This window comes from Mustela putorius, unplaced genomic scaffold (genome assembly GCF_011764305.1).
Source record: "Mustela putorius furo isolate JIRA1106 unplaced genomic scaffold, ASM1176430v1.1 tig00003972_pilon_pilon_pilon, whole genome shotgun sequence".
Classification (NCBI taxonomy): domain Eukaryota; kingdom Metazoa; phylum Chordata; class Mammalia; order Carnivora; family Mustelidae; genus Mustela; species Mustela putorius.
In genome coordinates this window covers 22,414,401-22,554,694 of record NW_025422115.1, presented here as the reverse complement: position 1 = coordinate 22,554,694, position 140,294 = coordinate 22,414,401, and the positions used below count along the sequence as shown (strand labels likewise).

The window sequence follows — 140,294 nt, the reverse complement described above, 5'->3', positions numbered from 1 at the left end:
ATACACCGATGACCTGGGGGCGGGGTATGTTTGTGTCTGTCAAGGGACATCATCCCTACTTTTCTCTTCCCCCGTCGATCATCCAGATCCTGTTTGGACGTGGTGCAAGGGGCTGGTGTTTGGTACCCTTCCCGGTGCTGTGCCTGGTGTTTCCTGTCGGAACGACGTGGATCCACATCTCGGTGGCTGGGCACCCGCTGGCCTTGGGATATTCCGTGCCGCGTGGAAGCCGCCTTCTCCCGAAGCCCGCGAGGTTCATGCTCCTGCCTTTGGACCGCCTCGCGGCCTGCCGGGGATTGGCGGTTGCTGGGAAGATTTTCCTGCCGGCAAGGGATCGTCCTTCTTTCAAGGCTGCTCTTTGTTTTCCGAGCCTGACTGTCTTAATACCCTTAAAAAGGGACTGCCAAAACCAACAGTCATCCTAAAAGGCCTTTTTCAAAGACATGTTTACCGAAGGTGGACAGATGTAAAGCGATCCCCCACAGGTCATGCTTGATGCGGCCTGTGCCCGGGGAGTCGCCTTTGATGTCGCAGAGCCGTGCACGTAAAGGAAACCGAGAGGGGGAAGGAGACACAGGAGAAAGCATGCTTTCTGATCCAGCGAATAACCCGGGACGATGTGCCAGTGAGTCTGCTGTTTGCTCGCCGTCCTAGAGCGCGCCCTGTCAGCCTGGGGTATTTCAAAGTGCAGTCCCATTTGAGTAATGTGGAACAAAGTAGATTAATCCTGCAGACAGAAGGCTGGTGAGGTCATGGGTCTGCAAAGTGGAAGAGACTGGAGGAGACCATTTGGTGCCTCCCTCCCTGCTCCTGTCTTGGGTCGGTAAGACTTCAGGTTTCCATGTGATAGAGACAGAGAAGTCAGGGGCCAGCCCAGCCCTGTCAGCTGCTCCAGCAGACGCTGGGCTCCCGGGTCCAGACGCCTCGCACCGGTCCCTTGTCTGACCTGCCATGCCCCGTGCACGACATCCGACTGAGCTGCCCAGCAGGACTCCACTCAGCATAATGGGGTCATTCTTTGGAAGTCTCGAAGCCTCGGGTCACCCCTCAGAACGCTGGCCCTCCTTGGTCTGGAACTACTGAGCGATCGCCTGTCAAATACACCAGCTTTTACTGTAATGGTGACATTCATATTACAATCTGTCTTACTGCATCTCTGTGGGCAGCGACACTGCCGTGTCCCTTACTGTAATACGTCTTAGGACTCCCTCCTCCTAATGGCCAACAGCTCTTCCCAGATAAACCATGGGTCGGGGGAGTGGGAAGGAGTCTCCGGGGTCGACGGGGCGGCTTTGCGGATGAGCACACTGAGACGGGCGAAGAGAAAGGCACTGACTGGCTCATGGCCCCTCCACGTCTTTTGCTCAGTCTCTCTTGACACCCAAGAGTCTCTTGTGGCCTCTGGGTTAGCTTCTCATCACGTCCTTGGGAAGGACCATGATTCGCTCTGGGGTGATGAGCGTCCTCGGCACCCTGACGGCAGGGGTGAGGGGAGAAGGCGCTGGCCGGGGAAGCTGGGACACGGCTTGCAGACGAAGAGCTGGCAAGTCCTTCCCACCTCCTCTGCTGCAAACAGTAGGTGTGGGTCCCTGGGTGCATTTCTTGTCCCCAGCCACTGGCTGATGCATGGTTGCGGCAGGGACCCCTCATACAAGGGTCCCACTTGGGTGAAACCACCCCCCCAAGAATGTTCACCAGCTCAGCACAGGTGTGGACCCGGGGAACAGCTAACGCGCAGCTCACGTGGTTTATTAGGAAAATCAGACAGAGCCTGGGTGGCTCAGTCATTGAGCATCTGCCTTTGGCTCAGGTAATGATCCCAGGGCCCTGCTCAGCGGGGAGCCTGCTTCTCCCTCTCCTACACCCCCTGCTTGTGTTCCCTCTCTCGCTGTGTCTCTCTCTGCCAATTAAATAAAATAAAATCTTAAAAAAAAAAAAAAAGCAAAATAAGGCCAAACGCATAGAAAAGTTGAAAGAATAGAACAGGGGTCACTCCCACCCCCGGCCCTAGATTGACAGCAGTGTCTTCCGCCATGTTGCTTCATCTGCGTTTGTGCCCGCGGGTCTGTGTTCGTGAGATCCCCGGAAGGAAAGGAGCAGGCTCCAAGGCGTTCTCCTCCGAGACCCTGTGACCGCTGGCGCACCCTCCGAAAACCAGCTCTGATCCCCAGCCTTGTCTGATACCCGGGTCCACAGTCTAATGCGGTTGTTCCTAGACTGCTGGTGACAGCTAGGCCACGATCGCTGGCATTCGGGCCAGGACGCAGCCTGAGGTCACGCGCCACACACGCCTGTCACCCAACTCTCCTTCTAAGGGACATCAAGGGAAGCCCTCATCAAAATCGGGACCTGTTTGTTCTCTCCAGGGAGAACCCAGGACCCAGAAAGCACAACCTCAGAGTCTTCGCCCTGACACCCAAGGTCAGGTCAAGGGCAGGCATGCCCTGCTGCCGAGCGCCTCCGGGCTTCGGGGACATTCCGGGTCCCCACCAGCCATGCCCCCATAGTCTGCACCCCTCCAGCCATCCCGCTAATTCCCGGGCTCAAGGCCTGTTTAGCGAGGGCGGCGCCCGGGGTTCTGCCCGGCTGCTGCTTTAACTGGCTTCCTTTTATGAATGAAGGAAAAGGAGAAACGTGTTTGTTTGAACTCCTGCCTCTGAGTGACAGCCTGGGTCGGGCTCCCCCATCTACCCTCTCTCCCTCCGTTTGTTAAGAAAATAAGGGAGAACATGTCCCTCCTCCCTCCCGAGCTCCGGGGCTTTGGGCTGGGGCCACGGAGGGCAGGTCCGCGCTCCCCGGCCCGCTGCCGTGATGGAAGGTTCTCAAGGCCGCGGCTTACTTGTCCCTCCCCTGCCCATCACCCCTGCCCATCACCCCTGCCCATCACCCCTGCCCATCACCCCGCTGTTTACCCCCCAGGGCAGGCCGGGCAGCTTTTGGCACAAGTCACCGCATGGGCTTGAGGAAGGAGGTGGACCAGGACTCCCGGGAGGCGCAGGTGGAGGGCCTCGTCTCCGTGTCCCCCGAGACCGTCCCCATTTGGGCAGGAAGGGGAGCGAAGACCAGCAGAGCCCCCAGACAGGCTGAGCTGGCTTTGCCCGAAGGAGACGGCTCTGCTCATACAGAGCCTCACGGGCCACGGGCCACAAGGGTTCCTTCCGTCTTCCATGCGGCCGCCCCCAAGGACGTACCCCATGAATCCCTGGGAAAGGAAGGGGGGCGATTCTCTGGGATGCCATGCATTTTGCCGCCTGCTAATCCAGGGACACATCTTCCAGAGCGATTGTCCCCTCTCCGGGGTGGCTGAGCAGGAGACCACCCAAGCCTCAGCCTTAGGGACCCCAAAACCAAGGATAAAGACATCTGATGTCAGGGGTTCAAAGGGACAAGAAGGGATCCTAGCCCAAGGATCCCAACCCTTTAGGGAGCACAGGAGCCCCAGATCAGACCCCACCGCTCCCCTGGACAGAGGAGGGCCCCCTGCAGTGGGTCACCGGCCAGGGGTCAGCTCCGCTGGCTCGATGCCGAGCGTGACCGACCCCAGCCCTTCCTCCCAGGACCTTTGCAGGAGGACCACTTCCTCCCGAGTCTGGAGCTCAGTTCTCTTATCTCCTTGGGGCCTCGAATGGCGAGGCGCCACGAGATCTTGGGCGCTACGAACCCGGTATCGGTTAGGAGAGAGCAAGAGCAAAGGGCTGGCCACTGTCTCTGCCAGCCTTTGGGGGAGTGGCCATTGCTCTGCGGCCGGGTTGGAGGGGGACAAGTGCAGCCGAGAGTGGAAAGGAGAGGCTGTCTGACTTCCGGGCGGAACCAGCTCGGCCCCGCCAAGGTCCACAGATGCAGCACGACTTTCGGCAACTCCTGCCTGCCCCGGCCCTAGGCTTGCAGCCTCGTGTAAGTGTCTGCTCGGCCGGCTTGCCCGAGAGCCTGACAGTGACAGGTTCTTGATCTGGTACCTAACGGTCACTCAACAGCCCGGGGCCTGTTCTCCTTCGCCGATGGAAGCCAACAGCCCAGACTCAGGACCCCACCCTGGGCTTTAACCCTGTGCGGAAGGGAAGGGGCAGAGCCCGTTTTGAGGGGATTACACCCTCCGTGGGGGCGCTGTGGGCCAATATTCCGGAACTCAGATATGCCCCCCAGCAAACTGTGTCCGTCCCAACTCCATAGCCTTTCCCCCCGAGACCCTGCCCCGCACAGCCAGGCCTCCTGCGTCTTGGTAAGTATCGGGTCCTCTGCAGAGTTCCCACAGTTTGCAGAGCGTTCTGTCCTCAATGTGTGGGGCTAAACTTGGTCCTTCTGCTCTGCAGGTTTATGCTCTTTGGCAAGAGAGGGGGAGGAGAAAGCTTCCTTTCGAGCAGCCTGCTAGACCTGTCTTGTTAGAGGAATGATCGACGCAACTCATCTTGAATTTTGATGCAAAAACCGATAGTGACATTTTACCAACAAAGATGTTATCATGAAGACGTTACTTAGGCACAAAGATGATTCCTTCCATTTATTTTTTTGCACACGTAGGGATGCTGGGCTGTTCGGGCCATCTTTGGGTGAGGCATTGGAACCCTGGGAAGAAGATCGAGTCCCAGCTGGACGCCGTGAACCCGTGACGTGGACTTGTCCTTCTCCACCCGGGAGCTCACCTCTTCCGAACCGTCTGCCGTGTTCTTCTTGCTTCTTTCTTTCTTCGAATCACACGTCCCCCTTTTTGCTTTCTTTCTCTTATTTCTGAATGTCACCACGTCTTACTGGGTAGTGAGACTGGGAATGTGCCGGTGTCCAGAGTGTGGGGCGTTAATGAGCTGTAAGTGTGGGTCAGTCAGTGGACGGAGGTGGCAGAAACCGCAGGGCTGATTCTCCTGGCTCGGAAAACAAAGAGAGGCTCTTGAGCGTGATGGGAGCACGAGTTTCCCCTGGATGACCTGTCACCTGATGTAATTCTTAGATGAGAAGGTGATGCTTTGAGCCTTCGATGACACAGACTCCCTGCTCCGGATAAACTCAATGTCCCCCAAAGGCCACTTGCTTCCCTGTGTCCGAACCCGAGTCCAAGCCATCCTGTGCTAAAAGGAGCTACCTCTCCTCTAGTTGGCCAAGACCATGGCCAAGGCCGTGCTCTGTTCTCCGACGTTCTATGACGCCCGCGCAGCCCCGGGCGGTACACGCACGAGCATGTTTTTTGCTTAAATGTTAGATTAATTATCTTAATGCATATTAAGGGGGGACTATCTAGACCATCCCGTGAGTGGTTTCAAGGATTATTTCTTGGGATGAGGCTAAGTTTAAAAGGTAAATTGACTTTAATTAACTTTAAACATTAGATAATATTGGAAAAGCCAGAGCATGTCCATGACCGGCGTTGGGGGCAGGGGCACTCCTTTGTTGCTGCCTTTAGTGATTCCCAAACTGTCTAAGCTCATGAAGATTCTCCAACCCTGGACCTGCCTCCCCATCTGAGGTGCCCAAACCCCGTCCTCTCGAGCCAAGAGCAGACTGGCCCTCTCGGTTCTCTCACCACCCACCCTGGACAGGCCCTAGAACAGCATCCTGTCCACGTGGGTGCAAGAGATGTTGGCTGTTGGTAATGGGGGTTATGGGGCTCTTTTTAGTGACAGGGAACTTGGCAGCCGGACTCTGGCCATCTCTTGCCCTGCCGCAGGATTAGGGGAAAAGGCAAGCACAGAAACTGACAAAATGGCAAAGGTGTTTTGACTGGTGGAGAAGAAAATGGCTTTCTCTGTTTGTCTTCAATTGCCAGGATGGAGAAAATCAAAGCAAAGCAAAAGAAAATTGCCCTCAGCAGCGAGCCCGCAGGAGCCCTGACGACTTGGCGATGAGTGTGGGCCGCCTGGCCGCAGAGGAAGCCGCGAGAAAGGTTTGCGTCAAAGGTGACCTGCCCCCAGGGGTCTTGAAACAGGGACGTCACACTGATCTGTCCGCCACCAGCCTTCAACCCCCAGGCCCCTCCAGGAGCCAACAAGAACATGGATTTCTCCCTTTAGAACTGGAATAATGAAAGTGCCCTTTTGTCTGACGCATCTCAAGACTTGAGCTGAAATTCTGCTCCCAACCTGAAGTCACAGCGGGGACCGCTCCCCATCTGCAAAATAAAACCACCCCTGGTCCACAAGTGTTCTTTCCGGTCGAGCCCTGGCTCTCTGGAAATCTGGGGGTTACTTAAATAACATTTTCTGCCTTTCAGTTCTGAGGTTTTTCAGAAACACGATTTCCCCAAAGGGCCAGGTGACTGAAGAAGAAAGGCGTTTCATTTTTTATTGGTCACGAAATAAATAAAATATCTCTCAAAAGTTGTTACTTTTAAATTGGCCTGGATTTTCTCTTTCCTTCGGTTGAACAAGTTGAAGAAAATAATGTCATCTCTTGGCTACCAACCACTAAGATGATTCTGTTTTATCTGGCAATTTATATGCAGAGTGTGATGCATGGTTTAACCTTCCTAATTGGGGGACACACTGTCTGAATTAGTGACAAGTCTGAATTATGGTGCTTTTAAGAAAAAATATTCCATTTTAGTACTCTCAAGTCCACGAAACCATCAGAACTGGTCTTCCAAAGTAGTGCCCAGTGAAAGCTCCCTGGGAATTTTCTTGAAGCAAAGAAAAGAAGAGCTTGCCAACTTACACGGCAGGCAGACTAGCACACCCTTGAAAACAGCATATTATTTTAGGGTGTTTGTATATCTCCTTTCCAAGTTTTATTTGCATGAACTCATTTGTCCAAATGACTAATTTCGTGAGGCAGGGGGAGGGTGGTTCCTAAGCTTGGTTGTGTTGATTCTAATTTCTTCAGTCCAAGAGCGAATTTTACTCCAGTCCCTTTCTGAGTGACCACAACCTGGTCCAGGGTAGTAATGGCCAAGAGCTTTTGGGGATCACCTACTGAGGTGATCTCAGCATGATGGAAGACGCTCAAGATGAAGTATGGTGGCCGCCTTGGGCGAAGCATCTTCTGAGCGAGGCAGGGAATGTTCATAGCCACCTGGGGCAGAGCCCTTTGGAAGACCCAGTACTGGGGGCCTGTTGGGTCAAGTGGTTCACCTCAGCGCGCAGGCTCTGGGAAATGCCTGTCATCTCACACAAGGATGTGGCAAGGAGGCAGACGGGCGGCTCATGCTTGCCTCCCCTCTGGGGCTATTAGAAGTGAGGAGATGAGCATGTGCCCTTGGGGATGGTGGAGGAGCAGGTCCCCCTCCACCAAGTGGGGGCCGTGCGCTGTCCCGCCATGACCCATGTGTGTGCGGCGGCTCTGAGCAAACGCAGCAGAGACTGGGGTTTGGAAATTCCATAGCTAACGAGGTGGACAGACAGTAAAGGGAAACAGGAGGCCACAGGGGTCGAATGTGAAATATCAATACTTATACATAATTCAAATCCAGTCAGGGAAGAAGGTAAACCCACTCGCCTGTGCCTTAGAATGTGCTAGAAGGGAGGAAATCTCACGCACAAAACGATGTGCCCACCATGTCATTGACATATCAAACATGTCTCAGGCAGGGCGGGACTGGTCATGAGGTCTGTGGACAAAGGCGCAGCGGGGGCGGGCATGGCAAGCTTCTCACAGACATGTTTCTAAGTGATCCAAGGTGGTAGCCACGGCCTCTCTGAGGTCAACAGTGAGGAAGAAGAACCAGCTGGAGGAACTGAGGCAGAAATGAAAGACAACTAATTGGCCAAAGCCCAAAACAGCTTTCCAGGTGACTTTTCTCTGGACTGGACTTCAGGACATATGTCCACGGCATAAGGAGTTTGAGGGACAATGGGTGAGCGTGCCCCCCGCCTCATGATGGGCACAGCAGAAACGTGTGTGCATGACTGGGTCCACACGCAGGAGATCAGACTTTGCAGAAGTCTGCCAAGAACAGAACTTCAGCCTCAGTGTATTTAGATCCCATTGGGGAATTTCTAATTATAAAAAGAACCACCATTGCTCTAGAGGTCTGCCACGGTGGGAGCTGGGTGCGTGTTCCCTTGTGATCCGGGTGTGACACTGATGGCACCTTCCCTCTAAGAGGGCTCCCTTCCAGCTCTTGGGGAAAAGTGGAGGACTCATGGGGAAGCAGGTCAACTGGTCGTCTTGGTACAAATGACTCCCATTGTTAGGGACACACAGAGAACTCAGCAGAGAAGAGAGGCGCTTACCTGGGCTTGTCAGCCACTATCTTTGGGCTATTTCAGGCAAAAATAAATGACTGGACGAGCTGTTTTAATCCTTTTCTTTGCTACGCCTTGTTTGCTTGTCTCTGTTGTGCTCTTTTTTCTTTCCCTACGTGTGCATTTAGTCAAAAGTAATTACCAGAAAAATATGGAAGAAAGCGAAAAGAATTCCAAGTATGACTTGCTTTTTGCTCCTCTCTTAAGGGATCGCTTTTATATATATATATATTTTGGCAAAGCCAGAACTACTTAAAGCAGACCCAAGAAAGCCTGTCACCCCGTTTTAGCCTTTCTACCAAACAGCACTGGCTTTTCCGGGAATAAAGAGAGAGATCATCCAGCGAAATTCCGTTTGGGGTTGACTTTGATGTTCCGACGTCTCGTTGCAACTGTAAACATCTTTTAAATTCACACACCACCCCTAAGAGCCTTTTCTCTTCTAAAAGGAAATTACTTGCAACAAATATGACATCGATTTTCCATCTCCCTTGATTAGTCTCATTTGGTCTGATTTTTATTATTTAAGGCTTACCGACAACGAGAATATACAGTTAGCGATGGTTCTAATTAGATTTTGTGACCTTTAAGGAAGAAAAGGCGGGTCTGGGCCCGGCTGCGCCTGAAACTGCCGGAGAACAGAGCTGGGTTTATGACTGTCTCCCGACGGCTCCCACAGGGCACTGCCCGGGCCGCCGAGTCTGCTCCCGGGATGAGGAGGGGTGAGGCAGGGAAGGGAAGAGGCTCGGGAGGAACAGGGTGGCCGGTGGCGCCGGCACGGAGGTGCTCGTGCTGGCAAAGCGGGGCTTGTGTGCGAACTGCCATCAACAGATGGTCCACTAGGAAACAGTGGCGTCAAACAGATCGGGCTTGTGACTGGGTCCATTGAGAGCAAGTGGACTGAGCAGGAAAGATGAGGTCATGGGCGCATATAGGAAGCATAGGGAATCTTTTATGCGCGCCCATGAACGGGGGGCATTATGGAGGTGTCCCCGCAGCTGGGACAATGGGATATTTGCTAAAGGGCCAGCTTGTTCATCTGAGATGTTGGGGGGAATATGCATTTTTCCAAGCCTGTTTTCCATAATGGCTTGAGCTTTGGAACACATCGACCAGACCCAGAGAGAGATAAATATGTGGTCTGTCGAGTGTCCGATCTTTCCTGAGTGAGGCATTCAGTGGAGTTCAACCCTGGACCCTGACAAGTCGCAGACAGGAGCCAACACAAATGGGAAAGGCTTTCCTCTTTAGACGGACCTGCTTTTCCGAGCATCTGCCCTGAGGATCAGCGGATTCGACGCTAACGCCTGCAGCGTGCCAGCGACCCCAGAAGGCGCCCACCGTGTTACGTTTGTTTGAGGCGGACCGTGATTCCCATGGCCCATCACCACGCCGGCCCGGGACACACAGACACCCTTACCGGGATGCAACAGACATTTGTACAAACGCAGACCAAAAACAGATGGGACTCCCCAGTGGCCATTTTTTGGGCCATGATTCAGGAGGCGAGGGACTGGTAACGCGTGAGCCGAAGTTGAGGCCGGAGCAGAGAGTCCCCATGAACCCGGCAACCATGTTTGAAACAGAAATAACTATGGAAGAAAAAGCCTGTCGCTGAGCCGTGTAGACCTCGGACGAGCCTGCACTGGGCTGAAACTAGGTGGATGTAGTTCAGAGACACCAGACCCAAGTGAAACCTGACCCTCAGTGAGAAACTCTGGAGCTTTCCAGAAGGCACTTAGCTGAGCACGCGGCAGTGTGAGCAGAGTAAGGGAAGAAAGGGACACCCCCGCCCTTCCCGGCATGAGGTGGGCCTTCGTGTCTGAGCGAGGTGGTCTTCAGGGGCCAGGGTGGGCCCCAGATGCCCTCCAAGTGCTTCTGCCACTTGCAAACCCATGAGAGAAGAGGCTGAAGATCCCTGTCCCTGGGCTTGGGGAAGATGGGGTCATCTTCATGCCAAGATGGCGGCACTCAGCCCAGCGGCTGGCCTCACCATGGCCCAACTGGATGCCAGGCACGATGTGGACAGTCCCCGATCCTACGCACAGCTACAGATGCTGACTGAGAGGTTAACTAACTGGCTCAGGGCCCCTCCGCTGGAAAGGGCCACTCCAGGCTCAGACCCGGGATGACCTCAGCACCAACGTGGGCCTCCTGCTGGACACGCTCTTCTTCTGGCTCATCCTTACCCATCTGTGGGTCAGCTTTGCTAGAGTGTTCGTTCTGTTGCCCCCTTGTGATCTCCTAGGACCCTTCCTTCAGAGCAAGTTTGGACTTGGGTGGTAGGATCTTGGCCTAGTTACTTAATTCCCTGCACCTCAGTTTCCCCATCTGCACATGGAGGCTTAATGAGAGAAGCGAAGTCAGGGGGCTTGCTCTATGATGAAAGGGCCAAAAGGGAGCCACATCAGGGCCTGGTGTACAGCTCAGTGGCCAACAAATGTTTACGATGCAGACCTTCACATGGCCACTCTCTCTTCACGTGGAAGGGGGGGTGAGGCTGGCTGGGGCCTCAGACAGAGAAGGCCTCTTTCCGTTCTACCCTGGGGCCCGTTGCCTTCACCTTAGCTCCCACTTTGGACAGGAACCTGCTCCGTCCGGGGACAGACACCCTTCCCAGCACTGGGGCTCCCGCCCAGCAACTGCTCGGCAGGGAGCTGGTAGACCGGATGGACTTCCTTTCTTTGTCTCTGCAAGACAAGGTGACAAAAAGGACCCGTGATGGGGTTGGTGAGGTCTCCTCGGCGGTTTGTCACTGATCACCTGGGCCAGGCTGGTTCTGTCACCGGCCGTGGTGAGTCGAGGAGCCGCGAGAGGCTCCCTCGCAAACTTCTGGCCCCTTGCCTGCAGAAAGCACGGCCCGCGGGCTCCCGGGTGGGTGCTGGGGAGGGTGCGGCGGGACCGTGTCAAGCAGAGCGCCTTGCGGGGACAGCGACCTGTGTGGCAGCAAGCTGTCAGGAAGGCAAACCTTGCGATGGCAGACATGGCTTTCTCTTACGACATCCATTTCTTTTAATTATTCCATTCCAACAACTTTGAAAGTCACTCGGTAAGCTGACAGATGATTTATGCCTTGCATTAGCTCCTGGCGGGGACGGCCAAAGGCCTGGGCCGCCGCCCGGCCTGCTCTAGGCGCCCTCCCCGCGGCCAGCTTGTGCTCCTGGGGACCCTCCACTCGCCACCAGACCTCCCAGACCTGTCCTGGGGGCCCTCCTGTGGGGCTGAGGTCCGTTCCCTCCCCTCCTCATCCTCACTGGCTTCTCTCCATGGTTTTCCTTCGGTTACGAAGATCCGAAATCTCTCTAAATGGACAAAGGCTGCCACGGAGAACCCCTGACATAGGGCAGGTCCCCTTGCCAGCGAGCCCCCGGGGCCCCGGGCCTCAGGAGAGATGGGGGTTACCTGGGCCTCAGCACCTGCCCCAGGAAGACACCCAACTGCCTAAGAACGTGCAAAAACAAAAGGCCATCGCTATGAGCACGGAAGCCCGTGCGGCTTCGGGCTAGTGCCCCAGTGAGAGCCAGAGGGTCGCTGATGGGGACAGCAGGGTGCCCGCAGCCCCACGGATTCTCCCTGCCCTGGGAGGATCTCAGGTGAAGGGCGCCCGTGAAATGTCTGTCTCTCTGAAGGTCAAGACTGTTTTATGGGCCGAGAACATTCGCAGAGCTGCAAAAGGGATCATTTCTGCTAATGCCGTGAAATTATACTCCGAGTCAAGTAACAGTGGCCCACGGCAGGTACGGAGGTAATTTCCCTCAAATGTGAAATCTGGCTTTTAGAGAAGTCGGAAGCCACTCCAGCTGAGGTTAACGGGGTCCCTTTTCCTGTGTACTTTAAGTGAGGCGAATGGGAGCTCTAACTTTGCAAACGGGCCGCTTGAGAAGAGTTGCCGGGGAGGGACGGATGGAGCCGGAGCCCTGGGCGTGGTAGGGCCAGCCAGTGAGGGGTGGAGAGGGCCTGTCCCGGAACCTTCTGTCCGTTCCCCTGCGGCTGTGTGTGTCCCAGGCAGTGCGGGATGGAGGCAGGGACAGACACCTGGCTGCTGGGAGCCCTCACTAGGTGGGGAGATGGAGATGGGGCAGTTCATTCCAGTTAGGGCAGGAGCGTGGGACAAAGGCAATAGTATTACCCCAGTTTGACGTCAGAGGTCAAGCTGCCGCTGCATCCGGCTGCCTCTGTGTCGCTGTTGGGGGGGAGGCGGACGTCCAGGCACTGCGGCCCCACCCGTGAGCTGCCCCTGGCCCCGAACCTGCTCACCCTCCAGGGCTGGGGACTCCTGGGAAGAACCACATCCTTCCCGTGTCCTGTTCAGTCCTCTCGGGCTTCCCTGCGTGCCTGTGCTGGGGTCCTCTGGGCCTCCCGGTGTGTGCGCCTCCTCTTTTCCAGACTCCTCGGAGGAGAAAGCAGCCGGAGCACAGCTGTCCTGGGCCGGTCTGCTCCCTCTTCCCCTCCGCTCCCGCAGCCCCGCTCCCTGGGTCCTGCACCTGCTCCTGCGGCCTCTCCTTCCTGCGCACCTGCTCCTGCGGCCTCTCCTTCAGCGTGGGTCCCGAGCTTCTGCGAGGTTGCCCACCTGCCAAGCAGCCATGCAGAAACCAGGTTCATGACCTCCCTTTCCCCGAGAGCCAGTTCCCTCGGGGCTCCCAACGTGGGCTTTGCCAATGGAATTCCCACCCCAGGTCTCAGGCGACGTCTTCAGCAGCCGGCCGGCTCCCAGTGCAGCGTCCTGGCAATAGCGGACTGTTCTTTGCCTTCCTTAACCCATCAGGTCAGGGGTGGTAGCGCGGGGTGCTCCCGTGGACTCTATTTGGGAAATGTCTCCTGGTTCCAGCCCCATTGCTCCCATCCTGGGTGCGCTGCCCTGAATCAGACCATCCTTACCTGACCTGTCAGCAAATTCTCCCTGCCGCCAGCAATTCCATCTGAGGCCTTCTCTGCACTGACCCCAACTCACCCCTAGCCCGCTCGCATCACCCCCTTTCCCAACCCTTCAGTATCCTCCGTTTCTCCTGCAGAATGAACCCAACCCTTGGCCTGTTCCCAAGCCCTTGGTGAGCTAATGGCCGTCCTCTTCCCGAGGGGCTAGGAGAGCTTAGAATTGCGTGTGATTTAACGTGTGCCTGGCACGTCCCCTCCCCGGGCCTCCTTGTCTGGTGGGGTTTCCACCCTTCCGTCCTTTAAGACCAACCCAGCACCCCCCCCCAAGGAACCCTCCTGGCTCCCCGTCCTTTGAAATTCCACGCCATCTCAGAAGTGGCTCTTCTCCAGACCCAGGGCCCCAGACCTGTGCACGTCCTCCGGATGCCTCTGCTCTCTACGACACGAGCTCATGAGGACAGGCGCCTGCTGTGTTCATGTCCGTGCCTCTGCCATGCCGTTTTGGGTGGAGGACACAACAGCTTTTAGGTGTCAGCTGATAAGACCCATGAAACCGAGCAAGGCAGTGTCCCGGGATAAAGCAGGAATAAACCCCAGACTGTCCCAAGCGATTGCAAACTACAGACGAGAGAGTCTGGAATCATGTAAAACACATAGAATGCCCTTTGTTGTCAGTGCAATTGATGGGTCATCAGAGGTTTTCATAAATGACGTCTACAGGATCTAGAGATGCCAAAGAGATGGCAATGTCCGGTTGCCAGGGGCCAGCCAGGATGGCGGGGGAGGAAGGTGTGAGCAGGAAGATGAGGAGGACCCCACCCTGGGCAGGATGTCCCTTGCAGACTGTGCGCCAGCGAGCCGAAGTGGCCCCCTGATCCCCGACGACCTTCCTATTCTATCTGACCCACTTAGAGAATCGAAGACCAGCAGTGCCAGCAGAAATGCTCCTTTCAGGACGCCGCCCGCTAATGGTTGGTGACCGAAGAGCCAAGAATGATCTGGGAACCAAATCAGGAACCAGCCCATCTTTTCTGTTCGGTGCAGCAGCCCCAACAGCTGTCCTTGGGTTAAGTTAAGCGAGGAAGTGTTAGGGTGGACAGTCTAGCCGGCAAGGCAAGCAGTTGTTTGAACTGGATTACTTGTTTGAAAATACTTTGCTCAATAGAGAAATTGTGAGCAATTGAGCTTTTTTTTGCAAATCATATATATATATATATATATATACATATATATATATATATATATAATTTGTTTGTTTGTTTGTTTTTTTAATGGATCTGGGGAGTGACTGTTAAATAGAAACCATGATGGCTGAGCGCTCCAGGAAAGGGAAAACTTACTCCCCGGGTATTTGGGCATGGAGTTCTGTTTGCATGTTGGGCTCTCTCAAGGTGGCAGGGGCATGCCTGCCTCATCTCAGGCAGTGGACCTGTCTTTGCCGGGGACATACCAGGCAGCCGTGTCCGAGCCTGAGACGTTGTGCATCCCACTTGCCATCTGTGACCCTCATGAGTTGTGTGCTCCAGGCATCTGTCTAGTGCTGGAATCCAGCTAGTGATGAGGGGCGGGGCGGGGGGACAGAGAATGGAAGTCCCCAGGCTTTCCCCTCCAGGGCTCACGCTCTCCCAAGTGTGCCTTTGCCTTCAGGAGTCAGAAGCAAGTAATTCACGGGTTCCCATGCTGCCCTGCACGTAGTAGGTACACCGCACGTGTGTGTGGATTCCTCCCCGTGGGCTCTGGCAAGGCATGCTTCTGTTATTTTAATTTAATTGTACTTTTTGGCATCTTGGACATGATTTACCACCAGCTCTCTCTCTGGTGTACTTTCTGACTCAGACACAACATTTGTAAACTTGAAGACAGCCTGTCCGCGAAATTAATTAGAGCCAAAGTTAAGTACCAGTCATTAGGTTGCTTCTCCCATCACATCATTTTTATAAGCCTGTCTGAATGAACTATGGCTCCCCTGCCCCCGAGAGTCATGGACAGGGAGGGAGGGGAGCCCCCTGGATCGGGGTCCCTTCCTTGGGAGTCACTGAAAACACCCCTGTGGGAGGGTGGCAGCCACTAGGCTAGGCTTTGTCCTGTCAGGATGCTTACGCTCCCCTGTCCTGGCACGCAATGAGGTGAGAAGCGAGATTGGTGTGGGGGAAAAACAACACAGCAACAACTAATAAATGCCATCATAAAGAATATTTTAATCCCCTAGAAGGACTATGCTTTTAAAGGCCCGTGCTACATTTTCTGTAAGAAAATAGATGCTCCCACTTGCAAATGAAACAGATCCGTCTTGATTTACGGCTTAGAGCCGATTCCAACAAAATTTAATTCACCTAAAAGTACTCCTTTAATTATGACTTTTAGTTCATACCATCTCGCACTTGAAGGTCTTGGTCTGGCAAATCGGCTGGTTTCACCTCCATTCCCACCCTTTGTCCCACTGGGGTCCCTGGACAGGGGTTCAGAAGGCAAGCCACGCCTTGTCCCAGTTTCCAAGGTACAGCTTAGCCTTGCCACTCACCAGGTTTGTATGTTTGATGATGGACGGTCCCAGGTCGGATCCGAAGAACACCAGAGCCTCTGACGCTGGAGGGAATTAACTCCGGAAACATCCCCTTCTGCAGCTGACGTATACCGGGGACCAGGCTTTAACTAAAAAATAGCCAAACCCAGGAGTCCGGCAAGAATTTTCTAATTCTCTGAAGAGAGGACCCTGGGGTTCTTCACCTGGAAGGGAGTCTGGCATCATCCAGACACAGCCTAGAAGGCTTGAATCTACCCCCAAAGGACTCTGAATCCCTTTGGGAAATCTAGGTTGTGTTTCTCAGTTAGAACTAAAACATACTCTTGGATCTATGTGGTTCCAGAATCATCTTCTTGTGAACCCAATGCAGGGTGTGGTTCAAACCAGTCAAAATGGTAACCCTAGGGAAGTCAAGTACATGATCTTTATCTGTTTTTAAGTTTTGGAGCCTCCTAGCTGTGAATATTTTGGTACCGGCTGGTTCTAAGTCACTGGCTATGTAGTCACCATATTTCCACAGGACCCTTGCCCTTAGGATAACGTGGGAATGATCTTGGGAGTGGGGATGTTAGAGACAGGAACCTGAAGAATCCAAAATTTCTGAAATTCTCTGTATGCTATTTCAACTGCCTTCCCCCACCCTTTTAAAATAAATTTGATGTACCAAAAGAAAACGGCTCTGGTTGTATAGATATCTATACTATTTAGGAAGTAAGTGATGTAAGGTTTCAATTTTAACGAGCCATTTTGTTATAAGAAACTTGAAATCCAGGCCTTGTCCCAGGTTGCAAAGAGAGGGGACAGCAGACCCAGCATGACACGGCCGAGGTCACCGACTGGGGCCCTCATCCCCTGCCTCCACGCCCACCAACAGCTGCTGTAGACCACAAGAGGACGATACTCTCTGACACACGGGTGGCTTCTTCCTAAACCCCCATGGGGCCCCACAGAAGGGCCTAAACGCCCTAAGTCCTGCCGAATCCGGTGTGGTTCTTGGGGTGAGACGCACCTGCTCCTGCCAAGGCCTGCGGAGCGCCGGCTGCCGTCTGCAGGGCCAGCTCCGGAGGGCGGGGCACCCAGTGGTGCCTCCTAGCGAGGGAAGCCCAGATGCCAACATCTGGACAGGGAGCCCTCCAGCGGTTTCTGGGCCCAGAGACAGCGGTACCCTCTCGGGTCATGCGTCTACCTCGGGGGCCAACTATCCCTCCCTGTTCAGACTGAACAGCCAAAATACCCATCTCTGCTTGACGAGTGTCAGACGGTCACGCTGGCAGATGCCTGGCAGGACAACCCAGCCCCCGCCTCTCATCTTACACACGAGGAGGCCAACAGGGCACCGCGTCCCAGGCAGCAGGTAAGGGGAGGGCCTGACCCCACGTGGAATGGGGGTTCTCCACCCGTTGTCTTGCCCCCGGCTGCCGGTGCCACTGACCCCTTGTGGCTCTACAGTGGCCACCCCCTGCCTTCCCCCAGGGAGGCTGGAGGCGGCTGTCCACCCCCTCCTCTGAGGGGGCCCCTCGGCCTGAGGTGGTTTACCTCGCTGAAGAACCTATACTTTTAGAAGCTTGTAAACGGAAGCATTGAAGAAATGCCGGGACACGGCGCATACGGCTTTCCCTTCCCTGGTTTGGGATAAAGAACAGGCGTCCCTCCCTGCGACATGGGATAATCGGGCAGCATTACAAGGTTGGGAACTTGGGGTGACCTTTTCTCTTGCCAAAAGGAAATAAAGCCACTTTTGAGCATTTTCAGCATAAAGAGACAATCTCTTAAAATCACTACCCGAGCCCCGCCTGGGAGAGGGGACAGGCTGGAGAACCGACTTAATCTGCCTGCCAGGCAGCAAATTGATTTAGCAGGCAACAAATGTCAGGAGAAATTAGAAAGGGGGTCACAGCGCCAAGAAATGAGAGAAGGCTGACCAGTGTCGCAGGGGGCCAACCTGTGTATTCACGATGGCTTCTGGCTTTTTATTTCCTTTTAATATGTAGCCTCTGCTGGTGACCAGAACAATCCCTCACGTGTATGAGGCCGGTTTGCGCACACCGGGTGCTTCTCTGGGTTCCGGGGCATGGGTGTGCACGCACGCGCCTTTGCACTCGGCTGCTTGCCACCAGCTTGCCTCCTGCTTGCCTCCGTGAGGCCGCTGCTGTGGTCAGATAATTCTTGGAGTTTGGACTCTTTCCCTGGACCACAAAATGAACACTGGCATCACTGGGGAAAAGCTGTTCTCTCCGCCCGATCTGATTGGAATTGCAGCAGGAGAAGGGCTGTGGTCACCCTGCCTGCCCTCCGCCGCCCTCCTGCCTGGCCTAGGAAGATGTGGCGGCCTCAAAGAAGGGGCCACGGGCGTGGGGCTCCGTGCTTCACTGGCTGTCGTCTGCTGGTTGCCGAGGGGTGCAGGCAGGAGGACCAAGGCCAGAGTGGCGGTCCCGGTGCTGCAGATGAGGAAGCCGGGAGCCTGAGCCGCGGCAAGCACACCTGTCCCGGAGCCGCGGCCACAGACACAGGGCGCTCTGCGTGCCTGTTCCGGCTGCTGGTCACGCGGCTGTGCTGTTCCCTGTTCCAGGGTCTTCTCCCTTCCAGGGAGTTTTAAATTGTTTGGTTGGAGGCCCTCCTGTTTCCTGGTCCACCCTTGCAAGTGTCAGAGAGTCTCACATCATGTGGACGTTGCTCAGTGCCCAACCCTGGGAGCTGCCCCTGTACCCTGGGGGTGCCTAACCCGTATGCCCCTGTGCCCAGTGCTCCCTGCGAGTGCATGGAGACCTTCTGCCCCTGTCCCCTTCCTGTCCTTCTCGGGAGACCTGTTGGCTACCTTCCGGCCGGAGACTTATTTCATCCCCCTCTGCCTCTGTCCTCTGCATTCTCCCCAGGGAAGCTACAAGGGGAGTGAGGCTGGTCTGGAGGTTGCCCTGTTTCACGGAAGGCTATGCACCCCATTTTCTGAAGGTTCCCAGAGAAGCATCCTCCTGCTGCTGCATCTTCCTTCGTCCTGGCCGGCCTCATCTTCTTCCTGTTCTTCCCAGGCGCCCCCCGGCCAGCTCCCCTGCGCAGGAGCTGTTCTGGGTGTGGGGAACGCGGCACTGAGCACAGTTCAACCTCTGTTTCAAGGTCGTTGGAATCCCAGTGTCGGGTCCCAGGAGTGGACAGTGAACCCACACACCTCCAGCCCTGTGATCTCCCAGGACCTTCCTATGGCCATGTCTTGAGTCTGTCTGGTTTTGGAGCAGACCCCAGATGAACGTTTTAAGGAGACTGTCGGAGCCTTTGCTGCCCATCAGACTGATCGTTGGCTCCGTGGGTGGCTAGAGCAGAGAGGTGGCTGGGCACTGTGGCTGCTGAGCCCCGAGGTGGAGGCCAGCATGCTGGCCCCACTGTCTCACGAGGTCAGCCTCAACAGGGGTTCAGGGCCTCGGAGCTGCCCTTGCCCCTGGCAGGCAGGGTCCACTTCCTCCTGGTCCTTTCTCTCTCCCTTCCGCAGACTCCTCTGTATCCCTTCTTTCCTCCTAGCCTCCAGCTGGCTTCCGGAGCTGGCGTGTGTTGTTCCCAAGCCAAACAGTGGTGCGGAGTTAACTCCCCGCTGCCTGCCTCACCCCTCCAGGGCGTGATGCTATCGGACCAGCCGCTGTCTGGCTGGGCTCGTTGCGAAGAACAGAAAAAAGCAGGGGGAAGAGAAAGAAAAGCTGGCAGAGGGGCTCCAGGTGGGAGCTGCCTCCAGAGACAAGCCAAGCTGGATTCCTAGTCCTAGGGGCTGTCATGGCCACTACCAGCCCACGGCCAGGCCTTCTAGAGGGGACAGCAGGCAGCAGGAAGCAGACGTAGTCTTGCCCTGTGCCTCAGCCCTTCCAGGTCTGGCCCAACGAGGAACACGCATTAGTCTCAGCCCAACTGCAGAATTTGGGAAAGTGTGGACCACGGGGACCCCCAAATCCCTGGGCGGGGACAGCGCCCGTTGGTCCCTATTCCTGGGACCAGCACAGACTTCCTCTGCACCCCATGCACGTGCCTCCCTGCCAGCTTCCCCACCCCACCAGGCTTTCCTATCTCCAGCCTATGGTCCAGACCTGACCCCTGGGATCGGGGAGGCAACAGAGCAAGCCCAGGCCCCAAACCAGATGCTGGTGGAAGCCCCATGGTGCCCGTTCCCTCTCTCCCAGCCTGAGGGTGGAACTCAAGGTGGTCCCAGCTAAATAGCTTCTGAAAGAAAAGGTCAAGGGGAAGGCCCGTATCACTGTGTCTTGCCAGGGGTTCCCAAGACCCAGGATCCAGGAAGAGATAGACCCTTGTCACGAAGTTCCCATTCAGACAAAAGCAATTCAGCAGAAGGATGCTGATCTAGAAGCCTCGGGAGAAAGCCAGGAAGCTGGTCATCTAAAGGGGATTAGGGAAACTCACTCAGGAGTAGTGGGAGAGCCGAGGGAAGAGGAAGCTGATGAGGTGGGAGTCTCCCCTTCCTCACAAACTCTGGCTCTAGGTAGAACTGGCCTGAAAAGTAGGGTCCACAGTTACTATGGGGGGTCATGTGCCCTGGGAAGAAGACCTAGGCGCTCAGGTCTTGGGAACAGGAGCTAAGCCACAGAGAGAGCACACCTGGGAGTCCCATGCTAGGCTTGCATCTGCTGTTACTGAGAACACCCATCCTGTCTCATTGGTCCCTCTGTAGGACTGCAGGAGGCCATGTGTTCACCCTTGCTTTTGTCCAGGCCTTTGTCAACTCATACATGTCTTCTCCTATCTGTCCAATCATTCATCATCTAACCATCTTCGATCTGGCCAACCACCTTCCTTCCGTCTCTCCTTGCTTCTTCTCTTCCACTGATCTACCTTCCTGTTTCCAACCACCCTTCTTTCCTTCTTTCCACCCGCCCATCTCTCTATCCATTTCCACAACCACTGGCCCACCCACCTGCCCTTACACCTGCCCACAACCCATCCATCCACCCACTCATCCATTCCTCCAACCATCCATCCACTCACCCACCCATCCCTCTATCCACTGTTCCTTCCATCCACTCATCTACCCATCCACCCACCCATCCATCCACTCATCCATCCTTCTGTCCATCCATCCATTCAACCATCTATCCATCTGTTCACTCATCCATCTATCCACCCATTCATTCATCCACTCATCCATTCAGCCATCCAATCATCCACTCATCCATTCACCCATCCATCCATCCATCCATCCACTCATCGACCCACCTATCTGTCCATCCATCCATCCACCAACCCACTTCCCTATCTGCCATTCTCTGGCTCATCCACAGGATTCCCTGTATATTGCAGGTAATCACACATGTACACGGTATTTTCTCATGTCCTGTACTGTTTCAAATCGACTCCAGCATATTATTCCCACAGGCACCCCATGGCATCGTCAGGCCAGGGCTCATCATCCCCATTTAGCTGGGAAATAGAACAACTTGCTAAGTTTCAAACAGATAAGGGTTGGAATATGGTACCATTCTACCACACCTGTCTGCATCTGACTCGCCTTGGGTGAGACCCTGGAGATTATGTGGTTGGGTTAGTTATGAGGTTTGACTAGGAGCAACCAGTCCTCATGGAAAAGAAAGTGTTAAGAGAAAGAAGCACAGCATTTGCCCCTGCACACATTGGTCCCTGCACACCAGAGCAGCTTCCTTCTGTGTTCTTCACAAATACAGGTCTTGGGAAAATGAATCTGTGGGCTGTGTCCAGCTTTCCCATCTGTCCACCAGCCTGGTGTACAATGTGTGCGTCCTCACGTACCTGGTGGAGGCACTCAACTTTCCCGTCTTACTCTTTGGCTACTAGGGCCTTTGGGGTGAGCCAGCGAGCGCCGGGCCCACGCATCTCTCCCCAGACTGCTGAGGTCAGCACTTTGGTTTTCTGGGAATAACTGCCAGAACTCTGGGTTCATGGAGCTGCAATTTCCCTCTGTTGTTTGGGGGGTGGAGTGGTCATCAGTTGTCCTTAATAACCGAGCAAACAACAGTATAGCTTTGCCATTGGCTTCCTTAATAGCAGAGAGTGGTCTCTCTCTTTCGAATAGCAATTCTGCAGACTGCATTACCGAAGCGGCTCTTGCCAACCCTGTCCAAGTGGCTATGTCGTTCTTTTATTGTTTCTCTGAAAAGCTCTTATTAATTAAGGTGAAAGCCAGACACAAACCCGGCCGCGCTGCGTCCTGAGGCACCTGGCCTGAACTGTTCCTTAGGGGACCTGCAGCTGTCCCCTCCGCTTTGTCTGGGGCTTCTGGTCTCTCAGAGTTCGCCAAAGCCTGAGCCTCACCCCGAGAACTGGGGACATCTCCCAGCCACGGTGGGACTGGCAGAAGAGATCGGACTGCCTGTAGCCCTGTCCGCTCTGCCTGTGCTCGGTGGCCAGAGAGCAAGGGGGCAGTGACCGTGGGAGCAGACAGAATCCCTTGCACCTTTGGATCTCGTGCACTATGTCCTGTTCTGTGTCTTGAGGTTCAGGGAAGTGTCAAAGGGAGCCCTGTCCTCAAGGGACAGAGCACTGAACTGAGGAAACGGGACACGACGTCTGGGAACAAGAAGCCGACAGTCCAAGTGGCAGAGCATCCGGCACCCCAGGGCCATGAGGCCAGTCAAGGTCCTGGACCCTGCAGTAGATGACCCTTGTATTTCAGAACAGGAGAGGAAAGGTCAGGGATTTTTCTGGAGTCAGGAGACATTAGAACGAGGCCTTGAGAACAAGGTCAAGTCGGAAGAGAAAGAGAGAAAGCACACAAGAGCTGGAGAGGGTGTGAGAAATGGATCTCCCGTCCTTTCCAAGGGGCAAGGGAGGAACCACAGGCATAGAGACTAATAGGGCAAGACCAGCAGGAATTGGGGGCTGATGCCCAAGCTCAGACTGGAGGGCAGTGGGGGCTCCCAGAATCTAGGCTCAGGCGGTGACTTCCTGCGAAGTGACAGAGGTGTGAGAATGGCAGGGATGGGGGAGCTCGGGGGCGGGGAGGGTGTGCTCTGCCACGCGTGTGCCGCCAAGGTGCGGCCCTCCTCCTGAGCCATCCTTCTGGTCCTGGTAGACACACTCAGCCTGAGGCGGCCAAGTCCCCTTAGAGGACAGGGTCCCCGAACCATTCCAGTTTGGCCCAGTGACGGTGGGCCGGGCCCTCCACCTGCAGAAGCCTTGCTGGGGAAGTACACACTCCAGGTCACCCCAACCCCAGCACCGCTTCCAGCTCCTCCTCCTGCCCCCTGCCACTGGGAGGCATCTTCGCTGGCCTGTCGGCCCTCCATCCTCCCTGTCCCCGGGAAGAAAAAAAGAGAAAAGATCCACCTGCCAAGAAAGCATTTTGTAATTCCAAAGGAGCCAAGAGCAAAAGGCCCAGCTGATGCGTCTTGCGGCCCCCAAGCAGCTCTGTAAATAAGCGCATGGAATAGTCATCAGATTCATCAGGCCTCATAAACTTTCCCCCAGCGAGATTCCCCCAGGGACCACCCTGGCTCGGCCCAGCTGCACATTTGTTCTCTCCCTGCAAAACCGGCTGGCTGGGGACACAACGAGCTGTCCCCGGGCCCCAGCTAAGAAACGTCCCAGGCGTCGCCAGCTGCCCCCGTGCCTGGGGCTCCAAGCCCGGATTTAGAGTAGCGACACCACAAAACCTCCCTGACGGGGGCACCCCTGGGGCCTCACCCTAAACTTCTCTTAGTTTGGGGGGGATGATATTTGCCGCAACCTTGCTGGGGGGCTGTTTCCTCCCCTTCCGTCAGGAACTTCCCAAGGCCCCTCTGATCGGATGTTCTCCATTGGCCCAATGAGGAAGATTTAAGGATTATCTTAATAATAAATCAGCAGCCAAGCAGCAGACAGCCCGGGAGCGGCGAGGTTTTAGTACCTGCAGCTGTGGCTTCGGCTCCTTTGTCAAGAGTAGATGAGAGGGAATAAAAACTTGCTTTTTTCGGGAAAGCAAAGGGAGCGCAGGTGTCCCCAGGGGCCAACTGCAAGCCAAAGCATTTGGGAAAAAGTAGTTTTATGGGTTTTTTTCCTTCTTTTCTCCTCCAACTAACAATTACTCTTGAAAGCAAAACCTCCGTTTCCCTCTCAGCTCGGGTGAGCCTAGCGAGCTGTGCGGGTTCCTGAGCGTCCAAGACAGCTGAGCACGGAGACCCGCTCCTGGGGCCTGGTCACCAGCTCTTCTGGGCATCCGAGGGGGCTTGATCTCTACCGTGTGGCTCAGATCTGCACCAGATAAACGCCTCCCTGGTGGCCCATCTGCCCTCGTGCAGGTGCCCAAGCTAGTGGAGAGTCCTCCACAGAACGGCGGACCCCGTGCTGAGTCCTCCCCACCACCAAGTCCCAGGCACTCACAGACACCCGACGGAGCGGAAGACACTTCTAGTCCCGTTTCCTGGAGGGGCAGGCGATGCAGAGTGTCGTCGTGTCCCCCCACCCCCAACAGCCAGGAAGCGGCGGGGTTGGGACCGAGGGTCCTCCCCACCCGGAGCACTCTGGGCCACCAGACATTCCCCGTATTGCCTTCCCCCCCGCTTTTAAGTCATGTGCCAACCTGCCCTCCCTTGAGTCAGCACTGCCTGGCCGGCTTCTGCAGAAACACCCCCAGCCTCCCTGGGCAGCGGCAGGAGAAGGATGTGAAATGCAGAGTCGGGGCATCAGCACATGACCCCCCTGCTGCCACGGTCCTGTTGGAGACAGTGGGCGGTGCGCCCGGCCAGCACCTGGTTGCCTCTGTCCCGATCACCATCGAGGGGGTAGGAGGCGGAGAAGGGAGGCCCCTGTGCTCGGAGGCAAAGGGGCCTCCGCACCTGCTTCCCCGCCCGAAGCCCTTGCTTCCCCAGCTGTGGTCCTAGATGTGGATTCAGGGCTCACATCAGCCTCTGAGCCTTTGCTCCTGCTGTTCCTTTGCCCAGATATACCCTTCCCCTCTTCTCCCCCTGCCACTTTCAAAAAGAAGAGACCGGCTCTTCCCTGAGTCTGGCCTCTTGGCCTGTCAGCGCCTTCCAGCTGTGTACCTAGTGCCTTGTCCCGTTCTGGGATGCAGACTGTGACCGGCTGAGCTGGCCCCACGCCCCCCCCCCACCCCGTGAGTGTCTGCCAAGCCCAGAGAAGCCGCCAGACCTCAGCTCCCGTTCGTGCATCTTCCTCCTCGTTCCCTACCAGATATTTATGCTCTACAAAGCCACGATTATCCAGGTGGAGTGGACTTGGCACAGAAAGGGGTGTCCCATCAACGCAACAAGAACACAAAGATGGACACAAGAGCCGGTCAAAGAGGCAGCGTCCTGTCCTGAGGCAGCTTCAGCCTGCCATGCAGTTCCTAGCAAATGACAGACCACAGGACATCCTTCTCGCCCAGACCCCAAGTTCCGCCAAGCAGCCCTCGGCCCCGCCAGCGGAGCCGTGGTGGACAGGCATCCCACCGCATCTCCCGCAGCACCTTCTGGACCAGTCAGAGGAGACCTGGCATCTCCCAGCCCCTCAGCCCTGTGGTGGGTCCCCAGACGCATGTGGGGCATGTTCCAAGCAAGCATTAGACGCTCCGAGCCCATGTGTCAACAGTAATGGTAATCACTGACCTTGAGGGAGGGCTGCGAAGCGGTCAGGCGCTGTGTCCGTGTGTCCCTCTGTCCTTCCTTTCTCTTCCTTTCCTCTCTTCTCTTCCTTCTTTCAAAAAACAAATTCTGTTTTAAATCTATATGCTGTTTGCCAGGCTTGCACTATGCTTAACGTTTAAGGATTAATTTGCTTTGTTTTAAAGTCTATTAAAATAAAAAAAAAATCATTGAGAAACACTGAGGAAAACGTATATACATACATGTGTACCTCAGCATATAAAATAAGTATGAAGTGAGATGCATTTTCACAGACTGAGCACACATCGTAACCGGCGCCCAGACCCGGACCCAGAACTTGGCCTTGCCCTGGAGCCCCCATCATGTTCCCCTCGGCAGCTACCTGCATTTCCTGACGGAACCCATCGCCCTGACTTCTAACAATAGAGATTACGGTTGCCTGCTTTAAAACAACAACAACAACAACAAAACCAGTCACTATGTTTTGCTTTGTTTTATTTTGTGAGACAGAATACTATTTGTTTTCTTTTTAATTAAACGGTTAGAAAGAACGTGGATTTTCTGAGGATGAGTTTGGAACATGGATGGGCTGTGTGGGGGTGTGGGGGTAGCTGGCCGGCAGGATGTGTTTGTGGGGACTCTTTCATGGAGGCAAAGTTTCCACGCAGTGAATTCACAGAGAAGTGTGCAGCTGAATGGGCTCCGAGCCATGCACGTACCCGGGCAACCACCGCTCCCAGCAAGACAGAGACCGTCTCTACCATCCCAGAAAGTGCCCCCGTGGCCCTTCCGGCTCCCCCTAACTACCACCAGCACTGCTGTGCTTGCAGTGGCTGCAGATTCCTTCTCTCTGGGCACCGGCCACCTCCACTCGTCCTGAGACAACAGGTGCTCCTTTGTCTTCGAGTCCCTAGGGCGGCAGGTGTCAGCTCATTCTTTCCTTACGTTGAGTATCGCATCGGACAAACATGTACCCTTTGCTTTAGGGCTGACAGACATCTCCGCGGTGCCCGTTTTTACGGACGCACGTTCTCTTCTCTCTGGAGTGAATGAAATTGGTTTGAGAGAGGCGGGTGGCGTGTCTAGCTTTTTAAGAAACTTAGAAACGGTCTCCAAAGTGGGTGGGCCAACTCGCGCTTCCTCCCGCAAACGTCCAAGAGTTCCAGGCGCTCCTCGTCCTCGCCCGCGGAGGATGTGGTCTGTCCTCCGAGGTCGGCCTTCCCACCCGACGTGAGCCTCTCCTTTGCCCCTGTGTTGCCCTGGCCGCTGGTGATACGCAACGACGTTGCGCTGTCCATTTGTGGGTCTTCTTTGTGAAGTGTCGGCCAAGTCTTGTTCTGCTTTTGCTTCCTTACTGAATCTCAGGAATTCTTTATTCTGGAGATAACTTCTCTATCAGATACATGTACTGTAAATACTTCCTTCCTATCTGTGACTTGCCTTTCTATATACACAACGTTGACTTTGGATGAGGAGAGGTGTATGTGATTGTGAAAACATCTGATTTGCCAAGTTTTCATTGGATCCTAAGAAATCTGCCCGCCTCAAGTTCATGAAGTGACTCTTGTATGTATTCTGCTAGAAACGTCATAGTTCTGGCTTGTGTGTGTAGGTCTCTGATCTACCTCAACTTACATTTTATGTGTGAAGAGTGAAATAGAAGTCAAGGCTCATTTTTTCCTATGTTTCCTGCTTTTCCCACTCCATTTGCTGAAAAAAAACAACCACCATTTTTTTTCTCATTGAAGGTGCCACTGCCTTGACCCCTCTCTTAAAAATCACTTGACGGAACACACCCAAATCTATCTCTGATTCTTGATTACGACCCCTTGCTCTACTTCTCTGTGATTCCGTCCATACCACACCGTCTTGATTTCGGTAGCTTTTGATGCATTTTGAAATCAGAGAGTGTGTGTTCTCCGGGTTGGTTGTTTACTTTCAAGATTGTTTTGGCTATTCTCGGTCCTTCGCACTTGCACTGAAATGTTAGAAACAAGTTCGTCAGAAGCATTCTACAAAAATGTCTCACTGAGGGGCGCCTGGGTGGCTCAGTGGGTTAAGCTGCTGCCTTCGGCTCAGGTCATGATCTCAGGGTCCTGGGATCGAGCCCCGCATCAGGCTCTCTGCTCAGCAGGGAGCCTGCTTCCTCCTCTCTCTCTGCCTGCCTCTCTGCCTGCTTGTCATCTCTCTCTGTCAAATAAATAAATAAAATCTCTAAAAAAAAAAAATTAAAAAAAAAAGTCTCACTGATATTTGGATTGGAATTTTGTTGAAACTATAAACATCCATAGTTCGATTGGAAAGAACTCGCACCTTAGCAATACTGAGTCTCTAAGCCACTGGGGTGGTTTATCCACTTAGACCCCTTAATTTCTCTTAGCATTGTTTCCTACTTTTTTTATATGCAAGGTGTGCAAAACTTTAAAGTCATTATTAAATGTTTCATGTTTTTGATGCTATTGAAAAGGGAATTGTTTCAAAATTTCATTTCCAATTCTTTGCCGCTAGAATAAAAAATATAATTGATATATTATATTGACATAATATATATATATATTATATTTGTATCCTATGGCCTTATGAAACGCACTTATTAGTCCTAGTGGTTGTTTTCATATATATTTTTTATATATTCTTTAAAATTTTTTACATAGTCATAACATCTCCATGTATAGTGAGGCTTGTGTTTTCTTTCCAATCTACACAACTTTTATTTTTCTTGCTTCATTACATGAACTAGGAATGTCAGCACAATGGTAAATAGAGCCGATAGTGAAGGCAGACATTCTGTCTGGTTCCCAGTCTTAGGAGAGAAGCCTTCAATGTTTCAGTGATAATTAAGATGTTCACAAGGATTTTTGTAGATGTATGTCCATTATCAGATGGAAAAAGTTCTCCTTGTGTCCAAGTTTGGGGACAATTTTGGTCATGAAGAAGCACTGAATTTTGCCAGATACCTTTTCTGTATCTTTTGAAATGACTGTATGGTTTTATCCACTTAATTTGTTAATATGGTGAATTGGTCAACTTTATATCAACTACACTTACCTTTGCATTCCTTGAAAAAACTTGACTTAATTGACTTAATCTAATTAAATCTACTTAATCTAATTTTAAAATCTACTAATCATGATGTATTTATTATCCCTTTACATGTCACTGAATTCAGTTTGCTAACATTACATTAAGGATTCCTACATCTGTTTTGTGAAGAATTTCAGTGTATAGTTTCCTTACAAGGCCTCTGTCAAGTTCTGGTGTCAGGATTACGCTGACTTCCTAAGATAATTTGATAAATATTTTCTTTTTGGTTTTCTACAGGAGTCTGTGTATAAGTTGTATTATCTTTTTCTTTGTGTGTTTGATAGCACTCACCAGTAAAGCACTTGGGGCCTGGAATTTCCTTGTGGGATCTAGTCTCTTCTTCGGTGAAGTGTGTGTTCAGATCTTAAGGCCATTTAAAAATTCTGTCATTTCATTAAAGAATTATATGAAGTTTTTATGTGTTGTGGATAAAAGTCTGTTGTCCACGATGTGGTCTGTAAATATTTCTCCCAGGCCATGCCTTGCCTTTGCCCTTTCTTAACAGCGTCTTTGGAAAAACAAATTTTTAAAAACTGTGACAAACCCACTCAAGCTAATTCTCTCACCATCCAAGCTGCTGGGTGTCTCAACAGCTAGTTCCTTTTCACTGCTGAGTCGTATTTCATGGTATGGATACACCACAGTTCACTTAAGCATGCTGCCAGCGAAGTCTATCTGCGTTGTTTTTTGTTTTGTTTAAGTAGGCTCCATGCTGGGCTCAAATGTGGGGCTCAAACTTACAACCCTGAGATCAAGACCTGAGCTGAGTTCAAGAGTTGGACTCTTAACCAACTGAGCCCCCCAGGCGTCCCTGGGTTGTTTCCTTTTGTCTTCTATGAATAAAGCTGCTATAAACATTTTTGTACATGTCTTTGCATAAACGTTAAGTTCCCATTTCTCTGGATGAATGCTCAAGTGTGTAACTGCTAGGGCATGTCGCGGTCATGGTTCATAAGAAACCGCCATATTGTTTTCCAGATTGGTTGTACCATTTCACGTTCCTATCATTGATGTGCGAGTGACCTGTTTTCTCTCCATCCTTACCGGCATTCGACATTATCGCTATTTTTTAAGCCATCCTGGTCGATATGCCCTGATAGCTCAGGAGGGGTTTCCTTTGCATTTCCCTAACGGCTGATGATGGCGAGCAACTTTTCATATGCTTATTTGCCATCTGTACACCCTTTCCAGGGAAATGTCCATTCATGTCTTCTGCCCATGTAACTGGACTGTTTGCTTCTTAGAGTTTCAAGGATTCCTTGGGCATTCTAGATATAAGCCATTTGCTGAATATGTGGTTTTCAGATATTTTCTTACAGTTTGTAGCCCATCTTTTTATCCTCTTAACAGGGTCTTTTGCAGAGGAAAATTTTAAAATTTTGATGAGGTTCACTTTATCAGTTTTTCCTTTTACAGTGCGTGCTTTTGGGGTCAATTTGAAGAACTCTGCCTGGTGCTAGATTCTGGAGATTTTCTCTCATGTAATTTGCTAAATGCTTTATGTGTAGTATTTAGCTCGATATTCACTATTCTGCCCCATAGTTGCTTGTCCAGGACTATCTGTGGAAAGGCTGCCCTTCCTCTGTTAAATTGCTTTTTCGCCTTTGTCAGAGTCAGTCAGGCAAGCATGCGCGGGTCTATTTCCACCGATTCCGCTCACCTGTGTGTTTCTCCCTCCACTGCTCCCACACTGTCTTGACTGCTGAGCCCGCAGAGTAAAGCTTCCCAGCAGGTAAAATAATTCCTCCCTCTTCACTCTTCTTTGTTGTTTCGGCGATGTTAGGGCTAGCATCTACGTAAATTTTAGAATATGTTTCTTTATGTCTATAAAACAAACCTGGGCTCTGATAGGAATTGCATTAAACCCATAGATCAGCTTGGGGCGAGCTGACATCTTTATTACATTGAATCTCACAATCCATAAATATGGTATGTTTCTCCATTTAGTTAGGTCTTTATTTCTTCAGCATTTTATAATTTTCAGCATATAGATCACGCACAGGTTTTGTCCGGTTTCCGCCGCGCACCGGGTTTTCCTGGGAGCCATTGTGAATACTACTGTAATGCTAATTCTTTCTTCTGGGACCGTTTCTGGGGCACAGAACATGGAGCCGAAGGTGTAGAGAGTTCTCACCCGCCCCCCGGCGACACGCACAGCCTCATCCTCCCCCCAAGAGCAGTACATTTGAGACAATTGATGAGCTACACAGACATATTCTTATCATCCAGGACCCAGAGCTTACAATAGGGTTCGGTCCCATCGTTGTATGTCCTATGGGTTGAGACCAACGTATAATGCTGTGTAGCCACCATGCTTGTGTCATGAGGGTCATACAGAGAGGGTTCCCTGCCCCCCAGATCCTCTGTGTTCCCCCTCCTCTTCCTTCCCTGCCCCCAAACCCCAACAACCGCTGATCTTCCTCCTGTCTCCATAGCTTTCTCTTTTCCAGGATATCTTATAGTGGGATGTAGCCTTTTCAGATCAGCTTCTTTCACTCAGTAACAGGCATTTAAATTCTTCTTTCTGGCTCTCTAGCTCATATCCTTTTGGCCCCGAATAATATCCCATTGCTTGGATGTGCTACACCTTATTTTTCCATTCCCCTGCTGAAGGACACCTTGGTTATTTCCAGGTTTTGGTCATTATCAACAAAGCTGCTACAAATATCCGTGTGCAAGTTTTGTGTGAACAGAAGTGTTCAACTCCTTTGGGTGAATACCGAGGAGGTGCTTGCTGGAGTGTATAGTAGGAATACGTTCAGTTTTCTGAAGAGCTGCCCGCCTGTCTTCCAATGTAGTCACGCCATTTCGCGTTCCCAGCAGCCATGAAGGAGCCCTCCTCCTGCTCCACATCCTCGCCGGCATCTGGTGATCTGGGTGTCCCAGATTCTGGTCTAAGAGGTGTGTAGTGTACCTCGCTGTTTCAAATTGCGTTTCCCAGACATGCTGTGGAGCGTGTCTTCATACACCTACCAGCCATATCCATGGATAGATAGATAGATATGACAATTACTGTACAGATATATAGAGATCCATCTAGATATAAACAAATACCGATATATCTCGGGGGAGGTGCCTTTGGTTAAGGTTTTTGGCCCATTTTGAAATCAAGTTGTTTGTTTTCTCCTTGTTGAGCCTTAGGAGTCTCTTGTCTATGTCAGAGAACAATTCCTTTATCATACATGCCTTTTGCACATATTTTCTCCCAGCTGGTGGCTTATCTTTTCATTCTTTTGGCAGTGTCTTTCACAGAGCAGAAATTTTTAATTTTCGTGAAATATAGCTTGTCAGTTTTCTTTTCATGAATCACCCTCTGGTGAACTTCCGACGTGCTTCTCATACCCCACGCCCTGCTGCTGCCCGCTCCGTAGGCGGGACGGGACGGCCCCTGCGGGCTGGAGCCCAGAATTTCCCTTCCTCCAGGTCCGAAAGGCTCAGGTAGAACCCCAGCCAGCTGGGCTCTGGTTAGATGGTTTCCCAGAGGTCGCAGAAGAATGTGATGCTTCGTCTTGTTTCAAAATGGCCCCCACCCCGCCAGGAGGAGGGGGCTGCTCGCGGAGAGCACCTGGCCAAGGTTCTGAAGGTAGGATCCACAGAAGTGTGGGGCCCCCGGTGATGAGATCCCCTGAGATTGTTTTTATCTCTAAGACTTGCCTACACCGAGCCTCCCACAATTTGTCAATTTGTGGTTTGGTTTTCCCTATGTGGGCGCCGGCTCCCGCAGGGGTTCGAGGTTCTGGCTCTCTGCCCTGGTGAGCTGTGACGCTCCCTACCTGCCTGTTGGTCTCTTCAGTTTAGGGGGGCTGCCGTCTGCCCTGTCACTTCCCTTCTCAGACAGGCCTGAGAAGACTTGCTGATCTGTCCGCTTATTCATCTTTGTGCTTGTCTACAGGACAGAGCAGCAACTCCCAGCGTCTTACAGCTGCTCTGGAAACCAGAAGTCCAACATTGGGTTTCAAACTGTGGTTTCCTCATGTTCTTCGTGAGCAGTTACCAATGTCTTTAATGTTTGCACATCGATATTGTATGTCGCGATATTGCTGAACTCATTACTATTCAGAGGTTTTGGGGTGGGGGGTTGGCATTGATTTCAAATGTGATTCTTAGACCCTCAAGTCATGTGCAAATACAGTTCCGTTCATTCTTTGCAGCCTGTGTGGCCTTTCTCTCTTTTCCTTGCCTTATTACAGTAGCTTCCACATCTGGGACTATTTTCATCGTGAGAAAGTATCCCATCTTTTATTGTACATTGTGATGTTTGCTAAAGATTTCTGTAGTCGCTCATCATTGGGTTAATATCCCTTCAATTCCATGTTTGCTGAGAGTTTTTACTGTGAATGGATATTGAATTTCGTCTGAGGCCTTTCACATACCTGTTGCGATGACCATATACAGTCTATGGTCTGTAGATATGGTGGGCGAGAATTCTACCGCTGAACCACCAACGCCCACCAGTCTGTGGATATGAACGATGTTGATTAATTTTCTAACGTCCACCCAGGCTGAGTTCCCAGGATAAGTTTCCCCTCGTTAGGAGACATCACATACATACACAAGTGGGTTCAGTCTGTAAGGATCTGGTGGGGGGGTTGGATCTACGGTGATGAGGGATACTGTTCTGCCCTCGGTTCTCGTGCTATGTTTTGATGCTGGTTGCTGAGTACTGCTATGTACGTGAGCTCTGATACGTTCTCCTCTTCTGTTTCTCTGGACAAGTCTGCGTGGAATTGGTATTATTTCTTCCTTAAATGTTCAGTACAATTCCCTAGCAGAGTTATTTGCGCCTGGAGTTGTCTTTGTGAGAGGGTTTCAACGTTCAAATTCATTTTCTTTTTAACAGTTGTAGGGTAGTTCAGGGTGTCTGTTTCACCTCAAGTGAGTATGGTGGTTTGTGTCTTTTAAGGAATATGTCCGTTTGGTCTCAGTTACTGAATTTACTGACAAAAGGTTCCTAATATTCACTTGATGATGTCCTTTTTATCTCTATAAGATTTCTAATTCTGATATTGGTAGTTAATATCCTATTTTCCTCCCCGATCAATTTGAACAGAGGTTTATTGATTTTACTGACATTCTCAAAGAATGCGCTTTTGATTTTATTGATTTTTTCTATATTTTTTTCACCTTCCTCTTGTACTTTGGGTTTAATTTACCATTTAAAAATTTTTTTCTTTTAAGATGGAACTTTAGGTAAATCAAGTTTTTCCCGCTTTTCTAATATAATAATAATAATAAATGCTTGAAGTTTTCTTCTAAGCCCACAAATTCCAAGTCATGTTTTAATTTTCATTCAGTTCAAATAGCTTATCCTTTCTACTGTGATGTCTTCTCTAACCCACGGATTATTTAAAAGTATGCACCGTAGTTTTAAATATTTGCAACTTTCCAGGTGTTTTTTTTTTGGAAGTCAGAAGTTTATTTGAGGATTTCAAATTTAGCATATTTTACTTTAGATAAATGAATGTACATCTCCAAGATTCTGAGAACAATCATATTGCAAACATACAGAACACATATGTACATGGTATCAAAGACCTTTCTTATCTGAACTACCCTCATAATAGAATGCTACATAATCACTGGGATCGTATCTAAAAGGTGAACAAGATTTTAATATGAGAAACGGTTAAATATACTAACACTGTATCAACAGTGTTAAATAAGCATTTTCATAATGTTTGCTTAACATTTACTTTCAAGATCTTTCTGCCTATAAAATAAGCCCATGATTAGATTCCCACATCTTGTTAAGGCTGACTGATGTGGACTTTGGCTTTGTTGCATATAAATTTTTACAGAAAAAAAGTTTTCCAGGTGTTTTTATATTGATTTCTAGTTGAAGTCCATTGTGGTGAGAGAATACTATTTGTATCTTTCCAATCTTTCTAAATTCACTGAAAGTTGTTTCATGGCCCTCAAGTGGGATTCATTTTGGTGAATGTTCTACATGCCCTTGAGGAGCCTGGGGGTCCTACTGCTGTTACTGACTGTACTGTGTAAGGCTTCTGGGTCTCCACCGACTTTCCATCTGTCTTACCAATTACCAAGAGAAGGCTGTTGAAAACCACAATCAACTCTGGGTTTGCCTCTTTTTCCTTGAAATCTGAAACTTTTTGGAGCTCTGTTCCTTGGTACATATGCAGCATGATTCGGTTCTCTGGATAAACAGCCCTCTTTATCCGTGTAATAGTCCTTGCTCGTAAACCCACGCCGTCATGTTTAAAAGGGAAGCTCCAGCTCCCTTTTGGTGAGTCCTAGAACTGGGTGTTTCTCCACCCTTGCACTCTTCCTTGTGAATCTTGCAGTCGGTCTCTTAGGGACAGCACAAAGCTGGGTATTCTTTTTATAGGCACTGCTACAATCTCTGCCTTTTAACTGATGTGTCTAGACTATCTGCTTTTTTTTTTTAATTTAAATTTTATTTTTTATTAAGATACAATGTATTGTTGTCTGTGATCCGTCAGTCTTACATAACAGCCAGTGCTCATTCTATCACGTGCCTCCTTAATGTCCGTCCCCAGGGACCCCATCCGCGCCCCCCCCACCCCTCCAGCAGCCCTCCGTTTGTTTCCTAGGATTAAGAGCCTCTTATGATTTGTCTCCCTCTCTGTTTTTTTCCTCTTATTTTATTTTTCCCTCTTTTCCCCTATGATCCTCTGTTTTATTTCTTAAATTCCACCTATGAGTGAGATCGTATGATAACTGTCTTCTTCTGATTGACTTATTTCGCTTAGCAGAACACCCTCTAGTTCCATCCATGTTGTTGCAAACGGCAAGATTTCATTTTTTGATGGCTGAGTGGTATTCCTCTGTGTGTGTGTGTGTGTGTGTGTGTGTGTGTGTGTGTCTCACTTCTTCTGTGTATTTCACATCTTCTTTATCCATTCATCTGCCGATGGACATCTGGGCTCTTTCCGTACTTTGGCTATGGTGCACTTTGCTGCTATAAACATTGACTCTTTGCGTTTAATGTGAGAATCGATATGGTTGAGCTTAAATGATCTTGGTGCATGTTTTTCTATCTACCATCTGTTTGCCATTTCTTTCTTCTTTTTTCTCTTGTGGCTGGAGAGCCTCAAGGCCACAGCTCAGGGAGCGGGAGGGCAGACAAGAGTCCTGGTCTCTATGAGCGGAGCAGAGTTTGGGGTTCAGGGAGGCCCAGTGGTAAGAATGTGTGTCAGAGTCCGGAGAGAAAGCCGAACACAGAGGAAACATGAGGCATCAGGAGAGGGTCCCCGGAGTCTAGCGGAGTGTTACTCCTCACAGGTGCACAAGGAAGTGACCCCAGCGGCGGGAAACCACCGTGGGAAAGCAACAGGGACACTGGTGCCTCCCGCTCCCAGCGGCCACGTGTGCACTTCCACGGATGCGTGGGGCACAGAGCAGGCGCCCATGGAGCACCGGCGTATCTGCGGCTCCCTCTCCCCCGACAGCCTCCTGCTCTTACTACTTCCTGTATCCTCTTACTTGGAAGTAGTTTGTAGGTAAATTAGATCACTGATTTTTAATCCTTTCTCTCTTCTCCAAAACTAAGGAAAGCCACAGCGAGCCCTTGGAGCCCCTGCTCCAGCCGCACCTGACAGACAAGTTGTGACACGTCGGGGCTCCGTGACTGTTCAGTTTAGTGTTTAATAATGTTCCTTTGTGGTTTCGTCTTTGATCTGTGTCTTAGTTAAATCAGGGTTACATCATTTCTGGGTATTTGGGAACTTTTCTTTTTTTTTTTTTCGTTGATTTCTAGTCTACTTGTGCTGTGTTCACAGGACAGTAAGATAGCTCTGCGAGTGTTCAATCTTCTAAAATTTATGGAGACATTTTTTGGCCCCACATATGGTCTACCTTAATCATCATAGACTGTGCTCTGTAGGTCTTTCCACGTCTATAGGAAAGGAGGTATATTCTAGAGTCACTGGCATGGTGTTCCACAGAGGTCCGTAAGGAAAGGGACACGATGATGTCGGAGTCTTTAATGCTTTGATTTTTTGGGGTCTGGTGTTACTGCCAGTTTCAGAGAGAAGTGTTAAAAATCCATCTGTGACTGTGGACTTCTCTGCCCCTTTGGTTCCATCGAGTTTTTCCCTCATGCATATGGAAATTTTGGTATCAGGTTCATACGCATTTATGACTGTTCTGCTTTCCTGATGGATGGGGAAAGGTTTTCATTATCATTATGAAATGTTCCTTTTTATCTCTGGTAATCTCTCTTGTAGTCTATCTCGTGTGATATTAATGTGACTAGACCAACTTAATTGTGGTTTGCATAATCTCTTTTTTTCTATCCTTTTATTGACTTATAACCCACCATGTCTTTGTGTTTTAACTATTTCTTGTGGATTACAAATAGTTGGATCTTGCATTTTTAAATCTAACTGGACCAGATCTGCCTTTTAATTGAAGTATTCAGTCTGTCTGTATTTTAATATAATGATTGATAAGGTTGGTTGAAGTCTACCCTTTGCTAATTTGATTTTAATGGGTCATTTTCTCCCTTCTCTGCTTTTTGCTTTCTCTTGGGTTAACAATATTTTGGAATAGTTTTTAATATCCCATTTTAGTTTCCTGTCATTATTTAAAATACACATCTTTAGACTTTGTTTTTAATGTTTGTTCCAGGGACCATGATATGCACTTTTTCCCATTTTTTAAAAAATTTGTGGTAACATGCACAAATACAAAACTTACCATCTAATCACTTCTAAAGGCAGGGTTTCAGAGGCATTAAATATGTTCCTAATGTGCTACCATCACCACCGTCCACCTCCGGGATCCCTTTTGCCTGCTGCAAAGGGCTCTCTGTCTTCCACCGTTAAGTAGGATGTGAGCCCTTTCCTGGGCTAGGGAAGCACCCTTCTGTTCACGCATAGAGAATTTTTACCAAAAGTGGATGCTGAGTTTTGCCAGGTACTTTCCCCTCATCTGTAGGAACAGGGGTCTGCCTCTATGGTCAACTTCCTAACGTTCAACCATCTTGCATTCCCAGCACAAGCCCCGTCTGGTAATGATGTGTTTCACCATTTTATATATTGCTGGATGGGACTAACCAATATATATTCTTCTGATTCACCGATGTTCTGTTGGTGACGTTTGTGTCTTGGTTTCCGGGGTACATTGGGCACATTGATCCACTTAACGCCTCTGGTGGCCAGTGATGCCGGCCCCATAAAATGAGCTAGAAAGTGTTCTCGCCTCTTCCAATTTCTGGAAGAGCTGAAGCAGAATTGGTGTTATTACTTCTTTAAATGTTGGGGAGAAGTTGCTTTTGAAATAAGCTGGGTCTGGAGTTTTTGTTGTTGGAAGATTTTAATCTAAAAATTCAATTTCTTTAGCAGATATTGGCATATTCAGGTTATCTCTTTTGTCTTGAGTGAGTTTTGGTGTTTTGTGTCTTTCAATTAATTTGTCCCCTTCGTCTAAATTGAATTTATGGCATAGAGAGATCACCTTACTATCTTTTTAATATCTGTGGTGTCTGCAGTGATAGCCCATCTTTCATTTTTTTTTGATATTTACAATTTGTGTCTTTATTTTGTTCAGTTTGTCTAGAAAGTCATCAAGGATATTGATCTTGTCACAAAACTTTTGGTTTCACTTATTTTCTCTATTTTCCATTATACTAATTTCTGCTCCTATCTGTTATTTCTCTCCTTTCTTTGGGTTTAACGTGCTCTTTTCCTGGTTTCTACAGTGGGATCCTGGATTATTTACCTGATACTTGTCCATGTGTGACCCCCAGGTAATTTGGAGGTACGGTGTTTAATTTCCAAATATTTGTGGCTGTTCCAGACGTCTGTCTCTCATTGACTTCCAGCTAAAGTCCCTTACATTCAGAAAATGTACACTGTATAATTTTCACTTTTTTAAGGTTACTTTGTAATGGCCCCAGAATATGATTTGTTTGAATGAATATCCCATTTGCACTGGGGAAGCGTAAGTGTTCCGTTTCTGTCATTTGGAGTGGTCTCTAATCTCAAATAGACAAAACCAATGTGTGGTCCGGGTCTTCCCTAGCCTTACTGATGTTCTGTCTTATTCTATTGGTTACTGAGAAAGAAGTGATTAAGTCTTCAAATATAATTGTGGATTTGTCTATATCTCTTTTTGGCTCGATCGGTTTTTGCCTCACCCAGTCTGGAGCACTGCCATCGAGGGCGTCCGTATTTGGGGCTGTTAGGTCTTCTTTGTGAAATGATTCCTACATCACGAGGGGATGGCCTTATTCCTACATGGTCTTTTTTTTTTTTTTTTTTGAAGTCTTCTCTGTCTGCTATGAATAGAGCCACTGCCACTTTATTTTGATCAGTATTTACTTGGTATATCGTGTTCCATCTTTTTATTTTAAATTTATCAACGTGAGGAGCCAGCAAACTTTTTCTGTGAAGAGCCAGTAAATACCTATTTTAGGTTATGTGGCCACATATGGCTTTTGTCTCCTGTTCCTTCTCCTCTTCTTTGCAACTGTTAGGACTTGTGAAAACTGTTCTTTAAGACGGGGCATCGGCCTGTGGGTCAGTTTGCCGCTCCCTGTGCAATTATATTTAAGGTGCATGCCTTACCGACAGCATCTAACTGTGTCTTTTTTTCCCCCTTTAATCCAATGTGGTGACGTCTGTTTTTAATCACTGTGTTTAGACCATTCACATTAATGCAATTATAGCTATAGTTGAATTTAGGTCTTGACATTTTACTTTTCTATCTTTCTCATCATCATCATTATTTTTTGCCTCTGTTCCCTTTTCTGCCTTTTGAATCATTTGAAAATATTTTTAGTTTCCATTTATTTGGTCTATTAGCTTTTGGTCACACGCTCTTTGTGTTACTGTTTAACTGTTGCTTTAGGGACAACATACACACTTAACATTTCTCCAACTGTTTAGTGCTGAGGCTTTGCCACTGCATGTAAAATACAATCATAGGCTCCCCTTTACCATCTGCAGATTGTCCTGTCACCTTCTCTCCGTTACAGCTGTCACATGTATTGTATCCATCGACGTCACATCTCCCAATGCCACGTTTGCTTTTTAAAGTTATACGTATTTTAAAGTATGTCCCGCTGACATACTCACCGATACTTACCTTTGTTGTTGTTTTTCTTCATTTCTGATGCTCCGAGTCTTACTCCGTATCATTTCCCTTTTGCCCAGAGAACGTTCTTTCATATTTCTTTGAGAGCTGGCCTGCTAGTAAATGAACGCCTTGTTTTTCCTTTCGAGTGTGTCTTTATTTTGCCTTCATTCTTGAAAAATACCTCTGCTAGACTAAGAATTCTGAGTGGGCCATTCTTTGTGGCACATTTTTAAAGATATTGTTTTGGGGCGCTGATTGGCTCAGTCGTTGGACGTCTGCCTTTGGCTCAGGTCATGATCCCACCCTAGGATTGAGCCCCGCATCGGGCTCCCTGCTCTGCGAGAAGCCTGCTTCTCCCTCTCCCACTCCTCCTGCTTGTGTTCCTTCATCTTGCTGGGTCTCTCTCAGTCAAATAAATAAATAAAATCATAACAACAAAAAAAAGATGTTGTTTTGTTTCCCTATCTTTTGACCACTGTTTCTGATGACAAAGCTTTGGTCATTATTTCCCTCTAGGTAAGGGATAATTTTTTCTGCTTTCAATATTTTTCTTTGTTTTTGGTTTACTGTAATTTGATTTGATGTGTCTGGGTGTGGTTTTTTTTTAGTTTATCCTGTTTGGAATTCTGTAAGCCTCTTGAACCTGGAAATTTATGTCTTTTGATATATTTGGGAAGATTTGGCCATTACTCTTTCAAAAAACTTTTGTTGTTGTTGTTTTTTGTTTGTTTTTGGTGGAAACTGAGAATTTTAGGGCCTTTCAAAATAAATCCATTCTGGAGATAAGCTGTAATACGTAGGGCCTATGATTAACAATACCTTAACGTATGAACAACTTGCTAAGTAAGAGGGTAGATTTTGCGTTAGGTGCTCTTAGCACAGAGAGGGCAGGCAAAGTCCGAGGTGACGGGGAGAGGGCGGCACGGACAGGAACAACGGGGTCATGTGCATATGCTCAGCTCCAAACACACCAATTCTCTATAGTTTATCATTTAAAATATAATCTCTTACAATTTGTAATTTATAGATTATAAATCATTCAACGCATTTAATAACTATAGCTTTTTCTGGACCAATCATACCTCCAGAAAGTGGTTAACTTTTTTTCTGCACCAATTCCTTCCCTTTCTGGGGTTTTGATGGTGAGGGTGTCCACAAGTGCCCAAGATGCTTGGTTTTTGAAATCCTCTTTTTCCCTCTCAGGTCTTCAGACCAGACAGCATCTACTGACATCTTTCCCCGCTTCCTGTCACCTTCATTCTGCTCTTAGTCTACCCAGTGAGCTATTTTTAGATCCCATATTTTGTTTTCCTGTTCAGAAATATTGATTGGACTCTTTTAAAATTAACTTTTCTTTCACAAATATTCACGTCTACAGAAAGGCTGCAAAGATATGGAGTGTTTCCAAATACCCATCACCCAGTTTTCCCCAAGGCTAGCACCCTACGTGGCCATGGACCGTGGCACTTTTGTCCAAACTAACTCGCCGACACGGGGACAGGACTATTAACTCAACCCCAGACTTGCTTCAGCTTCCACCAGTTTCAACACGAATGTCCTTTTTTTGGTTCCAAGATTCCATCCAGGAAACCACATTGCATTCAGTGATTGTCATAGTTCTTCTTTCTTTGCCAAAACTTCTATTTCTTCCGTTCTTCTCAAGGCTGTGCGGCTTTGCCTCATGAAGGATGACCAGGACAGCTGCTGCTGGGGCTGCGTCTGCTAATTCCAGCATCTGGGTCACCTCAGGGTTGTCATCTCTTGATTGCCTTGTCCCTGGAGATTTGGTCAGATTTTCCTGGTTCTTGGAATGCTGAGTAATGTGGATTTTCATCCTGGACATTTGGTTTGTTTTTGTTGTGTGAGAAGACTGGATCCCATTAAAAATGCCCGGGAGGATGTCGATTTTCCCGCTCTCTCTCCCTGCCGTCCTCCACCCCCCTCCTCGCCTCCTGCGCTTCTGTGCTTGTTCGCAGGCTCTGTGCACAGCCAGGAGCCCCCCGCCGCCTCCCGCTCGCTGTCCGTTCAGTGTCCCCAGCGCCGGGAGAGGCCTGCCTCTGTCCAGTGCACATCCCGCAGGCTCGGGGGCTGGGGCGGGACTGCTGGGGGGTGTCCCTGCCTGTAGGGGTGCACACCGAAACCCCCTGCTCCCCTGGCCACCCCCCACCCCAGCTGTGGCCAGTGTGTGGGACAGAACTCTGTGGACACTCTGGGGGCCCCTGCGGAGCTCCGACGGCTTTCTCTCTGCCGGGACCCTCCAGCCCCCCGCCTGGCCTGAAGCTCCTGCTCTCTCCGCCCAGCCAGGAGACGCACTGAGTTCTGGGCAGGCCCCTCCTCTCTGCACTGCAGCCCACAAACCTCTCCACGCAGCCAGCTGGGCCAGCTGGAGGGCTCACCACATCCCCTCACGTTCTCTGGGACAGAACTCTCCGGCACTGCCTGTTTGCAGCAGCTGAAAACCACTGCTTTCTATGTTGTCTGGTTTTGTCCAGGGCGGCGGGGTGAATCCCGGGCCTCACACCCTCGCGGTGGGAACCGGTGGTCAGACCGACGGTAAGGGGATGTTACATGGTGACCTTGCTCCTTTCCTTGCCGGACACCCCCTGGCCCCTGTCGCGTGCCTCTCCTGTGCCACCACAGCCCCGAGCCCCACCCTCTCACCCCCCAGGAAGACCGCGGCACCCTGCAGGGCTTCTAGCCACCCTGTGCCGAGGGCTGGAGCCATCCCCCCGCAGAGAAGTCACGGGGACGTGCGTCACTCCCACGTGCTCGCACCCTGCCATTTCTAACTGCTTGTGGCTCATTAGTATCTCCCAACGGTTGTGTTTTCTAGTCTTCAAGAGTTGACACCTGCCATCCGTGGGTCTTTCCATGACCACGGACACCCTTTGACCCTTACGATCTCCTACAAGCTGAATCCTAGTACCCTGTTCTCCTTTTTTGGATGAAAGGGCCGAAGCTCAGGGCCACGGGTCACAGGACCAGGAAGCAGCAGAGCAGGGGTGGACAGGCCTGCAAAGCTGCACCTTCCCCTTGCACAGCAGATGGGAATGTGGAGTCCACCCCACGGAGGCGGGCTTTGGCTTTTCGGGTCAGACACCTAGGAATTGTGGCCCTGGAGGTGGTTGTTCTCTCCCGCCCTCCTTAGAGCCTCGGGACTTCATGGGACTTGACCTGATCCCAGCTCCAACTGGTGTTTGGACGTGTGTGTGTGTCGGGGGGCAGGGCCCCGATGAGCTGCCAGTGGAGGGCTCTCTGAAAGGTGTGAATTCAGCCTGTCTATCGTCAGCTCAAAACTCCTCAGGGACTCCCACTACTCTTAGAATAGAAACAAGTGCCCAGTGGCCTGCAAGTCTGTTTGCGCTCAGCTGTGCTTACCACACCACCTCCCGCCACCGCCTCTCCCGACGCCTGTTTCTCTTTTCTAGCCAACTGGCCTCTTTGCTCTCCTTCCGCATGTCATGGCTTCCACCACCCCAGGGCCTTTGCACACGCAGTTCCCTCTGCCTGAAATTATTCTTCCATGTTCTGCATCATTTAATACTCACTCATCCTTGCAATCTCAGTTCCGATCTCATTTTCCTGAGAAAAGCTTTCCCCAGGCGGCCCCCTCCCGTGCTGTGCCTGTCCCCGCTATTAAACCACCGTCTGTGGGTTATTTATTTACAGCACATTTTCTTACCGGAGCTGGGGAGGAAACGGGACTGCGTTGTTTTGCATCCACAGGAGGAAAGGGCCCTTCCTTGGGGACCCCGCAGGCTGGCAGGACTGTGTTCCCTGGGCCCTTCTGACCTGAGGCCCATTACCACTGGAGCGCATTTAATTGGTCTCTGAAAAACTCTGGGGGCTAAAAAAATAAAGTCTTTGTGGCCCACCTGTGCTCAGAGCTTCCCTCTGACGCTTGCCAGGGCAGCTGGTAACAAGTGTGGGCGCCCGAGTTTTGCCGGCTGACCAGGGATCTCGGAGGCTGAACCTCCGTGAAGCCACCACAAACCCTCACTTCTGAGCAGCCGCAGGTGGGCCACAAGGCAGGTTCTGACGGCCCCGTGCTGAGCGCGGCCCACCCCGCCTTCCCGCAGCTGGGAGCCCGGCCCGAGCTGCCCTCCAGCCGCTAAAGGAGGGGCAGGTGCAGCTAGGCCCGTGGGAAGGCACGCGTGGGGCAGGGGCTGGGCTGGGGGCGGGGATCAGGAGCCAGGCTGGGAGTCCTGTGTTGAGGGTCTTGTCCCCTGGCCCCCGCCTGACACACATGCCAGCTTCCCCAGCCCCACACCCTGGGTGGGAATAAGATCCCTGGCCACATACTAAGCAGACCGCTTATGAGACATTTATTCCCATGGGTGCCCGCAGCACCCTCATGGTTGCTCCCAGAAAGTGAGCGTTTGAGGTGGGTCTTGGGGGGTCCTTCCGGCACCTCTGCCTCACTCAACCCAAACCCCTTGGGTGCCGGGGGCATGGTCTACTCCTAGCCTCCCGCAGCGCTGGTTCCCCCTTTGAGGCCACTGGAAACCACCTCAACCAGCAGCGGGGTTCCCACAGGAAGGATGAGCTTTGCAGGGGTTGCATACAGTTGGCACTTAATAAATACTACTGGACAAGGAAGCTGTCCATCACCCCACTGGACCAAGCTTGCTCATGGACACCAGTGAAAGCCAGCTAACCTGCTGGAGGAAAGGGACAGCGTTGGCATTCGAGAGAGGTCTGTAGTTGGGGACCTAAGGCCGCGTCTGTCATCAGCGGGGGGATGGGCGGAGTCTCCCGCGAAGCTTGTCCCAGTCCACCATCTCGGCTCCGGGCCCCCACATGTCCCGGGTGCTATCGCGGCCTCGGAGCTTTCCAGTCTGGGGGGTTTGTTTTTGATTTTGTTTTCCTGCCTGAAGAAAGCTCTCGGGACCCCAGCGGGAACCTAAGGGCAAACAGTCCACCTGTGGGAGGTCTGTAAGATGCGCGCCATCCCTGTGGGAGGTCTGCAAGATGCCCGCCATCCCTGTCCCCCCAACCCCCAGGATGGGAAGGGAGGGCCGGGGCCGTCAGGAGGGAGAGCAGGCGTGGGCTCGGGAGCCGAGCCTGGCTCCGGGCATGGGGTGCGGGGCTCGCAGGATGACAATACCTCACATGTGCGTGGGGCCTGGTACTTTTCCAAGAGCTTTTAAATGCATTATCTTGTTGGAGGCTCATTTGAGGCAAGGACCCAGAACCAGCCTGGAAAACAACTGATTTACCGAATCCGAGCGGAGAGGAAGCCGAGTGCAACGTGTGTGTGTTTTTGCTGAATCTCAAACCAAAACAACCTTTTGTTAAAGAACAAACAAATAAACAAAAATTCTGAACACCAATTCACCAGGGAACACCGTCTGAACAGAGGTTCTGGGCAGAGAATCACGCAGCAAATCTGAATTCCACAAACATGTCCTCAGGGAAGGGTTGCTGGGGCCCCAGACGTGCTCGGGAGGGCCCCCCCCCCTCCAAGAGCTTTTAGGGGCCGTGTGCACTGGGGACAAGGTTGACCCTGCCAGGCAGACCGCAAACATGGGGCCCTCAGGAGGGCCCACAGAGGGGGGCCGGGGAGGGAGCCCCAGGGGGAGGCACCACTCAGGGCAAGAAGGGGCACACTTGGGGCATCGGGCCGTGCTGATCCTGGGTGGGCGCTACATTGCCCATTGGGGCAGCCCCGGAGGCTTCCTGGAGGGCGGCCGGCCCCATTCGGACTGAGGCCGTGAGGAGGGCTGGGATTTTCCGAAACGATGGAATGATCAGCATTTCCAGAACAGAAAGGATTTCATCCAGTTGGAACTGCTTCTTTGAAATAAGTCCATTTCCCCGATTTGGGGGGGGTGCACATAGAGGGGAAGTGACAGCTGGAAGTGTGTGTGGGAGTTTGGGGGTTAGACAGGTTCTTGTGACCCAGGCCGCATGGGAGGTGCGACCCCCCCACTTGCACCAAGCGCGGACCCTGGACCCACGGATCCTCCCAGGCCCAGGCCCACATCCTGTGTGTTCGCGAGGCCACCCGAAGGCCTGGCTCTCTCCCTGCTGGAGACGGACTTCACGAGCCAAGGACGCAGGGAGCAGGGCGTGAGTGGATGGAGAGAAGCCCTCCTCTTGCCTGGGCTTCCTGGCTGGGTCCTGTCAGCCTCTCCCTGCCCTAAGGACCGGCCCTGAGCCCTGGGCTCTGCAGAACTTTCCGGCCCCTGCTCACCCTGCTCCCAAGAACCATCCTGCTCGGGGGAGTTCAGGGCCTGTGTGCCCGAGGCCCTGGGAGCGCGCCGTTGGGCTTTACTGTCTCTGACACAGGCAGCAGCAGGGTCTCGCTGTCAAGGCGGGGGGAAGCTGGCTGGCTCTCAGCCACCACCGCTACCCTTTTCCCAAAAGGGACATTCCCAGGATTTCGTCCTTCATTCCTGCCTACAGGGCGACATGGGTTCGGCTCCAGGCAGGTGCATGGCCCCTTCCCTGGTCAGGCGCTGGGGACCCCCAGACCCACCCGCAGGAGGTTTTGTGGGCTGTGAGGCCAGTGTTTCCTTCTCTGTGCCCCCCAGAGGAGTGGGGCTGCTCCTGGGATGGGGGTGCCAACGCCTACAGGTCTCCCCGCCATCGGCAGGCCCTCCATGTGGGCAAGGGTGCTGGGCACTCTGCACCCACACCTTCGGGTCCACGAGCTGAGCAGCTGCAGTCTTCACCGCGCCGCTCCCTGGAAACCACGATCGAGTGGACCCGCCAGTACCCACCTGCCCCCCACTGCTGGCCGCCTTCTGACCCTGTTGCTGGGGCTCCAGTGCAGCCCCGGGAAGCAGCCGCCCCATCCTAAAGCCCTTTGGCCCTTGGGAAAGCCAGGCCTTTGGCTCACCCCCCACAGTCCCCCTGACGCCAGGCGTGTAGGCTAGACCTTGAGCCTGCAGCTGGTCCCCAGCTGGGTCCCTGGCCCTGAGGCTGCCTTTGTGCCTGCACAAGGGAGACTCAGTTCGTCCCCGCTCCTTGACCCGGCACCCTGCAGCCCCCTGGTGGGGGGAGCGGACAGTGCCAGCTGCCTGGAGAGGGAGCTAGACCACCTCCGTGACCTCTGCCTCCCCCAGGGCATCTTGGGGAAGCTGGAGAGAGCTGCCCACTGCAAGGCCATTAAGCAGGCTAATGAACCGTGAAGGCTCCTGGCCCCTCCGGTCCCCCAGGGTGCGTCCCCTCCGCTCGCTCACGGAGCCTGCTGCCCACCTAGCACCTTGTGACTGCTATTCTTGTCACTTAGCGTGTCGGGCCGTGGTTTTCCCAGACGGGGCTGGGGCCTCAGAGCTGCTCCTTGCCTTTTCCGGGCCCAGCTAGCGCTGAGCGCAGCAGGCAGCTCATAAATATTTGCTTGGGATCAGGCCCAAAAGTCACCTTGATTTCCAGAGTGAGGGAAGGAACTTGGGAGTCTGGGGACGCTTGTGGAGGGGTGAGGCGGTTAGCGGGCCGGGGCACAGCCCGTAACCTGTGTCCTCTGTCCCCGGCAGAGGAAGTATGGGCAGCTTCTTCCCTGCTGGTGGGTGCCCGAGTCGCTGAAGGCTCACTGGGATGGAGTCTAAGAGGGGACAAAGGCCCCGCCTGCTCTCTCACCGGGGCTAGGGGGAGGCTGGCCCCCAGGCCCCCTGCCTCACCGGCCACAGCTGGACCCAGGGAGGGCGAGTCTCCTGCATCTGTGTCCTTGGGCACCAAGGCTATGCCCAGGGGATGTCTCGGGTGGAGGAGACACACCCGACTCCGTAGTGCACTTGCCTGGTGATGTGCGCAGCGGGGAGGGTGGCCTTCCCTGCAGACAGCAGGAGCGCGGGAGGCCCCCACAAAGCTCCTGCGTCGTGAAGCCTCAGGAGACCAAGCCAGCCGGGGCGGGCAGCCATGGACCCGAGGACTCCGGCCCCCGCTCCCAGCCCTTCCCAGGCCCCAGCCCTTCCCAGGCCCCAGCACTCTCCGCGGCGGCAAAAGCGAGGTCACCAACGGCCTCTCAGTGCTGGATGCTGGGTTTCGAGGAGGTGGGAATGCCCAGGGCCTTGGAGCCACGGGCGGGCCGCCGGGTGGAAGACAGGAGACAGAGGCCAAGGTGTCCTGATGCAGCCGTATTTACTTCAACTGCCGGGGTATCCTAAGGGCCCGGAGCCTCCCCTTGTGCCGTGAGCCTGGGTCCCTGAAACAAGTCACGGCTACCCTTCCAAAGGGGCAGGGCTCCTGGGGGTGGTGGCAGCCCTGGCTGGAACAGGGGCCTGGGCTCTCTAGCAGGCGGGGGCCGCGTGTGGGGCCAGGGGCCAAGGACAAGGCCATGGGCACCCACTGTGTCTGGAGCCTCCAGGGTGCAGGGCCCGGGGCTGTGGGAGGAGAGTCTTCGCGAGCCGGCAGGGAGGCTGGGAGGTCCCTGGAAGGGCAGCAAGTCCCAGGGCTGCCCCCGACCCACCCCCCGCAACCCTCCAGACCCTAAGCTGTCTTCTAGGACAGAAGTAGGAGCTGCTTCTATCACCGTGACAACTAAAAAGAAAAACAAACCAAAGCCTATCTCAGGTGTCCTCTTCCGACTGCTTAAAATTCATCAGTGCAAAGTGAGGTAAAGAGCCGGGTGCTGGGGGCCAGGAAGGGGCCGGCCTCACACGAGCCTGCGCCTCTTGGAGTCCCTCTCCACGTCGCCCTCCTGGGCATCCATCTCGCAGCCGAGTGGGGACACCAGGTTCAGCAGGGGGTCCTCGGAGGCCCGGCCGAACAGCGCCAGCAGGAGTGCCACGCCGAAGCCCGTGGCGCGCTCCCCCTGTGGGCAAAGAGCAGGCTGGTAACCCTCTGCTAGGCAGAGCCGGACCCCCCCAGCAAGCCCCTCTCTGCGGGCAGGGGCTCCCGGTCCCTCCCCCACTTGTCCTACGGTCCCCCTCCCGCTCTCCTGTCCCGGGACTCAGCAGGGGGCAGCGTGGCGCAATGGCTCTGCGCACGCCGGTCCCAAGCCCCGGGTCTTCTTGGGTGGGAAAGGGGTTGCTGAGGGCCCTGGGCCTCCAGGCAAGGCCAGGCTGGCCGGAAAAGGACACCCAGCAGCCCCTCCGTTTCCGGAGCGGCGGAGACCAGAGGTTGGGGGTGCAGGCACCCCTTGCGGTCGACCTGTGGAGGTTGGGCCTTAGGCAGTGTGACCCTAACATGTAATGCTTCTGACGAGTTCCACCAGCAGCCAGAGCCGGCCGCGGATGCACGAGGGGGGGAGCAGCCTGGCCAGCGAGAGGGGCGTGCGGCGGGGTCGGGGCAGCGGGGACAGGCAGGCACCACGGGGCAGCCCGGACTCACAGCGTGCACAGGGGCGGCGATGTCCACGTGGACCCAGACCCCAGGCCAGTCAAAGCCGATGTGTGAGGCGATGAAAAGGCCGGCGCAGGAGCTGGGGCTGTTGTCCCGGTCCTGGGGGGACAGCAGGACACAAGGTGACCTTTCTGCTCCCGGCAGCGGGGGCGTGGGGGAGGGGCATCTGGGGCTGCTCCCGCTTGGACCTAAGTGGGCACCCCTGTGCCCCCTCGACCACCCACTCTCCAGACACCACCTCCCCTAGTGGCTGCAAGAAGAGACCTCGGGAGTTGGGGGTTCCCCAGTGCTGGGAGATTGCACAGAGGGACCCCGAGGACCTTGCATGTGGTTTAAGGGGTCTGCCTTCACCCTGGCGTGATGCTGGAGTGGCGAAGGAGCACAGCTTGGAGCGGGGACCCCCAGTGCCCAACACAATAGACCCGTTGCGGGGGAGACCAGAGAGAGCCACGTCCCCACTCTGGATGCTTCCCTGCTGCGTGTGGATCTGGGGCCCCACAGCTGCCACGTCTTGGGTCCCTTGGGCGCCCTGCACACCTACCGCCACGGAGTTCTTCATGTCGGCCACGGCCGAGGTGAACTCGCTGAAGTGCAGCTCGGGGCAGTAGACCAGGGGGTGCACCAGGTCCCCGCATCTCCTCCCAGCCTTCACGCAGGCCGCCTCCCACTCGGCGCTGTTGGTGAGCACTGCGGCGTGGTACTTGCCGGTGGCGATGCCCTGGGCGGGAGGCGGGGCCGAATGGAGCACAGGCCAAGGAGGGAGAAGCCAGGAGAGGCCACGAGCAGCAAAAGAAGGAAGCAGGAGTGTGAGCGTCCCAGGGAGGACGGTCCCTACGCTGTCTGCGCCGCGCTGGGGGCCCGGGATGACATCCCCGGCCTCCTTGGCCAGGCCCTAACAATTAGGGGACTGCACCTGCCTGGTGTAGGCCCCCCGCCTCCCCCCGGGAGTCAAAGTGGCCCACCTGAGCTCCGGTCAGTGTGGCCATGTCCAGGATGATGTCCGCACCCAGGTCCTTGGAGGCGTAGGACACGCCATCCGCCAGCACCAGCCTGCCCTCCGCGTCAGTGTTGTTGATCTCCACGGTCCTGGGGCACAGCAGAGACCCCAGCTCAGGGATGGCACTCCCTGGGGCACTGTGAGCGAGTCCCTTTGGAACTGGGGAGACTCTCTTTAGAGCCCTCTGTCCTCTGGCTCCCCAGTCTCCCAGAGGCAGGGCTGTGCCCATCGCCTAGGACAGCGCAGCACCAGGGCTGGGGGCAGATCCCACCCCACTGCCCTCCAGGGGGAGCCAGGGAAAGCCGCCCCGCCCCTTGCCTCGTCTGTAAGATAGAACAGGGTTGTGTGGGCAGCATACACTACACTAGGCTAGCCCTTGGCACACAATGCCAGGCACTGGGTAAGCGCAAAAACGGAAGCACCTCTCTGGGTCGCCCTGGGGGCAGGCCCCTCGCACGGGGAGCCCAGCGGGCCCTCCTGCTGTGGACCTGGGCCACCTGCTCCTCCAGCTTCGATGCGATGACTTCTAGGTATGTCCTTACATAGCTAAGAAGCAGTCCAAGGGCTGACCTTGAGGGGGAAGTGCAGGAAGGGCCCCAAGCAGGGAGCGGGGGGAGGGGCAGGGCTTCAGATGCACAAAGAACCTTCACCCTTAAGGTTGGGATGAGCTCATCCCACAAAAGCAGGCGGGATCCTACACTGGGAGCCCAGCGCCCTGTCCGGTGATGCGGGTGCCCCTCCCCAGGCTCCTGGGATGGTGCCCTCCCCAGGGGATGCGCCCCAGCTGACCGGCCCAGCCCTGGGAAGGAGATGGGCCCCCTGCCAGCTCCAGCCCGGGGGTAGCCAGGGAGTGAGGGGAGCCAGACATACTTTCCTGAGTACAGCAGGTGGATGTCGTCTGGCCTCGTAGCGTTGGGACCCACAGAGTTCTCAGCCAAGCAGAACACAGCGTGGAGGTTGTCTTTGAAACCCTGGAGGGAACAAGGTACACGTGGCCGTGCATGGAGGAGGGAAGAGATCTTCTACCCTCAGGGACAGACGGACAGACAGAGCCCTGGGGAGCAGTCCCGGCAGCCCCCAGCTGGGGAGTTCTATCTCCTCCATCAGAGCCCACCCAACGCAGAAACGAGCCCACAAGTGTGGCTGGGCTTCCGGCTTTAATCCTGGCTCAACCAATCACCCAGCAGAAGGGCCAGGCTGCTGGCTGAGCACCCTGGCCTCTTGTCTACAAACCATGGTCGGTGACCAGTGTCTCTCACTGCACAAGCCCTCTGCGCTCGGCACTGCCGCACAAAAGCAAGCCACACACGTATAGGTGCACGGGGGCTGGGGAGAGTTGCCTCACAGAAACTGAGGTGGGAAGTTAGTTTTCTGATGCCCAGACATGACGCCTCTACATTGAGAGACGTGCATGAAACAGGCTGAGGCGGTTTCCGCCCACATGGGTCCTAAACCTGCCCCAGAAATCCCCAAGCAGGCCTCGCCCAGGTGGCCGTGGTAGGGGGAGTAGAGGTGCCACACCCAGTCCCTGTCCCTGCCTGTCCTCTGCTCCCACACCCGAGCCCATAACCAGGACGCATCTCCTCTGGGCATGGGGCGTGCCAGGCCCCTCCAGCAACAGTGATCCTTCCCCCACCAGTTCAGAGCCCTCGGTAATGGCACACACAGGCCTGCGGCAAGGGCCGGAGCCATGGCCCCGGGCAGGGATGGCTTTGAGCTTGAGCCCAACACCCAGTGCCCGGGAAAGCACCCCGCCTCGCTTCTCGGGGGCCACGACACCGGGCAGCCCGTCAGCTCCAAGGTACCCCCAAGAGTGGCTGGGATTAAATGAATTGTGACAACATGTGGTCTTGAAACCATGTTTCAGGTGGGTGACCCCTGGGGCTCTGAAGCTAGAGAGGCAGGTGGGCCTCACCAGGGAAGGAGGGGAGCCTCGAAACCTTCCCAAAGAGCCAAGTTGGGTCTGGGCTGGGAGGCGAGAGGAGTTTGCAGAGCACAGGAAAGCGCTACATAAAGGTGGGACAGCAGGATGGTGAGGAGAGACCGCGGTCCCCAACCTGATCCTGTTGGGTGCCTTCCCCCCAGTTTTGGACTCCGAAGGTCTGGGGGGGCTGCTGTTCTGGTGTGGGGTCCCTCTTGGGAAGGCCAGCTTAGAGGGTGCTATGGGCCTTGGGCAGGGGGTTTCCGAGCTCAGGTTGCAGGCATTGGGGTGCAAGGGCGAGCCACACAGGTCTTGGGATCCCCAGGGGGACCACAAAGCTGCAGGCAGCTGAGGTTTTAGGTACGTGAGGCCTGGAGCGTCACGGCCGCCCCAGAACCAGGTGCCCCCTGCTCCCAGCAAGCCCAACGCTGCATCGCACATCCTCTCCTTTTAAAAAACGTTAAAGCATCTAATGTTGAAATAATTTCAAACTCACAGAAAATTTCGCAAAAATGGTACAAATGATCCCTGGATACCCCTGACTGGGACCCCCATTCCCTCCAGGGTGAATGCCTGATGTGCCCTGTGTGCTGGTCTGCACTGCGGAGTCATCACCGACTTGGGGATCGGGTCCAGTCCAGGCACATGGACTCGGCCATCACCTCAGTCTCCTCAATTTGCGACTCCTGGGGTCCACCCTCTGTCTTTGGTGACCTTGCGCTTCACTGCCTCCTGGGGCCTGCGCTCCCCCCACACACTCAGCAGGACGCCCAGAGACCCGCCACTTACTCCACTTACGGTGCTGTCTGCCCCGCAGTGACTTGCTGTCTCCCTCCTCGGCGCGGGGAGGTTCTCTGGAGAAACAGTGCTCCCCTCCCCCACTTACTTATTTAGTCAACGCTTGGTTCCTACTTACAGTTGTGCCGATTCTTAGGAATTAAGAGTGGAGCCTCTAGAGAAAGGACCCAAATAAACAAAATCATGAATGAAAGAGGAGAGAGCACAACCCACACTGAAGACATAAAACTATAACAACATATGACAAGCAGCTATGTGCCAACAAATTAGGCAATCTGGAAGAAACGGATGCATCCCTGGAAATGTATAAACTACCAAAACTAAAATAGGAAGAAATAGAAAATGTGAACAGACCCATGTCCAGCAAGGCGACTGAAGCAGTCATCAAAAAATCTCCCAACAAACAAAAGCCCAGGGCCAGACGGCTTCCCAGGAGAAATCTACCAAACATTTAAATAAGAATTAATATCTATTCTGTTAATTCTGTTAATTAATACCTATTCTGCTGTTTCAAACAGTAGAATGGAAGGAAAACTTCCAAACTCTTTCTATGAGGCCAGCGTGACCTTGATCCCCAAACCAGACAAAGACCCCACCAAAAAGAAAAATTACAGACCAATATCCCTGATGAACACGGATGCAAAAATTCTCGCCAAAATACTGACCAATAGGATCCAACAGTACATTGAAAGGATTATTCACCACGACCAAGGGGGATTTCTTCCTGGGCTGCAAGGGTGGTTCAACATCCCAATCACCGTGAAACAATTCATTAGTAAAAAAAAAGAAAGAAAGAAAGGACAAGAACCATATGAACCTCTCAACAGATGCAGAAAAAGCATTTGGCAAAGTACAGCATCCTTTCTTGATCAAAATTCTTCACAGTGTAGAGATAGAAGGAACAGACCTCAATATCATAAAAGCCATAGATGAAAAGCCCATAGCAAATATTCTCAATGTGAAAAACTGAGAGCTTTTCCCCTAAGGTCAAGAACATGGCAGGGATGTCCACTCTCACCACTGCTGTTCGACATAGTACTAGAAGTCCTGGCCTCAATGATCAGACAACGAAAAGAAATAAAAGGCATCCGGAAGTAAGTAAAGAAGTAAAGTCAAACCCTCCCTCTTTGCAGATGATGTGATACTCCTCCATGTGGAAAACCCAAAAGACTCCACCCCAAATTGCTAGAACTCATACAGGAATTCAGCAAAGTGGCAGGATATAAAATCAAGGCACAGAAGTCATTTGTATTTTTATACACTAACAATGGGACACAAGAAAGAGAAATTAAGGAGTTGATCCCATTTGCAATTGCCCCCCAAAACCATAAGATACCTAGGAATAAACCCGACCAAAGAAGAAAGCAATCTGTACTCAGAAAACTATGGAACACTCATGAAAGAGATTAAGGAAGACACAGAGAAATGGAAAAACGTTACATGCTCGCGGATTAGAACAAATATTGTTAAAATGTCTATGCTACCCAGAGCAATCTACACATTCAATATAATCCCTATCAAAATGCCATCAACTTTTTCACAGGGATGGGACAAATAGTCCTAAAATTTGTAGGGAACCAGAAAAAAACCCAAATAGCCAGAGGAATGTTCAAAAAGAAAACCAAAGCTGGTGGCTTTGCAATTCCAGACTTCAAGCTCTATCACAAAGGTGTCATCATCAAGACAGTATGGTACTGGCACAAAAACAGACACACAGATCAATGGAATAGAGACCCCAGAAATGGACCCTCAACTCTATGGCCAGCTAATCTTCGACAAAGCAGGAAAGATTATCCAATGGGAAAAAGACAGCCTCTTCAACAAATGATGTTGGGAAAATTGGACAGTCATAAGCAGAAGAATGAAACTGGACCATTTTCTTACACCATCCATAAAAATAGACTCAAAATGGGTGAAAGACCTCAATGTGAGACAGGAATCCATCAAAATCCTAGAGGAAAACAAAGACAGCAACCTCTTTGACCTTGGCCACAGCAACTTCTTGCTAGACATGTCTCTAAAGGCAAGAGAAACAAAAGCAAAAATGAACTGCTGGGGGGCGCCTGCGTGGCTCGGTGGGTTGAGCCTCTGCCTTCGGCTCGGGTCATGATCTCAGGGTCCTGGGATCAAGCCCCACATTGGGCTCTCTGCTCAGTGGGGAGCCTGCTTCCTCCTCTCTCTCTCTGCCTGCCTCTCTGCCTACTTGTGATCTCTCTGTCAAATAAATAAATAAAATCTTTTTAACAAATGAACTATTGGGACTTCATTAAGATAAAAAACTTTTGCACAGCAAAGGAAATAGTAGATAAAACCAAAAGACAATGGACAGAATGAGAGAAGATACTTGTAAATGTCTTATCTGATAAAGGGCTAGTATCCAAAATCTATAATGGACTTATCAAACTCAACACCCAAAGAACAGATAATCCAATCAAGAAATAGGCAGAGGACATGAACAGACATTTCTCCCAAGAAGACATCCAGATGGCCAATAGACACATGGAAAACTGCTCCACATCACTCAGCATCACGGAAATACAAATCAAAACCACAGTGAGATCCCACCTCACACCAGTCAGAATGGCTAAAATTAACAAGTCAGGAAGGGACAGATGCTAGCGAGGAGGTAGAGAAAGGGGAACCTCCTACACTGTTGGTGGGAATGCCAGCTGGTGGGGCCGCTCTGGAAAACAGTGTGGAGGTTCCTCAGAAAGTTGAGAATAGAGCTACCCGACAACCCAGCAAGTGCACACTGAGTATTTACTCCAAAGATACAAATGTAGTGATTCTCAGGGGCCCCTGCCCCGCAGTACGTTAGAGGACAGCCCCTGCCCCCAGACTGTGACGGACCCCGGACTGCGGGTGTGCAGAGCACGGAGACGGTGGCCCCGGGTCCCGCTGGCACATACAGCAGTCCCACCACGTGGCCCATAGATAACCTCTGCTCAGGGGTCATGGTGACGCAAAGGAAGACTACTGGGAAAGGGACCCAGGAAGGCCTGTGCTCGTGAGCGGGGTCCAGGGCCCAGCATGGTGGTCGTGCTCTGCCATATGGTTTTAGTCAGATTTCTTCACAGAACAAGCACTCATGGGGGGGCCTGATACAGCCAGAGCCTGAGTGACCCGCATGGCCAGACACACTCAGGTAGAGGCCATGTATCCAGGCAGAGGGGACAGCCTCATGGGAGGTGACACCCCAGGGAGAGGTGACACTCCTCGGGAGGTGACAGTCTTGGGACGTGACAATCCCAGGAGAGGATACCCTCAGAAGGGTGACAGTCCCCGGAGAGGTGACGCCCCCAGGCAGAGGGGACAGGACGGGCAGCCCTGACAGAAGACAGGAAGCTCCGGGAGCCCAGGGGCGCGCGATGTGGCAGTGAGAGGAGGGGCGAGGCATGCAGCTGTGGGGACTCAGGACACGGGGGTCGGGACCTGGGGGAGAAGGGACAGCTCACAGCAGGGGGGCAGGGCTGCACTCACCTGCTTGATGGCAGCTCTGAAGGCCCCCAGGATGGCCGCGGCGCCTCCGCAGTCCCTCTTCATCCCCGGCATGGTGGTCTGGGGGGGCACGGAGGGGACACAAAGTGAGCGTGAGCAGGTGTCGGCCCCGCCGGCCACAGTGCCCCGCCCCTGCCCGGCCCCCAGGGGTGGCTCCCCCAGACCTGTGTGACCCACAGAACCCAAGAAACTCCCACTGGTCGAGTGGCTGGTCTCCAGAAGCCGTGGGACAGAAGGGCCAAAGGCGCTGGGCTCTTTCTGCCGGAGCAGGGCTCTGGGGGGCTACCTGATGAGCCGGAGGTGGGAGGGAAGGGGACCTGGGGAGCTGCCCAGAGCTGCCACGTGGGCTGTGGCCTGGCTCCTCCTCTCCGTGGTGTCCGCCTTCCCATTTCCCTGGTTCCTATTCCTCAGCCCTCGGCCGACAAGGATGCTCGGACCCTCACCCTGACAGGAGCCATGGAGACTCCTCCGTGCACGCCCCTCCCTCCTTCCCGCCACCACCAAGGCCACCTTTCTACAGCAGACCACCCTGCCGTGGTCACCGCCTGGCCTCGGTGACACTTTCGGCCGCGGCTCTCTCTGCTGCTTGACGTCACCATCTCAAACAACCCGCTCAGGTTCATGTGAACTCTTCCCCAATGTCACAACCCGCTCAGGTTGGTGTGAACTGTTCCCCAATGTCACAGTCACGTCCGATGCCACCCCACCGCGCGCTCTGTTGGTGTCTAACGAGGGCTGTGAGCGCCCAGGGTCCCCTCCCGCCGCAGAGGGAGCTGCGATTTTCTACAAACGGGTTGAGAGTGGTTATGCATTTTTACATTTTATAGGTTCCCAGCTCTAATTGACAAGTTCATACTCTAAATTAACAACAGGTCATCAGATGTAGGATTTGGGCTTGAAATGGACAGAGTGATTTTTTTGAACCCTTATCGGATGACACAAGCCTTGAGTTTTAATGGAAAGTATTTTTAGACATAAACCGAGCTGCTTTCATAATTAAGCTGAGTGAAAACGACCCAGCTAGCACTATCGAAAATAAGCTGTCTCTTTGACCTAATCGGCGAGAAAGCGCAGGATTGTTTAAATGGTGAAAACGGGGCCTCAGATCTGGAAATCAAACCAGTCGCGAATGGCCCCTGCGGAAGAGCTTGAGTCGGTCACAGCAACTGTGTCTCGCTGCCACCGGGGCCGGAACAAACGCCAGGCGGCAGGTGTAACTCAATGACTGCACGAGCTTTGCCGTGTTGCTCTGATTTTTACGAAAGAGATGATTTCCGGAGTCACACAAGGAGGTCCCCTGCCTGGGTCGCGGGGCTGACACTCCCACGATGCAACAGAGCGACAGCGGGTCGCAGCCGCAGCAGGGACGGACCCTGGACTCGCCGCTGACCTCCAGGGAAAGCGAGCAAAGCCCACGCGGCTCGGGCCTCCTCGCCGAAGGGCTGCAAGGACAGGTTTTCCCAAAGCTCAACCTCGGAGCGCCGCGGTTTGCAAGATTCCCTGTGACAGACCGGACGGAGCGCGCAGAGCGCCCCCGCTGTCCCCCGGCCGGGCGCTCCGAGTGGAAGCTGGGGACAGTTGCCGGGGCTCCGCTCAGCTGGGCTCTGGGCTCCAGAACACGGTTTCGATTCAAAGCACAACTGACATGGGATGGGTTATTCGGACTCAGGTGTCCCACGGACATTTTCTTAAACAGCAAAGCTAAGGGGTGCCTGGGTGGCTCAGTCAGTGACCTGCCTGCCTTCAGCTCAGGTCATGATCCTGGGGCCCTCGTTTCAAGTCCCGCATCGGACTCCCTGCCCAGCGGGGACCCTGCTTCTCCTTCTCCCCCCTCCCTGCTCGTGCCTTCTCTCATGCGTTCTCTCTCGCTTGAATAAGTAAATAAAATCTTTAAAAAGTAAAAAAAAAAAAAAAAAGAGCAAAGCGAACCTTTCATTTCTAGGAGAACAGCAGACAATACTTGGTGCCGGAGGGAAAATTCGAGATTTCAAGCAAGAGAATCACCATTTTGAAAAACATTTGAAAAACAGAAAACTCAGTGATTTTTCAAAGTAAACGGATAGTGGTTCCAACTGTGACTTTTAAAATTACCCTGTGTTGGGCCACAATTTGGAGGCCTGAGTAACTCCATGAACGAGGTCTTTCGGGTCACCCATGCATGGTATTACGCAATCACGCTGTCATGGTTCAAGGTGGACGGTAGTTACTAAGTAACAGGGTGCAAAGGGTCACTGCCATGGTTTCTGATCCCACACCGTCCCTCGCCCTTCAGAGACTCCCGCTTGTCGAGTTTTGGTGTAATAGCAAAGAAGAATGTCCATAGTTACGTCTAAAGGGCACTAAACTCTTTCTGCCTTTTCCAGCTACAAAGTGAGTGAGAGCAGATTTTCTTTTTGTGTTTCAACTCAGAAAACACATCACAAGAGACGCCGCGCAGAGGCAGACACAGGATCTCGGTTGTCTTCTATCGAGGTCGACAGGGAGAGATCAGCAAGACGTGAAACCACAGTTGTTTTCATAAAGTTATATTATTTACATGAACATGCAAAGGATTTGCATTGTTATTTTAAAATAGATTATTAAGTATCTTTCCCAGTCTTCATTTCTAGTAGGGTAAACATCACTCTGATTAAAAAAAAAAAAATCCCCTTGGGGTCAGTGCTTGTTAAGAAAGAAAGGGGGTCCTGACACTTAACACATTTGAGACCTGCATTCCCACTGATCTTGATTTGCCTTTGAAGTCTTTGGAGACCGAATGGTCTGGTGTCCCCAGCAAAAGGACTCATTCTCAGGAGCCCCTGCTTCTCACTCTGGCCCTCCAGCAAGCCAGCATCTATCTGCTCGCAGAAGGAAGGAGCTGGGACTCCTACCCACCAGTGCTCTGCTGCCTCAGGGACAAGAGCCGGCATGGTGGGTGAGAGAGGGCTGGCCAGTACCAGGCGCAGCCAGAGGGTCGCACTGGCTGTGGGGTCTGAAAACAGTAATTCCTCTGCTAAAAGTCAGTCGGCCTGTTGTCATCAGGGGTGAAATAGTTCTCCCGAAAAATCTAAGTGAGTTCTGATCATATAGACAAGAGGTTCAAACCCAACTATTCTCACCGCTTATCCTCTGCCAGGTACAGGGCTGGCCGGACAGGCGGGGGCTACGTGGTGTGCCTCCCAGCCGACAGCGGGGCAGGCCGGCGTCTACACTCCCAGTCTACACAGCCGTCCTGCCTCCGACAGTGACTCCGAGCAAACCCACGGGTGCAGGGAGCTGGGGCCTCCCGGCCTCCCTCCAGCTATGGGAGCCCCTGGACTCCTGGTTAACACATTTTTACTCCACGGACATGTGAAGGCCGCTAGAAACGGAACGCACGGACAGCATCACGATTTCTGGAGCTCCTTGGGCAACAGGGTTTGGGGCTGTCTCTGCCAAGTGATCCTTACATGAAGGACTTTTCCTGGGTACCCTGTACAGGTCGCTTCATGCGATGGCAATGTCCTAATTCACATTAATAGTGTTTTCGGATCAAGCATGAGTGCAGGTAGACCGACCAAGCTCTGTCTGTGTCGTACACGTAGAGAGGTGCGAAAGACCAATTCTGAGGAAGTCACTGACAAATCTGTGGAAGCCAGGGCTTTCAAACAGAAGCTGAAACCTATGCCCTTGACCACAAGAGACCAAGAGGGAGGCAGAAGTTCTTTCCATCCAAAAAAAATAACATGAATGTGATTTGAAAGTGTTGATCTATTCCTGTTTTAAATAATATTTAAATATTTATTTACTTACTTATTTAAGGATTTTATCTTTAAGTCATCTCTGGCACTCAACATGGGGCTCGAACTCAAAACCCCGAGATCAAGAGTCATGGACTCCACCAACAGGACTGGTCAGGTGCCCCTGTAATATTTATTTCCCTTTTCTCCCTGGCATGATAATATGTACGGAATTCAATAAAGGTGAATTCACTATTGGTGTTTGTTTTTAACCTTTACTATTGAATCATTTCCTGATCAGGCCTAAAAATCCTGCTGTTTATGGGAGGAGGGATGTTAAAAAAACCAAACAAACAGACCATCCACTCTAGGTACCAAATGGACCAGACAGGCTAGCGGCGCAAATGGTAGTGGACAATCTCCCCGAAATAGCGACCGATACCAGGGCCAGGTCAGAAAGTGCCTCTTGGCTCCAGCGGGAGGCCTCCAGGCAGAGGTGGACGGCCCACACCACCGGATGGCCTCAGTTTACAAAAGGTCAGATAGCCCATCTTCTGTGAGAATTCTTCCCGTTTTTTACATGTCAGTAACTAATTCAAATTATAGACCAGCCCTTGGGCCAACAGGACACATTTGGGCACCGCACCAACTGCCAGCTCTCCACGACTACTCTGCATGAGCTTAGCCTGTCCTCTGTCTTCCAGAGCTTTCTCTCTGCGAAGGTTGGCTCCCCTCTTCCTGGTTTCCTGGGGCCCAGATTTCACACGGCCGCTCCTTCCCAGCCCTTCTCGGTCTTGGCGCTGCAGAGCCCAGTCCAGGCCCGGTGCCCAGTGTTGCTCAACCCAAGTGTGTGACATGAGCAGATGAAGACTGTCCTCCTCCTCTTCCCGGGGCCCTCCCGGCCCCCCGCACACAGCAGGCCCGGACGGGCTAGGGGTGGAGGAGGCAGGCAGGCAGCTCAGAGGCAGAGCGGAGCCCTTTGTGGCCCAGCCTCCTAAGATGACCCTGCATAAGGGCCCCCGGTAGGAGAGACTTCTGCCACCAGGCCTCACGGGAACACCAGCAGGTGGCTTACTTGTGGGGCCAAAGCCCCGTGGCCTTCACCGAGGACCTGTTCTCCGAGTGGGCTCGTGCAGACTTGCACGAAGCATTCTGTCTGCGGAAACCCTGATGGTCGTGGGGACGCCACCCCACACCTTTTCTTCAGACAGAATCAAGATTCCTCGAACCGTGCCTCCTTGGGCTTGTTTTCCAGCCTTTTAATCATTTCTTCTGCTTTTCTCTGGATCCTGTCCAGACTTTTAGTTTCCAGATCCCTGTTCGGAGCGCAGACGAGATACTATGGCCCCTGCTGGCGAGGAACCGGCCCCGCCGACTCTTCCGAGCCCCTTTCGGAGATGTATGCCAAGGCCCCAGAAACCTTGCTCGCTGTCTTCCGCTGGCGCCTCTGAGAGCTGACGAGGCCACCGAGAGCCTTCCCCATCCAGGGGCCCTGCCCAAGCCCTGGCCCCTGCAGCTCACCTTCCCTTTGATGCTGAGACCCCCGGTGTCATAGACGATCCCTTTGCCCACCCAGGCAATGGTCTGCGTGGCTCCTTCTGGGGTGTGGCTGAGGACGGCCAGCGCGGGGGGGTGGACAGCAGCTTTGCCAACACCATAGATTCCTGCAGAAAGCACAGGGAGAGGGTCAGCTGGGCTCAGGTTGAACTGAGCAGACAACTCCCAGCGGCCCCCCCCAAAAACAACAGCTCCCCCCCCAGAAATATCTGCTGGCCTGTGACTACTTCTCCTGGAGCGTGTACAGTCCCCGCCCGAGCTCCCTGCCCCCTCTCCTGCCCCCTGGCCAGCGTGGGATCGGGGAATGCAAATTAGTTCCAATGCTCTGGGACTGCAAACGAATTCTGTGTGAAGTATCGTTAGGCAAGAAAACCCGCTGAGGAAAAAAAAAAAAAAAAAGAAACTGTATCATTCCCAGAAAGAAATGAACAGGACTGCAGAATGAAATGATTTTTGGATAATGCTTCAAGGCCACTCCAGCCCACGCTCGCTCCCCCCTCCCTGAGCCCTCTGTGCGCTCGGCGCCGCACCACCCCCTCCGAGCCCCCTCCCACCACTGCCTCACTGCGGGGTGTACGTGCCCCGTCTTCTCAAGAAAGCCTCTTGTGGGCAGAGACCAGGCCTCAGGGTCCCCCAGGAAGCGAACTGAACGATCATTAACGTCAGGATGAGAGCAGATGATGGCCGCCCGACAAACGCTCATGTAATCCTGCAAAACCCGCTGTAAACGCCATCTCCTCGTGAAGATTCCCTGACGTTCGTAACCTCTCCCTCCACTTGTTGGTTTGTGTTGGTTGTGCGGCAGGCCCCTCGAGGATCGCCCCCACCGATCCCTGCCCCCGGGGTCCCCTCTCAGCATGGATGGAGCCTTGCGCCTTGCTCCTGGATATGGCGGAAGTGATGAGACACCACTTCTGAGACTAGGTTGCCCAAAAGACCTGCCTCCTTCTTGCTTGCTCACTTTCCCTCACCCAGAAAGCTTGCTTTGAGGGGATCAGGAACAGCCAACAAGGCCCCCAGGCCTGGTGACAGCACCACAAGAGAGACTGGCTGGGACCACATCACCGGCCCCAGTTGAGCCTCCAGATGACAGCAGACCCGGTCAAGGTGCTGGTCTCCGCCTGGGAGAGACCCAGGGCCCAGGACGCAGCCCAGCCATGCCTCATTCCCCCGCCACCGGACTGTGTGTTTCCTTCTGTCACTTCCTTCTGGGGTACTTTGTTTGGTAGCCATACATAAGGAATGAGGTGACTCTTCCCCAGCCAGACTGAAAGTGCCTTATCCTACTTGTCACCATGCCTCCAGCGCCTGGGCGGCGGGGGGTTGGGGGAGGGGCGGGGAAGATGGGTCTGGTGATCAGGAAAGGCCCTCTGAAGAGGTGGATTCAACCCAAGACATTCAGGGTACAATGGCCCTGCTGTGAGAGCATCTCGGGGAAGGACTCCAGAGAAAGAGAGCCGCGATACGAGGCCCTGATGTGCACGTGCGCTCGCATGAGCAAGGAGCAGAAGGGTCCTATGAGCTGGCCCAGGCGGCCAGGGCGGCAGCCCTCGTGGACAGAGAGTGGGCCGGGGAAGGACTTGGACACCGCGGCTTCCAGAATCTGAATCAGCGCTCCTTTCTCCCCCAGGATGGTCTGCTTCCCGAGGTCTGGCCTTGGGGTCGGACAAAAGCTGGCTCCTTCCATGGGAAGCTGGAGGCCACCCAGGCATGGCCCACGGCCACCCTGCCACCCCCGGCGCCTGGGACCCGTCCTGAGGCCACGGCCCACGAGGCCCAGCCCTGCCCACCTCCAAATCCTCTTGCCTTCAGCTGCTCGTCTCGGATGATCGTCGGGGTGATGCCCAGATCCTTCCCAACTTTCTTAATCTCCTGGACACATTCATGGAAAAAACAACACGAAGACACATGAAGAGGGCTTAAGTCAAGGCGAGGGTGAGGCTCGGGGCCAGGGGGAGCCGAGAGGAGCAGGCCCAGAAGCCAGGGCCTCCGCTCGCCGGGCCGGGAGCGCGATTAAAGCCAGGACAGAAGGTTCACCCTCCGAACAGCGACTACTTCCTGCAGACGTGGCTGCGGTCCCACAGAGAGACCTCGAGGAGAAGGCGCAGTCCTCCCTCCATCCGCAGAGGCCTGGGGACCCTCCCAGCTAGGTGGACAGCAGGACGCCGTCCGCAGCAGCCCCAGGTGTCCCCGGGCAAGGTCGCCTCCAGCCCGGGCTATCACCTGACTTCCTTGGCGTCTACCAAGGATTTGTCCACCCTGGTCCCGCCCTGGCATGACTCCCCGGGGCCACGAACCTCGAGGAAGGTGTCCGTGTTCATCTCATTGCAGGGAGTGTCCACGATGCGGGCGGCCAGCCGCACCCCTTCCGTGGCATTTGTTAAGCACTGGGAGAGAGAAACCAGAGGCTGTCACTGGGACTTAGGACCCGGTAGGAAGGGCTGTCCCTCCCGGTCTGCTCCCGTGGGATTGTAGCAGTACATGTCACTGGGTGGGGGGGTGGTTTCAGGGCGGCTGACGGGGTGTCGAGGTCAGGCGGAGATAAGACTCACGTGACCTGCTGTTGTCTCCCCCGTGTCTGTGACCCCCCGTTCCAGCCACAGAAAGTTCCACATGGCTCTGCATCTCGCCTCCAGGTTACACCAGAACCCTTCAGCCTGGCGCCTCCAGCCGCTGTCCGTGAGGCCCGCCTTCCTTCCCAGGCCTCTTCTGCTGCTCACTCCCCTCGCCCTGGGGGCAGGTGGCCCGCTGCCTGGCCCTGAGTGCGCGCTGGGCATTCCTACTTCGGGCACCTGCCAGACATACATCCTCTCTCGGGGGAAGTGCTGTCCTTTGCTATGAGGGGAATGTCTGCCTCGCCCTGAAACTCCTCTGAAGCCCCCTCCCATGTGATGGCTGCAGGAGGCTTCGAGAGGCTCAGGTTCTGTGAGGTCAGGAGGGTGGGGTCCACGATGGGATGAGCGTCCTCAGAGGAAGGGGGAGGGAGGGCACAGCCAGAAAGCCACCGCCCGCAAACGCAAACCGGGGAGGGAGTCCTCAGCACAGCCGGCCCGATCTCAGCCCCGGAACCGACCCGGGAGGGACGCCTGATGCTGGAGCCGGTCCGCCCGCGGGGTTTGCCTGTGGCTGCCACAGCCGACCCGTACGTCCTCCCTCCTCCTCTTGTCGGGATCCCAGTCCTCCTCTGTGGTCCTTCTTAAAGGCTGTGCCCTCCAGACGCTTCTCTGGACCCTCCCAAAGGAGGGAATGTGCTCTTCGTCCTGCGTCCCCGGCCCGCTGGCCCCCTTGTGGCCCTCCAGCCAGGGGGGTGGCATTTTCCTGACGTGAGCCCCATGGAAGCGCATCACAGACTCCCTGCCTTTGTGTTCCCGGCCACTCGATGCCACACGGCTCTGGGCACAGGGTGTGGAGGGAAGAGCGCACATACCCTGCCTCGTGCAGCAGCCCAGAGCCCAGAAGGGAGCAGAGACCCAGCCCCGTACCCGCACTCCACCTGGCACCAGGGAGGCCCTCGAGACGGGCGTCTGTGCTCCAACATGGGGGCCGCCCGAGGCCCTATACTGGCCGCCCTCTACGGCCCCACCCCTACTTTCTGGAAAGAACGTGTGTCCCACATTCGCTTCGGCGCTGATCCTGGAAGGTCTCTGCCTTCTCCTTCATGCCTGCCTCCTCCTGCTTTCGTTGTCCCCTGCCCTGCCCCGGTGCCCACCCCCTGCCAAGCGTCCGCCGCGTGGTGTCCAGCCACCCCTCCCGGCGCGCAGGGAAGAGGCAGGACTGAAAGAGCAAAGCCGCAGGGCGGGGGGGTGCAAACAGCGGGGAGCTCATCGTTGCCGTCCTGGCTCCCCAGGGTCAGCGAGGGCCGGCCCCGGGTCCAGTGCACCAGCCCGGCTGCCTCCCAGGCCCTGCTGATGAGCTCGGAGAGCTTCTGCCCTCCCAAGGTAATTAAAGCCCCGAGCCTCAAAGGCAGAGATGCAGGACTTGACAGTTCAGATATGAAATGGGATGGCGTGGTCCCTGCCGCCTGACAGTGGGCTCTCCTCTGGGACGTCGACGGTCCCTGTGTGTGGGCGTCACGGAGCCCATCCACCCCTCGTCTCTGACCCAGCGTGTGGCCACTGTCTGGGAAGCGCAACAGGGCCCTAAGACTCGTCTCTAAGGGGGCCGGGCGCTCACCTCGCAGCCCTGCATGGGCTCAGAGGCCCCGGCACTGCCTGGCTGGGCGAAAGGGCACACGGCCTCTGTGGGGAAGCCCGGGGGAGGCGCCCAGTGCCCCTCCACCACTGCAGAGCCCTGCAATCTGGGGGAAGAGCCCCATGACCTTAGGAAAGAGCCCCAAAACCTTGGGAAAGAGCACCACGACCTGGGGAAAGAGCCCCGAGACCGTGGGGAAGAGCTCGTGCCTTGTTGTCCCCCAGGATGGGTCATTCGTTCATTCATTCATTCCATCCACATCTCCATGAGCACCTACTGTGTGCCAGGTTCCACACCAGACCCTGGGAATTCAAAGGCGTCCAAGGGACTCCTGTCCAGCAGAGAATTATAACACCTCACTCCATTAACCACCACGGCAGAGGAGGGCGTGAGAGGCCACAGGGGGCAGAGGACTTGTGAGGGGCTGATGAGGTCTCTGCAGTATGGAAAAGGCCACACGGGGTACCTGAGGCTCCCGTGCTCACAAGCCAGGACAGACGGGCAAGAGGGCTGGCAGATGGCGGCAGCGGTGAAGACCTGGCTCTGTCCCTTGCCGGTGTGGCCCCAGTGAGTCACCTAACGGCCCTGAGCTGCCTCGGTCTGCTCAGCCCTATGATGGGGAGCACAACAGGTCCCACCTCTTAGGGCTGTCTACGCGAGCTGCGGGCTGCAAGGAAGGTGGAGGGGAGGCATCTGGAGGCAAGAGCAGTGAGGGGGCTGCCCCAGTGGCCCAGGAGAGCCGCGGGACGCAGTGGGGAGTTCCGCAAGGCAATGGCAGTGGCAGAGTAGGACACGCTGGATGTGAGGGTCGAGGAGACTCACCCACCCACTGGCCCTCATCACATCCTGGGCCCACACTACACCAGAGACCAGGTCCCTGCCCTCCCAAGGCTCCCGCCCCAGGGCAGGGCACAGAAGCCAAGCCGAGATGTGTCACGTCCGTGTGGACGGCACTCGGTGGGCAGAGGGCCTGACGCGGGCCGATGGCAGACTGAGACCGCTCAGGCCTGGAGCAGAAGAAGCTGGGGAGGGAAGCTGAGGAGGACAGAAAGTCCACCGGGGTCAGCGGGAAGGGAAGAGAAGGGCTTGGAGAGCGCGGGGGGGGGGCAGTCCCGGGTGTGCTCAGGTCTGGAACTCAGCAAGAAAGCTCTGCAGCTAGAGGGGACAATGGTCGTCGGTGCCCGTCGGTGGGATGGAGCCCACAGGCGCTCGGAGAACGCAGAGAAGACAAAACGAGGGTGGAGTGTGGGAGCACTAGGGACGGGGATGGAGAGGCGGCAGGCTGTAGGGCCAAGGGAAGGACGCAGGACTCTGGGCCGGGCAGACCCTTCCAGAGGGATGACAAGTAGTCAAATCCAGCAGACAAGACCCTAAAAAACAATGTCAGGATGCGGGGCGGAAACTCGGTTTTGGTGGGCTGAGGGAGAAAGAGAGTTAAGAAAGGCAAAGCAATTAGACCGTGTTTTTTCAAAGTCTGGAGATCAATGCCAGGAGAGGAGCCGTTGCACGATGGTAGGGCCGGAAGCATGTGCTCTGCTTCCAGAGCGAAGAATCCAGGTGGAGGAGGTGAGGGGTGCCGGCGTGGGACAGCGGGGGGGGGGGGGTAGGAAGGACAGCCCGGGTCTGGGTGGGGGTGGAGAGGGTGAGGCCATGGCCATGGGGTCTGGGACACTTGCACACTCAGCCCAGACCAGGACTCCTAGCCTGGAGTCCCTCCCAGCCTTGCTGACCTCAAAGGATTATTCTGAAGATCCAACGAAACAACACGTAAAAGTGCACCACAAAGGGGAACGGACACACGCGCGGAGAGGATGCTCAGGCTAAAACAGGAGAGGGCCCGGCACTGGGTCCGTGCCCAGTAAAGACCACCTGAATCCTGACAAGGAGTCCCACCCCGAGGGAGGGGCCGGCTACCTGGGTCGGGAAGGCACAGAGACCGCTGCCCACCCCCCCTTCCAGCGGCTGCAGCGCATGCTGGCCGGGGACACGGGGCGAACATCTGGACACCCACTTGCAAAGTGGACACCTCCACAGGCCCGTTGTCTTGTCCCACCAGGAAAAACTCCACCGTCACCGTCTTCTTCTCCGTGCGCCGCGCAGCCCCGGAGCGGTGGGTGAAGAGCGGGAAGGCCCGGGCCAGGGCGCAGGCAGAGGCGAAGGCATCGGACCGCTCACAGACCATCTGCAGCACAGAGGGGCAGAGCCCTGAGCAGGGGCAGCCCCGCGGGAGCCACACCCAGGGAAGAGCTAGGGCCCCAACAGAGCCCACACGGGGACGTTCCCGGAGCCACCTCTCACGGTGGGAGAAAGAAAACGTGTGCTACCTGGTGCAGACGGCCTCCAAGACGGGAAAGCAGGATGTGGAGGGGCACGGGCTCAGGATATCTGGGTCTGGGTCTCAGATCTACCACCAAGACTGACCTGGGGAAAATGGCCTGGTCCCTCGACCTCAGTTTCCCTATCTGTAAGCAGGGCTTATGATGTCATGGGTTGTGGCAGCACGTCTACTCGGAGGTCCCATGAGCCGGGGTGCTGTGCCGGCACCGGGGCTGAGCGACGGGGACACACGCTCCCCACGATGCGAGGGCGGCCCCGGGCACTCACCAGAATGCACCGCTGGGTTCCAGGTGGCAGGCAGGTGCGCACCAGTCGGGTGACGAAGTGGGCGGCCGAGGGGCTGTTGTGCCGGCTGACCCTGGAGGGCAGGGCGGCCACGGTGGCACAGTTCAGGTACAGGGGACAGCTGTCCGTTGGGTTGGGGTTGAGCATGCTTAGAGCAGCCTGCCAGAGCTGGACGGGAAGGGGAGAGAAGAGACACAGACGCGGGACTTCACCAGCCCGCACGCCGGCAGCCGGGCCCTGCATGCGCTCGCTGGCCGGCCGACAGGCCGCGGCTGCAGCGTCCCCGGGGCACCCACGGGCGGTGATTAAGATGTGTGGCCTCTCGCCGCAGCTCAGCGAGTGTGTCTGCGGGCACTGGTCCACCCTTGTGCGATTAAGCCGTGCGGATTTCAAAGGCCAGGCTGGGGGCCGCCGGGCTTCACACGCTGCGACCCCGGGTGCCGCCGGGAGGGCTTCCGGGAGCGGGCGGCCGGCGCCCCCCCCGCAGGGGCCGCGCGGGCCCGGGCCCTCGAAGGCAGAGCCTGGGGGCGGCTCCCGGGCCCCCCCGCACCGCCCCGGTCTGGCCTCGCGCCCCCACGGGGTCCGGGCGGGGCCTCGGTGCGGCCGCGCGGCCCGCTCACCTCCTCGGTGACCCGGGGCTGCAGCTTCCCGCGGACGTAGCTCCAGGGCACGCGGTGCAGGTGGTGCAGCTGCCCGAGCACCAGCAGCGGCCGGCTCTGCGGGTCCGCGTCCCCGGCGCTGGCCTGGAACTGCAGCCCCACGTTCGCCATCTTCCGCCGGCCCGCCCCCCCCACCCCCCACCGCCCGGCCGCCGCCCCGCTCCGCTCGGGCTCCGCTCCGGCCCGGCCTCGGCGCCGCCCCGGCCCTGCCCGGCCGCCCGGCCCCGCCTCCCCCGCCGCTCCGGGCCGCTCGCGAGACGTGCAGGGCCCGCCCGGGGCGCGAGGGGGCGCCGGGCCGGCGGGGCGGAGCGGGCCGCCCTGACCCCGGCCGAGCCCCGGCCCACCCCCCCCCCCCCCAACCTCCCCGGGGCAGGCCCTGACCCGCAGGCCCGAGCCGGCAGGCTCCCGAGCGGCAGACCAGGCCCAGGCCCCGGGTAGGCCCCAGAGCCGGCAGGCTCCAGGCCCTGGGCAGGCCCCGATCCCCGGGGCAGGCCCCAAACCCGACAGGCCCCAAGCCCTGGGCAGGCCCCAAAGCCTGGCAAGCCCTGGCCAGGCCCAGGCAGGCCCCACGCCCCACAGGTTCCCCGGGCGGGCCCTGCCTACAGAGTGAGGAAACAGCTCTCCAGACAGCCTTTGCAGGAAGGGGCCCTGGTCCCCAGCCCCCGCAGACACTGGTGGCCCTGACCTCCAGCAGGTGCTGAGCGGCCCCAGGCCCAACCGGGGTTCCACCCCTGTGGTCCTCACCAGACCACTGTCTGCAGGAGCCCAGTGGGCCCAGCTGCCCGGTGGTCCTCGGTGACCCCCACACTGACAGGCTGTGCCCTCACCACACCCGCAGCCGCCTGTCAGGTTTGGATGGGCTGCCCCGGCACACTGGGCACATCCACAGCCCCTTCCTCTTCATTTAATGGGTTCCCTGCCGCCGATCGGGTCCTCACTACCGTAGGCCTGGACTTGAGTCCCGGCTCAGGATGCGGGTTCCCACCCAGGTTACTGCTCCTGGGATGGCTGATCAGAAACTCGGGCATCCCCTTGTCCAGTGGCCCTGCCCCCCTCCCTCCCCATTCTAGGAAGGACCATCTGGCCCCAGTGGGTGCGCGCTGCCCCCTGCAGCCTCCCACCGGCCTGGGGAGAGGGGAGGGGACACAGAGCCAGAGGAGAGGGCAGCACCGGAGCCAACTGCCACGGAGGAGGAGGGAAGGCTAGTGAAGGAGGGCGACCGGAGGGTGCTGGGGCATGTGGTGGGTGGTGGGGGGGCCCTGGGTGAGGGCAGAGGGGGCACCGGTGGGTGGCGGGTGTGCCCTTGGCGAGCCATGACCCAATTGAGGAAGCCCCACCAGGACCCATTTAAAAATAAAGATCCTGCCCACATCCTGATTGCTCAAGGGCCTGTTGGTACACCCCTCTGTCACCTCTAGCTACTTCCATGCGCCACCGTTCTCCTTTCGAGTTTCTTTTTCATTCTCAGCCTTAAAAAAAACCAGCACTGCCAACTCCTGAGCACGGCATCCAAGGCTTTTCCAAAGGCATGGACTTCCCAGCACCCCTCCCCCACTCCCTGACTTGCAGCCCACCCAGGGGCCAGAGCTTTGTCTTCCCCGGCCACACCTGTGTCTCCCCCTCGGTCCTGAACCCGGGTCCCGGCTGCAAGGTGGGTGCTCGACAACATGCCCTGGGGCCAGAGAGCTTCAGCATTCTGAAGGCAAGGCTTGTGTCCCCTTTCTTCTGCAGGGTCTAGCATAGAGCAGGTGCCAAAAACCTGGCCGCTGAGTGAGTGAGAGGAATCCCTTCGAAAACCCACAGCTTTCCCAACGTGAAAGTCAACGCTAATTGGATCTTATTTTCTTCAAAAGATTTTTACAGCAGCTGAATGTTTTCACACATTTGTAAAGGGTACGAAGAGCGAAGAGCAAGAGCGTGTATGAAGATCTATCACTCTTTCTTCTGTTTGCAAATACGCTGCAGACAGGCCGAGGGCACTCCAGCCGTGGGGTGGGGCGCGGGGGATGCCCTCAGAGGGTGAGGGGTGGGAGCGGGGCCCTGAAGGGTGAAACAGGACTTCCACAGACACACAGGGCGGGGGAGGGGCCCGGGAGGAGCGCAGAGACCGCAGAGACCCAGCGTGTCCACAGGGCTCCGAATCCTGTGGGTAAGAACGCAGGGTCCCAGAGAACAGGCGAGGGGCGGGCTGTGGGGGATCGCAAACTGGGAATTCACTCCACAGACTTGTGCTTGCTGGGGAAGGAGCCGAGACGCATTTTAGCAAGCCAGGTCTGGCGGGTTTGAGCACAGGGAGTTGCCGGAGGGGAGAGAAATGGTTGGTAGAGAGATCATTCTGGAGATTCTTTCCTTTCAGAATTCTTCCCTGTGTGACAACAGACCAACTAACCCCCACGACCCCACGGAGGGATGGAGGAGATGACTCAGCCCAGCCAGCATTTATCGAACACTCATGCTGCACAAAGCAAAGGAAATGTTAGATGCTTGTTAAAAGCAAATAGTTCTGATTTTAGTTCTTAGCACCCCCTCCCCACCCCCCCACCCCCGAGTCAAAGAAATCCAAACCAAACAGAACGCTGAGGAGTTTTCCACTTCGAACGCCTGCCAATTTCCTCAAGATGTAGCTTGTGACAGATACAAATATATTCCAGGAAAGTACTTTCCCCTTTGCCCTGCAGACCTCGGAGACTCCAACACAAATAAGCCAGGCAGCACTTTGTCTAGATAAGTTTTTATGAAGGTCTTAATCCACAGCTCAGGATGTATTTCACTGTCAATGAAAAATCCACCTCAATATAATTTTCTTTTAAAAAAGAAAAGAAAGAAAGAAAGAAAGAAATTTCAAAACAACTTACCAGATCTTTCCTGCAACCCAAGAAGTCACTTCTGATTTTGACGAGGTGCGGTTCATTCCGCATTCAACCGGGCGTTCAGACTTAGCATTTGAGGAACACGGCTTTAAAAACTGGGAGGAATCCGCACGAAGTCCCCAGGACTTATTAGGAAGCTTCTGGTACAGTTCACATTCTAGAACACACTTTCAAGCTCATGTCGTGCAAGATGGCCCTGGGTGCAGGAAACGTGTACGTATCTATTAATTTCCAGCCAGGAGAAACATCTCCTCTACTGTCTGCGCACACCGATTGCCTCGAGATGCTCGGGCCCATGATTCTGATGTGAGAAACACTCATTCCCTTGGAGCACTTGTGGCTGCTTCCTGGTATTTTCACTCGTTCCTTTATTCAGTATCTGTTTGTTGAATATCCGTTTCTAAGAGCTCCAGGCCAGGTCAGGCTTTTGGGGATACAATGGCCGCGGGAGCAAAGACAGCAAAAAGCCTCAGCAAGCCAGTCCCGGGGAGAAGAGCTTGGATTGAGCTATCTGAGGACAAGTCCCGGGGTCCAGGACAGTCTGATCCCTGACAAGGGAGTGGTCCACAGTTCTAAAGGGCATCGTGCGTTTGGACCAGTCACACGCTCACGTGCACACATGAAGTGTGCATGGGAAGGACGCCGAGCCGCAGAGTTTGAACTTGACCTTGTGGGCAACAAAGCCAGTGGAGGTGCCTCTGTCGCAACTAACGGGAGATCACGGTAGGGTTCATTCCCAGTGGACAGTGATCTGCCACTGCACCTGCCCGGAGCAGGAGGAGGCAGGCTCCGCTCCCCGAGCTCCCGCTGTCCCCCTCCGTGGAGCAGCTGGCCTGGAGGTGAGCCCCCAGGGGACAGGCAGGCGAGACCCCTGCACGAGCTCCCGGGACAAGGCCTGTGCAGGGGAGATCGGCGCCTTCCCTCGCCACATCAGGGGGTGCACCTCGGCTATAATTTGTGAATTGCGTCTGGCCTGCCACCCAGAAGAGTCATGCTAAATGCTCCCTGGACGGTTGGAAAGGAACCCATTGCCGTGAGAAGCACATTTCTCTAGAAACTTTTTTGAAAAATGCATTAACTTATGGAAACGCTGAAAAACGACTATAACAAAGTCTTGTATACCCTTTACCGATATCAGATGTCGGTGTGTCTGTGTGTGTGCGTACATATATTTTTTTCCTGCAGTTTAAACTTAGTTACATACACTCTAACCTTAAATACCTCAGCGTGTATCTATCTCTTAGGAACACGGACACCATCCCACACATAATCACATACCCCGATCATACCCAAAGAAAATTAACATCCAAACAATATGATTATCGAATACACAGTCCACATTGCAATTTGTTTGACTGTCCCCAAAGTGTCCTTCATGGCCTTTTGAAAACCCAGAATCTAAATAAGGACCAGGCGTTCCGCTTGGCTGTCAAGTCTCTTTGGTCTCCTTGAATCCAGAACAATCCCTGCCTTTGTCCTTCCTGACATTGACGGGTGGCGTAGAAAGTCCCGCAGTCTGGATTCGTTGGGATTGTTTCCTTGTGATTAGATTCAGGTTAAACACGTCGTGTTTGCCACCGTATCTCACCAGGAGCCACGGCACCCATGTGTCTCCCGTGACTGGCTTTTTGGTTCAAGCGGGATCGGCCTGATCTCAAACGGCAAAGGGCCGTCACCCCCTCATAGTTAATGGTGTTCAGCTCAGTCTCCTCTTCAAAACCCATGCAGACTCAGGCCCTGCCTTCTCCTGACCTCTCCCTGGAAGCTTTTGCAGCTGCTAAGGACGGCTGCCCAGGTCTAGTACTGCTTGCAAGAGGCTGACTTTCTAGCTGATCAACCCTTCCAGACCTCCTGCCTCCCCTCACCCCCTGGAAGGACTCACATCATCTGTGGGGTCCCGGGCAAGAAGGAAGGCGCAGAGCTTCATTTCTAAGAGAGAATTTCACGACGGTGGGCACGCAGGATGAACCTGAAGACGGGTGGGTGTCACAGTGGGCGGTGGCTGTGGGCTCTCCAGTTCTTTCCCTGCGTTTGGCTCTTTCGTGGTCCCTGGCCCCACTCGGGCCAGCCAGGGCCTTACCAGGCCGGCACCCGTGTCCTTCTCACATGTTCCTATCGGCCTCTGAGGACCGCGATCCTCCCTGGAACAGTAAGATGGACCCCAGGCTCACTCTGCCCCTTCCTGGCCCTGTAGCGAGAGTTGGGCAGGCCTCACAGGAGCCCTGGTCTCCTTGCGGTCGGGCGGGGATGGGGCACGGCTGCTTAGACTTCTATCTGGAAATCCAGTTCTGCCTGTGCAGTGCGCGCTCTGCACTCCTGGGCGGTCGCTGTCTCTGATGCTTTCCGAGGAGTGTCATGTGTGCGTGTGGTTCCTTGGAGTCGACGCCCGTGCTGCTGGGCTCTTCCTCACGGGTCCTACCCCATGTGGGTTCTTCCTTCTCCCACGCTGAGAACCTGAGTTCCCCATCACCCTCCTGTGGATCCTCGGCTGGTCTCTCCTGACAGCTTCCACTCGCAACCCCAAACCCACCGCCTTGCAGTCCAGAGTCTGCTCGTTCTGCTTGTTTAGGGAATGATCCCACCGGGATACTTAACACTTACTTCGCCTTTGTACGGTCTGATACCTACCTAGAGTCCCATGTTTCTGTTTGTCCTGAACGGAGCGGCTTGCTGGCTTTTTTCCTTTTCTTTCTTTTTTTTTCTTTAAACATTTTCTTTTTTAGAAGACATACACTTCTGTGGCTCAACAGTTGAAACCGCAGGAAGGAATGCTCAAAGGGGTCCCCTGTCCCTTCTAATCCTTTTCCATTCATTCTCCTGGAGGTCACCGTTTTTCTCAGGATTGGGTTTATCTTTCCTGGGTTTTTTTTTTTTGAAAAACCGCGTTTTATGCGCACTCGGTACAAAAGACGGCACACTGCATGTAATCTTTCGCACTTGGCTTGAAAAGCACATTCTGTGATTTCATCTAGAGCGCTTTTTACCTTCTGATATCAGCGCGATGAGAGAACACTGTTAATAAAAATGTGCTGCAGAAACCACTTATTAACAACAAAAAGCGTTTCTTCCCACATCAGTTTTTGGACTTTTCCATAAAACGAGGGGCTGAGCTAGTTGCCCTGGGCAGTCGCCTGCCGCTCCGGCAGCCTAAATTTTCTTCCCGGAAGCCCACCTTGTCGGACGGGAATAACCCTCCTTGTCTTGGGGACCAAATTCTTGTTGGCTTCTGAGCACCAGCAAAATCACTCCTGCAGCTGCGGAAGTTTTCAAGGGCGGTGTGGAAAATCGGGGCCTCGGCGTGGGGGCGGCTGTGGGAAGGGGGCAGGGAGAGAGGTGATTAACCGGCCCGAGGTGGTTCCGTGTTCCTGGCGGCGACTCAGTGTGCGGAAGTGAAGGTGCACAGAAGAGCAGAAGGAGGCGCAAAGCTGGACGAGGATCGAGAATCTTTTCTTTAGGAAATCCTGCCCTCACAGGATCCTCCTGAATAGCCTGTCTCTCCAGAGCTTCGAAAAGGAGTCCATCTTCAAAAACCCGAGTCGCATTCTTTTCTCCAGAAACACCCTCTTTTTAAAGCCACACATCTGTCGGCATTATCTAAACGCGGATCTTTTAAAAAGTAAAAAAGAATCACAAATCTGTTGCAGAGGCTTTTGGCAGCTGAGCTGCATGAGGTAAGCGGGGGGGCGGGGGGTGTGTGGGGGGGTCGGGGGGGGAACGAAACATTAAGCAGGAATTGTTGGTTTTTCTTAAGGACCCTGAGAGGGAAATTCGATACACACACACACACACAGAAATATACATACATATTTTCTTCTCACTAAATCTGGAAGGTTCCATCTTCCAGGTTGGTTCAGAGTTACAGACGGAAAGTACTGAATCGGAGTGACCTTCCTTACATTACAATGCAGGTTAAAATGCTAGATTTGAAATAAGATCACTTATCCCCACTCAGCGATTTACAAAACTCAAGTGACATTATAACCCAAACAGAATAAAAAGCCTTCCAATCAGGGTCCCGGGTCTCCTAACATCTTCATCAACTCAAACGCTTAAACATCACCTGGGAGAACCATAAAAAGTCTTTTTGGAGTCTTTTTCTTAACACGTGGGAAACACCGAGTCAATTCGCACCATAAAGGGCTATTTTTAAAACACGACTTGCTTGCCACGGTATAAACTCGGCAGCACGCGAGACCGAAGAGTTCCGGGCATACGCCAAGGGTACACACACACCAGGAGCCCCCTCTTTTTTTTCCTCTTTAGACGAGGTTACTTTCTGTGTCCCGAGGCTCCAGGGGTGGGAGGGAGGGCAGGGTGGGAGGCCCGCTGGGGCCCAGGGCTCTCCAGGGCGGGCTGTGGGAACCCGAGGGGAAGGAGGGCCAGGGCCGGCGGCCAGGCGGTGGGCTGCCCCGGGCCGGGGTCCCGGGCAGGGGTCCCGGTTGGCTGGCGAGTGGGCACCACCCCTGGGGGCTTTTGCGGCGCGTTTTTGTGCAACACACACGACACCCGCCTCCGCGAGGCACAATGCAAGTGGCCGAGTTCTGTGTAAATTTAATTATTAGCATGAACTGAAGGTACTGTCATTGTTTAACTCAGCCGACCTTTTAAATGGATAACCAACCTTGAGGCTTAATTGGATTAAAAAAAAAATCAATTTCTAGCCATTGCATAGTGTGGAAATGAAGTACCACATTCTCAGGCAATTGTACCATCAGTTTTGCTCCAGCCTATTTTTTATTGTTTACAACTTGAAAATGACATTCTCCATGTCGGGGAGCGCGCCGGGCACACACACATGCACACACACGCCTTCCGTCAGCAGCCACCCCGCACACGTCCGCGTGCCGCGTCATGTCACCCAAGAGTCGCCGCTTTCGGACCGGCGGTGGGATTAGTCAGCAGCAATCTCTTCAGAGCAGTCACGCGGACAACTGAGCTAGGGATAATGACGGGCCACCGTCGCGACTCTCTCCCGGCCTCGGTCTGCTCTACTCTTCGTAATAAGGAACAAAGTCCTTGAGGAGCCTTTAGCTCATCCCATCTCGACCGTTAAATCTCTCTGGAAGAAGGTCATTTAATTTTACGGAAAGAAATGAACAACTAAAGTGGCCTAAGCGGCAACAGTACTGGTCTGGAAATGAGAAGCTCGAAGGTTCTAGCTCCAGCCCTGGGTGGTCCTGGTCCTGTGGCCTCGAGAGCGAGAGCGAGCCTGGGGGCGGGTCTCGGGTTTCCCGTCTGGGGCAGCCGCGGTGGGGAGTGGGGGCGCGGGGGTTGGGGGAGCGGCGATGGAAAGGGAGGGCGGTTGTGGGGTCCCGAGTCGGCACACCAAGTCAGAAAAACGGGCTTCCCTCAGCACTTCCTCCGAGGGACGCCGAATGACGCGAACCAGAGCCATCTTCGCCTCCATTACATCCATGAAACGGGAGAAATAGTGATTACTAATGGCAGAATTGGGATGATTAGCTAAAAGCAATTTTAGAATAATAGTTGACAAACAGAAAACACTAAACCCAATGGTCTACTTTGACGAAGTCTAATTTAAATGTACGTTGTACTGAACGGAGTCTCGTTTCCATGATCCGTTTTAGCCAGTTCACAGAGCTGAACGCGAGGCCCACGCAATTATCCTGAGCATTCAGGACAGTCCAGAGAGCTAATTGGGACAATTGGACAAATGATTATTTTCTTTTGCCTCAACTGACCAGATAATTGTGCTCAAGTTTCTGCCATATGACTCTGTGGAATGTCCGCTGGAGGGAGGTGCGGGGAAGGTCTGGCCGGAGACGGTAGAATGATGGGGAGGGTGGTGTGCGGTTGGGCAAGGAGCACAGGAGACCCAGCGGATGTCCCCTAACTCCGAGTCCCAAGTCCGGGACGCTTTTAGGCGAGCCGCAGTCTCTGCGTGTGCCCGCCCGCAGTCCATGTGAGTTCACCCCCACACCCGCCCCTGCCCTCCATTTCAAAACAAATGAAACGGAGACATCAGGGAACAGGTCAGAGGTGGCATCTGGGTGGTCAAGGGAATCTGGAGAGAGGAGATGCTAAGGGCTCACACACACACACACACACACACACGTACAGGTAGACAATTTGAATCCCACGTTTGTACATACGCACGCCGCTGTTTCACTTCTTCAAACGAAGAAGTTTGCCTCCCCAAATCCTAGGAGACAACGGAAACTCACAATAACTGATCGGTCCGGTGGTTCCCCTGCAGCCCTGTCCTGTCCCCTGTGCTCCCGACTACCAGACATCCCTCCTGTGAAGACATTACCCAGACCTCTCCATCTGGCCCCCACAGGTTTTGACTAGACTAAGGGAGCCCGATGGCCAAAGTTAAGCCAGCATGTTAGAATAACTCGCCATCCCACCGAGTTTACCCACAAATTATACCAGGCAATTGAGTTGTTTTGTGGCAGCGAGGAGAGACCAGGAGGAACCTCAGGTCGCTCCCACCTTGGGTGCTGATCAGAGCTCTTCGAGGAGGTGCACTGGATTCAGCAGGACACGTCTCTACCAGCCCGCCTCCTCCGTCAGTGCAGGCCTCCGGGAGGAACCACCCCACGGCCCACGCTCCTGTGTCTCTGGGCCCACGCTCCTGTGCCTCTGGGCCGGTCGCAAGCGAGGGCCAGGACCGAGCCTTCGTCGCGCCCTGCTATCTGCACACACCTGCAGTGCCATTTCCAGAGGGAGCCACCAAACATTCATCTGGAAACCTGACGCCCTAGGTGACCGCTCAGGAGGCCCCCCCCCCCAGAGCCCACAGTGCGCTCACACGCATCGCCACTTACACGGCTGTGACATCCAGGGTGGAGGGCTCCTTCAAGGTCATCACTGGTCAGAATGTTCTTGAAGCCTGCGGCAAGTGTCTATCCTTTGAGGGGCGGGTTCGATACTTGGACAGAGCCAGTGGGCTTTGAACAAATTGGGGAGATAGAATTTCTAGCCAAAAAAGCAAGGAGCGAGCACAACAGAAGGCCGCCCGCTCCGTGTAGTTCACCAACAGGAAGGTCAATGACCTCCTTGGGCAGCAGGTGCCTCACAGGACAGAATGCCTGGCTTGCCACAGTGACTCCCGGGCAAGTCCTCTCCCGCGGAGCGGACGCTGGGGTTTAAGGACACGAAGACAGATGCCATCACACCTGGATGACGTGAACGGCGATGCTTAGGTGACAAAGACCCACCCTGGTCCCTGAGGAGGAGCCCAGAGGCGGGCACGTTCCTGGTGAAAGCGTGGGCCTGGCTCTGGGTTTAGCTGGCAAAGACCATCCCTGAAGTGTTCGGTGTAACGGAACAGGAAACATCTAAAGTCACTTAGAAATTCCAGTCTCCCGGAGCCTGGCTGTAGTAGGATTTCTCAGCAAGGCACACGGACTACATTTTACTTGAAGATCTCCCAAGTGTTTCTGGGTAGGTATAGGAAGCATACATTTTCATAAGAAAAGTAGTTGTCTGCCTTTTCGGCAGACAGTTTCCCTTTTGTATGCTGGAAAGCAGACAGATCAGTCCGTCCACAAGCATCCATCAGGCAGATGGACGGACTTTCAGACACAGGCAAGGCCTCAGACACCAGACAAAGAGTCATTGGCCCAAACGATCCCAGAATGGACCAGGCCCTCCCGTAACACAGACGCATGGGAAGAAACACAAGGCCCGTCGTTAAAATTAATACGAGGACTGCAGCATGTTCTTTAATCTGCACGACTGCTTTATTGTACAAAAAGTTTCCAGGAACAGTAAATTAGTTTTAAAAAAAGTCATTTTGGATAGAAGCGCTTCACTAATTGCTTTATTTAAGCACACAAGAAGAAAAGTCTTATCTGACCAATTAGGTTGGAAGGGTTTTATTACCTTTAAGAAGCCATTAGCTAGGATAAAACACTGAAAGCACTTGTGTCAAAACAAATAAATAATGCTCTCTCAATTAGCAGAGAAAGCGGTAAATCCGTTAAATTAGAGACATACACTGCTTCACGTCCATGGCGAAGACAGCACCCCCCACCCCCAAATTAATACGAGAAGAGATAGTAGATTTCAGTTACAATCTCGGGAAAGATCTGGAGCTTTGGAGACCCCATGGTCAACACTGACTTCGCTCCTCTCCGGTGCCGTCCAAGGAACCACCCCAGGACATGCCGGAGGGCGCAGGCGTCCGGGGCTGAGTCCAGGAGTGCCCGGAAGGAGCTTTCCCTGCCGGCACCGCAGGCGGGGAAGAGGCGGCCGGCGCTCACCGCGACCGGAGCCTGACAGAGGGACGCCGCAGCCTTTTTGCAGGCCAGGGCTGCCTGCAGGAGCCCGTCTCCTTAGAGGGGAAGAATGACCCTGAGGGACCAGGACTCCATGACCAGTTTTCTCTTACTTGCCCCAAGGCTGCTGATCTTTCCCTGATAAAGGCTCAAAAGAAAAATACAGTGTTTAGAGCAGCTGGGCCCGCTGGCGCCAGGTTCTGGGGCGGCCTCCCGCCATGGGGCGAGGCTACGGCAGCAGACAGTGGCCCCACGCTGGCTTCACACCACTCAAGATCCTTGACACCACGTCTGTTTAGCTCTATTATTTAACCCAAATGGGGTGAGGGGGTAGGGAGCAAAAACCAACCCCGATCGCCCCTATTAACTGAAAATAAACATAAATAAATGGCGATCCCTTCTTTCTTGTGGGATCCTTTCTTAAAGGGTCACTTTCCTTCAAGGGGAAGACTGAGCATGTTAAAAGCTCCACCAGTCATCCAGTAGTGCCGTTGCAGGCCGACAGGCAGCAGAGCGCTGCCCGGCGCAGCCCTGCTCCTTGGGGAAGCTGGTCTCCGGGACACCCAGACTCTGCCACCAGATTCGACTCAGCTGAGTGGGGAGTGCCTAGAGCTCCTCACGAGGTCTGGAGAAGCCCCACGTGTCGGGGGTGATCCAGGAGGTGGGGGTTCCTATTTCCCGACCCTTTTCCCAATAAATAACTGTTTGTCAGGGAATACCACATGATTTCCTGAAATGCCAGGGGCGTCTCTAGATCATTCTACAGTCACGGCAGTAATATGAAAACCAGTGGCCTCCTGGAGTCACAGACGACTTGTAAGGCTGGGACGTGGGTTTGGGTATTAAGACCATGATCTGTTTGGATGACTTGAACCTCTGGACTTGAGTTTAAGTTTCCAGAAACCTACTTTAAAGTCAATTCTAAAGAGATATTTTATGTGACTGATCCAAATAAAGGACGGCACATTTAATGAAGTCATGCTCTTCTCAAACTTTTTAGGAGAGGTAAAAAACAATGGAGGAGCCATTGGAAATTATACAAAGACCATTAAAAAGATACTGGTGTCTCAAGACCCAATAAAACATGAACAACTTCAGCTTTCAAAGTCGCCATCACTTTCCACATTATTCTACAGTTCAAGAAATATATTCGAGCACCATATTGATAATAGGTAAGTAAACGGCAAAGTCCTGCTTTGGCGATCTGATTCATGCTCACGCAAAGGAGGGATTTCCTAATCCAGATTGTCACAATCTGCAGGAACGTGCCCGCTCTCTTGGGCACGTTAGCAGCAGGGAAGGAGCGGATAGATCACACCACTGGTGGAGTATTTGACTTTGAAATGGAGCGACGTTTGGTTAATAATTTGAGATCCACTAATCCTAAATGGGGCGGCCCGTTCAGAAGGGCCTGTGTGTAAATTCACAGTTCATTAAATGGTGTCTGGTTTGAACAGGCCATTATGTGGTTAGTGTAGAAGTAATGGATTGAGCGAGGACGGCTGGGGACGAGCACAGGGACGCACTGGCTGATTCTGGTGACTTCCACGACGCTGCTCATCTTCCACTGCATGTTTTCTGGTGAGGTCGGGTTTAATCACCAACTTCTAAGTTTAGGTGGTTTTGTTCAGTAACCCCTTTTGGTTTACAGTAGAAGATGCAGGGCACGGATTCTGGATGAGGAACAGCCCATTTATATAGTTAACTCAAACTTATGAGGCCGTTGTAACCGGCCCATCTAAATGTGTTAATTACCATCAATGATGGTTTCTTCTTTTTCACACTTTGTTACTCTGATCATTAACAGTGATGGAAAAGCTAAATTAAGTTAATGGGGAATGGATTATAAATTCTTAAAGGACTTCTCAGTTTGTTTTCAACTGGAAAACATACAAAGAAAGATGAAGAGGCATTTTTGCCTCTACTCACAAATTTTTGGTACCAAATTTCTTAAAAACCAGATGGTTTTTAAAAAATGTTTCCAAAAATTATTTTAACATGTTGCTCCGACATGACAGCTAAAAAAATGACATATGCACATACAGTATCGACCAACTTGTGGAGTGCCTGTAAACATTCAACTCATTTTTCTCTTTCTAAAAAAATATATATATTATCACTGATGACACAGCTCAATCTCTATTCTGCAGCAGTAGCAAAGGTCCTTAAATTCTTGACAACGAAGGAAAACCAGAAGCCCGTCCCTCTGCTTGAGCACGACCGTGACGAGGAGTCCCGGCCGGCGCTCGCGGCCCCCACATGGTCCACAGCCTGCACCTCTGCTGTGCCCGTGGGGTGGCCACGCCCCTCGCGCCTGGGAGGCCATGCGGGTGGCACACGCAGCCCCACGGACGCCTAGCGAGACTTCACGCCGATGAGGACAACAATGAGGACAATGATGATGACAAATAATATTAAAATCACAAGCATCTTCCGATTCTTCCTTTGATATTGCTCTGCCTATAGAGAGAGGGAAAAAGGCTGTCATTTTCCCAAAAATCCCAAATCAAGTCTCGTTGTTTCCAGTCCTGGGCCTGCGGCTCTGTCTGCATCACTGGCCTCTCTGCCACAGGCTACGTCGCGTCACTACAAGCCCTGCCATCAGTTCTAGCACGTTCCTCAATGCGGGGCGGACAGCCTGCAGGAGGCCGGAGCTACCGAGCTACCCTGGGTGCACGGGAGCCGGCCCGGGCCCACAAAGGACACAGGCTGGCGGCAGAAGCCCCAAATTCCACCCCAGGGCTGGGTGGACCTGCTTCTCCTCCACCTTCCACTGACCCCAAGGAGCCACTCTTTTGAGGAGAGCCTCCTGTTTCTGGACACAGCTTTTGGGATGAACGTATACCTCCTTCGTGACGACCTTCAACAACGGGCTGAGGTCACCCCAGCCAGTGTGCATGAACTGACGGCCCCCAAGAGGGGCGTTTTCTGCCTCCCCTGATGCTGGAAACAGGAACACTCCTCTGCTGCAACAGGAGTGCGAAAAGTATGCCCTACGGGTCTCAAGTGCACAAAGAGCCTCCCTGAGGTAAATGCTCGCCCGCAGTGCTTCCGCCAGCACGACAGACAGGAGCTTCCCGAGCTCAGCACCCGCTGCACTCCTCCCCTGCCCACAGCAGCCTGGAGGCCCTGGGCAGGGCTAGACGGCGGGGGCGGGGAGGGGGACGCCCTCACTCACACCACGCCTGTTGTGCTCACACAAAAACGCCCCACCTGGGTTCCTAGGGACTGACCCGGGAGAGGAGTGTGGCCGAGGAGGGAGCTGCGAGGTTGCCCTCCCCAGGTGATGCTCCTTCACAGGGAAGGACACGAAGGAGACAGCCTGATGGAGACGTATGAGAATGTCCAATCTCTTCTGCTTTACCTCTGCGGTCCCCATCAACCTTCTGATTGGTGGTTTTGTTTCCTAAGGGAGCCTACACACCCACAGGGAGCCACTCAACAACCAGGAGGGAACATCGGGGCAGGCAGATTAACCCGTCTGCAGAGTCCGGCCCGTGCGGAGCCACCCCCAGCTCCATCCTCCTTGGGGACCGCCAGGGGACTGGCCAGCCACGCCACTGACAGCAGTGTGACCGGAGGGGGAAGCCGGAGCACGTCTGCTGCTCTAATACGGAACCTAGAACACCAGGGAAACCGATATGAAACGATATACTTTAAAGCTTCTCAAAGCAATTTATAAAGTAGAACCCAAAACAAAATTTCTAGTTCCCACTGGCTTTGTACACTCCTGCAGAGAAAGCTCTGCCCTTTATCTGTGCCTTATTACAAAACATGTCTCACTAGCTTTTATTTAAGAACTTCAAAACCAATGCATAATTCAACAGCGTATCAGAAAGTGGGTATTTCAGAGAAGAAAACTCAAGCTAGTCATCAGTCTTTCATACGCAGGTTCGGCAGCTCAAGAAGCTCTCTGCTTGCCCGGGGCAGGGCCTTCCCTTCCATCGTGCGCTGGCGTCACCCCGCGCCCCGCCGCAGCCGCGAGCACACGGGAGGGGCAAGGATCCCTTTCTGTAAAGCTGGGGTCATCGTCAGACGGGGCCACCCCTGCCACGGAGAGCAACCAGCTCCCCAACGGCGGCAGAGCCGTCCACGCGCGGACCGGAGAAAGGCTCATTAGCTGGCTGCGGCCTCACACGGTCTCAACGGGCCGCACGGAGATGGGCGGGACTTAATGGACTGCCCAAGGACGAACGTCCGTGCCTTTTAAAGAAAAGACGCTCCCAATCACAGGGGGGGCCGCTCGGCCGCCTCCGGGTGTTTCTCGATACTGGTGACAAGATTCCTAAGACGCTTCCTGGTTATTTTTCAATAAAGATCATGAAAGGTAGCCCAGAGATAGCTACCTTATTAGCGAAGACTAAGAGAGCTACTCTCACTTCAACGAACTATGCTTTTCTCAAGGTGGCACACAGACATACTGCGGTAATTAAAAGGGAAAATGAGATTTTTATCTGCTCCAGAGCAATCCTCTGCCAGCAACGCATCAGAAATGCGTCACAGCAAGAGAGACCTGAGTCGGCAGCAACAAGTGGACAGAATGTTCGACCTAGCAAACGCCCATTCCCTTGATTTCCTAAACAAGAGGAGCCAAAGAATGAAATAATTTCTGAAAGGAAGAAATCTCCTGTCACTTCTCGGCAATTTTGGAATCCAGGTGCAAGGTGCCCGTGGAGTGGCTCCCTGCAGCAGGATGACCGGTCCCCCGCGGTCGGCGCCGCCTACACAGACACGGGCTGTTCCTGCACGCCCCGCCGCTGCGCCCCCCCGTGCCCCGGGTACTTGAGAATGGCTCCCCGAACTCTCGGCTGCAGAAACGCACGGCATTACCTTGTGAAGCTGTTTCAGGCCGTCTTCGGTCTTGACACAGGACTGCTCAACGTTGTAGTCAATTCTGTCAAGGACTGTACCCTGAGTGAGAGATGACAGTTACAGACAACCGACAACGGCCACTGGGAACCTGCAGCTGCAGCTGCAGCCGCCATGACTCAAGCACTATCTGTTTTACTCAACCGCTGCTAGAAAGGGGCACACGGAAAGCTCTGGAACCCGTCATCAAGCAGTATGAGCCACTCAGAGGCAGAGTGCCGTGTTAGTTGCATGAAGTCTAACTCGTGAAAAAGAAATACTGACAAACTAAGCTTTCTTTTTCGGATTTAGCCGCTCTAACATATGCCACACTCAGCCTTACTGCCTTACTGGGGCTTTAAGAGATACACGGCTGAGCGGAAACAGGCTCTGCGAGGCGAGGGCCTGACTTCTGTGCCCATGGGCTGCTTAAATGCTTGGATTCCAGTGAGCAGAGCGCGCTGGTTAAGCTAGGCCCAGTCACGATTAGGCCTGGAAACCGACCAGCACGCCTGTCAACGTCGACACGGGTGTCCACAGGTCAGAGCAGAGACAGTGAGCTCTGACCCACCGTGTAAAATTACACGTTTGCCTCAAGGGGAATTTTGTTTTTAATTGTTTAATCTGTCGGTTCAAACGGAAAGAAGGGAACACCAGGCTATGTGGAGAACAGAGCTCTTAATGGAACCCGCTGCATCAGACGAGGTGGCAAGCGCAGTTCCTCGGGAACCGCGGGAGTAATTACTGTAACTAGATCTTCCACGGCCTCAACACTCCACTGTGCAGCTGGTTGCAGGGGGATCAGGACCCAAATCCCTGCTGGCAAGATAATAAAATACCCTAATCAGATTGTAACACTGAACAAACAATTTAATTCTACTTGAAAGCTAGTGGTTCCAGTTGCCCTTACACAGTAACCTGCCAAAATTAGAAGGGAAACCTTATCTATTGCCAGAATCACTGCTGAGTGGGGGCAGAACTCACCAGACCCCCCGGTAGGGTGGTCTCATCAGCATCCTTGAAGTATGGGCAGAGAACACGAGACCGTCTACCCATATTTATCTTTCACTTAAAAAAATAAATGTTATCAGTAGCTTTATAGGAAATGAACATTAGTATATGCCTATCATTTGCACATACGCAGACCCATGTAAGTGTGTAAGCATACACACACACACACATACACACATACACGGGGGGAGGAGAGTCAAATTTTGTTTCCCGACACGAATGCAGACTCAAGAGTCTCCAGAAGGACCAGATGTCCCCGCAGGAAGACTCGGCGATGAGGAAGGTAAAGCACACACCTGCTCTACGATCATCGCTCCCAAGTCCCGGAATATCTCATTCAGGTCGGAGATGGACTGCACGATCTGGCGGATCTCCCGCTCACGCTCCTCCACCATCAGCGTGTTCTGCTCCACCAGCACCAACTGGTCGTCCGTAAAACCCTAGCGAGACAAGAAGCACCGGATTTGTAGCTTTAGATTCTCCTCTTCCCCCACCAGATGGTACACTGTACAGCTGCAGATACCATCTAAAGACCAAATTCTGAAAATATTTCTATAAAGCACATAAACACAACACATAAGCACTTATTATTTTTCCCTGACAGGAAAGATCCGAATTCCTAAACAAGCAGGACGGTCTAAAGCACTAGGGGCCAAAGCAGGGGACACGAAGAGAACCCGTCTGCGGCTATGCAGGGCCGAGCAGCAAAACCACCGGGGGTGACCCTGCACTTCTCTGGGTTCTTCCCAACGTGCGGTGTGCAGACTGCTTTCCCGAAGGTTCTGGAAGGCAGATGGCAAGGCCTCTTTGCAGCCTACAGAAAGGAAGGAACAGTATGGCCCCCATGACTGTTCTTCCACCTGCCGCAAAAACAACCTGACGGATGTACAGGTCAAGCAGCGCTGCCCCATCGGCATTGCACGGAAGCTACAGGTCTATGAGGAGAAGGAACAGAACGGAGCGCAGATGCACAGCAGCCCGTCTTGCAGCCCCTTCACGTACCCGGTCATAAAGAGTATTATCGTCTCCATCATCCATTAGTGGTACTGATGTATCAAAAAAATGCTGGGATCTTTCCTCTCGATTCTTCATGCCTATCACAGATAGGAATTCACTTTACTCGAGTACGTAAACCATCCTGGTTACTGTTCCACCATTAAAAAGGGGAAATCTAGAGTAAAACTCAACAGTCAAAATGGAGATATTCTTAGCTTTAAAAGGAGCCTATCTCCAACAGAGGCGGGGGGAGAGTCAAGGGTTATAAACAGGTAACGATATGCACGCACTGAGGGTTATTCAAGACAAAAACCACACTGTACACATGTACAACTCACTTGATGCCAAGTGAGTGACAACGGGACAAAGCCACCTGAGAGACTCTAAGTGAGGCAGAAATATTTAATCTAACTGCTGCTACAAAGCATTTTTTAAAAAAAATCAGTATTTCTCTCTAGAAGCATCTCTAGCAACAATTCCAAATGGCCCTAATCAAATTTCAGAAGTATTGAAATTAAAATACAAATATGCCAGTTGTTAAAGGGAGGGGGAACTAGGCTTTGGTTTTTGTTTTTTCGGTATGTGGGGAGACTACTGATTATAGTGGCATCAAGAAAACCTGTTGATGAGGTAATTCGGATGCGGCTGTGGCCAACCAGACTTCCCACTGTCTGGAAGCCAAGGTGGGCTGAGTGGGTCACTAGTGCCAAGCAGCCAGCAGCCAGGGGTTCGACTGCTCCCAGAAAGGGTTTCCAGGCGCTTGCCTGCTTCAGTCGTTATGGAAATAGAAAGCTTTCACGTCATCACAGCGGATTTCACCTCTTTGTTGGCAGCTTCCCCCAACCCAACATCTGGAGAGCTACAGGCTTCACAGACGTGCTGGAATGATTCTCGCACGATTCTTGAAGCCGGACGCTTCGCTGCTTGTGGGCTGTCCTGACAGCCTGTGCCCAGCCTCCCGTGGGGGCCGCTGGGGGCGGGGGCTCCCGCGGGCACCAGAAGGTGTGAAGCTCCCCCAGGGGTCATCATGGAGGGCGGAGGAGGAAAGGGAAAATGAGCAGCGAAAGAGAAGAATGAAGACCGAAGCGGTCTGCGGTCCCCACGCCGGCATTCTCGCGACCCCCAAGCCCTCAGAGCAGCCAGTGACACTCACGTTTGAGGTAGCCCGACTGCGCGCGCCGGAAGCCGGTGGACAGCTCCTGCAGAGCCTGCGCCAGCGAGGCCACCACGTTGCGAAGGAGCCGCTCCTCCTGCTCGGAGCAGGCCCTGCGCGCCCGGCTGGGCAGAGCCTGCACGGCTCGCTGGCACCTGTGGAAGAGCTGGGAGGACAAGCCCACGGCTCGCAGCGGGCCGGGAAGGGGCCCCGAGCGCCAGCGCCTCCGCACGCCCGTCCCAGGGACGGCAACCGCGCTGCTCACGCACGCGGACCTCGGGCAAGGGGACCAGATCAAAGTTGCCGGAGGCCTCATCTACATCCTCAGAAAGACCCAGCCAGACGGGAACGGATGCTGGGGGCATCTTCTACTGCGTCGTCACGTGTTGCCCTGCTGTTGCGATCTTCTCACTTAACCCCCATGCCCACCCTGGGGCAGGCATTAATATGACTGTTCCCATTTTATAGATGAGAACACCAGAGTCAGAGGGACGAGAACCATGGCGTTGTTACCTTGCCAAGAGCTGGAATTCCAACATTCCAACACCCAGGGCTCTCCCAGAGCACCCAGCCCCTCCACTGAGGATCACAACCAGGAGACGCACACAAGTAAAAAATGTAAAACACTAGAGCTCCCACACCAGTCAGATTACTTAAAAATTACTCAAGTTGAGCATTTTACAAGGAATTCTTCTAGGGTACTAAGTTCCTCGAGGTACTAATACACTCGAGTCTTGGGCAACAGCTCCCGATCTTTTCCGATTACGAGGACCATTTTTTAACATGAATAATTTGTAATCACTAGTACACAATTAAAGGCACACACTTCTAAATCCGTCCACGGTGGTATCTACTGACAACTGAGAAACCCAGCCCCATTCCTCTACAACACATGCTGATTCTTGGGGAGGAACTCAGGGCCTCACGTCCCTTTGTGAACTTGGGGTTGGGAAGTGTGATCTGATTTAGAGTCTGCACCACGTAATGGCTTTTGAGAGGGTCATGAGAAGGCTGGGAAATGCCCGTCCCCCCTGGGGTCCATCTCCATCCTCACCTGAGTGATCTCTTGGGTGGTGATTTCAATGGCGTGTTCCTGCTCGCTGCTGTCATCCAGGGTAGGTCTGTTCAAATGCTGGTCGTGAAGGCTGGCTAATTCCTTCATCTTCTGTTTGATCCGGCCGACATCATACTGTATCTAAACAAATGAAACCACCAGGACCCCACTGATGCCCGCCAGGCGTCGTGGGCCTCCCAGACCATCAGCTGCACTCGAGTATAGAGCGCAGGCTTCGGCCGACCTGTAGGCTCACTGACGCGTGAGCAACTTTTCATTCAAACACCCCCCTCATCACACGGTTCTTCAGTTTCTCTCTATAATCTAGGTAGTCACTCCTAACGCCAAGATCGCGCGCGTGCACACACACACCTCTTCTTGGGGTGTGTGAACTGAATAAACCTAAAGCAAAGTATTTCCAGGGACACGCACTCAGTCTTTGCGGCAGAGAGCGTAGCAGACGTCGGCATCGTAATGACTTAAAGAAATAAGAAAGTATGAAACTAACATTCAACTTACTTCATCCACTCCGTCCACCCATTTCGGAGGTGACCGTTTTGTCATGCCAATTGCTGCTTCTGGATCTAAGCTAATGCCTGACACCAGAGCCATACGGTCATCAGCGAGCTACGGGGAAATAAAGGGACATGAAAAAACATCATTCAGATTCCACTCCGATAGGCAAACTCTTATACCCTCTTAAATGTCGCTCCCTAAGAAGACAAAAAAATGGAGGAGTAAGTGCACTTGCCTGATCATAAGCTTGCTCTGAAACTGCTAGGATTTGGGACTGTTTTCCTATCTTTTCATGCACCAGTTCTTAATTTTCTTGTACATACTTGTGAACATGAATTTGACTTGATCTGGCTATAGAAATGTAATAAAAAAAATCAACAAAAGATCCTTAACAGAAAGAGCTCTTAGTACTAGTACTGTGTAACAGACGACGGCATGAACCTCAAAAGTGAATGCGATCAGATACAAGTTAAAAAAAAAACACTAGGTTACAAATGGACTCAAACAAAACGTTGTTCAACAGGAGCGAGGTTCACTCTCACACATTTAGCTTATTTTGGAAATGGGGCTGATCCAGTTATCTTGGTCACAAGATCATTAACTGTGTGTTAAAATCTGTGAAAGAGCTGCCTAAAACGATTAGCAAATTACCCACCATTTGGCAAAAGCCGCCCTGAACAATCTGCCCGCGGTCCTGCCTGCCGCGTCCTTTCTTCAGCTCAATGTCCACAGGCAACGTTTTCACTTATTTTGAAATGATACCGAGAGCTCCTGTTGATTTTCCCTGCATAAGACACTGCCTTAGAAAGCCTTGAAGATGGGGAGGGTGATCATGGATCTGGCTTGGTTAAGCTGTTCTCTTGCCTAGAGGCAGTGAACAGGTTCAAAGAAAACCGAGGTGCCTCCAGAGCTCAGAATTTAGAACTGCCAGTTTCCAAAGATCCAAATGATGATCAAAAAATAATGGAAAACAATATATAAAAGTCTTGTACAGGTAATACTTTGTAAATTTTCTAAATCATACTGCAGAATTGGGTGAAGAATTTATATTGCTTTTCTTCCCCCTTCCTTGCATTTATCTAAATTTATTTTTTCATTCATTTAGCAAATACTTGTTTGCTTTTCTAATAAAGGAACGAGGCAAAAGTTAAAAATCCACAGATAAAGAGGAAAAACAGAACGTAAGGAAAAACCTACATTAAAAAAATTCTTCAAGTAATAAGCCCTAAATCCTGAACAGTTTATAGCAAAATTCTTACAAGCAAACTGGGGTCTTGCATCTGCCCCTGCCCCTCCACCCCTCGCCCAGTTCTGCCCCCAGGGGCTTAGGGCCTTCTGCGCATTCGCAGCTCACACCGTGTGCAACGGCCCCACCGAAGGGACCAGAATCCTCGTAACTGCTCCTGGAGCGTCTGTGAGTCGTGATTAAGGCACCAGCATTCCGCCGCTGTGTGGACCCTACAGGACCACGGTGTCATCTGCGGTTGTAAACAAACCGTGCATCATCCAACCTGTGCGATCCAACCTGCGCGATCCGGGGCTGAGTCCGCGAAGCTGTAGCCCTCAGGCGCGGCTCATTTTTCAGAGCTCCCTAATAGGGATCTTATGTTCTTTGTATTGTTTTAGTCCTCACAGAAACTAGGTGAGCTAGGAACTATTATTCCAATCTGTAAATGAGGAAACTGGAACTCAGAAAAGTTAAGGAGCTTGCCCAAGGTCACAAAGCCATCCCGGGACAGAGGACCACCCGGCGGGCGGACTCCAGAAGCCCCATCTACTGCACAAGCTGCCCGGCACTTTGGCAGGCCCGGGAAACAGAACTGCAATTTGTTAAGAAAACAAATCAGGACAACAAGCCTCCAGATTGAAACACAACCAGGAAACACAGTCCTCAGCCCCAGTCCCCCCACCAACGGTGCCCGGGACTACAGGGCAGGCTCCCAGGGAGCGCACAAGCGAAAGCGGCCTCCCTCCCTGACCCTCTGTGGACGCGGCGATGAGGGTCAGACTCATCCTAGACAGAGCAGGACAGACAGCAAACAGCGGAGCTGTCTGTTCCTCCAACTCCTGCTCCGAAGTCCCCAGGAGGTGCGCAACCTCGTGCAAGGCAGGGGGACCGGCCATGCACATAGCGGTGCTGGACACAGAGCCGTGGGCCCGCGGGAGCAGAACGGGAACCTCCACCTTCAGCTCTTAAAACTCAGCAAGGCCCAGAGCTGCTGCGGTGCCTCCTCACGGGCAACACTGCTCTCCCGATCCTGGCTTATCACCCAGCCCACTATGTTTTATTATTGTATCATTTTCAATGGCGTAATAATTTGTTTTATTTATGGCTTTTAAACTCAGGGTCTCACTTTGTACTGTTTTTACAAACATACTGAACTAAAAAGATACAGAGATGGTATTTATCTAAATTTATCTGGATAGTAATTAGTATCACTTTAGCTGAAACTAATGAGAAACTGTCAGATGAGAAAAGTCAGTTGAAGTGGATTCACCTCTTTTCAGCAGTACTTAATTTTACTCAAGAGCTGTGTTCCCCCCAAAAATGCATATAAGTTAAAACTGGGGCAAACACATTTCTCTTTAAATGTTCTAAGGAAGCCTGCTAATGAAGAGACCCCCGCCCATAGGGGACAGATGCCAGCAGGCCAAGCTGGCCCTAGCATCCCCTACACTGCATCAGGGTTTTGCCAACTTGAGAAATGGGAAAACCTGTCCCCTCTCTAACATAGTCTATAGCCATGCTTACCGTGAAAAAGAAATTCAGCAGTACTTGGACGAAATGTGTTGTTTATTTTATCAGTACAAACTTAAAATTTAAAAAACCACATTGTTTTGAGAAGAAGAAACACAACTGAAGATAAATGTCAATTATTTGAAACAGGAACAAAGATGAACATTAAAAAAATATATTTTAAGTGCAAAACAATCACCCTTTCAGTTTCAGAAACCTCACTTCACATTTGAGAACATGTTTTCTTATTTTTTTAAGACCAGGACATATCAGTTTTCAAGCTGCCATTCTAGTCAACACAGGCTTTAAAAATGGCCAGATTTTTAATTCTCTTTACTCATCCTTGCTGAATTTCAACTTAGTTCCCTTTCTGAATATAGGACATCGGTCTTTAAAGCTTTTCTTAAATGAACTTGTGCTTCTCAAGTAAAATATCTTCCCCTATTTTTTGAATTAAAAAAAAAATTTAGTAAAAATTATACTCATGAGAATTTCAGAATTCCTGTCTCTGATTTGTGGCTCTGTCCTCCGAGAACTGTGGGGGTGTGCGACCCTAACCCAGGGTTGCCAACACGGGAAAATTCCAAGAGAAGCTCAAAACAGCACACCCAAAAAGCTTCTTTCCCTCCCCACCAAAAACGCTTCTTACTAGTCTCACTCAAGTCATCTTTCGCCCTTGATGCACTCTGGACGTTGACATTCACCCCTAAAAGAGCACCAGACGGTATGGACAAGCTCTTGATCTATGGAAGGAATGCACACACACACACAGACTCTTATAAATCTGGCTGCTCCGAATACAGAGCCTCCCTACTCTTAGAAAACCCCGAGTTAGTAAGATTAAGGACAAGGCAAAGCCTCTGTTGAGATTAGCATGGTCAGACACACTCCTCCTCCCACTCCCCCCGCCCACGACCCTACGTCTAAAAATAAAATAAATAAACTACGTTCAGTCATAATACATTCGCAACAAGAAACAATACCCACAATACTGGATTGCTTGTGGCAATGAACAGTTAAAAAGTCCAGAAGGGACATTGAAAATTACAGCCCGGCCACCCTCGCTTCCACGTGAGAAAATGAGGAGCGCACACGATGACGTCAGGCCACAGGCATAACTCAATCAAGGGATGTCAGCACTACCGTGTGTTTTTTAAAATCTGTGAAAGTCTTAAAATAGTGATTACTTTTTCTGGTTATGAAACAATAAATGTTCAAAACAGACACCTTTTTAAATATACAAAAAAATACAGAAATAAAAAATAAGAGAATCACAGCATCCAGACAGATATAAATGCTGCTCGTTTCACTGATTTTCCTTTCTTCTCAAATTATTACACACGTCCTTAAAAAAAATCAGTAGGGAGCAATGATGGCCTGAGTTGTCGGTGCTGCCCTTCCACTAAATTGACCTCTGTACCCCAACAAGTCTTTGGAGGGGACTGTCCCCTGTGGTACAAATATGGACAATGAGCCCCTGCCTCCTCCCTGCCACCGCCGGCTCCCCCATGACAGACATCCTCAGCAAGTGACCAGTGGGCCCAGTCTGGGGCCCCCATGTCCCCACTGTATCACTCCCCGCTGCCCAGGCTAGGTGGTTTTGAGAGCTCGACATTTACTTCTTGTAATTTTTTATTATGTCCTATTATGAATTTTAAAAACCCAACAGCGTGGGAGACGACTTTGTTATAGAAGAGGAAGTAGGTGAGAGCAGGCAGCCAACGAGAGGGCCGGAGGCTGCTCTGGGTTAAGAGTACGGACGCCGCACCTGGTATTTCTGGAGAAGGAAGAAGAGCGGCCCCCCAGGCCGCAGACTTTCAAGCTGATCTAAGTAGGAGAATGACAGTCTAATGCGGACACACGACAGAGCGCCACCGGCTAGGATGGCTTTACTCCGGGAGACCCAAGGGATGTAGTCAGCAAAGTCTGCTCAGACCTCAACTCCAAAGGGGTGTGCTTCCACCTACCTCACGCCCAGGACCAGGGGGTCACTCTCACCACTCCCAGAAGGCACGGATTTGCAGTCCCCCCGCAGCTCCAGTGAGGCAGGGCTCTGGACCTCCTTCCCAAACATCCCCAGCCCCTACCTCAGCCCCCGGGAATTTAGCTGTAACAAGTGTACAATTATAACTAGCCGGGTCAACAGTACGTGGACGGAACGAAGTAAATAAAATGCAATTCCGGAAGCTACACTCCATATAAGACGGACTGGGTCTGGACAAAGGACACGAAGGGCCAAGTGAAGCACTCGAGAGCACCAGGCGGCCCCGTGCACAGGGAGGGGACTGGGCTTCGAGTCCCGAGAATTCCGACAGCACGCGAGCTGTGTGTGGCGAAGGGGCTCTCCACGCAGGGTCTCTGGTGACAATGTGGAGAGCCCCTTTAAACGCCCAGAAGCTAAGAAGAAAAGCAGAAGGGCCTGCTAGCTCCAACAGTGGAAGGAGGAAGACTGGAAATCGGCTCAGAGGGCCAACCCTGAGTGCCCCGACTTTAGATGTGCTCCCCATGTGGACAGTGGTCAACGCTTCTTCAACCCAAGTTGTCCTGTTGTTATTGTCCCCCATCGCACACTCCCCTTTGGGGGTCGTAAGACCCGTATCTCTGAACTGTTCAACAAGGGGGAACACCTGTCCTACAAGGCCTCCTCCCTAAGCCCCAGACCTTCACGCCGCTCGAGCGGGTCCGCAAAGCCAAGGGCCTCCTGCCGGCCACGCCCCGGAGAGGCTTCCCCTCACCGTGTGCGCTGCAGCCGCTTCTCTCGCCCGGGCCCGGGCCGAGCGCTGGCCGGGAGGCCATGGCACGTGGCTCGATGAGCTACCCGCTTCAGGGTGGCTGCTTTCACATCCTCACTGTTTTTTGATGACGAAAGTAACACATGCACATGTCTTAAAACCAGATATCCAACCTAAGGAAAGGTAAGCGATGAAAGGAAGGTTCTCCTCCGTCCCGGACTTTTCCCGGATCGTGTCCGCTGCAAACTGTTTATGGTGTCTCTTCAGAAACCTTCTAAGTACACACAAGCACCAATGTGAGTCCTTCTTCTCTAAATCAGAAACGAGAGAGCGGGAATCCCCTCGCGGGTGCTATCTGGCCCTGGGCTCCTTTGCTCTCAGCCACGGTCGGCAAGCTCAGGGGGCTGCGGCCCGCGGGGAAGGGCTATGCTCAGTACGAGGGACGGAGCGTCAGGACACGGTCTACGCACTTATTTCAGCAGTGAATACTGAGGTTGTTCCCTGTCTGTTGCTATTATCAATGAGTTAAAAAGGATTTTAAAGCCTACAGGTAGATAGTTATCTTCTAGTTAGGAGCCCCAACGGTTTTGAAGATCGTCAACCTAATCCCAGCTCACTGGTCAGACTTCTAATTTAAAAAAAAAAACGAAACCAAAAAACACCCTCCTCCATTACTCCTTCTAAAAGGTCTACCCTCGGGAAAAATATTTTTACCCCTTTGCTGCTGAAACGAGTGATGGAGACACAAAATGGACAGCCACAGTTCAATCTCCTTTCTCCTCGACCCTTCCATTAGCGCTTCTAGAATAAAGTGCTAGGAATATGCACCCTCTTCATCTTCTGGGTGAACTGTCAGTAAGTCAGGAAAAGGCCAAAAGTGTGCTGCTGGGAAGCAGACCCTGCCCCCCCCAGCTCAGTGAGCACACACGGAGGCTCACCGGCCTCTCCCCAAACACAGGGCTGTGAAGCCTCCTGGGCAGGTCCACGGGGCCCGAGCCCTCCTTCCTTTGGGCTCTCCCCAGACATCACGTCCTTCTGTACTCCATGTGAGTTACACACGTAATCCTAAAAACAATCTAGTTTTTGGAAGTTCAAGAAAAGGATCCATCTTTACTGCTGCCAAAGTTGAGACACTTTCCTAAGAGCAGTAAATAATAGTTCCTTAAGCCCTTCCCTAAACCACCAATTTACCTGGTGTGAAAGCATATTAAATAAATCCTGAGGATTAAATTGTTAAGCACAACAATTATAAGTAATCAAAATAAATGCTAAAATATATGTAAGCTCTGTTAGCGTTCTGTCTATGACCAAAGACTTCAGGAAAAATCCGACATAATTTTATTAACTAACATACAAAAATATTCAAAACACAATACCTCATCCAGCTCCTGAAGAGACATGTCGTTCCCATCGGTCCCATCCAGTTAGGGATCGCAGAGAAAAAGAAGGATGGGGACAGACAGACAAGGTATGGTCAGTCGAGAGAACACTGATCTTAAGCAACTCTAAAGCAAACTAAAAATAAAGATCCACTAACCCAGGCATTTAAAAAATCTTCCCCTTTTGATTGTTCCTTTAAAAAAAAAAAAAGCTACATCAATATATATTTTTCTTTATTTACTGTGATTGTTGTTTCGGTGAATGATATAGGAAACAAACAATAAACAGCTGTAAAAATTAAAATACAATAGACAAATAAAATACACTTGCTTTAGTTTCACTAAAATATAATGCCAATCTGTTTCATAAATATAAACTATCATACACAATATTCTAAATTTCCCTTAGGAAGATTAAAAAAAAAAAAAAGAAAGCAAAGCTAAAATGCAGTTTCACTGTGTCAAGTACATGTACATTCAGCATGTAAATCAGCCCTGCAAATGCAGCAAAATTAGAAAATGAACACCCCACAAAAATCATCTATGGCTGTATTCAGATAATATTTGAGTGACCACACATGTAAGGTCTCTACAAATTCAATCCCGCAGACACGGCTTTACCCGTGGTAATAAGCAAGCCGAGAAACCATTCTTCCCCGGAGAGAGACACAGGTGGTAAAAGAAAAGAAAAACTCTTCCCATTTGCTTGCCGTATAGTATTACTAGTCTAGAAAGCACATAGTTATTTATAAGCTATTAGAAAAGCAAGTAAACAAAACAAAACAAAAAGATAAGGAGAGATTTTTTTTTTCCTAAGGGGGTAGGAAGGAAGCAGCACCGGCAGCCAGAGGATTAAGTTTCAATTTAAAACTAAAGGTCCTTTTTCAGATCAACATGGAACTTTATCTTCTGAACAGATATTTACTAATGATGGATAATCTACACAACTGGGTCTTTTTTTTCTTTTGTGTAGTATTGATCAGTGAAATAATTAGTGGTACATTTCAATAATCAACTGTGTTGTTTTTTTTTTAATGCTTAACAGTAAATTTAGAAAATTAAAAACACAACTTCCTTATTTAAAAATTAATAGTGCAAATGAAACTGGTCTATCAGGGCCAAAATATTATTAAACAATGACAGTAATAAAAGTATAATCAAGCAATATTCCTCCATGTAAAAATTCAATTAGCTGACATTCTAGAAAGCTGAAAGTCCTCTTCATTCCTCCCACAATTTGCTTTGAGAGCAAAGTGAACTATATTTACATATACACCCTGCCGTAACAGGAGTACTAGAACATTTTAACAGAGAAGATAGTGTCAAATGGAAATCTGATTTAATTACCTTTTACTTTAAAAAGAAAAAAAGAAAATGTTTTTATTTTTTAAAAGCTTTAACATTTTCATCAAGAAAGCACTGAAATGTTTGTATTAATAAAACAAGGCACAGGGCAAACCCCTAACTTTGGGGTCTCCGTCTGTCCATCTGCCTGTTCTGCAGCAGCTCCTTGGCATCTGATCTTTGAACAAAGTGTCACTGCAAACCACGGTTAAGATCTCTGCCACTCGGGAGCCTGTCCTCGATTATTAACCAAGCACACACACCCTGATCTTTTGGTTTCTACAATTATTAGTTGATAAGAGGTGAAATCAGAATCACCGGCTAGGTAAGACTCTCTCTATGGCAAGTAAGAAAACTAAGCTTCAAAATCTATAAATCCATTTCCCCAATCTCAGAGCTTAATGGCAGAGATGAGGACAGACCCAGGTGTTTGGGCCGCCTTCCACCCCACCTTCCAGCATCTCTAATTTTATTAACAATTCAGGGAATTACTAGCCATAGGCAGCTACTACATACCACATCTGGAATTAAATTCAGAAGGTCATCTTTTCAAAGAGCACCCCCCTACCCCGCCCCGCCAATCCCATTTTGCTATTCAAAAAGAGAAGGCCTTCAAAACCCCCCCAGCCACCAAATTACCAGAAAATTCTGTCAGGACCCAAATTAAAACATTTAGAATTACCATCAGGAAAAACCAAAACACAGCCAAATGAAAACACGTTACTACACATCATCACCTTCTAAATTTTACAATGTCTAAATCTAGGTTTCTGACCTGCTCATGGCATATAATCAAGCAAATATTGAAACTCCAAGCAGCATGTGGAATTCATAGTCTAAAGAACTTTCTACATAAAACTGAAAAGTAAGTGGAAACCCATCTGTGTTTACTCAGGAAGTCTGGGAAAGTTGAGCAAACGGAGTTGGAAGCACAGGTCCACGCTCGAGTGCTGTGTACTTTATTTCCGTTACTGCACAAATAAAAGTTTGCTTCACTTTTATCCAACAAAGTGCCCTTATTCTCAAATAAGCCTCACTGCTCAAAGGGAATCTTTAGAGGCAGGAAAGCAAATGAATCTAAAGAGAAATATACAATGATTTCATACTTGGATCCTAAAGACAGAGAATTAATTTTCCAACAGACTCAGTGTGGACGAGAACCTTCAATACGCTGGTAAAAATGGACTCTGTGTGGTTGCTAACTGACATACAGAAGATGCTAGCCTAGTGCAAGAAAAAGAAAAAAAAAAAGATTTAAACAATGGGTTCTTCCATTTCCCAGGACCTGCGCCACGAGTCTTGGAAAGGCAGCCAGCACTGCTGTGGCCCAGTGGGTTAGCACGGGCCTCTGGAGCCAGGCTCGCCCGAGGACCCAACCCAGCACCCTGACTCGCCAGGCGGGTGGCACTGGGCGAGCTCCCGGACTCCTGCAAACCTCAGTTCCCTCATCTGTCTCATGAGAAAAACAACAGCACCTGTGTGACAGGCCTCTGTGAGGATGAAATGAGGCCACACACGGAAAGTGCCCGCGTGCACACAGCCCCGGTGCCAGGCACACAGTCAGCTCCCAGTAAGCCTTGGCCAATATTACCGTCAAGACTGAAGAAGGACTTCAGATTTCCTACAACCTTAGTTAATCCTGAGTATCATTTTTTCCCCTAAAGCGTACCATGTTTCATTAAAAATAATGTGCTAGTTCCAAACTAATCTAAGACCAATTAACCCCAGCTTCCATTTACAGATTGGGCGTTATTTTCAAGCAGAGGGCAGGTCAAGCAGCCAACGCTAACCTGTCGCTCCAATCCCTCAATCAGACCAGTCTCAGATCAAAGCAATCACGCACCTCATTAGACGGAACAACTCAACAACTACGTTTCATTCATTTAAGACTTGACACGTTTTTTGGAATGATGGTTTTACTTTGTAAATTCATTTCAGCTACTTAAAGCCAAGCTGCCTGAAACTGCTTGAATGGGGGGGGGGTGCCTTAAAACCTCCCCCTGGCCAAAACAATGTCAGAGTTATTTCTGCAAAGCACTGGAGCTGCTTCCCGGGATTTCTGCATGAACCGGGCTGATGGGCACGGGGACGCTGTGGACTATGTCTCCTTTTTAAATGAAAGCTAGGGCTGTGTGCTGGGCCAGGAGAAACTGTACTGAAACCCTAGAAATCACCTAACTTAAGCCCCTCAACTTATAAATAAGGCAAAGACGTTGGAAGGGTTTAAAAAGCTTGCCTACAGACACATTCTGGGTCAGCCGCAGAGTGCAACGACTAACCCTACATTCCCAGACTTCAAGTCCTGCGCCTGCCTTTATTTCACACCTGCCCTTGAGGCACAGCTGCGACCGGGGGAGCCCACACTGAGGCCCAAACACAATGAATGAGAAATGCCAACCACTGCATTTTGCTCCACATCTAAAAATCAAACCCCAGTCTGTTTCTAACAATTTGTTTTACCAGTATCAGTACAAGCAAAAACACAATGAAGTGGAATTTTGTTCAGTTCTGGGTGGTAAACTTGAAAAAGCACACAGAAACACTAGGTTTCATTCACAGGCAAGAAACTTAACCAGGCTGTCTGAGCAGGGACTGCTGAGCTAGACGGAGAAAGCTCTCGGCAACGCGAAGGCTGCAGGGTTATCGTGCAGAAGGAAGAGACTTCCCGTGTCAGAGACCCCGAGGGCCAGCACCCGAGCTAGGACCACAGGACACAAGGTACAGAGTTGGGGTTCATATGGGCAAAGACTTTTTTTGGTAGCACAAGAGGTGGGATGACTGGCTGCTGGAATTTCCTACAGCCGCCACGGAATGTGGTCAAGGAAGAGAGGCACAGGGGTTATCACAGAGGGGATGTCGGGTCAAGGACCTTTCGGTCTCTGCTGGCCCCGGGGACTTCGTTTTGTTGCTGTACATCCTCCTTAAATTCCTGCTTAGCTGTGACATATTTGCCTGAACGCTGCAAAAACCTCTTTCAGTATGCATGTATGTAGGTACGCACAATAAGCCCCCTATCACCACCACCCAACTTCTGGGGGTTTTTCCCCCTCCAAGTAGGATGCAAAAAAAAAAAGCATGTTTAAGTTTCTTGAATGATACGGCTTTAGGTGTACTTGGTTTTGAGGTGTGAGATACACACATGCATACAACTTGACAATTTCCACAGCTTTTTCCTTAAATAAGGATGTGAATGTTCAGATTTAAAACTTGAAAAAAAAAAAAACAAAACCCAAAACCCCCAAACTATCAGTTCAATGTGATTTACTGATTTCTTTTGGGTTTTGTGTAAGGTAACACATACACACTAAAATCAACTTCTACAGCTTTTTCTAACTAGGAACTAGAAAATTCAGGTTATGATTTTTTAAATTAAGTTAAACTCTAAAATTTAGTTGCTTCCTTTTTAATTACCCAAGTTTTATATATTTGCAAATTGCCTCCTTTTAATTATTTTTCTCATGATTTTGGTGAACTGTATATATCTTTTAAGTTTTTATTTATAATTTTTCAAACATATAGAAAAGTATGTAAAATGGCATAATGTCACCCCACAGAGTCCTCAACAGGCTTAAAAATCAGTAATACTTTCTCTTATTTGTTTCATCTGGGGGGGTTAAGTATATAAAAAAGTGGCATTTTAACATTTTACTAATGAACATTTCAGTAGGTATCTCTGATAAAATTAACAGACTTAATTGTAATTAACTCATCATTACTAATATCACCTAAAACCCAGTCTATTTTCAAATTTAACAACTATGATTTTCTTTGATTTGCTACTCGGTTATGAAATTTCCAATTCAGAAATGAGGTGTTAACATTTCTATGAGCTAGATATGCAGAGAAAACACTGCCTAAGTTATTTGATCAAGTTTTAAAAAATTGTGTTAGACATGGCTTTCTTCCCAAATGTTTACAGCACTTTTCCAACTTCCAGAAAAGTCGAAAGAATTATACCCTGTACTTAGTCATGTTAACACTTGCCATGTTTGATTTTGTGTGTGTGTGTGTGTGTGTGTGAACCGTTTCTGTTGAATCAATTGTAAGCAAACTGAAGATATAATACTTTGCCCCGGAACGCTTCAAAAAATCTGACATGCCATGTGTTTTTCTAATGTGCACAAAAATATGAATGTGTATTTTCTTTTTAAATTCTAACTTAAGCAAGCCATTTTTGTTTAATTGCAAATTCTGTTTTTTAGATCCTCTGAACTGACTACAAGGATATTTTACATGATCTGATTGCTTACAATCTGAGAAAAATTCCAAATAGACTAATCGAGGTATGTAGTATTTTAAAAGGTAAAATACACAGAACATATCTTTGAATGTTCTGAGATGTGTGTATTTAGTCTGATCCTGAAATCTATTTTCAAGAAATTGTCTGAGTTTGCTATACATATCTGCACCTTTTGTTGACATGTCTTTTTTTCCGAACTGTATACTCCAGCCATCCATATTTAATTATCTGCCTTAGCTTTTATATATATATGTATACATATATATATATATACATATATATATATATATTTTTTTTTTTTTAATTGCCCAACGTAGAAAACCATTTTTAAAGATGCAGTTTAAAAAAGCTGCCCGGCTTAGACACCAGGTTTTTAAAATGTCTGATTTAATAATTAATAAAAATAAAAGTCTCATGTTACCCAATGGTTCAGGGCATTTTGAACCTTATATACGATTAAAAGTTTAAAAGCAAACAACGTTTTTCAATAAATTAAAACTGATACCTTAGAAACATTAATGTGAGTTTTAGTTCTGTGGGGTTTTTCTCCCCCAACAGTAGCATAAAATCAAGCCATGTAAGGAATATGTAATTTTGACATCTTATTTGATAAAACTAAAGTTCCATTGAGGAGTTTTATTCATTCGGTTTGTACTCTCTAATTCTTGGCTTATTTCAGAACCTTCTTTCCAAAATCTGCACTGGAATTAGCCTGCCTCCATTTACACTTATTTCAGTAGAATAAGATTTCTTTAGTTAGCATGCAGGAAAAAAAAAATAAATCACATTCTTAAGTAAATAAAAATCTAAACACACCCCACCCCTGTTTTCTACGCTTTTAGACCCGACTACACTATTTTATTCCTGCAACGGTTCACACGGCTTGGAACAGTTTTTCTACAGGAGCAATATGGCCAAAGGCATGTTCTACTTGTGATTTACAAAAAGGAAAAACTGTCTTTGTGGACGGTCTTCCCGTCCCCAGGACACACGGCACGATGTCCCGAGGCATTCAGTAAAGTCACAAAGGGAAGAAAGGAAGCAGCAACATGGTCCGTAAGCGCAGAGAGAACCGTGAGGCGCCCCAAGCTGCGCGCCTGCCGCGCAAGGCCGGGTCGGGTGTGGGGTCGCCGCCGCCCCTCCCGCCGGCCTGCGGCAGCGAGCCCCGCTCCCAGCCGGCCCCGCTCCCAGCCGGCTCCGTCCTCACTTTCCCTGGTCGGGCGCCCGGGCTCGCGGCCTCGGGCGGAGCGCGCGGGCCCCTCGCCCCGCCGTCAGCGCGCGGGCGCCGAGCCCCGAGGGAAGGCGGGCTTCTGGAGGAGCGACCCGACCAGCCCCGGCCCCCGGCCCGGCCTCCGCGGCCCCCGGCACCGGGTCGGAAAACACGGGCGTTCGGCAGGTCAGTGTTCACAGACGCACCGTGGGTTTCGGCGGGGGGGGTTTGGTTGGAAAGTTCGGACGGAGGGAAAAGCGTCACGTCCCGCGTGGGCCACGGGACACGACGGCCCCGGCGCGTCGGGGTCGCACGCGCCGGCCCCGGGACCCGCCAGGCCGGGGACGCGGCCCACCGCGGCGGCGAGGCCCGCAGGAGAAGCGGGTGGGAAAAGCCGACGACAAACCAAACCAACCACCCGCACCCGCACACACACCCGCACACACACCCACGCACCCGCGCACACACACACCCGTCCGCACCGCCTCCTCGTCTGGGGGGCGGGGGGGCCGTGCACTTGCGAGGACGGCGGTGCCGCGAGCCCGCGACCGGCCGCCGGGACCCGCACGAGGCCCCGTGTGGGGGCGGGAGGCGGGGGGGGGCACGGGGGGGGCTGAAACAAAACGAGACAAAAAAGGCTTCGGAAAGGCCCCCAGTGCCCCCCCCCACCTTCGTGTTAAAACATATGTACACTGGAGGCGGCCCGTGGTGCGGGGCCGGCCGCGGCGGGGGCGGGGTGGGGGAGGGGCGCGGAAGTGAGCGGGCGCGGGCCGGGCGGGCCGGGCCGGGCCGGGCCGGGCCGGGCGGGGCGGGGGGCGGGCGGGGAGAGGCGGGCCGGGCCGGGCCCGCGCCGGGGGGCCTGGCGCTTCCGACCTCGCGCAGCCTCCTGACTCCCATCTTGTTTTCTCCGACAGAGACAGACAGACAGACAGACAGGCAGAGCCGCGGGGCGCGCGGCGCGTGTGCGAGGCCGCCGGGAGACTCACCGCAGCAATGCTACGTGAATGCAGAGGGCTGGAGGTGGTGTGACTACTCACTTGCTCGGCTAACAGCTGCCGGGTTTGGATGGAATTATTCCGCAACAACAAGAAAGCGTCGGTTAAACGCCTGGTGGCCATGGCTCACCCTCGGGGACCCCCCGCTCGGGCCCCCCGCCCACCGAGCGTCCTGGTTTTGTCACTTTCTCTCTCTTGGCCTGGCCCAGGCGGCCCGCCCTGCGCGGAGACCCCTCTGGACAAGGCCCCGAGCCCAACAGGCGCCGCTTTGCGCCTCGCCAAAGCGCGGAGACCCCTCCCCAAATAACCAGCTAGGCTTTCCAATTGTCTGACTCCCCCTACTCAGGCCTGCCTTCGATCTCTAAGCACTTGAATCCCCCCAATCCTTGCCGGGCTGGCCAACGTCCCAGAGACCCCACCCCAATCCGACCTTGGATCTACAAGCGTCTAACTCGCCAATCCGGCTCTGGGCTGGGAGGCCCTGAAGCCCCCTACCCCCCTTTAGGCTCGGAGACCCCCAAGGGTCTGTGCCCCCTGCCCCTAACTGGGCTCGCAGGCGTCGAGGCCCGGCCCCCGAGGCCTGCCTCTGACTCAGTTTCCCCCCCCCAGAGGCCTGGCCCAGGCCTCCTTTGGACAACCGCGGGGCAGGCCTGGGCCCTGAACTCCAGGGCGCCTGGCCCTCCCTTCCTGGGCCTGGTGCGAGCCGGCTAAGGCCCGGGCCCGACCTCCTGACCCCTTCCCTTTCTGGGCGGCCTGGTCCTCCACTGCCACAGCGGCCTGCCGGCCTGCAGGAGGGCAGCAGGGCCTGCCTCCCCGGCCTCCTCACTCCTCTTCTCCGGCTCCCTCCATCCCCGGATCTGACTGCAGCTCAGCCCCGGGCCGTTTCCGTGCTGTGGTCCCGGGTTCTGGCGTCCCCCCGGCCCTCTTCCTGTCCGTCCCTCGCGAGTGCCCCCTGCGACGTTCACAAGGCTTGCTCGCAACGTTCCGGGCGCGGGAGCTCCCTGCTCCCCTGCCCCAGGGCGCGGGAGCGCTCCGCCCTCTGCCCGGGGCGCTCCCGGGGCGCCCGCTTTCCCTTTCCCAAACTGGGCCCGGGCCGGGGGAAGCGCACGAGCGGGGCGGCCTGAGCCTCAGAAGCGTGGCCCCCGGCCGCACACGGTCGCCAGGGGCCTTGGGCGCACATTAGAGTGGAGCCGAGCGGCAGGCAAATTCGCGCCCCAGCAGAGGCGAAGTTTGCGGCGCGCGCGGAGCCGGGGCGGGAGCGGAAAAGTTGGCGGCGACTGCCTCTGGAGGCCAAGCACGCTCCACTGCAGGCGGCGGCTCGCGCTCGCCGGGTTGGTTTTTTTTTTTTTTTTTTTTTTTTCCAATTCTGAGAAATGTATCCGAAAAACAACCAGGAGAGGAAAAAAAAAAAAAAAAAGCCGGAGCCGGAGCTCCAGGCCGCCCGGGCCACGCCGCCGCGGGCAGTCGGGGGTCGCGGGGGTGGGGGCGCCGGCCCTCCCCGGCGGCCGCCTTCTGTAGGGGGCACTGCAGGGTCGTAGAATTTCAAGTGGAAAAGTTCCCCAAACTTGGACAGCCCCCACCCTGCCCCTGCCCAACATCTTCCTTCGCAGCGAGCCCGGGGCCGCGTGCTGGGCCTGCCGCCGTCCCCGCTCCACGACGAGCCCCGCGGCGCCCCGACGGCCCGCGGGCCGGCCGGGCCGCCCTGGGGTCCGCACCCCCGAGGACCCGGCGCGGCGAGCCGGGGTCAGCCGGGCGGCCGAGGCCCGAGCCCCGCCGACCGTCTGACCCGGGGCCGCCCCGCGGCCACCCCGAGGCCGAGGCCCGAGCCGGGCGCGGCGTGGGCCCGAGCGGGCCGGGGTCGCGGAGCCGTGCGGCCGCGCCTCCCCGGGGCCCGAGGGGTCTGGCTCCGGGGCCGGGCGAGCCGGGACCCCCACCGCGGGAGTGCTCGGCGGGGCTCGGCCGTGGGGTCCCCGAGGCGGGAGGTCGCCCGAGCCTGGGAGTGAGCCCTCGCGCCTCCGTGGCTCCTGCGTTCACGCAGCTTTGCACACGCGCGTGTCTGCCGGGTTCCCGCGTGCCGAGCGCGGCGCTCGCGGCGAGAACCGGCGGCCGCGACCCGCTCCCCCGGCAGCGGCGCCGAGCCAGCCGCGGCCCACACTGCCCGCCCGCCCTTCGGGGAGCCCTCGGGGTCCCGGGCCGGGGCGACCCGCGCGCCCCTTTGCTTTTCTGCGGGAGAGTGTGCCTATGGGCGCCTGTGACACTAAAACGAACGTTAAAAACCCCGCTGGGGAACACAGCAATGCACCGAGCGAAGGACGCGAGCGCGCCGGGGAGCCGGGCCGGCGAGCTCGCGGCGGGGAAGGGGCTGCGCTTGCGGCGCCGGGCGGCGGGGGGCGCGGACCCGGGGCTGCCGCGCGGCGACACCCAGCCTCGCGGCCCGCCCCTCCCGAGGCCGCGGCCTCGGCCGGAGCAAGGCGGCCGCTCCGGGGGCGCCGACCCCGGCTCGTCTCCTGCGCGGGAATTCGGGGAGCCGGGGTGTGCGCCCCCGGGCTTCGCGCCGCACCCCGGGAACACTGGCGCGTCCGCCGAACGCGGGAGCGTGCTGTCCCCGCACGCGGTGATGTGACCCCAGGCCGGGCGCACGGCCAGGCCCCCACTGCCCCCTCGGAGAGCGCGTATTGTGCAAATCACAGCCGAGCCGGCCTTTCGGCAGGAACATCGGATTAGACCCGTGGTCCGCGCTCGGTTCCGGACTTGTTTACTTCAGCTCGGCCTCTCCCGGGCTGGACCGCGAGCCTCCTCGCAGGGGCCCAGTTTTATTCATCTGTGTTCCCACCGCCTTCTCACCAGGCTTGGAACAGGCATGTTTTTCAAACATGCTTATGAATGAATGAGAGACGTGCGCTTTAGTCCCCAAGCTCTGCGACCTCCCTGGACTGACTTTGAGCCTTTAAAGCCCTTATCTGTTAAGAAAGGAAAAAAAAAAAAAAAATGGAGGGTTTTAATAATCCTTGTAATCTGTGCCCTGTCTGCCTCTCTGGGGCTGTCGTGAAGATCAAGTGGGACGGGTGACAACGTTTGTAAACCATCAGATGCCGAGCAAATAGCACATAGGATGCTGATTCATTTCGCCCCCTTCGCTGGGAAAGCTTTTAACGAAGTAATTCTTGGGCTTGTTTTTCAGCCGATGGTGGTCGCCCTTCGTGGTCAGTCTTAAATATTTATCGAGGGACAATCCCGTTCTTACATTTAGGAAATCAATCAGGCTTCCATTTCTTTGAGAGAAATGAACAGTGCTTGCACACATAAATAATGGAAGAAAAATCCTCGTATTCCCAAAGCAGCCACCCAAGCAACCCAAGGGCCCAAGAGCAGGGAAATCACAAAGCATCCATGAGATCGGCATAGCAACTCAAAGGCAGCCTTGCACAGCTCTAAGCCAGCCGCATCCAGGCATGGGACTGTGTGCGTGAAATAGTGTTAAGTGAGAAGCAGAGAGGCACGCTGGAAAAGATGGTGTCCGTGTACGCCCTGACCCACGTTGGAAGGGGGAGGAGGATGTAAATCATTACATTTGAATGTTCCTTGGCTGCTTTATTTTCCTGTCAAGTGGCTTAAGCCTGATTTTTTTTTTTTTTTTTTAAGCATTCCCTCATGGCCAAGTATGTGTTTCCTTGGAATTGAAATCTAGGTTGATGGTTTTATATTTTAAAAGCTTTCATTGTGACTCATTCTTGGCCTGGGATAGAATTCTGTAATACTCCCCAAGCTCAAGGAGCCTGGGTGTCCTGTTTCTTGGGCCTCGTTCGTACCCACTTTCTAACGTTTTGCCAGGGGATCCAAGAAGTCACTTTTGGAGACAAGTGTTTCATTGTCTTCCTGTCGTCTTAATCGGTACGGAAGGGAACCATAAACATGGAATTTCCCGGCTGAAGCCAGACGACGGCAGGGACAGAAGGTTTTCAAGTGCTGACAAGTTAGTGGTTAGACAATATCGGTCAGCAGTGCGAGACTCACATCCTCTGGAGAAGAAGCCGAGATGAGACAGGGCTGGGGAAGGCCTGATTCGGGCCCAGCATGTAGTAAGTTCTACCCACATGGGCAACGGGGTTTGTTACTGGAGCTGTCTTGCCAACACACAAAGGCTCTGCTCTCCCTGGAAGGGAGCAGCTCCAAAGAGCAGGGCATCGTGGCGGGTACTGCATACTCTCCCAGCACATCTTCAAGATTCCTGTTCTGCGGTCTGGGAATCCAGATGTGCCCACAACCCTGCACCCACGTGGAAGAGGGGTTCAGCAGTCTCAAATACACACCTTTTAACTTTGACCTTCTTAGTGCCTCTTAAAAGACAGATGGTCATTCTTTTATCAAGACGAACAGCAAAAACCTCATAAATATCTCCTTTGCACAGATCTGACACAACAAGCAGATTCTGGCCAGATTTAGGAAACAAGAGCTTTCACGTTCTGTCTCCCGGAATAGCTCTCGAGACCTTGAGTGTCTCCAGCCTCAGACTAGCTCTGACCTCAGCCACCACGCCCCTCCCCAGCGGAACGACGCTGGGCAGAGGCAGCAGACTCCATTATATCAGGTTGTAACACCAACATTTCAGTTCAATGGGCATTTCTCCCAACCTAGCAGTGGCCGCATCCGGCTTTTCCTGGGCGCTTCTGAAACGGGCAAAACCCTTGCCTTCAAGGAATTTGCAATCTCCACCGACCCCGCCCGCACCGCGCCTCTAACCCTCTCTCCACCGCCGGCCTCTCTTCCCCTCCATCCACCCCCCACGCTGCAGACATGGTGACCTTTCCAAGGCGCAAACCTCATCATGTCACTGCCTGATTGAGGCCCTGAAACAGCTCCCTCCGGCCCACGCCGGCGACGCTCAGCAGAAAACAGGTGCTCTCTAAGCCGGGCCCTCACTAATAGTAACTAATGACGGTCTTTTCATGGTTGGCAGAAAAAAATTAAGTTAATTGATGGAATAGTCTCCGTTTTAAGTGTTTCTCCCCTCACTTTTCTTAAGCCTTTGGTCCCTTCGACCACTTGGCTATATTGGATTACACTATAAGACTATATCTGATTTGTCCCAGAACCATGAATTTCATTAATTTTTCTTTTTTTTGCACATAGCAACATTTCCTGGTGTTCTGCCTGTGGCTGTTTTGTTTTCTCAACATGGTGGAGTGTCCACGGGGACAGGGACTTGGCATTCAAGGCCCTTCCCCACAGGGCCACCTAAGTGGTGAGCTTTTAAGTGCCTGGATTTCGAGTCTTGCCCATCGGCTTAGTTAAGCTTCTTCGAGACTTAGTGCCCCTGTCGTGTGGTGTAGTAAATGTCTGTGGCATGGACATATACATGGATTTCTAGAAAGGTGAGATTAAATATAGCAAGTACCAGATGGTCAGTGTCCTAAGTGGGGGACTGTCTTCCCCCCATCGCTTGCTGTCCCCACTCACCTAGGCTCCTTCTTGTGACTCAGACCTCAGACCACCCCAGATGAAGTAGCATCCACCCTCTGACCTTGCCCGTGCCATTGGGAAAGGACTGTCTCCTCTCCCAGGGCCCAAGGCCCACCACCCCATGGGCCCATGTTCAGTCAGCTTCAAGACTCCATCAATATCTAACCTCAGGGATTTTGGTCTTTGAGGCCAAGAAAGAGACCTCTTTGGTAATAGTTCATGCCAGCAAAGCAAATCTTCTTCACTCTTTTTTTTTTTTTTTCCCTTCCAGGATGATGTTGACACACGTGTACTAAAATAAATCAACCTTTCCATCTTAACCATCTCCCTTGGCAGGAACAATAAGTTGATGTGCCAAGCCAGGGCTGACCTGTGTGACTCAGCCCTCGAAAGCTATGAAGGAAATCATTGTGTTTTCATGGTAACAGGTTGTAAGACCCAGAGAGCTCGTCCCCCTCCTTTCTTCCCATGGCTGTAGCCGCTGACCTGTTTGTGGGGTTCTGTGTGGTGTGAGCCCAGAGCTGGAATCTGGTTCTCGCCCGATGCCACCTTTGTAACCGGCCTTTTCTCATTAGCCAGGTAACTTTGTATGCATCAGCAGTCCCTTGATCGCAAGCCACAGAACCCAAATCAGACTGTCTTAAGCTTAAAACCAAATGTGTCAGCCCAGGTGACATTAAAAAAAAAAAAAAAGAAAGAAAATCAACCTAAAAACAAAACAACAACTCAGCAAAGCTAGACCTGGAGGGTACATGAGATCAACAACACTCCCTCCCTCGTTCAGCCTTGCCTTCCTCTGCGATAGTCCAGGCTCAGGCTCGCTCTCCCCGGGAGGTAGCAAACTGAGATCTGGAAGCTCTGCCCTAGTGTTTCACAGCAGAGCAACCCCAGAGGAAGGACCCTTCTCTTCCCTAATGAGCCCAACAGAAGTTCTAGAATTAACTCACATTGACCCGCCCTGAGTCACCTTATCTCTAGACCCTGAAGCCTCAACTGAGGCTAGAAAGTAGTGATCATCTCATCAGTCAGGCCTGGGTCACGAGACCACCTCTGGACTCGTGAAGGTGAGGGCGGCAGGCTCAGGGCCGCCCAGACGGAATGCACGACAGGTTTGCCTTTTTGGAAATCAGGGGGTTGGACCCAAGGAAAGGGATGCTGGGCTCTCCGATGCAACAGATTTCTGCCTCAGGCCAGTTTTCAATCCACACTCTGGGCCCTTTCCACACGGCCATCTGCCCTTCCTGGAACTGATTCCCCGGGCTTTGGAAGCTTTGGTCGGGACTGGTTGTCCTTCCCAGCCTGTCCATCGCCCAGCCTACGAGTGCGGATTCGGCCCCAGTCTTGCGTCGCTGCTTTTCCCGTCTTACCCTTCACCCTCCTGCGGTTTCAGGTCCTACCCGCCCTTGGGCTCTCTCCACCAACGCCACTGTCTGTGCTCTCCCGTCTCACTCTGAGCACTCCTTCCCAGCTGCACAAAAGTGCCTGGGTGTCCCCCAGGGGACCTCAGCTTGCCTTCGAGGGACACTGCTCCTCCTCTATTCCAGACCTGCAGCAGGGGCAACGCCTGGCATCCAGGCCCCAGAAGCACAGCCTTTGGCCTCGTCTGCCATCCCAGCAACTCCTTGCCTGAGCCACCGTACTGTTCCTGACCAGAGTGCGGGGGTGTCCGCAGCCCTTCCTCCTCCCCCCTCCACCCCCGGCTACTCCGCTGGTCTTGTCTCTTTCGCCTGGAAAATCACAACAACAGCCAGTCTACCTGGTCTGCCTGCTTCCAGTGCTGGTCCTGCTATAGGATAAACCCCCACTTCACTGAAAAGATCGATCTGTTCGTGCTCCTCTCCTGACCAGACCCTTGCTTTGTCATCCCGCGGCCTATGGGAGAAAAGGAACTCCTTGACTTCGCCTCTAAAAGCCTGAAGTGCCCCTGTGGTCTCTCAAGCCACACCTGCCGTGCATCCTATGCCTTCTGGAACATTCTCTGCCCACTCCATGCTTGTGCTTTCCATCCCCTCTGACACGTGCTCTCCTCTGCCTTGAACAGTTTGCTCGACTCCCACCCTCTTCGTCTTGAAAATTCTCACTCACCTTCCAAGATCGTCATGCCATCCCCCCCAGGGAACATCGGTCCCTTTTGCTTTGTGGAGCGCAAAGCACCGTGTTCATTCCTGGCCTGCAGGATACGCCACCACCTTGTCTTGGGTTTTCACATCTGTGGGCCCCAGGAGCCGGGGACTTCGGGGGGTGGGGGGCAGACACTGGACTGTCCTCTTCTGAGTCTGGTGCCTGGCCGCGGGGGCTCTCGTTCATCCTGAACGACCTAACGAATGTCATGTGAGCACCTCTCGTGGGGCCGGCGGAGTGAGGGGGACCCACCAGGATTGGAGGGGGCCGGGAGGCATTGCGGGCATCGTGGTGGGAAGATGGCTGGATCCTGCTTTACACCCACAACCCTGGGGTCAGGACTCGTGGCTGGTGAGGCCAGGCCAGGCCAGGCAGAGAGTCCAGGTAGATGTCAGGGCCTGCTCCCTGTAATTGGAAGCCATCCATAAGCCCAAAGGCCTCCGGGGTACTGGGGCTAATGAGAAGGTTGTGATGAAGAGGACAGAGGAGGAAAAATCTGGCTGAACTTTGAGTCTCCCACTGGCACACCCCCTCCCCGCTGTGCAAGGCCCGCCCGACCGCAGCCAGCAGTCTAAACCAATTTGAGTCTTAAGGTTGGATTGTCGGTGATAAACACATGTCCCTGGTACCCTCTTTCTCTTTTTTTCCTTCCAAAGTTCAGTAGCAAACCTAGTTAAATGTTTTCTTTGGCTCTATTAGATGTGACTTCACTATTCTCCCCTGATGGGATCCGCAGCCTGCTTCATGTCTTTCTGATGGAAATAAAGGCTGATTGAGTCGGACTCGTGTCAAATTATCTCTGGAAATATGACTGGACGTGGGGTCTGGGTGAAGCTCATTCGATTCTCTCTGGGTGCTCCATTTCTCAGGAGGAGCCAGGGAAAGCAGGACGCGTGTTCCGGGCACCTCCCAAGGGAGAGAGGTTTCTGGGCCCATGGGGACTAGAGTGTGGTACACCTTGACGTAACCGGGGGTCACTCGTGCAGAAGGCCCAATGCAAGTAGGGCGGGGAAGGGTAGGCTAGGTCTAGAGAGAAGCCAGGCACCCACGGACTCCCCTGCATCGGTGGTATTTCCTGCTAAGGCGGTTACCGTGATCGCGACGTCCCGTGCTTCCTTGTTGCCTCAAGGACCCTTCCCAGCAATCGGTATTAAGACCTGAGTCAATCAATGGAGGGACCAATTGCTTTACCAATACCGAAGAACCGAAGGGCCACAATGAGGCCAGCATTCCGGGACATGCCAGAGCTGGGGGAGACACTGCTCTCAAAGAACTCAAGCCTGGCTGGGGACACAAAGCCAACAGACGGGAGACAATTAGCGAGCAATGGAGTTTGAAAAAATATGCCAGACTGACTATAAAGGCAGCCGTGGCTCAGCGAAGGGAGAGACTGATCATCTCTGCGGAAGCCTCCTTCATGGAGGGAGGTAGAGGCAGGCCCGCGCCTCGAAGGAAGGATGGGGAAAGCTTCAGGAACAGAAGGGCGTGGCAGGGGTGAGGGGTGGCTGTGCAGGCGCAGCGCTCGGGGACAGGCAGGCGGGGGACGAGGAGGGAGTTGCTGAGCTGGGGGAACACGGGCGGTGAGAGAGGAGCATGCAAACCCCGATTACACCCAGATCTGGGGGCCGCCCGGGAGTCAGGGTTTTCCTTCTGATGCTTATTCAGCTCATAAGCGTTTATGTCACGCCTATCTTTATGGCGCACCATACGTTTATGCCGGCCACTGTGAAAGGTGCTGGGGATTCAAGGATGAGCAAGACACAAAAGGCGAGTCAGACACAGGAAGATCTTCTAGCAGGTGCTACCGCAGAAAAACGCACCAGGGGCAGGCAAAGAGGTGCAGCCCGCTGAGCTCAGCAAAGAGTTAAGCAGGCTTCATGGAGGGAGTCTCCTAGGGCCCTAGGAACTGGTGGGCCGTGGAAAAGACAGAGGCATAATCTGGGCGGAACAAAGATGTTCGCTACAATGTTGCTTACTGGAGCAAAGAAGTGGACAATCTAAATATGCAACAAAAAGTGGCCAGTTAGATACATCATGACCCTCCGCAGGAATCCCACCGAGCATTTAGAAAGAATAAAGCAGTCCAGTATGTGCAGATTGGGAAAGGTCTGCAAGATAGAGTGTTAAGAAAAAAAAATTGCAAGACCCAAAAAATAATATATTGTTTGCCCTCTGTCACGTGAGAAATATATATAATATATATAAAAGTATATATAGAGAGATTATCTCTGGAAAGAGACACAAGAAACATGGAATGTTGGTTGTTCCCAGACAGAGGAAGCGGGAAGGGGACAGAGGGGAAGGCTGTCCCTTGGACTTGGCGTGAAACGACTCCATCAGGAGACAGTGCCTGAAGCTTGACTCTTCCAACGTGCTGGAGACCACCCAGGTGGGCGGGTGAGGATAGCATTCTGGGCAGAGGGGACAGCCCAGATGAGCCCTGGGGAAGGTTTGGAGGAAGGTTCTCTTGCAACAGGCAGAGGGCCGGTCAGCAAAGCCTGGCCCACGGAGAGAATGAGGTGCTGGGCTGAGCTGACACTTGGGTCAGAAACCACTCACTTACACTGTCCTGCTGCGGTCGCGGACCTCGCGTGATGGTTTTCAGAGGTGTGGACTTGCAGTCTCATTCTGGCTGTGATGCTGTAGCAGAATACACAGACTGGGGGGCTTATAAATGACAAAAGTCTCTTTCTCAACATCCTGGAGGCTGGAATTCCAAGAGCAAGGCACAGGCCCACTCAGGTTCTCGGGGTTGGAGCTCAGAAGCCCGGTGCCATCTCTTTCCTAAGGAGGGGCACTGATCACATTGGTGAGGACTGCACCCTCATGACCTGGTCTTCCCCCAAAGTTCCCACCTCTCACATCATCACCTTGGGGTGCTTTGATTTCAACAAGTGAATCTGGGGGTGGGGGGGCAACGCAATGTTCAGACCACCCGTGTGACCATGTTGAGTTGTACTTCCCAGAAATTCCTTCTTCATGTGTTGACAGCGAGGACAGGCTACAAGATTTCTGCAAGATTCAGAAGGCGCTTTCCCCAGCGTGAGGTTCAACGATCAACACACCAATGTGAGGCTTTTCCTTCCCACCGTTCACTTTCTAGGAGGAGGAAGCAGAAAATAGCCGAAGAGAAGTAATGCAAGTCCAGAGATTGAGAAGTGCCAGGCAAAAACTAAGAGGCAGGATGGGGGTTGCTCTAGACAGGGGATATTTCGGGGGAGGGGGAGCTTCTCGGAACAAGTAACGTAGCAAAGGAGGGGGAACATGCAGGGCGAGAGCAGAGCCAAAGATCTTGGGGGCCTTGGAAGCCAAAGTCAGGAGTTTGGGTTTTATTCTAAGAGCATCTTGGAGTCAAGGCATCTTTTGAAGTTGGCTGCGTGAAAGCCCCCATGTAGCTTTTCCTCTCCAGGTGTATGTGTGTATGTCTGGGCTGGGGGAGAACTTCGTGTCTCGGTCTTTGCCTGAGGTTGACCCACAGTCCTCTCCATCCTGCATCGGTGTGAGGGGGGCCCGACTCCCTGCGGGGCTCACCAGAATGCTGTCTGTCCAAGGAAATCAGACTTCTCACTAAGGAGTTCTTTTCAGGGCCCCTGATAAAAGCATCATGTGGATGCTGAATTACTCGTGTGGTTTCACGCTTCATTTCCCTAAGATGTCATTAGCAACATCAGACACTTCTGTCTTCATTCGACAGAATTTCCTACCCTGTTCTGCCTGGAACTGGGGGAAAAACAAAAGGGAAGGCATGGTGTTGGGAAGTTGGCTTGGGAGCAGCAGAGGGGCCCTTTCAGGGCGGCGGGAAAGTCCAGCAGAGGGAGAGCACCTCACAACAGGACAGATGGCTGTCATCGTCCCAAGGGGTCACTGGTCAGCCCCACGTCCTCTGGCTCCTGTTCCGAGCCTCCCGGCTGTAGCGTTTCTAATTGATTTAGAAATAACGATTGTATTGGCTGGATGCCCAGAGACCATGCAGGCCAGAGAAGCAAGGCTATTTGTCCGAGGCCACATAGCTGCCCAGTGCCAGCGTTGGCCTTGAACCCAGTTTGACTCCCTCCAAGAAGAATGAGTGCCTTCCCAGAGTCCTCTGTGAAGAACCCTGTGTGTGGTTCTCTGGGACGACAGGTGTCATTTCTCACTCCGACCATGATCTGGTTTGGAAGCAAGGCCTAGGGGGCAGGTGTACAGGTCAGAGCGAGCAGAAGCAGGGAACCATTTCCACACTGGTAAAAGGACTCAGACCCTCTTGCCAAGCAACACACACTTAGACCACACCAAGTTTTTCTTGGAACCATCTGGTACCTTGACTATCTTCACCCAGTATTGGGTGGATGGCTCAGGATGTGGTGGACCGCTTCCTGGGAGTGCTGGCTGTGCTATTGGTCTCCTGTCATTTAAAGACCCAAACCTCCACCTTCGGGAAGCCTTCCTGGATTGATGGAAGAAGGAATAGCTTCTCAGATGCTGACTAGTGTTTCCGGACTCACTGGCCTTCCCAGCAAAGGTCCAGAGCTGAGTCTCATTGGCCTGACCTAGATCACACAGTTCAATGAGTTGCTCTCACCCGGGGAGTGAGGCTCCCTCTGGCCCAGCCTCGATCTCCTACTCCTGAGACAGCCAGAGGTGGCCCAGCTCTCCGGACCACACAGACGGAGGCGGGCGGGGGATGCTTTCCCGAGGAAAATCAGTCTGCTTCCAGAGGAAGGAAAAGCAGACGCTGGGCAGGTAAGGGGCAGCAGCCCCCAAGGACTGAACACAAGCATTTCCTTATCTCCCTCTCAGAGCCGGAGAGCCGTGGGACTATGTATACCCAACCCAGTTCTATACCACGCTCAAGCAGAGTGGGGGCTTGTCAACGTTTGTGGAGTGAATGAAGGAATAAATGAATGGCAGACGAGGGAAGGAACTCCCGAGAGCAAAGGCGGGGCTCACAGGTGGGAAGAAAGCAGGCCCCAGCAGACCCGAGGCAGGGACGGCCCAGGCCCCACGCGCAGCGGGCGGGCCCGGCCCGAGAGACCGTCGGGAAGCCCTGGGCGGTGTGGACAGGGCTCCAGCAGCCGGATGGCCTCCCTGCCCAGGGTGCTTGGGCCTGCGTTTCGGCGGGAGGCCGCAGGAGCTGGCGAGCCAGTGGCAGGTCTGGGGGCTTAGGGTGCAGCGTGGTGTGAAATGAGGGGCTCTATCCTCAAATGGAACTGCCTTGGCCAGTGGCCCTGGTCCTGGAGCAAGCTTCACGGCAGCAGATGGACGCGGAGCGATAGGAGAGAGCCCCCGGGCGTGATAATTTCCTTGCTCCTTGAAAGCTGAGCGGCTGCCAGCCCAGAATGGAGAATCACTCATAGGTATTTTTCTTGAGTTGGGGGATGGGCGGCTGGAGTCCTGCACCGTATCCCGGTGGGGGAGGGGGGTATGTTGGGGCCGCGTGGCCTCCCCAGAGGCGGGCCTGCCCGGCGCGGGGCTCTCGGGGCCCCTGACAGCATTGCTGGGCAGATGGAACAGCAACTGGGCCCGTCATTCTTCGGTTTGCAGGAAAGGAAGCCGCGCGCATCTGAAGACGAAACAAGGCCGCTTGGGGTTGCTTTTCATGCGAATCCCATGCCTGAGTTTCCCATGTGGAGGGAGAGGCTTTTTCACAGCTCCTTGATCTTTTAAAATGAGCGGGACGTGGAAGCAGGAACCATCTGCTGGGCCCCATGGGGCCTGCGGGAGGAGGAACGTCCCAGGCTCTCGGCTCCTGCTGGTGGTTGAAAAACTGCTTAACCGTATCCCTTGCTGTGTATGTGTGCGTGTTTGCACGTGCAGGTGTGCACACATGTGTGTGCCCGTGTACGGGCACGGGTGCATATGCGTGCAAGTGTGTGCACACGGCGTATATATGCGTGTGTGCACACGCGTGTGTATATGCATGCATGTGTGCGTGCGTGCGCACACGCGTGTATGTGTGCATGTGCATACGTGTGTGTATATGCATGCATGTGTGTGCGCGCGTGCATGCGTGTGTGTGTGTGTGTGTTGGGGGCACTGCTGTAGCTACAGCTAAGCTCAGCATCCGGAATGAGTTGCCGCCCACAACTGGGAAACCAGGGCTCCTGCCCCCCTCTTTTTACACACAAAGAAGCAGGTGCGTGTGCTGGCCTGAGGTCACCGAGGGGCAGAGCCAGGATGGGACTCAGGTCCAACAGGCTCCAGAGCCCATGCCCAGTCCCTCAGTCATAGTGTTAACTGGGCCGGGGGGTGGTGGGGAGATGGGGTCACGGCACCCATGATGATTTGAGTTAAGCCACCTCAGCTGAGAGCACCTCCTAAGGAAGCCGTCGAGGACTAACCTCGCAGAGTCCCCAGCAGTGGCAGGGGACTGGGTCGTCAACAGGTGCTGACAGAGCGGTCACCACATGCCAGCACAGAGCTGGCTGCCTGGGATGCCATGGCCGTCCTGGCACAGAGACCCGGCCTCAGGGCAAACAGGAGGCTCCCAGAAAGGGTGATCAGGGAAGGCCTCCAGGAGGAGGTAACATGGGAGCAGAGAGACTATCTTGGAAGAGCACCACAGGGAGAGGGACCAGCAGGAGGGTAGGAGCTTGGCTGACGCTTTCACAGAACGGGGTGGGGGGGCGGGGGGGTGCATGGGACAAGAAGGGACTCACCAGGAACCAGAGGATGCAGAGCCTAAGAGGCTGTGTGGGGGGCCCTGGATTTGGCTGAATCTAATCAGGCCGCTGGGGACTCCTGGGGTCTTTCCATGTGGGTCCCGAGAGGTGGGAGTCTCAGTCCCCTAAGGGCGGAGGTCCCCTGGCCCCATCGGCATCTGGTGGCTCTCTTTCAGGCCTTCCAAGCTACACTGCGGAGAAGGTTCTGAGCGGGGCCGGGGAGGTCTCGGTCCTCCATCCCTGTGTCGCCTGCCCTTGCTACCACCTGGAACAGAAAGTTTCCAGGGCCCTTCTCCCGAAAGTCTTGTGGATCCACTATGTGACCCTCCGTACAGGGCTGGCCGGCGCGTTCAGCTCCGCGCTGGGAAGAGTCGCCGCCCTGAACATTTCCTTCTTTCCGAAGCCTTCTTTCTGGGCTTCTCAACCACCTTGGCTCTCCAGCAGGCTTGACTCCCTTTCCTCCGGCGGAGAAACGTTTTTGGCACTCTGTCTCATCGCTCTTTGGAAAGGTGTCCCGGGCCGCCCATCTGAAACCAGAGTCGGAAAGAAAACTGGGGGGTGGGGGTGACCCCCTCTGGTGAGTCTTCCTGCCAACGTGACACCGCTGTTTGCTCCTGTCTCGACTGGGTGTGGCCTCCTTGACCCACACACAGTCCTGGGAGACAGAGGAGAGGGGTCACGGCAGCTGCAGGCATCCCGCCAAAGAGAGGGGGCAGAGGACCCTCCCCACCAGTTCCCCAACTTGGCGCCGTGGGGCCGGGTAGCCCACTTGTGGGTGTTTAGCAGCAGCCCTGTTCTGCACCCATAAGATGCCAGTGCCAACCCCCCCAGGACCAGATGTCCCCTGGGGGGCAAACACTGCCCACCTCCCCCCGACCCACAACCCGGGTCCAGACCCACTGCTCTTCACAGCCAGGGCTCTGGATGGAGGCCCCGTGGCTGGCGACTGTCTAGACTTGAGCTCCTCACACAGGCTCTCGGTGACTCTGGGGCTGGAGCACACATGCTGACTCCGTGAGGGACCCAGGGGAGACCGAGGCCCAAGGCTGGCATGCGGCAGCCGCCCACCTTCACCGGAGTGCGCCATCCACTGGGACGACTCTCCCTTGATGTCTGGAACGGGGGTCCCCTCCTCTGAATGCAGAGATGGCCACCAAAGCCTCTGTGTCCTAGAGGAGCATCGCGAGTGCGGGTGCGTGCCCGAGCTGTGGGGACAGAGAGAAGCTCGTGTGTTGGAAGCGCCCGGCCCTGCCTGGGGCCTGGCGGGTCTTTGACCAGAGATGCCCTACCCGGATCCCCAGACTGGTGGGTATGGCCTGACCTTTACTTTTCATGCACTCGCATTTTTCATTTTTTCCCCTGGTTCTTGGCTCCGGACAAAGTGGAAAACCGTATACAGTGGCCATACTGTTGATGTCTTGCTCAGAGAGGAGGAAAGATTTCACAGTTACTGAGCAAAAACACAGGTTGACAGGTAGGCTAATAAATCACGCCCACATTTCTGCATCTGCCGGTGCGGGTCTATATGGTATTTTTCCTTTCTCAAGAAGAGAATTTGAGCTCTGGACTCTCTGACAAGGCCCCATTAAATAGGGCCTTTCTCCCGCCCGCTGACGGCTGCTTTTATAAGAGTGTTTATCAAACAGAACCCGAGGCCCCTTTTTCCCTCCACTGGGAGGGTGGGGAGCCCTGCAGGCCAGCGCCTCCGGGGGAGGTGAGTGGGTTTTCTTGCATGAAGTTCATGAAATTAGAGAGGGCAAAGGTGCCTTCCCGGGCAGGGGTCTAGGACAGGCGCGGGTGTCCGTAGGCATCCGGCCGGCATTGGAAGAATGACTCCTTGTGTCCACGTTGGCCAGATGGTCGACCTTTGCCTCCGGAGCCTTGCCCATCTCCTCTCTGCCGGCCAGATCCTTCTCCCGCCTCACTCTCTCGCCCCTCCCCTTCACCCAGCCTGTAGTCACTAGGCTATAAAATGACTGTGGAATAACTATCGATCAAATAACAAATATTTTTAACATCTATCATGTATATGCCACTGGGTTAAGACCTAGAAAATGTATGGGGCTTTGGGGAGGGGAATGAGGTCCTCCGTTATGAATGATGGCAAAATCATGGCACGCCTGTGCCCACTCTCCCCTCCCACGCTCGGGGCAGACATCGCTAATCACTCACCGGGCGTGTAGCTCCAGGATTCTGTTTGACATCATGCTGCTCTAGTCTGCGTATCTTGGGAGGATTAAAAACCCACCCCTCATGATACCAAGAACCATAAGAGGCAAAACCACAGGGGATGAAGCCTAGATGAGGCCGTGGCAAGAGGCCTAGGCTTTCTGTGGCATGGCCTCTCACCTCCACCAAGGTCACCCTGGAAGACTTCCGGAGGAGGTGACATGCCAGTGCATTAGCTGTCTCAGCTCTCCTAGGGCATTTGTCTTTGATGAAATGGCAGGCCTGCATCCCTGCTCCTCACTGGGACCCACTGCTATCCTGCCACCATGGTGTTTGTGGCTCCTTCTGCCTGAAATGCACTTGCCCTAGCTCATCCCATGGCTGGCTCTTTCCCGTCCTCCAGATCCCAGTTCGAATGGCTCCTTCCAGAGAAGTCCCCAGGCTGTCCTCTACCAGCAGGTGTGCTCACAGCCTCTCTCTCTCAGCCCCCTGCAGCTTCCACTAGCTGGGAGCTGGCCCCACCACTGCCCACCACTGCGGCCCGCACACGGAGGGGCAGGCACATCGTAGGTCTGCAATAAATACGTGTCCGAAGACTGAAGAAGAAATAACGCCCAGAAGGTTCTGCAGAAGGCTCTGGGGACAACCGGGCCTTTGCAAAGCCTCTCCACAGAGCGGCTAATTCCATGACAGTCCCCAGAGCCCTAGTCCCTCTTCTGAAGCTGCCAGAGCTCCCACGCAGCCAGCCGTGTCCCCTTCCGTGAGTCTCCAGTCCTCGGCGTGTGCCCTCCCACCTGGATGGAGGGCGGGGCTCAGCCCATCCCAGGTGAGCTTTGGAAGCAAGCACGGGGATGGCCAAACAACGGATGGCAGCCGGCTGCCGCGGGGAGATCTGGCCCCCTGAGTGCGAGGTCAAGCGCCAGCACCTGCTGTCCCACGGCTGTCTGGCATGTCACGACAGCACCACTATCCTCTCCAGTTTACAGGCGGGGAAAGAGACTCAGCAAGCTCAGCCATCGTTGCATAGAGGGGGAAACGGAGCTCAGAGAGGTGAAGTCATTCGTTCTAGGACACACAGCAGCTAAGAGAGAGCCAGGACTCAAACCCAGACTGCCCGACCCTCTTAGGGCCTGGCACGCTTCATCTGGTCCCTCTAGCAGAGGGTCTCGGAGGGGGAGGCAGGTGAGAGCTGGCCCGAAGCAAGGTGACTGTCTCACCCAGGGGCTCAGAACTAAGGGCTCTCCTTTGGTCAGGAGGGCCACTCAGGAAGGTCGGCTGCCGGCCACCACTATTCTCTGGCCTCCAGTCCCCAGTAGGAAGCAAGAGCAGAAAGGCTAGGAGCCCAGCCCGCATGGCGACAAGCTTCTGGGACCCTCGCCTGCCCTTGGGTATTCTCTTAGACCACCTATTTGTCCCAGCCCCCCGGAGCCTGGAACAGCTGCTCCACAGCCCCGTCCACCCTCCTAGTGGGGCCCAGGGACAGACTCCAGGGCCCCTGATTTCTGTAACTTTCTCCCAGTGAGGCCCAAATTCAAACTCTTCTGGGTTCTGTGGGGCAGTCGTTGTAAGAGACTGCCAGAAACGGGTGCTTCAGACAACGGGGATTTGTTCTCTCCCAGGGCTGGAGGTCAGGCACCTGAAATCGAGGTGCAGACGGAACCAGTTGCCTCCGTGGGTCCCTTCTGGACTCTGGTGGCTCCTGCTCCTCCTTGGCTTGTGGTCCCATCTTCACAAGGGCCTCATTCCTCTGCGGTTCCGTGTCTTCTCCTCTTTGCATGGGGACAACAGTCACTGCATTTAGGACCCACCCGAAACCAGGATAATATCATCCCAAGACCCTTAACTAAGTATATGCACTAGGACGCCATTCCCAAATAAGGTCACCGAGGTTCTGGGTGGACGTGGAATCGGGAGGCAGGGGAGGCACCGCTCAGTCCACCCCAAGGGTCAGCGGCCAGCTGTGGGCAGAGATCCCGAGTATCCAGGGCTGCCCACAGACCCAGACGCCCCCGAAGAGAAGGCAACATTAGCAGCTGGGGCTCCCTGCGCCCGTCATCCCCGTGGGTGTCACACCTCCCAGAGGGGCGCTGTCTCTCGGTGGGGGAAGGGGGGTTGGCTTCAGAACGGGCCTGCATGGCCACCTTCGGGGGCCAGATGGAGGCAAGGTCACCTTGGATTTCATCATCATCATCACCAATTTGAACTTTGCTTTCATTGTGTGTGTGTAACTTGTTTTGTTTTGTTTTGTTTTAAAGGCTCACCAGGGCTAGGAAAGAGTCTTTAGGTCCTGGTAATGTTCGCCACCGGCTGACAGAGGATCCATTGTCCGCAGGACCAGGGGCCCTCTGGGGAGATGTAGGTCTCTCTCCTGCTGGAGCCTGGGGCTGGTCTCAGCTGTCCCCGAATCCGGATTTGCTGGGAAGTGGGCTGCAGAATGGACCCCAGGAGAGTCATAAACCCCAGGCAGGAATGAAGCACAGTTTAGAATGTGAGGATTTGAATGGAATAATATACAGCCTGGGAGATAAGCCTCTTCTCAGTCTGGGCCTGCATTCCTGGGACAAAGCCCACAGATAGGATTACTGCAAAGAACTGAACCAGGAAAGCCGCATAATGACCTGCTTGCCAGCCTGTCTTCCAGCCTCAGAGACAGTCCGCCAGGGTCTCGGCCCTCATGGAGCCCCTCACCGGCAGGGGACACCAGCAGGCAAATGGGAAGTCCCATACAGGTGCCGGGGGTAAGGCGTGTGGAGGGAATGGGGAAGGGCGCAGGGAACCCTGGGGCTGGGGAGGGGAGGAGGTCGGACGAAGGCTTTGCAATACGCCTGCTTCTCTCCATCTCTTCTACTTTGCCCCCATACACTGAGCTCCCGGCATCCGCCCTGCACCCCTAAGCATTCTCTACCCGAGAACCAGAGGAAGCGTTTAAAAACTGGGTAAGGGTGCACCGGTATCAGACGGCCCAGTAATAACTGCTTTATGGAAAATGACAAGGATGGCATATCTTTTAAAATATGTTTATACATTTCACATATAATATACGCTATATAAAGATTTATATTCTATAGCTATAACCCTCGGGATCTATCTGGATCTCCCTCTCACCTTGGCTAGGGGAAATTGCCACAGGCACAGGGAATGAAGGTCTTCCCCCAACCTGGCCGTGAGCAGGTAGTCCCCCCCCTCCCCCCGCGAGTGCCCAGGTACCTCTCTGAGCTACCCTAGACCAGCGAACCTCCACTCTGGCACCTCCTCCCTGTTGGCGGTTTCTGACCTCTTAGTGGGGAGGGGGAGTTGACACACATCTCTGCCTACAGGCCCTCTCTTCTCCGAAAGTTGCGCACAGCTCTTGAGTCTGAAACAACCAACTTTGCTCAGGTTTGAAGGGTCCTTGACACGGCGCAGGCCTTAGGGGAAAGACAAGTTCTTGCCAGGGTATAAACACAACCCTCAGCAGGAAAGAGCCCCTGGATTCCAGAACACTCCAAGCAAGTCCTCTCCGCGCCCCCCACTGGCCTCTGGGTCAGGTGGCTTCTGATGCACCTGGCAGAGCCCGGTCCCAGGAAGGTGCTTGATACGTAACCGAGAGGGCCAAACGGCTAATAGAGGGATCATAAGGCTCATATCTCTGTGCAGACCACTTTCTTCTTCACAGGGAGATACACCCTAAGCCAGATGGCAGCAAGACCTGGCACCTTTAGGACTAGGGACAGGGGAGAGAGATGGGGGGCACACCCGCCAGGCCCTCTGGAAGCTCATGTCTACTTAGGAAGACAAGATATTGAAAACCTCACCGCTGATAAAGCTAAGCGGCTGGTCAGTACAACAGCAGAACAGACAGTCAAGGCATCACATGATTAATCACCCGGAGAATGGTAGGGATGATCGATGTTTTAGGAACTCGGGGGAGGGAGACATTTGTTTTTTTAAGCTGGGCAGAGCAGATACCATGGGGGTGATTGTGCCCTTTCAGAGAGGGCTGGTGGGGCTGTGGTCTCAGGGGGCCCTTGTCTGGGGGACTCATGCTGGTGGGAACTTGGGGGGAGAGTCTTATTTTTAAGGAGTGGGTCGGACAATCAGTCGCCCGCCTGCTACAGCCTAGCCACACTGGGGGCTTCAGAAAAGCAGCAAGTTCAAGGAAAGAGGGAGCCCGTGAGAGCTGGATTCCACTTCCAGCTGTCCGAGCTTCTCCAGGACGAGCCACCCATCTGAAATCTCCCCTCTGGAGAAGGCATCGGAATTCGGTGCTTGCATTGTGGGAAACAAGAGTGAAGACATCGGCTTTGAGCCCCCAAAGCAGCTGGGGCCTCTCTCCCCGGCAAACGGATCCCACCTAATATAACAAAAACACATCATTTTCATGGTTGTGATAAGACTGACGAGCGTTTGCATTTTGCTTGAAATTTCAAGAGGCAAGAGCCGAGAAGTTTCTCTGAAGCTCTCAGAGCTCTGGATTGTGTTCAGTTTGGGTATCTATTAAGAAAACAGCCATTTCATCACGGCTAGTACCGTAAATTGGTTCGTGGATGCCCAAGGCTCTATATCATTAAATCGTGTCGCTATCTATAAATGGCATTCAGCCTGTTTCTCTGGGAGCAAGGTTATCTGCCTGTTGAGAAACTCCCACCCAGGATGGGGAGGTGCTGCTATATGTGCAGACTTGGGTGAGACAGGCAGCAGGAACAATCCAGAAAGGCCTGCCGCCCTCCCAGGGCTGATGGTGCAGCTGCCCCCCCGACCCACCCCCCCCCCACCCCACCCCAGGCCTGCTGGGCCCCCGCTCTGGGCAGTGACAAAGCAGATGGCTGACCGTGAATCACAGACTGCCATCCGCCGGGGCTGGCTGGCCACGTCACAGCTGGGGAGGGGGCTTCTGCTGCAGGGAGAGACCCTGAGACAAATGTGCCCGGCACTGAATGAGCCTCAACGCCCGCCTCTCTCTCTCTCCCTCCCCCCTCTCTTTTTGTCTCGCCCCTCGAACCCAGCTGACTTGGCTCCCCCGGGAAAAAGCTCGTGTCTGCACAGGCGCATCCCCGCCATGGCGTGAAGCCGTCGGCGCGCCCCTCCCCCAGCCGGTCTCACGAGGTGGCTGTGATGGAAATGTGGCCCCGTGGAGGCTGCAGGGCCAGGGCCGGGGTCGAGACCCCATGCTGCCGCTTGGGCCTGGCCTCTCGGCCTCCGGGCCTCACTTCCTTGCCTGGAACACAGGATTGCAGGGGGGAGGACCTCAAACAACGCATCCCAGTGGAGAGCCGGTCCAGAGGGGGGTGGTGCTGGCAGCACGAGGCCTCGCCAGGGACGTCCTGTCCACGAGAAAGCAAGTCCCTTCGGGCTTTTCCTCCAAACCCTCCGCAGGCTCCGGCTACCACTTGTTTTCTCAGAACGCTGGCAACGGTGGGAAAAGGGGACATGCTTGGGAGAGAGGGACGTGGTGTGTTTGCCCAGAAGCCAGAAGCATGAAGAAGGGGGCGATGGGAAGGGTCAGTGCGTCTGTGGGGCCTTCCTAGTCCGGCCAAGGCCTCGCCGCAGCCCCCAAGGCAGGGGAAAGTTTGGCCAAGCCTGCAGGGGTTGGGGGGGAAGACTTTCCAGGCTGGACACGGCAACAAAGCCCCAGAGGTAGCAACAGCCCCGTGTTTACGGGAAAGCCAGGAGCGGTGGCCGGAGGCAGGGGGAGGGCGAGGAAGGAGGGAGCCTGTTGTTCTCTTAAATTAAAAATAAGTTCCATACGCTGATGGTCCCCCAAGGAAGGTGGCCTCGGCACCAAAGGCCCTGGCAGTCTCTTGAAGACAGGCTTCCGGAGGGACAGGTCTGAACGGAGAGCAAGTCGCCAAATAGGTCATCAGCCGAGTGAGCCGCTGGAGGAAAACAAGGTTCTGGGAGCCCCCCGGCACACGCACACGATGCTGTCGGGATGGTAAGCTGGAAGGAAGTGCGCGCGGGGGAGCCTCCCAGGGACCCCGGACCGGATGCTCCGCAGCGACAAGGCTGGGGACAGAGAAGTTCCTGGAACCAGGGAGCAACAGCTGCCGCTCTGCGGCCCTGGGGACCTTCACCGCGCCGGGCAGCGGCGGCGGGACGGAGGCTCTACAGTGCACTGCAGGCACTTTCGGGGGCCGCCGTCCGCCCTCCCAGCCTGCCAGGGAGAGTCCACGCCCGTGGCCTGGTTCTGCGGCCGCTCACCCGGCAGGTGGAAAACGTGGCAGAGGGCGTGGCTCTGGAACCCAGAGGGACACGGGCTCCGCCGCCATGCGCGGTGGCACTGCCCGCCTGCACGCGTCTTCCTCGGCGTGGGAGCCGCGGTGGAGGATGTTTCCGCCCGTAGCGCTCGTCTGAAGGACTGAACACTGCAATGCCGCTTCCCCCCAGCTCCGCCTGGGTTCCCCACCTGGCTCCGGGCTTCCTTTGCACTGGCCATGCCACCCGCTGCCTCACACCTAGGCCACCTGGGACGGAGTCTGGCTTCCCCCCCAGGAGAGTGAACCCCTGGAAGGTAGCTGGTCCCCAACCCACGTGCAGTAAGTGGAACCGGGCACCACATCGGTCCCGTGACCTTGGGTGGGCACCACCGTGCCAACATCCGTGTGTATCCCACAGACCCTTCTAGAAAACCAGTTTCAGCAGATGCAACAGGTCTTCTGAAGGAATGTAATTCCCAATCTGGGGGCAATCGAGGCAGGGGCCCGCAGAGTCCACTCTTGTCATATCCATAGAGTTCCTGGATCCGATGCAGAGAGAGGAAGGAAAAGAGCAGAGGTGGGAGAGGGAGCAGAAGTCAGAGAGAAGAAAGGGGCGTGGGGGCAGACGGAGCAGAGACACCAGAAGGGGGAGGAGCCAGAACAAGATGGGGGGCGGGAAAGGTTTGAGACCATCCGGAGAGACGACCAGCCTTCAGGGCTTTGAACTCCGCCATCTTGCAGGTTCACCCAAGGAACCTGGATCTAATCCCAAACTTGGGCCATCCCCGAGCGGGGCACTCAGCAGGCCGGGGCCCGGCCACAGAGGGGGAAATCGCGGAGGCCCTCAGCCAGGTGCAGCGCCCGGCCCAGGGAAGGGCAGGGGGCGGGAAGGCCCACGGCCACGCTGTGGCTCTAGCCCACACCCCCTCGAGGACAGGCACGGACATTTATTCCCAGCATAGCGTCCTGACCAGAACTATCCAACACCCAAACCTTTTAAAGCTTTTGCTGCTAATAGCATGATTTCTTTCTCTGTCATCAGTGGTAACAAACTGATCTATAAAAGGTTTTAAAAGTGCTACAAATAGCTCCCCCAGTCCCCCGAAGTCAAGCTCACTGGGAAAACGGCTGATTGTCTTTCTCCCTGCCGGTCTAGGTGTTGGGACGCGGGTGACAGACGGCTCACCTCTGCCAGCTCCGAGTCCGGTGCGCACCTCCGGGAGGGGGGCGGGCAGAGAGCCGGGTGCGGGCCTCCAACCCCTCTCCCTCTGCCCCCTGCCTCCTCCTCCCCACCGGGGAGACAGGCCAGGCTTGACACGTCCGACTCCTACAGGGGCAGGGTCTGGCCCTGGCCAGAGGGGGTCGCGTTCATAAACGCAGGTGGACAGTGTTTCCCGTGGTCCCGACAGCTAGGAAGGAACATGGGGCCACGCCTCTCACCCTCTGCCTGTCCTTTCTTATGTGTCTGTCTGTTTGCCCTCTGCCCCCCGCCCCCCCACCCCCCAACACACCGGCCCTGGGCTCCCGTGTGCTCGGTTCCCCCACTGTCCCCTCCGGGCACGACACGACACCTCCACAGGGCTTCCAAGGGGGCCTGGCTGGCCTGCATGTCCCCATCCCCCCTGCCAGGGAGCACATCGCGTTGTCTTGGAGCCTGTCACTCTCTCCCTCAAGAAGTGCCACTTCCAACACAGCAGGGAGCACAGGCGTGGGTGTGGGCGGCCGGCGGGGGCTGGGGCGGAGGAGGGAGGCCAGCGGGGATTCGGTGCCCGCTCGGCCCCCACGTCTGCGCTCAGACGGTGAGTGACTCACCCGGCAAGCGGTGTGACTCAGCTGGGCCCCACACTGATGAGACCGGCATTCAAAATGCACCTTGATAATGGGTGAGCCAGCAGATAGCCCCGAACGCGGCCACACACACACACACACACACACACACACACGCTCACACCCACCTGTGCACACTCAGAACAAACAGATCCACCCCCCCACGCACTCACACACTACACACACACATGCACACGATCCACCCCCACCCCCCACGCACTCACACACTACACACACACATGCACACACACACCCACCTGTGCACACTCAGAACAAACAGATCCACCTCCCCACGCACTCACACACTACACACACACATGCACACGATCCACCCTCACCCCCCACGCACTCACACACTACACACACACATGCACACGTACACACCCACCTGTGCACACTCAGAACAAACAGATCCACCCCCCCACGCACTCACACACTACACACACATGCACACGATCCACCCCCACCCCCCACGCACTCACACACTACACACACACATGCACACGTACACACCCACCTGTGCACACTCAGAACAAACAGATCCACCCCCCCACGCACTCACACACTACACACACACATGCACACGATCCACCCCCACCCCCCACGCACTCACACACTACACACACACATGCACACGTACACCCCCACCCCCACGCACTCACACACTACACGCACACACGCACACGTACACACCCACCCCCTACGCACTCACACACTACACGCACACATGCACACGTACACCCCCACCCCCACGCACTCACACACTACACGCACACACGCACACGTACACACAGCCTCCCTCTTTCCTTCTTTGCTTCCCACAGTTCTCCCTCCCTCCCCCCCCAACCTCCTTCCTGTTAAGAATCTGGGCTTCGGAACCGGGGACATCACCCCCCAGCCCAGCCGTCCGTGGCCATGGACACGTCACTCCAGGGCCTGGTCCCTCATGCCCTCGTCTACCAGACATGCTATTAATGCCTCCTCCTTAATTAAGCTCCATGCAAAGTACTTGGAGTGCGGCCGGACACGGCGCCAGTGCTCCGTGCTGGTCTGGGGCTCCCCAGCTAGGATCATTCACGGAGCCCTGCATCCAGCAAGCATCTACTGGGTGCCCAGTCTAGGCCCACAATCCTCCCCAGGCCCCAGATCCCGGAGCAGAGGCAGCTGGTAAACAAGTAAATTATATGCAAGGCAGCAAGGCAATTACAGGGCTTCCTGACTAAGTGGGGTGGGGGTGGGGCACTGCAGGCTTAGGCTCTCAGGAAGAAACCCCAGCAGAGATCTGGAGGCAGGACTGAAGGCAGGGGGACAACTCTCCCACCAGTGCTCTTGGTCTGGTTACTCCTGCAAACAGTGGAAGGAGAAGGTCAGTAGGGACTGAAAAGCAGGGAAAAGTGGCCTGTGGCCAGAGGATCCTTAAGGATGACTGAGGCTGGGTGGGAAGAACACACAGTCCCTGTGCCCTCAATTTTTGTTACTTTCCGGGGGGAGGTGCAGGATGTCTTCTATCAACAAGTCTCCTTTGGTTGACAATAGAAGAAACCCAGTTCAGTGTAGCTCAAGGAAAAACATGGGACTTCACTGATCCATAGAAGTGAGTATCTAGATAGGGTGGATTTCAGGCATGGCAAGATCCAGGGACATTAAAACTTTATCAGCATCTTGCTCCATTCTGAGCTCTGGTTTCCTCTACATGGGTGTTATTCCTAGAAGGTTCTAGGCCTGCATCACCTGTATGGTGGCTCTTGGTGGGTCCTGTTTTATAGCTTCTCAGATTGGCGAACCCAAGGAAAGACTTCCTTCATTACAGCTCCCCCCAGAGCCCCATGACTCCATCTCTTGAACTCACTGAGTTAAGTGCCCATCTCTGAGTGAGTCATAGTGGCCAGAGGAATCAATCCTCTGGGCAGCCTTGGGTCATGGGTCATGGGTTCCACGCAGACCTCAGGGGTTGGAAACTGGGGAAGGGTAGTGCCCCCCCCCCCGGGAAAACCAAGGCACCACAACCAGAGGAAGGGACCATTGGAAGCAACACAGCTTCAGGGCAACACAGCCTGCTCTCTAAGGGGCCACAGAAATCAAAGAGAGGGCAGCTGAGAGCAACAGAGTAGTAAGAGAAGGGAACCAGGGGGAGGGGGGCAGGCTGCATCCCCAGTGAGAGACTGGATTTCAAGGTGGATTGGGGGGGGCTGTAGTGAGTTGATGGCGTTCTTTGGGGTGGGGTATGAGATCCCGTAAGAAGGACTGGTTTCCAAGGGCTGCCAGACAGCCATCAGTTGGAAGCAATGGAAATGTATTCTCCCACGGTCTGGAGGTCAGAAGTCCGAAGCCGAGGTGTTGTTGGCAGGGCCACGCTCCTCTGAGGTCTGTTCCAGGTTTCTCTCCCAGCTGCCAGCCATCCCGGGCTGGCCTCCGCGTAAGGTGCGCTGTGTCCTCTGCCGCCAGCAGCCCAGGGCGGCCTTCCTGCGTCTGTGTGTCCCCTCGTTTCTCTCTCTTCTGGGGACTCATGACATTAGATGGATGTAGCCCCTCCCTCTCCCAGGAGCGTCTCGTCTCCGGACCCTCACCTTAGCGCATCTGCAAAGATGCTTCGGCCAGATAAGGTCACTTTCCAAGGATCCGGGTGGACAGCTCTTTTGGGGGAACAATGTAGCCCACTCCAGGGGGCTCGAGTTTTCAGAGGGAATTTACACGATTTTATGTTACTAGGAGAGGAAGAGCGCTATGAGTGCATTCGTTTCTTTGCTGACCCGTCCAATGTCACAAGCATCAGCCAAGCGCACACGAGTTGAGGCTCCGTGATGGCTGTGGCAGCGGACGTGCTGACACCCCCCACCCCACCTTGCCGGGCTCACCCTCCAGCCACGGGTGTGGGCGCTGCAACAGATCCTGTTCCAGGCACCTTCACGCCACCTTGGCAAGGTCTGCAAAGTTCCTGGAGCAGGCAGCGTGGCCAGGGTCGGCCTTGGAGCGAGGAAGAAAGCGTGTAGGAACAGACTGAACTCGCTTGACCACGGCGAGATGGGGGTGGTGTTCCCTGAGAACAGGCCGTGCAAGAGTCCCTCGGCAGGTGGGCTCCAGTTCGCTGATGGGGACCCTGTACTCAGACGGTCACGGGGGGCTCCTGGAGGAGGTGGAGTGATAACCGTGAGTGGGGTGGGGAGGCTGGGGTCCAGGGCTGTGATTTTCACGGCAGCTCTAAGTGCTGGCCTTGTAGTTCCAGCCCACGGCGGGAGCCCCCAGAGTTTTAGGAAGTGTTTTCCATGGCGCGCGGGCCAACTGAATGAAACTCGACACTGAGGTCAGACCCTCGTGGGGACCCAGTCTTCATTTTCTTGGGCTCCAACCTGGTGGGTCTCGTCAGCAGTCCAAGACCACCTTGTGAAACCAGAAGGCGTGACAAAGGCTTCCCGCAGGGTTCTGGGAAGCCCTGGGTCGCTGGCCCAGGCACTACCCATCTGGCCTCCCCAGGACCGGGGAGGGAGGGAGGAAGAGGAGCCTGACGAAGAGGAGAGGCCCTCGGCGGGGAGGTGGCTTGGTTTCCGTGAGGCGGCTCGTCGAAGGAGCCTCCCCGTTGATCGGGATTGTTCTTGCTCGTGGATGCTAAGAGGTTTGGGGGGGATCATCTCTGGGACCACCCAGGAGTGGGCCAGTTTTGGATGCCAGATTTACCGAATAGAACCACACACACACACACACACACACATGCACACACACACACACACACGCTCTCACACTCACACATAAGCACACACACATTCACGACACAATTCCTACCCCCGGAGGAAAGCCCGTGATAGAGGAGGCGGAGGGAGACGGGAAAGGAGGGGAAGGAGGAGGAGGGGACACAGGTCGCCAACCCTCGAGATCGCAAAGACCCTCCCCCTGTGAGCGGGGTCCCTGCAGATCTTGGATTCCCACATGCTGATCAGGGTCCCCTGACCCGTCTCCCTGCCCTCCAGTCCCGAGGAGAGGTGCCTCCTGGCCCGTGTGTGCCCACACCCACGCAAACAGAGCAACCACATGGCCCAGGGTCACTTCTGTCTTTCTCCCCGAGGCTCCGAGGACAGACGCCCACCTACCACTCCCACCTCCATAGCAAAACCAAAGGAGAGCAGGCTTCTCAGCAAGCCCCACTGTGGCAGGGACCAGGGGCCCGTCATGCCGGTCATAACCCCGCACTGAGTCCCTCCCCATGTGAGATACGGGACACAGACGGGCCTGCACCTCGGCTGCAACCCCAGAAATAGGACAGGAATGAATGAACCACCTTACAAGGTAGTCCATGTTCACGGAGGAGGCTGCTGCGGTGTCCGAGATACTTGTCCGGGGTCCCATCTGTCCCCCACACGGGAGCCAGGCACAGACCCAGGTCCATTAAATCTGCAACCAGTCGTGTGAGTTCCCTGTTGCTGCTGTAACAAACTCCCACCCCCTTAGTGGCTGAAAACAGCACGCATCTAAAATCTTACAGTCCTGGAGGTCAGGAGTCCAGCATGGCTCTCGCCGGGAAAGGCAGCCAAGCCGGCTTCCTCCTGGACCTCCTGGGCCACAATCCATGTCTCTGCCTCTTGCAGATTCCAGCAGCTTCCCACATTCCTTGGTCTGTGGCCCCCTTTCCCTGCCTTCAAAGCTGCAAACCTGACTCTCCGTCTGCCTCTGCTGTCACATTTCTGTTTGACTCCAGTCTGGAAATGTTCTCTGATTTTGAGGATCTGTGTGATTAGATAGGACCCAGTGTTTTAATCCAGAGGACTCTCCCCATATCAAGGCCCATAATTTAATCACATCTGCAAACACCTTTCTACAGCTTCCAGGGGTTAAGACGTGGGCCTCTTCGGGGGGTCAGGCGTTTGCTCGGGCCTCTATGCCGGTGCCTGGAGCTGCTCCCCAATCAGCCAGCACCTCCGGGAAGCTCCTGACAGAGCCCAGCTCTATCTGTAGGTTGCTCTGCCTAAAATCCAGGTGGAATCATCATGAACAGGACATGCTGTGCCACTGGAACCCTCCCAACAGGGCCCTGGGGGTGCGAGGCAAGGTGTCGGCCACGAGGCTGGTGAAGCGGAGAGCAGGTGTGCTGTGTGGGAGCCAGAGGGCCTGGGGGAGTGCGGGGAGGTCATTGTGGTCCGGAGAGCGGGACGCAGGGCCTGGGGCTGGTTGAGAGGTGGGAAGGTGAGGCTGGCAAGGTCGGCAGAGGCCGGACCACAAGGAGCCTGTGTTTTATTCCAGCGGCCCTGCTAAGGTGCTGGCCGGAAAGGGCAAGACTAGAAATGAGGAGTGTTTCTCCCGGGAGGCTTCGGGGCGGTTGAGAGGGGATGGCAGCTTCCGGCAGGCGGTGGTGGTGGAGGGAGCATAGAAGGATGCTTTCCAGAGCTTTCGGGGCAGGGAGAACTGACGAGTCTTGGTGACGCATTGAGGGAGAAGAGGGTCTGGGAGAGGGAGGTCGAGGACTCAGGCTGGGGCTGCCAAACAGAGCCTGATTTCGGGGTAGATCGACCGCCGCTCCCGTTTATGTCAATGAGGTGCAGCTCTGCTTGATTTGGTCCTTTGGACAAGACAAACCAGGCCCTCAGGTCCAAAAACTAGGCCTGGGGAACGTGCTCCCCCTTCCTTGGGTTCCCTCCTCTTACAGCTGTCCAGGCTGCCCACCCTGGGAGGACTGCTATGGAGACACATCCATAATGATAGTCTTAAAACTCACTTGAATTAGTGTTTGGCTGGGTGAAAAAGCCCCTTCTGGTCTTGGCTCTGAATGTCACTCCATGACCCAGTCATGCCCAGAATGGAAACCTCTTCCATTCCCAGGAAGGCGTGAGAGAGGATGGGGAAAGGGGGCAATAGGTATTTTCTTCCCTAAACCAACCCTAAGTCAGTCTGAACCCTGAACCAACATTAACCTTGATCCCAACCCCACTGGAAACCTAACTCTGACTGCAACCACAATTCAACCCAACTCGGCTTGCAATCTCAACTTTAATCCCAGCCCTAAACCCAGCCCAACCCAACTCAACCTCAGCCCCAACTCTAGGCCCAGTTCCATCCAACCCAACCCAATCCAACCCAACCCAACTCTGATCTCTAAACCCAGTCTTAAACCCAACACAACTTCAACTCTAGCTCAACCCAACCCAACCCAATTCTTATCTAAATTACTCCCCGCACTAAATCTAACTGCCCTTCAACCCTGACCACAACTCAAAGTCAACATAATTTGAACTCTAAGAGCCTTTCCATTGGTGCCTTCTCAGAAAGCAGCTCCTTATGCATTGAGGGGAAGCACATGAGAGCTGTTGGTCCCACTGTCCCAGGAGGTGAAATGGAAAGAGAGGTAGCGAGCCCCAGATGCCCCAGGTGCCCCAGGAGCCCCAGGACTGAGGTTCTGACTGCTGGGACTGACACTGCAGCCACAGCCAGGACTTCGTGGACAGGGCTGGGTGTGGGAGTCCACCCTGGGCGGGGCCCCAGAGCACCTGTGCTTCGCCCGGATTGCCCGTGGGACCCAGCTCTGTGCTTACTCCCTGGCAAACGCTCCCCAGCCAGCACACTCTGAATAGCACATCGCCAGGCCGGCTGAGGTCACAGGATGACCTTAGGCCTGCTTTCATGTTTTGGACAAGCTTAAGGAAGCTGGGAAGGGGGGCTCAGGGAGGGGCAGAGGAGGAGCTCCGGGAGAGAGAGATCCCTTCCCGAAGGAAAGAAAATTGGGTTGTCACCAAGGCGCTATTAGCCTGCTTCCTCCAATCTGCTGGATCCTCTGAGTGGGGAGCTGGCGGGGACGGGAAAGCATCCAAAAAGGGGACACCCAAACCAGCATCCTTCCCCAGTGGGAGAGGCAGATGGGGCTTCCAGACACAGGCGGCAGCTGCCCGTCCTCACTGCCTCCTGGCCCGCGGCGTTTATCTATTCTTGGGGGCCAAGCACACGCTGGTACCCGCCGACCCAATCATCCCTCCCTGCCAGGTCAGGAGCCCTGAGCACCTGCTCGGGGGCAAGATCTCTCTCCAGGGTGGGAAGCGATGGGCCTGGGCTCCAGGGTCTGACGCATTTGCATCTGCTTGCAGGCAGTGGCCCGGACGGACTCGGCTGTCCTCGACCCGAGGGGAAGGTACAGGAGGCCACCTGTCATCCACGGTCACCCACCAGGGCTAGGGAGCACAGCTCTGGCTGCACACGGCTCAGCTTCGACGTGGAGCCGGGGCTGGGAGGGGCCCGCCCAGCCTGCCACTGCCGGAGGGGACGGAGGCCAGGCCCGAGCGGAGGATCTGCCTCCACCGCCAAGTCAGGAGCGCGTGAGGCTGCAGGCGAGCTAGATCTCTCCCGTCCTCACCCCCATCCCGGCCAGCAGCATGGTATGAACAGGGTTGGAACTGAGGCACCTTTGGAGGGTCCCACAGGCCAGGAGGGGCCCGAGCCTGCATCTCTGCCCTCGGGGAAGCACTGGCATCTCTGAGCTTCATTTGCCCGTCTGACAAGCATCGGCTCGGGACACGGCCTCGGCTTCAGAAACTGCTGTCCTGCCTCCAGCGCCCCCCTGGCTCAGCGCACCCCCAGCAGGAGACGCGGGGGCGGGGGGATGAGCTCAGGGTCGCACTTGCTCAGCCCCTGCTCCCTACGTCAGACGCGTGGGCACACACGCCATGCAGACACACCCGGCGCTCGCCACACTACCTATTAAGCACTCAAGAGATTACTGATGATCACCACTATCGCTGCTTCCGGCTCTGTTGCTCCTCGCCCTTCGGGGCGTGGAGAGCTCGGAGGTCCGGGCCGCCGTGCCTGAGAGAGGCAGGCGTCCGCTACTCCCCCTCATCACGTTCTTTTCTTCTCCTTCACGGCACGTCGCACATTTGTAATTACATGTTGATGAGGCTGCTTCTCTGATTTTCCACGTCTCCTCCACCAGACCGGGGGACTGGAGGGGATGGGCGGGGTTTCGCTCCCCACTACAGGGCAGGGCCCCGGTGCAGCTTTTCTGAGAGCAGCATCAGTGGTAAACACTGAACAAAACTATTATGGACGTGATCGAATGGCCGATCTGATTTAGTAAGTGAGGGGCCAGGAGGCTAAGCCGGCCGGGCCTCCCCGCCCGGGGATGGCCCCAGGCGGCCACCTTCCCCGGGCTGATGAGCCCTGAGGCCGCTCTGGCCATGGCTCCAGCCCTTGTGGAGGCCTGAATTTAGAGCAGCTGGTGGACTCCCCAATTAGGGCCCGTGGGGAACTTATTGCTCAGGCAATACCCCAGCAACCAAGGGCAGAGGAAACTGTGCCTTGGCTCCGGAACACCGTGAGTCGTCTTAAGCAGCACAGCCAACATGTCGAAGCTAGGGCAGATCTTGAAATATAATTAGTGGGCTGAACCCAGCGCTTTTCCCCTCTCGAGGCCTTCTGAGCCCCAAAGGCGGCCTTCATTTTCACAGACCGCCCACCCCCCCAACAGGCACAACTGTTTTCTTGGCCGACTTGCTCAAGGCACCAATCTCTGAAGCACACCCATTGCCAATTCAGGGAAACAGGAAAAGGAAAGAGCCCCTTGCATCCCAACACAAAACAAGCAGACTGGCTTTTCGTGGAAAAGTCCTCACGGAGCAGGGTATGCTGAACATCCAGGATGCATAAATCAAGAGAGAAAGCCCGAAAGACGGCAAGCAGATGGCTGGAGATGTTTGTGCCGTTATTATAGCAAGACTTCTGTAAAGCTCTAGCCCTTGGCAGGAAGCCAGAGGGTGACCTCGGTTGGAGGATATGCTTTGCCCAAATCCCTGAGTCTCCCAGGGAAGGGGATCGTCCCCCAAAGCTCTTTGCGAGGGCCCTAAATTGCACTGAAGAATTGAGACCCTGAACACAATAATCAGCACATAAGAGCGTTTGTTTTAAGGAATCTGGAAGCCCCATCAAATAAGAACCTAACCCCAAGGGAGGGGCTTCTCTAAATGGAGCTGCTGTCTCGGGGTCCAGGAAGCTGTTATTACTGAGAGGGAAAGCGTCGAGATCTTAACATGCCGCAGAGCTCAGTGCTGCTTGGACAGACCTGGCTGGCCCGGAAAGGGGATGTTCCACACGCGGGCGGGAGCAATTAGAAGCCCACTGCACGGGCCATTGTGTTTAATGGTTACAAAGGTGCTTGTGGCTGCTTATGTGTGTCCACTCGGTCACCAGTGTCAGCTGTTCTCGTCTGCGTGATTTGCATGAAATTGCTCTAGAGACAACCTGGGCTGTAATTGCGGGATTGCTCACACAGCTGGAGGGATCCCATCAAAGGCGAAAATAAGCTGCCCTGGCCAGGTCCCACTTCCCCCGGGGCGGGAAGAACAGTCACAGCCCCACCTTGGATACGCACAGTGCCCAGCACACACTCAGCGATCAGTAAATAGTTGTCAAAGGAGGGAAGGAGAAACAGAGCCTCTTATCCCTCCCTCTCTTTCCATAAAACCTTTCTTATCCTTCAGGGCCTCCTCAAGGACAGGACTCTTGGAAACAGGTGCCTGTCCCGGCACTAGCGGCACCGTCCTGGAGCCGGACGCCACCCTCCCCTTCACCCCGACCTCCCAAGGCAGGGCCAGGTTCGTGGCAGGTGCTCAGTCCAGACCGGTCCTTTGACGGTGAGCAAGGAAAGAGGAGACATGGTCTTCCACACTCGAACATTCCGTTCAACGCTGTGGAGTCCCACGTGGTAGGGGGCTCCGTGAAGCTCACCCAGGGAAAGGGGACCAGAGGAGCAGGGGAAGGAGAGCCACTGCGTTCATCTGGTAGAGCAGGAAAGGCACTGAGTGAAAAGTGGTGGATAAATTCAAATCAAAACCACAGCGAGGTACCACATCGCACACTCTAGGACGGCTAGAATCCTAAAGACAAGCACTAACCAGTGTTGGCGAGGATGCGGGGAAACGGGAACCCTGCTATGTTGCTGGTGGGTATGCAGAACAGTGTAGCTGTTTTGCAAAATAGTCTGGTGCCTCTAAGACCAGCATCTCCTAGGCCCCCTGCCCTGGCCCAGGCCCCAGCGGCCCCATGGCCCCAGCCACGTGGCATCCCCAGCTCTGAGCAGGGTGTTTCCCTCTGTCCCTCCTGCCCGCCCCCCCAGCCTCCCACTGGTCACAGAAATCATTTCATGCCAGCCCCTCTGAAAATGGGTCACAGCTGGGCCCTGGCGCCCCTGGGAGCCCTCTGCCTGCCTTGCCTTGCTGTTCTCCGTCGGAGGAAATGCCTTACAAGGAGGAAGAGCGTGCGGACAGCTCCTGATCACCATTTCCCGCGCTGCCGGCCGACACCACCCTCGAACCGGCCCCGGTGGTGTCTTTGGCCTGTGGGGTGTAGGAACCGCCTGCATCCTGCAGACAGGGGCATCCCAGGGAGGGAGTCATGTCTGCTGCTTTCTTGGAGCCCAGCAGGCATGTACGCTGTGTCTGTGACTACCCGGAAAGCAAGCCACGGTTGGCCCCGGGGCGGGGCAGCCGGGGTGGGAGGGGGTCGCTCCGCGACGGTGCACCTGCTCTGAGATGTTCCATTTCCTAATCTGGGATATGGGGGTGGTTGTCGTGAGGTCCCCACGAGGAGAGGTGTGCAAAGTCCGTGCCCAGCACCCAGAGGGCACAGCGGGAGCTGAGGCACGCACACTCAACCTGGAGGTCGGTGTGTCTGCATCTCCCATTTCAACACACACACAAGCTAACCCGTGGGCTCCACTGTGGGCCTCCTGCAGGCAGGCGTGGAGCAACAGGACCCAGGGCCAGAGGGGGATGCGACGATGAATAAGGACCTTCCCCATCCGCCGGCCACTGCTGGAGGCATTTCCACATATTAATCCCACACCCCCATTGCGACCCCACAAGGCAGGGAGGGCTCTTAGCCCTATTTAGCCCTATTAGCTCAGGTCAGCAAACGGAGCCTCAGAAAGGTTAAGTCATTTGCCCAAAGATGCCCAGCTAGGAAATGGCAGCGAGTCGCGGAAACTGCCCTCTAACGGAAAACGAGCCCCCCATCCCCGCCCCGCTGTTTGTGAGCCTGGTGGCTTTCAGGGTGTCCCTTGCCCTCGCAGACGAGGCAAGCCCGCCCACTTCTCACTGAGCCTCCAGATGGAGGGTGCCGAAAGGGCCACTGGGGCCAACACAACATGCTCCCCCAGTGCTTGGGGAGTCACCTTGCTGCCTGCGGGGTCAGACAGGTGGGAAGTGAGCGGCCCACAACGCCATCACCCTGCGGTGGGGAGGGGGGCGGGGGGACGCGCACGAGGAGGCCGGGGCCAGTCGCCCAGGAGCGCGTGCACGACGGCGTGTGTGTGAGCGGAGCGTGGCTGCCCGGCGGGCACGAGGGCAGAGGCGGCCGGAAGGAAGGGCAGCCTCATAGGTGACCCGGGAGCCCCTGGGGAAACCTCTGTGCGGAGGCTGCTGGGCTGGGGCTGCGAGGGGTCGTGCCCTTTCCCCGTGGGCTCGGATGTTCCAGTGCATGTGTGCGTCTGTGTGTGTGTGCACGTGGGTGGGTTTGCAGGAGTCGAGCATGGATCCCGAGGCCCTTCCCGGGTCAACCCGGCTGGCAGAGCAGAGCTCCTGCCCCTCGCCCCCGTCCCTGGCAGGCCGTGGCCTCCTTGTGCCCTCCTCCCAGAGCACAGCCCCTCCTGCCGCTCACGCTGCCTGTCCCTCCTCTAACTGCGGGGAGGCCTTCTGGGTCCCCCAGACCCTGGCGGGGCTCCCTGCTCTCTGTCCCCCACGGCACGCCCTACTTTCTCGTAGCTCTGAGCACCTGGGAGGGCCTTGTGCCCTCGAGACCGAGACCGGGTGCTCCAGGACAAAGAGCCACATGTCCCCGTCTCTGCTGGACTCCCCACATTTCTGCACGGAGGAAGTAATGGCAAAAGGACGAGAGGCAAGAAGCAAGGTTTCCTTCTGGCCAAGGCAAGTGCCTAGAGGGGCCCCAATCACGGAGTTCTCCCTGGAGGAGTGGCTGAGAGACCTGGGTGGTCTGGAGCGGAGCTCCAGGGCCCACTCTGCTGCTCTTGCCTAACGAACCCAAACGAACCCAGTGGCCGTGGCACCGCAGACGCTGGCTCCCGAGCCCCAGGCACGCCGGGCCGGCCACGGCATCAT

The 140,294-nt window shown here is 54.1% G+C and overlaps 2 protein-coding genes and 2 long non-coding RNA genes across 15 annotated transcripts; 1 reads left to right on the top strand and 3 right to left on the bottom strand.

Moving 5' to 3' along the window:
* Window positions 1–47,328: 47,328 nt before the first annotated feature.
* Window positions 47,329–68,682, bottom strand: NPEPL1 (aminopeptidase like 1). 3 transcript variants are annotated; one of them, XM_045070647.1, is made up of 13 exons: window positions 68,451–68,682; window positions 67,813–67,998; window positions 67,220–67,390; window positions 63,570–63,809; window positions 63,315–63,404; window positions 62,808–62,889; window positions 60,982–61,124; window positions 55,745–55,822; window positions 50,416–50,516; window positions 49,511–49,634; window positions 49,090–49,266; window positions 48,537–48,647; window positions 47,329–48,018 (listed from the first exon to the last, which is right to left on the bottom strand). In XM_045070647.1, the coding sequence occupies exons 1-13, from the start codon at window positions 68,598–68,600 to the stop codon at window positions 47,860–47,862; spliced, it is 1,812 nt and encodes a 603-aa protein (XP_044926582.1). In that variant the 5' UTR covers window positions 68,601–68,682; the 3' UTR covers window positions 47,329–47,859. The 3 variants fall into 3 exon arrangements, with proteins under 3 accessions (XP_044926582.1, XP_044926583.1, XP_044926584.1); XM_045070648.1 differs by lacking the exon at window positions 63,570–63,809 and having other exon boundaries at window positions 68,451–68,678; XM_045070649.1 differs by lacking the exons at window positions 67,220–67,390; window positions 67,813–67,998; window positions 68,451–68,682 and having other exon boundaries at window positions 63,570–67,213.
* A 2,693-nt stretch (window positions 68,683–71,375) lies between these two features.
* STX16 (syntaxin 16) lies at window positions 71,376–104,742 on the bottom strand. 9 transcript variants are annotated; one of them, XM_004759934.3, is made up of 10 exons: window positions 103,863–104,737; window positions 96,029–96,040; window positions 89,419–89,534; window positions 89,187–89,294; window positions 88,668–88,808; window positions 87,614–87,779; window positions 86,467–86,558; window positions 85,761–85,904; window positions 84,436–84,516; window positions 79,047–82,065 (listed from the first exon to the last, which is right to left on the bottom strand). In XM_004759934.3, the coding sequence occupies exons 4-10, from the start codon at window positions 89,277–89,279 to the stop codon at window positions 81,961–81,963; spliced, it is 822 nt and encodes a 273-aa protein (XP_004759991.1). In that variant the 5' UTR covers window positions 89,280–89,294; window positions 89,419–89,534; window positions 96,029–96,040; window positions 103,863–104,737; the 3' UTR covers window positions 79,047–81,960. The 9 variants fall into 9 exon arrangements, with proteins under 9 accessions (XP_044926585.1, XP_004759991.1, XP_012915599.1 ...); XM_013060145.2 differs by having other exon boundaries at window positions 103,812–103,930; XM_045070650.1 differs by lacking the exons at window positions 79,047–82,065; window positions 89,419–89,534 and adding an exon at window positions 71,376–71,555 and having other exon boundaries at window positions 103,812–104,742.
* Window positions 99,450–103,929, top strand: LOC123389308. Its single transcript, XR_006603899.1, has 4 exons — window positions 99,450–100,093; window positions 101,578–101,658; window positions 102,458–103,011; window positions 103,740–103,929. It is a non-coding gene; the product is annotated as an uncharacterized LOC123389308 (long non-coding RNA).
* An 8,802-nt stretch (window positions 104,743–113,544) lies between the features above and the next one.
* Window positions 113,545–122,878, bottom strand: LOC106006591. 2 transcript variants are annotated; one of them, XR_001180746.2, is made up of 4 exons: window positions 122,473–122,878; window positions 121,848–121,980; window positions 119,111–119,247; window positions 113,545–118,569 (listed from the first exon to the last, which is right to left on the bottom strand). It is a non-coding gene; the product is annotated as an uncharacterized LOC106006591 (long non-coding RNA). The 2 variants fall into 2 exon arrangements; XR_001180745.2 differs by having other exon boundaries at window positions 113,545–119,247.
* Window positions 122,879–140,294: the final 17,416 nt, after the last annotated feature.

Bases quoted from the DNA above. Each gene is read 5' to 3' on its own strand.
- NPEPL1 (XM_045070647.1), bottom strand. From the start codon at position 68,600: ATGGCGAACGTGGGGCTGCAGTTCCAGGCCAGCGCCGGGGACGCGGAC. The intron at 62,890-63,314 runs GTTCGTGGCCCC...GAATGTGTCCAG, and splicing joins ACACGGACACCTTCCTCGAG to GAGATTAAGAAAGTTGGGAA. The intron at 48,019-48,536 runs GTGAGTCCGGGC...CTTTGCCCACAG, and splicing joins TCGCCGCCCCTGTGCACGCT to GGGGAGCGCGCCACGGGCTT.
- STX16 (XM_004759929.3), bottom strand. From the start codon at position 103,943: ATGGCCACCAGGCGTTTAACCGACGCTTTCTTGTTGTTGCGGAATAAT. The intron at 88,809-89,186 runs GTAAGTTGAATG...TCATTTGTTTAG, and splicing joins GGGTGGACGGAGTGGATGAA to ATACAGTATGATGTCGGCCG. The intron at 85,905-86,466 runs GTACGTGAAGGG...TTGTCTCGCTAG, and splicing joins ATAATACTCTTTATGACCGG to GGTTTTACGGACGACCAGTT.